Here is a 144,179-nt window from a genome sequence, read left to right as displayed (position 1 = left end):
CCTCCGACAGTGCGGACCTCCCTCAGTACCGCCCCTCCGACAGTGCGGCGTTCCCTCAGCACTGCCCCTCCGACAGTGTGGCGTTCCCTCAGTACTGCCCCTCCGACAGTGCAGCGCCCCCTCAGCACCACACTGGAGTTTTAGCCTCGCTTTATGTGCTCAAGTCCCTCTCCCAGATTCCAGCCCCAGCTCTGTGCTGACTGAGCTGCTCTCACGTGGGGACAGCGCGTCACAATCGGCCCCAGCGCACCTGAGCTGGAAAGGAGGCCCCGCCCCCTTGCCGCGCCGCCATTGGTTGGAGGACCAGGCCGCCCAGTTCATACCTCCCACCTCAGCCCTCTTCCTATTGGTCAGCGCTGCCGTCAGTCAGAATCACTTTGCTCCGGCTCACTCCGCCCCCCCCCGCGCGGCTCAATCCGCTCCGTTCGGTGTCCGCGGAGGTCCCGCCCGCCCGACTCTCAGGTTTGGTTTTTCTGGTATTTTACTTTATAATCTCGCTCTCCGCTCGCCCCTCACCTTGATTTAAATCGATTCCCCAACACGTGACTTTACCCCGGCCGCTGATTCCGCCACTTCCCCGGGCCCGGCCTACCGTTTGCTCCACGGAGGCCCCGCGCAGGCGCACTGGCAGCCTCGTGTTCCGCCTGCCCGCGCTGTGATTGGTGCAGGGGAAGGCAAGTGGGCGTGTCCGGGCCCCGGGCCCACGTGGGGGAGTCAAAGGCTGGCTGGAGCGCATGCGCAGCCCGCCTCGCACCGTTGGGAAGCTTTTCCAATATTTTTTTTTGCGAAACAAATTGGAAACACTCATTAATTCCCCCAACCTCCTCCCCTCTAAAGTGCGATTATTATTATTACTGTTTTTCCTCATTTGTGTGGGGTGTCCTTTTTTTACCTTGCGGTGGCGTGCGCCGATCCAACCGACACCAGGGCGTTGCGTGCTGGCGTCAGCGCGTAATCGGAGGGTGGGTGATTGACGCGAGGCGCCCGCCAATCAGGAGCGCGGAAAACGCTGGGAGGACCGGGCGGGCTGACGGTCCTCCAACCAATGGCGGCGCGGGAGGGAGGGGGGCGGGACCTCGGTGGGCTGCAGGCCGCTTTCCTGCTTTCATTGTCTGCAGGAGCTGTTAAAGGGAAGCGGGGGGGGGAAACCCCAGCTTGTGAGTGTTTATTCCTTTGCATTACCTTTATTGCAAGGCTATTCATCAATTGCATACGTTTAAAAATAAGTGAACCTTTTCTCTTTTCGAGTTTTATCCAGAACAAAGAGCCCTGGTGCTGTGAACATTTTGGTGGGCAGCCACTTTTAAAGGGACAAAGACCAGCATTCTTCCTCCTCTCTCTCTCTCTCGTGAGTATTTGTGGTGGGTGAGAGGGTGGGGGGTGAGTCAAAGGGGACTGCGGCCCCTTTTCAACAAAAACAATTGCTTGGCCATTTAAAGGGAATGGGTGCCCCCCCCCCCCAGGTATTTAAAGGGGCAGTGCCTCTTTCTATCTGTATCATGTAAGAGCAGGGAGGTTCTGCTTGAACTGTACAAAACACCGGTTAGGCCACTGGCTAGAGTGCTGCGTGCAGTTCTGCTCGCCCCATTGCAGGAAAGATGTGACTGTGCTCCAGACGGGAGATTTTCGAGGATGTTGCCAGGACTACAGAATTTCAGCTACAAGGAAAGATTGAATGCATAGAAACATAGAAGATAGGAGCAGGAGTAGGCCATTCGGCCCCTCGAGCCTGCTCCGTCATTCAATGCGATCATGGCTGATCATGCAAGTTCAGTACCCGGTCCCTGCTTTCTCCCCATACCCCTTGATCCCTTTAGCCTTAAGAAATATATCCAACTCTTTGAATATATTTAATGAATTGGCCTCTACTGCCTTCTGTGGCAGAGAATTCCACTGGTTCACCACTCTCTGGGTGAAGAAATTCCTCCTCATCTCTGTCCCAAATGACTTACCCCTTATCCTTAGACTGTGACCCCTGGTTCTGGATTCCCCGACCATCGGGAACATCCTCCCTGCATCTAGTGTGTCCAGTCCTGCCAGAATTTTATAAGTTTCAATGAGATCCCCTCTCATTCTTCTAAACTCCAGCGAGTACAAGCCAAATCGACCCAATCTCTCCTCATACATCATTCCTGCCATCCCAGGTATCAGCCTGGTGAATCTTGGCTGGACTCCTTACATGGCAAGAATATCCTTCCTCAGATAAGGCGACCAAAACTGCACCCAATACTCAGATGTGCTCTCACCAAGGCCCTGCACAACTGCAGCAAGACATCCTTGTTCCTGTACTCGAACCCTCTCGCTACGAAGGCCAACATACCATTTGCCTTCTAACCCGCCTGCTGCACCTGCATGCTTACCTTCAGCGACTGGTGCACAAGGACACCCAGGTCTCGTTGCACTTCCCCTTCTCCCAATCTATTGCCATTCAGATAATAATCTGCCTTCCTGTTTTTGACACCAAAGTGGATAACCTCACATTTATCCACATTATATTGCATCTGCCATGCTTCTGCCCAATCGCCCAACCTGTCCAAATCATCCTGTAGTTTCTCAGCATCCTCCTCACAGCACACACGCCCACCCAGCTTTGTGTCAACTGCAAATTTGGAGATATTACATCTGGTTCCCTTGTCTAGATCATTAATATATATTGTGAATAACTGGGGTCCAAGGACCAATCCCTGCGGTACCCCACTAGTCACTGCCTGCCACTCGGAAAAAGACCCGTTTATTCCAACTCTTTGCTTCCTGTCTGCCAACCAGTTCTCTATCCAACTCAATACCTTGCCACCAATCCCATGTGCCTTAACTTTACACGCTAATCTCTTATGCGGGACCTTATCGAAAGCCTTCTGAAAGTCCAAATACACCACATCCACTGGTTTGCCCTTATCTATTTTACTGGTTACATCTCAAAAAATTTCAGTAGATTAGTCAAGCACGATTTACCTTTTGTAAATCCATGTTGACTTTGTCCGATCCTGTCACTGTTTTCCAAGTGCTCTGCTATTACATCTTTTATAATGGACTCTAGCATTTTCCCCACTACCGATGTCAGGCTTACCGGTCTATAATTCCCCGTTTTCTCTCTACCACCTTTTTTGAATAGTGGGGTAACATTAGCTACCCTCCAATCCATGGGTACGCTTCCAGAGTCTATCGAAAACCCAGCAGCTTCTCCTCCATCTCCACTCCAGCTCAAACTGCTGCAACAAAAAGACCTACACAGGCGGCCAGGGACCGACTTCCATCACCTGCAATAAAACTCTTCCCGACAGCCACTGACTAATGGCGGCCGCAGCACCACAATTCCCCGCGCCCCATAAACCACTCTATCCAATGCGCTGATTTCCCCGCTGAGAGTGCGCATGCTCCCCGGGGCCACGGGCCATTCTGGGAGCCTGGCTCCTCTCCTTTGTCCCGAGTCAGATTCGGTGGAACAGGCTGAATAAACCGGGAAGCGGCGGCTCGGATGAGGGAGGCGCTGCACCCTGTGTTTTCTGGTGCCGGGGCTCTGGCCGCACGTCCGCCAGGCCCGGCCGCTCTGATTCTGATTGAGGTTTTTGATGAGGTAACAGAGGGTTGATGAGGGCAATGAGGTTAACGTGGAGTACATGGTTTTCCAAAAGGCATTCGACAGCGTGTAAAGTTAAGGCACATGGGATTGGGGGCAAGGTATTGACTTGGATAGAGAACTGGTTGGCAGACAGAAAGCCAAGAGTTGGAATAAACGGGTCTTTTTCCGAGTGGCAGGCAGTGACTAGTGGGATACCGCAGGGATCGGTCCATGGACCCCAGCTATTCACAATATATATTAATGATCTGGATGAGGGAACTAGATGTAATATCTCCAAGTTTGCAGACGACACAAAGCTGGGTGGGCGTGTGTGCGGCGAGGAGGATGCCGAGAAACTCCAGTATGATTTGGACAGGTTGGGTGATTGGCCAGAAGTATGGCAGATGCAATATAATGTGGATAAATGCGAGGTTATCCACTTTGGTGTCAAAAACAGGAAGGCAGATTATTATCTGAATGGTAATAGATTGGGAGAAGGGGGAAGTGCAACGAGACCTGGGTGTCCTTGTGCACCAGTCGCTGAAGGTAAGCATGCAGGTGCAGCAGGCAGTTAAGAAGGCAAATGGTATGTTGGCCTTCGTAGCGAGAGGGTTCGAGTACAGGAACAAGGATGTCTTGCTGCAGTTGTACAGGGCCTTGGTGAGACCACACCTTTAGTATTGTGTGCAGTTTTGGTCGCCTTATCTGAGGAAGGATGTTCTTGCCATGGAAGGAGTGCAGCGAAGATTCACCAGGCTGATACCTGGGATAGCAGGAATGACGTATGAGGAGAGATTGGGTCGATTGGACTTGTACTTGCTGGAGTTTAGAAGAATGAGAGGGGATCTCATTGAAACTTATAAAATTCTAACAGGACTAGACAGACTAGATGCAGGAAGGATGTTCCCGATGGTCAGGGATTCCAGAACCAGGGGTCACAGTCTAAGGATAAGGGGTAAGCCATTTAGGACTGAAATGAGGAGGAATTTATTCACCCAGAGAGTGGTGAACCTGTGGAATTCTCTACCACAGAAGGCAGTAGAGGCCAATTCATTAAATATATTCAAGAAGGAGTTAGATATATTTCTTAAGGCTAAAGGGATCAAGGGGTATGGGGAGAAAGCAGGGACAGGGTACTGAATTTGGATGATCAGCCATGGTCTCATTGAATGGTGGAGCAGGCTCAAGGGGCCGAATGGCCTACTCCTGCTCCTATCTTCTATGTTTCTATGTTTCTGTCCTATGAATGTGCCTCCTTATTGTTGCTTCTGCATGCTAACTTCTGAAAGTTAGCATGCAGGTACAGCAAGTAATTAGAAAGGCAAATGGAATTGCCTTTATTGCAAGGGGTATGGAGTATAAAAGTAGGGAAGTTTTCATGCAACTTTACAGGGCGCTGGTGAGACCACACCTGGAGTACTGCGTACAGTTTTGGTCTCCATATTTAGGGAAGGGTGTACTTGCATTAGATGCAGTGCAGAGAAACATAGAAAAATAGGAGCAGGAGTAGGCCATTCAGCCCCTCGAGCCTGCTCCACCGTTCAATATGATCATGGCTGTTCCTCTATCTCAATACCATATTCCCGCTCTCTCCCCATACCCCTTGATACCTTTTGTGTCTAGAAATCTATCCAACTCCTTCTTAAATATATTCAGTGACTTGGCCTCCACAGCCTTCTGTGGTAGAGAATTCCACAGGTTCACCACCCTCCGAGTGAAGAAATTTCTCCGCATCTCAGTCCTAAATGTCCTACCCCGTATCCTGAGACTGTGACCCCTCATTCTAGAGCCCCCAGCCAGGGGAAACATCCTCTCTGCATCCTGTCTGTCTAGTCCTGTCAGAAATGTATACGTTTCAATGAGATCCCCTCTCATTCTTCTAAACTCTAGTGAATACAAGCCTAGTCGACCCAATGTCTCCTCATGCGACAGTCCTGCCAACCCAGGAATCAGTCTGGTGAGCCTTCGCTGCACTCCCTCTATGGCAAGTATATCCTTTCTTAGGTAAGGAGACCAAAAGTGCACACAGTACTCCAGATGTGGTCTCACCAAGGCCCTGTATAACTGTAGTAAGACATCCTTTCTCCTGTACTCAAATCCTCTTGCAATGAAGGCCAACATACCACTTGCCTTCCTAACTGCTTGCTGCACCTGCATGTTTGCTTTCAGTGACTGGTGTACAAGGACACCCAGGTCCCTTTGTACATCAACATTTCCCAATCTATCACCATTTAAATAATACTCTGCCTTTCTGTTTTTCCTACCGAAGTGGATAACTTCACATTTATCCACTTTATACTGTATCTGTCATGTATTTGCCCACTCACTCAACTTGTCTAAATCGCCTTGAAGCCTCTTTGCATCCTCCTCACAACTCACAATCCCACCTAGTTTCGTGTCGTCAGCAAACTTGGAAATATTACATTTGGTTCCCTCATCCAAATCATTGCTATATATTGTGAATAGCTGGGGCCCAAGCACTGATCCCTGCGGTACCCCACTAGTCACCGCCTGCCACCCTGAAAAAGACCCATTTATTCCTACTCTCTGTTTCCTGTCTGTTAACCAATTTTCAATCCATGCCAGTATATTACCCCCAATCCCATTGCCTTAATTTTGCACACTAACCTCTTGTGGGACTTTATCAAAGGCCTTTCTGAAAATCCAAATACACCACATCCACCGGTTCTCCATTATCTAGTCTACCAGTTACATCCTCAAAAGGCTCCAGCAGGTTTGTCAAACACGATTTCCCTTTCATAAATCTGTGCTGACTTTGTCTAATCCTGTTGATATTTTCTAAGTGTCCTGTTATCACATCCTTTATAATACTCTTTAGCATTTCCCTACTACTGATGGTAGGCTAACCAACTTGTGCAGCAGCTGGGGCCTGAAAATCAGCTTCACTGCCCCTGGGCTGGGAAAGGGGGACATGAGACAACATTCTCCCTCTTACCCCTTTCTACACTCCTTTTACAGGGTTTTAGAAGTGGAGCATTTACAGACAGGAAGCTCAAACTAAACATCACGTCAAGATCTGACAGAGTCGCTCAATTCATCAGGACCTGAATATCATCGGCCTTTGCACATGGAAGGAGAGAGCAGCGATCACAGCGCAGACAAACCGCACACGTGTTCCGTGTGTGGACTCGCCTTCAGCTGATCGCCTGACCTGGCGAGACACATGCACCGTCACACCGGGGAGAAACCGGGTAAAGGTGGGGATGGTGTGAATGGATTCAGTTGCCCGTCTACGTCAGAAGTTCATCCGCACAGTCACCCCGGGGACAGTCCGTTCACCTGCTCCGTGTGTGGGAAGGGATTCACTTGCACATCCCACCTGCTGAGACACCAGCTTGTCCACACTGGGGAGAGACCCTTTAAATGTTCCGACTGTGGGAAGAGCTTGAAAAGCTCCAGGGCTCTGACCAGACACCAACGAGTTCACACTGACGAGAGAGCATTTCAATGTTCCAACTGTGGGAAGAGCTTTAAATGCTCCAGGGATCTGAAGGAACACCAGCTTGTTCACACCGATGAGAGACCGTTTACATGTTCTGACTGTGGGAAGAGCTTTAAAAGCCGCTGGGCTCTGACCACACACCAGCGAATTCACACTGGGGAGAGGCCGTTCACCTGCTCCGTGTGTGGAAAGGGATTCACTGATCCATCCAACCTACTGAGACACCAGCTTGTTCACACTGATGAGAGACCGTTTCAATGTCCTGACTGTGGGAAGAGCTTTAAAAGCTCCGGGGATCTGAAGGAACACCAGCTTGTTCACACCGATGAGAGACCGTTTACATGTTCCGACTGTGGGAAGAGTTTTAAAAGGTCCAGGGTTCTGACCAGACACCAGCGAGTTCACACCGGGGAGAGGCCATTCACCTGCTCTGTGTGTGGAAAGGGATTCACTGATTGATCTAACTTGCTGATACACCAGCGAGTTCACACTGATGAGAGACCCTTTACATGTTCTGACTGTGGGAAGAGCTTTAAATACTCCAATAAACTGCTGAGACACCAGCTTGTTCACACTGATGAGAGAGCGTTTACATGTTCTGACTGTGGGAAGAGCTTTAAATACTCCAATCACCTGCTGAGACACCAGCAAGTTCACACTGTTCTGCAGTGCATGGCCCTGCAGACAGCTGGGGTGACATGAACGTGGAATGGATGAATGTTTTATAAATTCCTGTACTATTGTTTAATCTTTCTAACTGTTGTGCTGATGAGTCTGTTGATTTGACTGTTCATGTTATTTTTTTTCCCTTATCACAGGCAATTGCCTATTAAAAGTCAACCATGTGCCCCCTTTTTAAAGGGGCACAACCAATAAAACCTGTAACATAACAAAAAAAAGTTTAAAGGGAACTTAACAAATGAAATTAAAATTCTATTTTCGGTGGTGATGATGCACGCCAGTCCCTCCGGTACCCACCGGTCGTGGAAGGCCTCCAGTGCGCCGGTGGACTGTTCATTTTATCACATAGAATAGGTCGACGAGTAAAGGCACAACGTCTGGGTGTGAATCTAATAATAACCTCACGGACCGTATAGGTGTGATACCCAGACGGGCTTGTGGTTATGGTCTGGTCACAGATGGACTAAATCCCCTTTACTCACCTCTACAACAGGTGATGGAGATTCACAATCTGCACAGGGTGGGGAAGGAACCTCGGAACAGGACGAGGCCACTCTGCCCTTCGAGCCTATTCCGCCATTCAATCAGATCACGGCTAATCCGTATCTCACTCCATCTACCCACCTTGGTTCCGTAATCCTTAATACCCATAACCAACAAATTCTATCATTCTCCATTTTGATATTTTCAGTTGACCCCCAGCCTCAACAGCTTTTTGTGGGAGTGTGATCCAGATTTCCACTACCCTGTGTGTGAAGAAGTGCTTCTTGACATCACCCCTGAAGGGCTTAGCTCTAATTTTAAGGTTGTGCCCCCTTGTTCTGGACTCCCCGCAGCTCCACCAGAGGAAATAGTTTCTCTCGACCCTATCAAGTCCTTTAGTCATCCTAAACACCACAACTAGATCACCCCTTAATCTCCTATACTCGAGGGAATACCAGCCCAGTCTGGGCAACCTGTCCTCGTAATTTAACCCTATCAGCTCCGGTATCATTCTGGTGAATCTGTGCTGCGTCCCTCCAAGGCCAGTGTATCCTTCCTGAGGGGCGGGGCCCAGAACGGAACAGGAGGGCAACAGAAAATGCTGGAAATACTCAGCAGGCCAGGCAGCATCCGTGGAGAGAGAAACAGAGTTAACGTTTCAGGTCTGGGACCCTTCATCAGAACTGGAAAAAGCTGGAGATGTAACAGATATTAAGCAGGTGCAGAGACGGGGCGGGGGGGGTTAGGAGGGGAGGAAGGAGTAGAAAGAATATCCTGTACTTTTGTAAGAGGCAGGAAAGATAAAATGTTGCAAATGGGAATGGCAAAAATCATACTGTATGAAAAATGGGGGCAGGGATAATTATCTGAAGTTGTTGACCTCGATGTTGAGTCCAGCAGGCTGTAATTATCCCTGCCCCAGTTTTTCATGCAGTATGATTTTTGCCATTCACATTTGCAACATTTTATCTTTCCTGCCTCTTACAAAAGTACAGGATGTTCTTTCAATTCCTTCAACCCCTCCTAAACCAGCCCCCCCCACCGCGTCTCTGCACCTGCTTAATATCTGTTACATCTCCAGCTTTTTCCAGTTCTGATGAAGGGTCCCAGACCTGAAACGTTAACTCTGTTTCTCTCTCCACGATTGCTGCCTGGCCTGCTGAGTATTTCCAGCATTTTCTGTCGTTATTTCAGATTTCCAGCATCCGCAGTATTTTGCTATTATAGACATGTCGGAAGCACTGGTATGGAAGGTGGCATCATCAGAACAGACACAGCGGAGATGGAGAAGCTGATTTTCAGGCCCCTGTTGCTGCACAGGTTGGTGGAAAGAATCAACAGTAATGGCGGCTGCAATCCCCACAAGCCCCCGCGCTCCAGAAAGCACTCCAGCCGCCGCGCTGAGTTGTGGCTGACCCCGTGCATGCGCCCCATGGCCCTGCCCTCTCCTGCTCCACAGGCGCCCGGCCCGCACCGCACATGCTCAGCACACACCCGGGGCCCCTGTCAATCATCCTCACCTGCGCGCTGGGCCCGAGCTCCAGGCTGCTGCGCGGGGCTTTCTTTGTAAAGTCAGTGTTGGTGAAGAGCCGCAATCAGTGAGGGAAAGTGAGTTTTCCCCCAGATCCGATTGAGATCAGAGGAGGGGAGAGAATAAAGGGGAATCCAAACCTGAGAGTCCGCAGATCCGGGCCCCGAGCAAAGCTTCTTCAGTTTGGCGGAGCGCGCTCCAGTGACACGTGGCCCAGGGCCTGATTGACGGGAGCTTCCGACCAATAGGCAGCGAGCGGGGCAGGGCGGGAGGAGCGAGCCGGCGGCAGGTCCTCCAACCAATCGGGGAGCCTGAGGGGCGGGATTTGCGCCGGCTGATTGTCTGATCCACAGGGCAGCGAGTTTCTCCAGTCCCTTGTTCAGGGCCCGGGGCCAGGGGAGGCTGTGGGCCTTTATTCCCCTCATTGGACACAAGGCTCTTTGGCTCACAACACACGGGCTCAGATTGCAATACAGACTTTTTAAATTCATGAATCAAAGGGACAGGGTCTCTCATTCTGTTGTGCGACAGTTCCTGGGACAGACTGTATCTCCCCCTCTCCTCCACACAGGGATTTGTGCTGGTTAAAGGGACCGCGATTCTCCTTGTTCTGCGAGTTTGTAATTAACTTTATCCCATATTACAGACTCCAGGAGTTTACCAATAACTCCTCGAGTCTTGGTTATGATCTTCCAGAATTCCTTAGATTCTAGAACGGTCCCTGGGGATTGGAAGGTGTCAAATGTAACCCCGCCATTCAAGAAAGGAGGGCGAGAGAAAACAAGGACCCCTGGGCCAGTTAGCCTCACATCAGTGGTACGTGCAAAAAAGATTCACAAGAATGACAGCAGAACTGGGAGGATATACCGACCAGGAAAGGCTGAACAGGCTGGGGGCTCATTTCTCTGGAAAAGAGAAGGCCGAGGGGTGACCAGATAGAGGTCATCAAGATTATGAAAGGGTTTGATAGGGTAGACGTGGAGAAAATGTTTCTACTTGTCGGGGGAGACCAGAACTCGCAGTCATAAATATCAGATATAAGAGAGAGAAATAGCACCAGAGTAAAGAAAAGTTCAGAAATAGGAGGAATCAGACGGGGCAAAAGCGAGGCAGACTAAGATGGGTTTGGAGGGCATGTGTGTAAATGTACATAGTCTGGTAAATAAGGTTGGTGAGCTGCAGGCACAAGGTGCCACAGGGGACTCTGATATAGGGGCAATAACAGAGACCTGACTCAAAGAAGGGGAGGATTGGGGTCTTAATGTTCCTCGCTACAAGGTAATCAGGAAAGATAGGGAAGGAAAAAGAGATAGGGTGGCAGTATTGATCAACTAAACTATTACAGCACTGGAGAGGGTGATGTCGTCGAGGGAGCAAAGATTGGTTTGAATTCAGGAACAATAGAGGAGCTATTACACTGCTGGGTGTTTACTACAGGCCACCAAATAGTGGGGAGGAGATAGAGGAGCGATTACATTGCTGGGTGTTTACTGTAGGCCACCAAATAGTGGGGAGGAGATAGAGGAGCGATTACACTGCTGGGTGTTTACTACAGGCCACCAAATAGTGGGGAGGAGATAGAGGAGCGATTACACTGCTGGGTGTTTACTACAGGCCACCAAATAGTGGGGAGGAGATAGAGGAGCGATTACACTGCTGGGTGTTTACTACAGGCCACCAAATAGTGGGGAGGAGAAAGAGGAGCGATTACATTGCTGGGTGTTTACTACAGGCCACCAAATAGTGGGGAGGAGATAGAGGAGCGATTACACTGCTGGGTGTTTACTACAGGCCACCAAATAGTGGGGAGGAGATAGAGGAGCGATTACACTGCTGGGTGTTTACTGTAGGCCACCAAATAGTGGGGAGGAGATAGAGGAGCGATTACACTGCTGGGTGTTTACTACAGGCCACCAAATAGTGGGGAGGAGATAGAGGAGCTATTACACTGCTGGGTGTTTACTACAGGCCACCAAATAGTGGGGAGGAGACAGAGGAGCGATTACACTGCTGGGTGTTTACTACAGGCCACCAAATAGTGGGGCGGAGATAGAGGAGCGATTACACTGCTGGGTGTTTACTACAGGCCACCAAATAGTGGGGAGGTGATAGAGGAGCGATTACACTGCTGGGTGTTTACTACAGGCCACCAAATAGTGGGGAGGAGGTAGAGGAGCTATTACACTGCTGGGTGTTTACTACAGGCCACCAAATAGTGGGGAGGAGATAGAGGAGCGATTACACTGCTGGGTGTTTACTACAGGCCACCAAATAGTGGGGAGGAGATAGAGGAGCGATTACACTGCTGGGTGTTTACTACAGGCCACCAAATAGTGGGGAGGAGATAGAGGAGCGATTACACTGCTGGGTGTTTACTACAGGCCACCAAATAGTGGGGAGGAGATAGAGGAGCGATTACACTGCTGGGTGTTTACTACAGGCCACCAAATAGTGGGGAGGAGACAGAGGAGCGATTACACTACTGGGTGTTTACTACAGGCCACCAAATAGTGGGGAGGAGACAGAGGAGCGATTACACTGCTGGGTGTTTACTACAGGCCACCAAATAGTGGGGAGGAGATAGAGGAGCGATTACACTGCTGGGTGTTTACTACAGGCCACCAAATAGTGGGGAGGAGACAGAGGAGCGATTACACTGCTGGGTGTTTGCTACAGGCCACCAAATAGTGGGGAGGAGATAGAGGAGCTATTACACTGCTGGGTGTTTACTACAGGCCACCAAATAGTGGGGAGGAGATAGAGGAGCAGATTTGCAGGCAAATTACAGAAAGATGCAAGAACATAGAAACATAGAAGATAGTAGCAGGAGTCGGCCATTCAGCCCCTCGAGCCTGCTCTGCCATTCAATGCGATCATGGCTGATCATCCAAATTCAGTACCCGGTCCCTGCTTTCTCCCCATACCCCTTGATCCCTTTAACCTTAAGAAATCTATCCAACACCTTCTTGAATATATTTAATGAATTGGCCTCTACTGCCTTCTGTGTTAGAGAATTCCACAGGTTCACCACTCTCTGGGTGAAGAAATTCCTCCTCATTTCTGTCCTAAATGGCCTACCCCTTATCCTTAGACTGTGACCCCTGGTTCTGGACTCCCCGACCATCGGGAACATCCTTCCTGCATCTACTCTGTCCAGTCCTGTCAGAATTTTATAAGTTTCAATAAGATCCCCTCTCATTCTTCCAAACTCCAGCGAGTACAAGCCCAATCGTCCCAATCTCTCCACATACGTCATTCCTGCCATCCCAAGTATCAGCCTGGTGAATGTTTGCTGAACTCCTTCCATGGCAAGAACATCCTTCCTCAGATAAGGTGACCAAAACTGCACACAATACTCAAGATGTGGTCTCACCAAGGCCCTGTACAACTGCAGCAAGACGTCCTTGTTCCTGTACTCAAACCCTCTCGCTACAAGGGCCAACATACCATTTGCCTTCTTAACCGCCTGCTGCACCTGCATGCTTACCTTCAGCGACTGGTGCACAATAACACCCAGGTCTCGTTGCACTTGCCCTTCTCCCAATCTATTGCCATTCAGATAATAATCTGCCTTCCTGTTTTTGCCACCAGAGTGGATTACCTCACATTTATCCATGTTATATTGCATCTGCCATGCTTTTGCCCAATCACCTAACCTATCCAATCATACTGGAGTTTCTCGGCATCCTAATCACAGCACACACGCCCACCCAGCTTTGTGTCGTTTGCAAATTTGGAGATATTCATCTAGTTCCCTTGTCTAGATCATTAATATATATTGTGAATAGCTGGGGTCCAAGGACCGATCCCTGCGGTACTCCACTAGTCACTGTTTGCCACTCGGAAAATTACCCATTTATTCCAACTCTTTGCTTTCTGTCTGCCAACCAGTTCTCTATCCAAGTCAGTACCTTACCCCCAATCCCATGTGCCTTAACTTTACACGCTAATCTCTTATGCGGGACCTTATCAAAAGCCTTCTGAAAGTCCAAATACACCACATCCACTGGTTCTCCCTTATCTATTTTACCAGTTACATCCTCAAAAAATTCCAGTAGATTAGTCAAGCACGATTTACCTTTTGTAAATCCATGTTGACTTTGTCTGATCCTGTCACTGTTTTCCAAGTGCTCTGCTATTACATCTTTTATAATGGACACCAGCATTTTCCCCACTACCGATGTCAGGCTTACCGGTCTGTAATTCCCCGTTTTCTCTCTACCACCTTTTTTGAATAGTGGGGTAACATTAGCTACCCTCCAATCCATGGGTACAGTTCCAGAGTCTATTGAATTTTGGAAGATGATCAGCAAAGCATCTACTATTTCTAGGGCTACTTCCTTAAGTGCCCTAGGGTATAGATTATCAGGTCCTGGGGATTTATCGGTCTTCCAGAGTAGTGTTAATGGGGGACTTCAATTATCCGAATGTAGATAGTAACAGTGTAAAGGGCAAATTGGGGAGTAATCCCTGAAATGTGTACAAGAGAACTTTCTGGATCAGTGTGTTTCCAGCCCAAGGAGGAAGGAAGCAGAGCTGGATCTAGTTCTGGGGAATGAAGTGGGGCGCGTGGAGCGTGTTTCAGTGGGAGAGTATTTAGGGGAACAGTGATCATAATATCATCAGGTTTAGAATAGTTATAGAAAAGGACAAAGAACAATCAAGCGTACAAATACTTAACTGGAGGAGGGCTAACCGCAGTGAGAGGAAAAGGGATCTGGCCCAGGTGGATTGGAGTCAAAAATTGGGAGGCAAAACAGAAAATGACCAATGGGAGGCCTTCAAAGAGGAGCTGGTTCGGGTACAGAGCAGACACATTCCTATGAGGGGGAAAGGAAGGGCATCCAAAGCTAGAGCTCCCTGGATGACTAAAGATAGAGGTTAAAGTGAGAGAGAAAAAGGAGGTTTATGAGGATTGCAAATGTTACAGCCCTGTTTAACATAGGGGAGAGGGATAAACCCGACAACTACAGGCCAGTCAGCCTAACGTCGGTGGTGGGGAAACTTTTAGAGACAATAATCCGGGACAAAATTCATTGGCCCTTGGAAATGTCTGGGCTAGTAACTGAAAGTCAGTTTGTTAAAGGCAAATCGTGTCTGACTAACTTGATGGAGTTCTTTGATGAAGTAATGGAGAGGGTTGAGGGTAGAGCGGTTGATGTTGTGTATATGGACTCTCAAAGGGCGTTTGACAAAGTCCCACATAATAGACTTGTTGGCATTAGTCCATGGGATTAAAGGGACAGTGGCAGCATGGATCTAGAATGGGCTCGGGGACAGAAGGCAGAGAGTAGTGGGGAATGGCTGTGTTTCAGACTGGAGGGAGGGATTCAGTGGGGATCTCCAGGGCTCACAATTAGGACCACTGCTCTTTTTGATCCATATTAATGACCGGGACTTGGGTGTACAGGGCTCAATTTCAAAGTTTGCAGAGGACATGAAACTTGGAAATGTTGTAAACAGTGAGGATAGTAACAGACTTCAGGAGGACACAGACAGACTGGTGAAATGGGCAGAAACGTGAGATGAAATTTAACACAGGAGTGTGAAGTGATTCATTTTGGTAGGAGGAATGAGGAGAGGCAATAAAACTAAATGGTCCAGTTTTAAAGAGGGTGCAGGAACAGAGAGGCCTCGGGGTGTATGTACACAAATCTTAGAAGGTGGCAGGACAAGTTGAGAAGGCTGTTAAAAAAGCATACAGGATCCTTGACTTTATTAATAGAGGAATAGAGTACAAAAGCAAGGAAGTTATGCTAAGCCTTTATAAAACACTGGTTAGGCTTCCGCTGGGCACCACACTTTAGGAAGGATGTCAAGGCCTAAGAGAGGGTGCAGAAGAAATTTCCTAGAATGGGACCAGGGATGAGGGACTTCAGTTACGTGGAGAGACGGGAGAAGCTGGGATTGTTCTCCTTGGAGCAGAGAAGGTTAAGGGGAGATTAACCAGAATGGTACCAGGGATGAGGGGCTTCAGTTATGTGGAGAGACTGGAGAAGCTGGGGTTGTTCTCCTTGGAGCAGAGAAGGTTAAGGGGAGATTTACTAGAGGTGTTAAAAATCATGAAGGGTTTGGATAGAGTAAATAAGGAGAAACTGTTGCAGTGGAGGAAGGGTCGTTAACCAGAGGACGCAGATTGAAGGTGATTGACGGAAGAACCAGAGGTGACCTGAGGAAACTTTTTTTCCACAGCGAGTTGTTGTGATGGGGAAGGGGCTGCCTGATAGGGCGGTGGAAGCAGATTCAACAGGAGCCTTCAAAAGGGGGCGGGATAAATACTTGAACTGAAATAAATTGCAGGGATATGGGGAAAGAGCGGAGGAGTGGGACTAACTGGATTGCTCTTCAAAAGAGCCGGCACAGGCTCGATGGGCCGAATGGCCTCCTTCTGTGTTATTCTGTGATTCTATGAATACAGAGAGACAATGTCCCTTTAAATATCGAGGTGTTACGCTGAGGTAAGGAGACACATTGTCCCTTTAGTTACAAAGGAGAAGACAGAAAGATCGCAGACTCTTTAACTGACACCAATACTCCGAGGGAAGAGGATGTGACGGTCGATGTCCCTTTAACTGGGCCGCACATGCCTGTGATTAAAGGCATCGGAAACAGTGGAATCGACCCACCGCAGTCACACTGTGGACACTCTGGTGTGTCAGCGGGTGGGATACACCAGGGAATCCCTTTCCACACACTGAGGTTGACTCTAATGATCGGGAGTCCCAGGGTTTCGGATACCAGATAATCAAGCTCACAAGAACACAAATGGTCTCTCCAGGCTTTATTAAGAGCGCTGCATAACACAGATCGGGTGATAATTCCCTCAATCTGGAGAATAGAAGTACAGTGGATTCGCGCGCGATCTTCTCGAGTCTGTTCCAACTGACAACGGTTTAAGTGGCCTGTTCTTATACACAAGCTTGGTTACCACTCAGGAAATGGGATTGTTTGGACCCGTCTGTTGACTGCCTCCTGAACTCCTGCTAACTCAGGGAATTTAGTCCATCTGTGACCAGACTATAACCACAAGCCCGTCTGGTTATCACACCTATACGGTCCGTGAGGTTATTATTAGATTCACACCCAGATGTTGTGCCTTCACTTGTCTGGCACTTCATCCCATAACACGGGTACAGGGGCTCAGTAATGTTTCATTCATCAGAAAAAGACAAAGTACAACAACATACTGGTCAGCTTAACAAAATCTCATCATATTTATGTTGCTATAAATATAAAAGTCACTAATAAATCCAGTAGTGAATTCAGCAGAAATGTCTTTACCCAGAGAATGGTGAGAATGTGGAACTCACTACCACAGGGAGTAGTTGAGGTGAACAGCACAGATGGATTTATGGGGAAGCGACACGAGGGAGAAAGGAATGGGAGGAGATGTTGATCGGGTTAATTGAAGTAGGGTGGGTGTGGGACATAAACACTGGCATGGACCAGTTGGGCCGAATGGCCTGTTTCTGTGCTGTACATTCTATGTAACACCATGAACAGTCAATCGAAGGGAATCATCAGCACAACAGTCTTAAAGATTAAACAATAGTACAAGAATTTATAAAACATTAATCCATTCCATGTTCATGTCACCCCAGCTTTCTGCAGGGCCCTGCACTACAGAACAGTGTGAACTTGCTGGTGTCTCACGAGGTGGGCTGACCGAGTGAATCCCTTCCCACACACGGAGCAGGTGAATGGTCTCTCATCAGAGTGAACTCGCTGGTGTGTCAACAGGTGGGATGACAGAGTGAATCCCTTCCCACACACGGAGCAGGTGAATGGCCTTTTCCCAGTGTGAACTCGCTGGTGTCCGTTCAGATTCCTGGATCTTTTAAAGCTCATCCCACAGACAGAACATGTAAATGGTCTCTGATTGGAGTGAACTCGCTGGTGTTGCTTCAGATCCCCAGAGGTTTTAAAGCTCTTCCCACAGGCAGAACATTTAAATGGTCTCGCATCAGTGTGAACAAGCTGGTGTTGCTTCAGATCCCGAGAGGTTTTAAAGCTCTTCCCACAGGCAGAACATTTAAATGGTCTCTCATCAGTGTGAACTCGCTGGTGTCCGTTCAGATCCCCAGAGCTTTTAAAGCTCTTCCCACAGACAGGACAAGTAAATGGTCTCTCATCAGTGTGAACTCGCTGGTGTAACTTCAGTCCCATGGAGCTTTTAAAGCTCTTCCCACAGGCAGGACATGTAAATGGTCTCTCATCAGTGTGAACTCGCTGGTGTAACGTCAGTTCCGTGGAGCTTTTAAAGCTCTTCCCACAGGCAGAACATGTAAATGGTCTCTCATCAGTGTGAACTCGCTGGTGTTTCTTCATTTCCGCGGAGCTTTTAAAGCTCTTCCCACAGACAGAACATTTATACGGTCTCGCCCCAGTGTGAACTCGCTGGTGTGTCAGTAGGTTGGATGACTGAGTGAATCCCTTCCCACACACGGAGCAGGTGAACGCCCTCTTTCCTGCTCTCTCCAGCTGGTGTCCCTTCAGCTCCTGGGACCTTATAAAGCTTTTCTCACAGTCGGAGTGTTTTACCGGTCTCTCCCCAGTGTGAACTCGCTGGTGTGCCAGCAGATTCGAGGACCGAGTAAATCTCTTCCCACACACGGAGCAGGTGAACAGAATCTCTCCTGCTCTCTCCAGCTGGTGTCTCTTCAGATCCTGGGACCTTTTAAATCTCTTCCCACAGTCAGAACATTTAATTGGTCTCTCATCATTGTGAACAAGCTGGTGTCTCAGGAGGGTGGCAGAATGAGAGAATCGATTCAAAAACACGGAGCAGGTCAACGGTCTCACATCGGTGTGGACAAGCTGGTGTCTCAGCAGCATGGAGGGTGCAATTAATCCCTTCCCACACACGGAGCGGGTTAAAGGTCTCTCCCTCGTGTGATCTTGCTGGTGTATCATCGGAGCCGATGACTGAGTGAATCCCTTCTGGAACACGGGGCCGGTGAACGGGCTCTCCCCAATATGTAGCCACTGGTGTCGCTTCAGGTGCTTGTAGATCTTGAAGCTCTTCCCACACTCAGAACATTTAAAAGGTCTCTCATCAGTGTGAACTCTCTGGTTCACTGGTGTGCCAGCAGATTGGAGGACCGATGGCATCAGGTCCTGAGGAATCCTGTAACTCTGTCAGATCTTGACGTGATGTTTGGTCTTAGCCTCCTGTCCGTAAAGGCTCCACTTCTAAAACCCTGTGAAAGGAGTGTAGAAAGGGGTAAGAGGGAGAATGTGGCTCCATTTTATTTATATAATCATTCATAGAAACATAGAAGGAGCAGGAGTCGGCCATTCTGCCCCTCGAGCCTGCTCCGCCATTCAGTTGATCCCTTTAGCGTTCACGGGATGTGGGCGTCGCTGGCAACACCAGCATTTATTGCCCATCTCTAGTTGCCCTTGAGAAGGTGGTGGCGAGCCGCCGCCTTGAACCGCTGCAGTCCGTGTGGTGAAGGTGCTCCCACAGTACGGTTACACTTCTTTACAGTGGTTTGGTACAACTGAGGGGCTTGCTAGGTCACTTCAGAGGGCAGTGAAGAGACAACCACATTGCTGTGAGTCTGAAGTCACATCTAAGCCAGTCAGATTAGTGAACCAGATGGGTTTTTAACGACGGTTTCATGGTCACCATTACTAGCCTTTTAATTCCAGATTTATTTAATTAACTGAATTTAAGTTCTGCAGCTGCCGTGCTGGGATTACATAGAAACATAGAAGGTAGGAGCTGGAGTAGGCCATTCGGCCCCTCGAGCCTGCTCCGCCATTCAATGAGATCATGGCTGATCATTCAAATTCAGTACCCTGTCCCTGCTTTCTCCCCATATCCCTTGATCCCTTTAGCCTTAAAAAATATATCTAACTCCTTCTTGAATATATTTAATGAATTGTTAAATATATTCAAGAAGGAGTTAGATATAGTTCTCACTTGAACTCACTTCTCCAGATCACTAGTCCAGGCTTCTGGATAACTAGTCCAGTAACATAACCACTATGGTACGGTACCTGTACTCATGTCCCCCTTTTCCCAGCCCAGGGGCAGTGAAGCTGATTTTCATGCCCCAGCTGCTGCACAGGTTGGTTGAACGGATCAATAGTAATGGCGGCTACAATACCCACAAGCCCCCGCGCTCCAGAAAGCGTCCTGGCCGCCGCGCTGAGTTGTGGCTGACCCCGCGCATGCGCAACATGGCCCCGCCCTCTCCTGCTCCACAGGTGCCCGGCCCGCACCGCGCATGCTCAGCACACACCCTGGGCCCCTGTCAATCATCCTCCCCCGCGCCTGTGCGCTGGGCCCGAGCTCCAGGCTGCCGCGCGGGGCTTTCTTTGTAAAGTCGGTGTTGGTGAAGAGCCGCAATCAGTGAGGGAAAGTGAGTTTTCCCCCAGATCCGATTGAGATCAGAGGAGGGGAGAGAATAAAGGGGAATCCAAGCCTGAGAGTCCGAGGGCTCCGCAGGCACCGAATGGAGCGACTTCACTCGGGCGGAGCCGGAGAACGCCTCAGGGGCACGTGACAGCGGGCAGCGGGCGTGATTGACGTGTCCGCCGACCAATAGGGAGAGAGATCCTGGGATCAATGGGCGGGCAGCGGGTGACGCGCTCTGGGACGTCTTGACGTCATAAAAGGTGCAGACGTCATGACGTCAACAGAACGTGTTCTGCTGATTGGTCCATATCAATGAGTTGGTCTTGAATGTAGGAAGTATGATTAAGAAGTTTGCAGATGATGCAAAAATTGGCCGTGTGATTGATAATGAAGAAGAAAGCTGCAGACTGCAGGAAGATATCAATGGACTGGTCAGGTGGGCAGAACAGTGGCAAATGGAATTCAATCTGGAGAAGTGTGAGGTAATGCATTTGGGGAGGGCTAACAAGGCAAGAGAATAGACTATAAATGGTAGGACACTGAGAAGTGTAGAGGATCAGAGGGACCTTGGAGTGCATGTCCACAGATCCCTGAAGGTAGCAGGACAGGTAGATAAGGTGGTTAAGACAGCACACGGGATACTTGCCTTTATTAGCCGAGGCATAGAATATAAGAGCAGGGAGGTTATGCTTGAACTGTATAAAACACTAGTTAGGCCGCAGCTAGAACACTGCGTGCAGTTCTGGTCACCACATTACAGGAAGGATGTGATTGTACTAGAGAGGGTGCAGAGGAGATTTACGAGGATGTTGCCTGGGCTGGGGAATTTTAGCTATGAGGAAAGATTGGATGGGCTGGGGTTGTTTTCTTTGGAATGGAGGAGGCTGAGGGGAGACTTAATTGAGGTGTATAAAATTATGAGGGGCCTAGATAGAGTGGATAGGAAGGACCTATTTCCCTTAGCAGAAGGGTCAATAACCAGGGGGCACAGATTTAAAGTAATTGGTCAGAAGTTTAGAGGGGATTTGAGGGGAAATGTTTTCACGCAGAGGGTGGTGGGGGTCTGGAACTCACTGCATGACAGGGTGGTAGAGGGAGAGACCCTCATCACATTTAAAAAGTACTTGGATATGTACTTGAAGTGCCGTAACCTACAAGGCTACGGACCAAGTGCTGGAAAGTGGGATTAGGGTGGATAGCTCTTTGTCGGCCGGCACGGACAAGATGGGCCGAATGGCCTCCTTCTGTGCTGTAAATGTCTATGATTCTATCAGTGAGGGAGTCTGGGGGTCAAGGTTGACTGACATTCGGTGCTGACCCTTGACCTCCCTTTCCCCCACTCCCCAGGATAGGTTGCACATTCCAGCTGCACACTGTGTGGGTGCTCAGCTGATCCCGGCCTGGGATGCAGTTGGGGAGACTGCAGTTAGCCTCAGTGCCCTGGGCTCCTGCTACTGATCACTGTCCAGTCACCCCCCAGCAGCAAAGGCCGAGTCTGCAAAGGGGGTTTGATTTTGTCTGTGATGCCCCCAAGGTTGAATAGGCTGCCAACAATCCCTGCACACCCTCACACATTGGCCACTTGGAGGGGCACTAGAAGGCAACCAGTGACTGTGGGACTGTATTCCAGCAGATACCCGCCCTTCACAATAGAGGGGGAGAAACTCGAATGACAGTTTAAAAACCTAAAAAGGGCAGGGGGAGTTCACCCTATGTCCTGGGACCAATATTTATCGCTCACCCAACATCACCAATACAGATTATCTGGTCATTATCACACTGCTATCTGTGCAAGCTTGGTGAGAGTGAATTCACTGCCACGTTTGGTGCCTGAAACCCTCATCCAAACCTTTGTTACATAGAAACATAGAAGATAGGAGTAGGCCATTCGGCCCTTCGAGCCTGCTCCGCCATTCAATGAGATCATGGCTGATCATCCAAATTCAGTACCCTGTCCCTGCCTTCTCCCCATATCCCTTTAGCCTTAAGAAATATATTGTGGTAAACCACTTTTGTCGTTCACTATCGTTACACTATAGTTATCACTGTTACATCGTTACTCTATGGTTATCACTGTTCACACTGTTGTATCACTATATGAGGTCGCCTCTTGTCACGCTGTTATACCTGGGCTGACCACTGCTGACTCCGCCCATGGCTCCACCTACCTGCCCAGGTATAAAGGTGGTCGACTGGCTGGTATTCCTCCTTGTTGGATCCGATCACCCACGAGGGTGGGCTCTGTTATTTAGCCAATAAAAACCTATAGTTACTTTCTTAACTCGTCGCTTTTCATTGGATGAATTGATAGGTATATCAATTTTATTGGCTAAATTTTAAAATGTCGACACTTGAGCAGTCAAACGACCAGTCAAACGACCAGCCAAGCGACCAGCCAGACGCCCAGCTACAACAGCCACAGCAGCCAGCCTGGCTGCGAGCCCTCTGACCACCGTACCTGGATCTAAACCCACAGGCAGCAAACTCAGCCCTCGACTTTGAACACTGGCTGAGCTGTTTCGAATCCTACCTGGGAGAATCCGGCGTGCCTCAGAAATCCATGCTAAGAGTTCTGACCGCCCAAGTGAGCCCTAAAGTGTTCGCACTCATCCGGGACCTTAAAACATACGAAGCTGCCATCAACCTGCTGAAACAGCAGTACCGGAGCCCGGTAAATTCCATGTATGCCAGACACCTCCCAAGATCCCGCCCGCAACAGCCAGGAGAGTCGGTAGATGAATTTTTACGGGCGCTACAAGCACTCGGCAGGGACTGTGACTTTAAAGCGGTATCAGCGGCAGAAAATACTGAAGATAATGTCCGCGATGCCTTCGTGAAAGGCCTGCGGTCCGACTACGCACGGCAAAGGCTTCTTGAAGCAAAGGACCTTGACCTGAACACAGCTGCAGCCCTCGCTCGCTCCCTAGAAGTGGCCCATCGGGACCTCGAGGCGTACTCCAGGTACAGTAATTTGCGACCCTGGGACTCGGGACCGACCCCGACCGCGATACCCCTCGCAGCGCCACCCCTGGGACCTACCTCTGCGTCGGCATCCCGGACCCGATCGGGACCGCCACCCCCGGTACCGGCTGCGACTTCGGACCCCCGCGATCGGGCCGCCGGCTGCTTCTTCTGCGGCCAGGCGAAACATCCTAGGGCGCGCTGCCCAGCGAGAAACGCGACGTGCTCAAGCTGCCTGAAGAAAGGCCACTTTGCTAAGGCCTGCAGAGGCCAACAGAGATCAACAGAGGCCAGCAGTGCCTCATGCGAGTTGTGGGGGCGGCCATCTTCCATCAAGGCCACAGATGCCAGCATCCCCACGTGTGAGTCATGGGGGCGGCCATCTTTGATCCAGGCAACCGACACCAGCAGTGCCTCATGTGAGTTGTGGGGGCAGCCATCTTCTCCGCCATTTTGTCCAACCTCGTGGGCGCCGCCATTTTACCCTACACGCTCGACCGCCACCTCGCCTCCGGACTCGACCACCGCCTCACCCGCAGACTACGGCAGCTCGCTGAGCCACACACTAGCCTCTGCCACACTGGACCAAGCCCGCCCGCACCACCTGTCCAAGTCCATGATGGACATCAAAGTAAATGGCCGCGCCATGACCTGCCTGTTCGACAGCGGAAGCACGGAGAGTTTCATCCACCCAGACACGGTGAGCCACTACTCCCTCACTGTCCGGCCAACGCGCAACCAGATCTCGATGGCATCGAGGTCCCACGCCACAGACATCAGCGGCTACTGTGTCGTGACCCTGTCGGTTAAGGGCACGGAGTATAAAAATTTTAAACTCCTCGTCCTCCCCCAGCTCTGCGCTGCCGTCCTACTAGGGCTGGACTTCCAATCCCACCTCCAAAGCGTCACTATAGCATACGGCGGACCCCTCCCCCCACTCACAGTTGACAACCAGCAGCCTTTAAACCGCCCACCGCGTAACACCTGCGGCCTATCCACCCTCAAGGTCCCGCCACCTTCCCTGTTCGCTAACCTCACCCCCGACTGCAAACCCGTCGCTACCAAGAGCAGGCGGTACAGCGCCGGGGACAGAGCCTTCATTAGCTCTGAGGTGCAGCGTCTCCTGAAGGAGGGCATCATCGAGGGGAGCAGCAGCCCCTGGCGTGCCCAGGTCGTGGTCGTTAAGACCGGCAATAAAAACCGTCTGGTCATCGACTACAGCCAGACCATAAACCGGTACACCCAGCTGGACGCATACCCCCTTCCCCGCATATCTGATATGGTCAATCAGATTGCACAATACCGAGTATTCTCTACCATCGACCTTAAGTCGGCCTACCACCAACTCCCTATCCGCCCTGAGGACCGCCAGTATACCGCCTTCGAGGCGAATGGCCGCCTCTACCACTTCCTTAGGGTTCCCTTCGGCGTCACCAACGGGGTTTCGGTCTTCCAAAGGGAGATGGACCGGATGGTTGACCAGAATGGGCTGCAAGCCACGTTCCCCTATCTAGATAACGTCACCATCTGCGGCCGCGACCGGCAGGACCACGATGCTAATCTGGAGAGATTCCTCCATACGGCCCAACGGCTGAACCTCACCTACAATAAGGAGAAATGTGTGTTTAACACCTCACGCCTTGCCATCCTCGGCTGCATAGTGGAGGACGGACTCATCGGCCCCGACCCCGAAAGAATGCGCCCCCTCATGGAGTTACCCCTCCCCCACTGCCCAAAGGCGCTGAAGAGAACCCTGGGGCTCTTCGCCTACTATGCCCAATGGGTGCCCAATTATGCGGACAAAGCCAGACCCCTCATGAAGTCCACATCCTTCCCCCTTATGGAGGAAGCGTGCGCTGCCTTCTCCCTCATTAAGGGAGACATTGCTAAGGCCACAATGCACGCGGTGGATGAGTCCATCCCCTTCCAAGTGGAGAGCGATGCATCCGACTTCGCCCTAGCCGCTACCCTTAACCAGGAGGGGAGACCGGTGGCCTTCTTCTCAAGGACCCTACAGGGCCCTGAGATCCGACACTCGTCGGTCGAGAAGGAGGCCCAGGCGATTGTGGAGGCTGTACGACGCTGGAGGCACTACCTGGCAGGCAAACGATTTACCCTCCTCACCGACCAGCGTTCGGTCGCTTTTATGTTTAATAACAAGCTGAGGGGTAAAATCAAGAACGACAAGATCTTGAGGTGGAGAATCGAACTCTCCACCTATGATTATGATATCTTGTACCGGCCAGGTAAGCTGAGCGAACCCCCTGATGCTCTATCACGAATTACATGCGCCAACGCGCAAATTGATAGACTTCAGACCCTCCACAACGACCTCTGCCACCCCGGAGTCACCAGACTTTACCACTTCATTAAGGCCCACAACCTGCCCTACTCCATCGAGGAGGTCAGGACCATGACCAGGAACTGCCAGACCTGTGCCGAGTGCAAACCGCACTTCTTTAGGCCGGACAGAGCAAGCCTGATCAAGGCCACCTGCCCCTTCGAGCGCTTGAGCATCGATTTTAAGGGGCCCCTCCCGTCCTCTGACCGTAATGTGTACTTCCTCAACATTGTTGATGAGTACTCCCGTTTCCCCTTCCCCTGCCCAGACATGACCAGTACCACGGTCATTAAATGCCTGAACGACCTCTTCGCCTTGTTCGGGTTCCCAAACTATATACATAGTGACCGGGGCTCCTCCTTCATGAGCGAGGAACTCCGCCAGTTCCTACTAGCAAGAGGTATTGCTGCAAGCAGGACCACCAGCTACAACCCTCGAGGGAACGGCCAGGTGGAAAGAGAGAATGCGACTGTATGGAAGGCCGTCCTCTTAGCCTTAAAGCCTAAGGGCCTCCCAACCTCCCGCTGGCAGGAAGTCCTCCCGGCAGCGCTGCATTCCATCCGGTCACTACTTTGCACTGCCATTAACGCCACCCCCCATGAACGAATGTTTGTTTTCCCCAGGAAGTCGACTACGGGAACCACACTACCAACCTGGCTGACCTCTCCGGGGCCCGTCCTGCTGCGAAAGCACGTGAGGGCCCATAAAACGGACCCCCTGGTCGAGAGGGTGAACCTCCTGCACGCCAACCCTCAGTACGCCTATGTGACATACACAGACGGGCGGGAGGACACAGTCTCCTTGCAAGACCTCGCACCCTCGGGCATTCCGGAGACACCACCTTTACCCCTCCCACCCCCCCCCCCGATTCCAGCTCAGGTAGACGGCATGCCGGAACCCCACGAGCCTTCGCCGACCACGCAGACACCAGCACTAACACCGGATAATGCAGCACCGCCGCTGCGACGATCGGAAAGGCTTACGAGGCCTCCGGACAGACTGACATACCAGAACTGGTAGTACACTTCACCCCGCCGGACTCAAATCAAAACAAGGGGTGAATGTGGTAAACCACTTTTGTCGTTCACTATCGTTACACTATAGTTATCACTGTTATATCGTTACTCTATGGTTATCACTGTTCACACTGTTGTATCACTATATGAGGTCGCCTCTTGTCACACTGTTATACCTGGGCTGACCACTGCTGACTCCGCCCATGGCTCCACCTACCTGCCCAGGTATAAAGGTGGTCGACTGGCTGGTATTCCTCCTTGTTGGATCCGATCACCCACGAGGGTGGGCTCTGTTATTTAGCCAATAAAAACCTATAGTTACTTTCTTAACTCATCGCTTTTCATTGGATGAATTGATAGGTATATCATATATCCAACTCTTTCTTGAATATATTTAATGAACTGGCCTCCACCGCCCTCTGTGGCAGAGAATTCCACAGGTTCACTGTGGTGTATGTGCCTTTAAGAGCCCCTGTGTACTGTAATGCCGGTAGTGGCCACTCGGGCTATATAAGCCTGTATAATGTCTTGTATCTGTTAGTTCACCTCCAGACTTTGTCCAGTAAAACACCTGTAAACCAACTCCTGCATTCAGTGTCTTCATTAACACACGGATACAACAGTGGCGACGAATTGGAAACGGACTTACCTGCAATTTGGCAGCACCTCAAGGAGATCGATTCCTGGTGGCAGGTACTGCAATAATCCTTCCTGGGCGGTGGGCTGGGGCTCGATCGGCTGGCTCTACAGCGGGGCCAAGCAGTGAAGGCGCAGGCAAACAGAGACGAAGGGTGGAGCACTCGGGAGACGTCCAGCTCTGCAAAACAGGTCGGCGTTCGGACCACGCAGGGGGAGGGGGAAGTCCCAGAGAGTCCGGCGGGAACAAGTCTCCGACTATTAAAAATATTTGTATAATTAAAAACCGCGGAGAACAGCGTTGTCAGCAGCAACAGCAGCGGGAAAGCGCGGGAGGCGCCATTTTTTTTCAGCGAGGAAGAAAGGAAAGCGCGGGAGGCGCCATTTTTTTTTCAGGATGCCTAAGACTGGCAATATTACTGCTTTCGATGGTGATGTAGAGGATTGGACCACATATGCAGAAAGAGTAGAGGTATATTGCACAGCAAATGAAATAGAGGATGATAAAAAAGCATCGATACTCCTAAATCTAATGGGCGCAAAGACATACGGGCTGTTATGAAACTTAATCACTCCAGCCAAACCGATGGACAAGAGTTTTAAGGAAATTGTTGATACCCTACAGGAGCACTTAAACCCAACACCGCTGCTGATAGCGGAACGGTTCAAATTCTTCAGGAGGAATCAGCACAAGAATGAAAGTAACGCTCACCGAATTAAGGAAGCTATCAAAGCACTGCCAATTCGGGGCAGGACTGGCAGATTCTCTTCGAGACAAATTCGTCTGCGGTCTCCTAAGTGAAGGAACACAGAAAAGGCTACTTTCTGAGAAAGATTTAACACTGGACAAGGCTTTCAGTATGGCTGTATCATACGAAGCAGCAGCGAGAGGAGCTGCAGAGATACAGCACAAGCCACAGGATTTCGGCACCCATGAAATGACACAGGGTTTCAAGAGATGTTATCGGTGTGGCAGATCCACCCATGACCAGAGGGACTGCTGGTACAAGGACAAAGCATGCAGGCAATGCGGAAAGATGGGACACATTGCACGTGTATGCCGATCTGGAAACAAAAAATCCACTGACAAAAAAAAAATCAATAAAGTACAAAAAGGTACAAATGATGACGGACAGTAGCTCCGAAGACCAGAAGAGCAATAGCGACTCCGGAAACAAGAGACTAAGCTGTCTCAAATTACATAATGTAATTGCCAAAGAAGATTACCAGACCATTTGGGTTACCCTCACGATAGCAGGGTCCCCAGTTAAAATGGAGCTAGATACAGGATCAGCTCTGACCGTCATAAGTCGACAGGATTACGAGCGGCTATTTCCGCATATACCCTTGAAAGACACATCCATGATCTTAAAAACTTTTACGGGGCAGAAAGTATACCCCAGAGGGAAAATAAGGGTGCCTGTTGTATACAATGGCAAGGAAATACAGAAGGTGTATTTATACGTTCTGCAACATGGTGGTCCACCGCTGTTGGGACGTGAATGGATCAGAAAGATACGTTTAGACTGGCACTCCATTCAGGCACTGACGGTGACCAGTAAGAAAAAGAAATGATGACGTCATACCTGAACGATTGAAAGACATCTTGGCCAATGCCAAAGAAGTGTTCCACAGGAACTAGGAACCTTGAAAGGCATCACCGCCTCAATAAAGGTGGAAGATGCGGCAATTCCCAAGTATTTTAAGGCAAGGCCGGTGCCATACGCAATTCGTCCAGCAGTCGAGGCAGAGCTGGAGAATTTGGAAAGGACAGGCGTGTTATCCAAGATAGATTGGAGCGAGTGGGCAACACCCATCGTCCCGGCCATGAAGAAAACTTTGAATAATGATAAATCTGAAGAACAGAGAAAAATTCGCATCTGTGGGGACTTCAAGGTGACTGTAAACCCGGTCCTTCACACGGTACAGTATCCTCTTCCGAGGATAGAAGATATTTTCGCCTCACTATCCGGAGGGAAACGTTTCACCAAAATTGACTTGGCACAGGCATATCTACAGATGGAGGTTGAGGAGGCCTCTAAAAAGTATCTCACAATAAACACACACAAAGGCCTGTACCAGTACAATCGACTGGTTTTCGGAGGAGCATCCGCTCCAGCTATCTGGCAAAGGGCTATGGAACAAGTCCTGCAAGGGATTCCTGGGACTCAATGCTACCTAGACGACATCCTTGTAACAGGAGAAAACGACAACGAGCACCTTGCCAATTTGGAGCAGGTGCTCACTAGGCTGAGAGAACGGGGCCTACGAGCAAACCGCCCCAAGTGTGAATTTTTCCAGAAACAAATATCATATTGTGGCCACATAATTAACGAAGAAGGGTTGCATAAGTCCCCAGAAAAAATTGAAGCAGTCATAAAAGCCCCAGCACCTGAAAATGTCTCACAATTAAGGTCGTTCCTGGGATTGATAAATTACTATCATAAATTTTTACCGAACTTGTCAACTGTTCTGCACCCTCTTAACGAACTGCTACAAACGGGAGTAATTTGGAAATGGAGCGAGGACTGTAAACGTGCCTTCCATAAATGTAAAGGCTTGATCACGTCCAAGGAACTTTTGGCTCATTACAACCCATCACTGCCAATCAGACTGGCGTAGTAGCGGTATTATCGCATAGATTCCCTGATGGCTCGGAGCGGCCGATAGCTTTTGCGTCACGCTCATTGAACTCAGCTGAGCGTAACTATGCCCAGATCGACAGGGAAGCACTCAGCCTGGTGTGGGGGGTGAAGAAATTCAACCATTACCTACACGGACAAAAATTTACCTTGTTGACTGACCATCAACCCCTCGTCTCCATATTCAACCCTAAAAAGGGCGTTCCAATTATGACAGCGCAAAGGCTACAGAGGTGGTCCCTTTTCCTAGGGGCACACCAATATGACATAGAATACAAAGGAACAAAACAGCATGGGAATGCTGATGGGTTATCGCGCCTACCGTTGCCAACGGTAGAAGAGGCGCCTACAGTGGACCCAGTGGAGATGTTCCACTCGACCATAGTGGAATGTCTACCGGTGACAAATTCTACCATTGAAAAGGAAACGAGAAATGACCCGACTCTCTCACACGAGTCTACGATTTAATGGTGAAGGGATGTCCAGCACATGGCGAACCACTGTTGCCAGCATTCTCGCAAAGAAGGGAACAGCTGTCAGTGTGCCGAGGAACCTTGATGTGTGGATCCAGAGTGGTGATTCCACCCAAACTCAAGGATAAAGTGCTAAAGGAGCTTCACGAGGGGCATCTGGGTGGAGTGAAAATGAAGAACTTAGCCAGAGCGTTTGTGTGGTGGCCAGGTATCGATGGAGACATCGAAGAAATGACCAAGAGCTGTCTAGGATGCCAGAAGGTCCAAAACGCCCCACCACAAGCCCCTCTACATCCATGGGAGTGGCCCTCATCTCCATGGCAAAGGGTACATATCGACTTTGCTGGTCCATTTATGGACTCAATGTTCTTAATCGCGGTGGATGCACACTCCAAGTGGCCGGAGGTAATAAAGATGTCCTCCACCACCACGGAAAAAACCATCACAGTATTAAGGACCATATTCACCAGGAATGGGCTGCCTGAACAGATCTGTTCTGATAATGGACCACAATTTGTATCCGAAGAATTCAGGAAGTTCTTGAAAAACAATGGGGTTAAGCACTACACGTCCGCCCCATACCATCCCGCCACCAATGGATTAGCTGAAAGGTTTGTCCAGACCTTCAAGAAGGCTATAAAGGCCATGGGTAATGAAGACATAAATCTACAACATAAGGTAGATAACTTCTTGTTTGCGTACAGGAATGCAACACATGTGGTTACAAACCAAACCCCCGCCATGATGTTTTTCAATAGAAGACTAAGATGCCGGCTGGATTTGGTCAAGCCAAACGTCAGAAGGGACGTAGAGAACCGGCAATTTCAAAGCATGAATGAAAGGCCAACTAGAACCTTCCAGATAGGTCAACCAGTTTTGGCCCGGGACTACCGTACCGAGGAATGGCAGTCTGGAACTATTTGCACACGACTAGGACCGCTGATGTATACCGTGGACATTGGAGAAAGCATAATAAGGCGCCATGCTGACCAGATCATAGAGTCATCCGAAAAAGGACAACCTACACCACAACTCTATACACCTAGTGATGAAGCAGAGATACCCATAGTATCTACCTCCGATCCGGTGACACTGGAACCAGATGAACCTGACACTGGCATTGAATCCGAATCGACCTTGCCAAAAGAACCTACTACACCACCGAGGCGTTATCCGGACCGAGTCAGGAAGCCTTCAGAGAGACTGAATTTGTAATTGAGTAACTTCAGCAAATGTGTAGATTATTGTTCTTGTAATAATGTTATTTAATGATTACTTAAAATGTTATGTACTAATTATCTAAAAGGGGAGGAATTGTAGTGTATGTACCTTAAAGAGGAACTATGTTTTTGAAGCCCTTGTGTACTGTAGTACCAGTAGTGGCCACTCGGGTATATAAGCCTGTATAGCATCTTGTGTAGTTAGTTCACCTCCAGACTTTGTTCAGTAAACACTTGTTAAATCAACTCCTGCATTCCGTGTCTCCATTAACACACGGATCTAACACATAACATGGTTGAATTCCAAATTCAGTTGGCGGGTGAGAGAGTTGGATCGCAAACCAGTGTACTAAGCTTAAATAAAGCAGACTATGGAGGTATGAGAGCAGAGTTGACTAAAGTGGACTGGGAAAATAGATTAAGGTGTAAGACGGTACATGAGCAGTGGTGTACATTCAAGGAGATATTTCACAACTTTCAAGAAAAATATATTCCACGGAGGAAAAAGGGGCGTAAAAGAAAAGACAGCCATCCGTGGCTAAGTAAAGTAATAAAGGATAGTATCCGACTGAAAACAAGGGCATATAAAGTAGCCAAATCTAGTGGGAGGATAGAAGATTGGGAAGCATTTAACAGCCAGCAAAGAATAACTAAAAGATTAATTAAGAAAGGGAAGATAGATTATGAAAGTAAACTAGCAAAAAACATAAAAACAGACAGCAAGAGTTTCTACAGTTATATAAAAAGAAAAAGGGTGACTAAAGTGAATGTTGGTCCCTTAGAGGACGAGACTGGGAAATTAGTAGTGGGGAACATGGAGATGGCAAAAACGCTGAACAAATATTTTGTATCAGTCTTTACAGTAGAGGACACTAAAAATATCCCAACACTGGACAAACAGGGGGTTATAGGGGGGAGGAGCTAAACACGATTAAAATCACTAAGGAGATGATACTCGGTAAGATAATGGGACTTAAGGCGGATAAATCCCCTGGTCCTGATGGCTTACATCCTAGGGTCTTGAGAGAGGTAGCGGTGGGGATTGCGGATGCATTGGTGGTAATTATCCAAAACTCCCTGGATTCAGGCAAGGTCCCAGCAGATTGGAAAACTGCTAATGTAACGCCCTTATTTAAAAAGGGAGGTAGACAAAAGGCTGGAAACTATAGACCAGTTCGCCTAACATCTGTGGTTGGTAAAATGTTGGAGTCCATTATTAAGGAAGCAGTAACAGGACATTTGGATAAGCATAATTTAATCGGACAGAGTCAGCATGGTTTTATAAAGGGGAAGTTATGTTTGACAAATTGCTCGAATTGTATGAGGTTGTAACAAACAGGGTGGATAAAGGGGAACCAGTGGATGTGGTGTATTTGGACTTCCAAAAGGCATTTGACAAGGTGCCACACAAAAGATTATTGCACCAGATAAAAAATCACGGGATTGGGGGTAATATACTGGCATGGGTGGAAGACTGGCTATCTAACAGAAAACAGAGAGTTGGGATAAATGGTTCATTCACGGGTTGGCAATCAGTAACTAGTGGTGTTCCGCAGGGGTCAGTGCTGGGACCCCAACTCTTTACAATCTATATTAACGATTTGGAGGAGGGGACCGAGTGCAACATATCCAAGTTTGCCGATGATACAAAGATGGGAGGGAAAGCAGTGAGTGAGGTGGACAAAAAAAACCTGCAAAAGGACATAGACAGGCTAAGTGAGTGGGCAGAAATTTGGCAGATGGAATATAATATTGGAAAGTGTGAGGTTATGCACTTTGGCAGAAAAAATCAAAGAGCAAGTTATTATCTAAATGGAGAGAAACTGCAAAGTGCTACAGTACAAAGGGATCTGGGGGTCCTGGTGCATAAAACGCAGAAGGTTAGTATGCAGGTACAGCAGATGATCAGGAAGGCCAATGGAATCTTGGCTTTTATTGCAAGGGGGATGGAGTATAAAAGCAGGGAAGTCTTGCTTCAGTTATACAGGGTACTGGTGAGGCCACACCTGGAATATTGCGTGCAGTTTTGGCTTCCATATTTAAGAAAAGATATCCTTGCTCTCGAGGCGGTTCAGAGAAGGTTCACTCGGTTGATTCCGGAGATGAGGGGGTTGACTTATGAGGAAAGGTTGAGTAGGTTGGGCCTCTACTCATTGGAATTCAGAAGAATGAGAGGCGATCTTATCGAAACATATAAGATTGTGAGGGGGCTTGATCCGGTGGATGCGGGGAGAATGTTTCCACTGATGGGTGAGACTAGAACTAGGGGGCATAATCTTAGAATAAGGGGCTGCCGTTTCAAAACTGAGATGAGGAGAAACTTCTTCACTCAGAGGGTGGTAAATCCATGGAATTTGCTACCTCAGATAGCTGTGGAAGCTGCGACATTAAATAAATTTAAAATGGAGATAGACAGTTTCCTAGCTGATAAGGGAATTAAGGGTTATGGGGAGCGGGCAGGGAAGTGGACGTGAGTCTAGGTTCGGATCAGCCATGATCCTATTGAATGGCGGAGCAGGCCCGAGGGGCCATATGGCCTACTTCTGCTCCAACTTATTATGTTCTTATGTGCTTTTTCTCTTCACATATCTATAAAAGCTTTTACAGTCAGTTTTTATGTTCCCTGCAAGCGTACTCTCATATTCTATTTTCCCCTTCTTAATTAATCCCTTTGTCCTCCTTTGTTGAATCCTAAACTGCTCCCAATCCTCAGGTTTACTGCTTTTTCTGGCCAATTTATATGTCCTCTCCTTGGATCTGATGCTATCCCTAATTTGCCTTGTTAGCCACGGTTGAGTCACCTTATTTGTTTTATTATTATGCCAAACTGGGATGAACAAATTCTGTAGTTCATCCATGCGGTCTTTGAATGTTTGCCATTGCCTATCCACCGTCAACCCTTTGAGTGACATTCCCCAATCAATCCTACACAACTCGCTCCTCAGACCATCGTCGTTCCCTTTATTTAAATTTAGGACCCTAGTCTCTGAGTCAACAACTTCATTCTCCATCTTAATGAAGAATTCGATCATATTATGATCACTCTGACCTAAGGGGCCTCGTACAACAAGATTGCTAATTAATCCTTTCTCGTTACATAATACCCAGTCTAAGATGGCCTGATCTCTGGTTGGTTCCTCAACATATTGGTCCAGGAAACCATCCCGTAAACACACCAGGAATTCCTGCTCCACAGCAGAGGACATGAGACGGGGGGAGGGAGTTCCTTTAAATGTGGAGGGGGTGGGTGTCGCTTTAAATGTGGAGGGGGTGGGTGTCCCTTTAAATGTGGAGGGGGTGGGTGTCCCTTTAAATGTGCAGGGGGTGGGTGACCATTTAAATGTGCAGGGGGTGGGTGTCCCTTTAAATGTGCAGGGGGTGGGTGACCATTTAAATGTGCAGGGGGTGGGTGACCATTTAAATGTGGAGAGGCGGGGCCGCGCATGCTCATTCGGCCCCACCACAAAACGAGGCTGCCAGTGCGCCTGCGCGGGGCCTGTGCAGCGAAGACGCAAGGCCGGGCCCGGGAAAGAGGCGGAATCAGCGGCCGGGGTAAAGTCAAGTGTTGGGGAATCGATTTAAATCGAGGTGACCGGGGGGAGTGGAGAGCGAGGTTATAAAGTAAAAAATACGAGAAAAACCAAACCTGAGAGTCGGGCGGGCGGTACTTCCGCGGACGCCGAAAGGAGCGGATTGACCCGCGCGGGGTGGCGGAGTGAGCCGGAGCAATGTGATTCTGACTGACGGGAGCGCTGACCAATAGGAAGAGGCTGAGCTGGGAGGACTGAACTGGGCGGCCTGGTCCTCCAACCAATGGCGGCGCGACAAGGGGGCGGGACCTTCCTCCCCGGCGCTGAGGCTGGGGCCCGATTGTGACGTCATCACAGGAAGAGGCCTAATCAGGTCGATTGAGGCCGACCCGGGCTTGTGACTGACGGGACCTCTGACCAATAGGAAGAGAGCTGAGGTGGGAGGACTGAACTGGGCGGCCTGGTCCTCCAAGCAATGGCGGCGCGGCAAGGGGGCGGGGCCTCCTCTCCAGCTCCGGCGCGCTGGGGCCGATTGTGACGCGCTGTCCCCAGGTGAGAGCAGCTCAGTCAGCACAGAGCTGGGGCTGGAATCTGGGAGAGGGGCCGCAAGGCAGCGGCCTGGCAAAGGGGCACAAGCTTCACAATACAAGCTGCTTTCAAATGCACAATACAGACAGCCTTGGTCACTCTGCAAATAAAACTGTTTAACAATTCATCATAACTCCCCTGCTTTAGGAGAGGCGGAGAGTGCAAAAGCAAGGAAGTTATGATGAAACTGTGTAAAAGACTGGAGTCAGCTGTGGCTCAGTGGATAGCAGAGTCAGAAGGTTGTGGGTTCATATCCCGCTCCAGGGACTTGAGCATATAAAGCGAGGCTGACACTCCAGTGCGGGGCAGTGCTGAGGGAGCGCTGCACTGTCGGAGTGGCAGTGCTGAGGGAGCGCCACACTGTTGGAGGGTCAGTACTGAGGGAGCGCTGTTCTGTCGGAGGGGCAGTGCTGAGGGAGTGCCACACTGTCGGAGTGGCAGTGCTGAGGGAGCGCCACACTGTCAGAGGGTCAGTACTGAGGGAGCGCTGCTCCATCGGAGGGGCAGTACTGAGGGAGCGCTGCTCCATCGGAGGGGCAGTACTGCGGGAGCGCCGCACTGTCAGGGGAAGCAATGTTGTGGGAGAGCCGCACTGTCGGAGGGGCAGTAATGAAGGAGCGCTGCAGTGTCTGAGGTGCTGTGCTACGGATGAGACATTAAACCAAGGCCCCCGTCTGCCCCCTCAGGTGGACGTAAAAGATCCCGTGGTGCTATTTCGAAGAAGTTATCCCCGGTGTTTTGAGCCCAATATTTATCCCTCAATCATCATGACGAAAAAACAGATTATCTGGTCATTATCACATTGCTGTTTGTGGGAGCTTGCTGTGTGCAAATTGGCTGCCGCGTTTCCCACATTACAACAGTGACTACACTTCAAAAGTACTTCATTGGCTGTAAAGCGCTTTGGGACGTCCGGTGGTCGTGAAAGGCAGTTAAGAAGGCAAATGGTATGCTGGCCTTCATTACAAGAGGATTTGAATACAGGAGTATTCGTCCTGGGGTGGACCATGTGTTACACCATGGCATAGCACCATCAGTTGTTGTCTACAACATTCCGGTGCCACCACCTGGTTACGTGAGGCCCATTTCCAAATTCCATCTTGTAATTGCACGCCAGCTTGTCTCCATTTCTCCTTTTGCTCTTTACTAGTATTTTCTTGTAGCTCCATTATATTCACTTCCTGTACCCCACTGACTATCATGACCATATTTATTTCATTTTTGAACGCGTCCTCTGGTTGCATTTCTTCCGCAGCTAGTTTTGCGCCTAGACCTGCATACCTATTCCCCATAGGGGCCTGGTCCTGGGATTCATAGAAACATAGAAGATAGGAGCAGGAGTAGGCCATTCGGCCCCTCGAGCCTGCTCCGCCATTCAATGCGATCATGGCTCATCATCCAAATTCAGTACCCGGTCCCTGCCTTCTCCCCATATCCCTTGATACCTTTAGCCTTAAGAAATATATCCAACTCCTTCTTGAATATATTTAATGTATTGGCCTCTACTGCCTTCTGTTGTAGAGAATGCCACAGGTTCACCACTCTCTGGGTGAAGAAATTCCTCCTCATTTCTCTCCTAAATGGCTTACCCCTTATCCTTAGACTGTGACCCCTGGTTCTGGACTCCCCGACCATCGGGAACATCCTTCCTGCATCTAGTCTATCCAGTCTTGTCAGAATTTTATAACTTTCAATATTCAATACTCAAGGTGTGGTCTCACCAAGGCCCTGTACAACTGCAGCAAGACATCCTTGTTCCTGTACTCGAACCCTCTCGCTATGAAGGCCAACATACCATTTGCCTTCTCAACCGCCTGCTGCACCTGCATGCTTCCCTTCAGCGACTGGTGCACAAGGACACTCAGGTCTCGTTGCACTTCCCCTTCTCCCAATCTATTGCCATTCAGATAATAATCTGCCTTCCTGTTTTTGCCACCAAAGTGGATAACCTCGCATTTATCCACATTATACTGCATCTGCCATGCTTCTGCCCAATCACCCAACCTGTCCAAATCATACTGGAGTTTCTCGGCATCCTCCTCACAGCACACACGCCCACCCAGCTTTGTGTCGTCTGCAAACTTGGAGATATTACATCTAGTTCCCTTGTCTAGATCATTAATATATATTGTGAATAGCTGGGGTCCTAGGACCGATCCCTGCGGTACCCCACTAGTCACTGCCTGCCGCTCGGAAAAAGAGCCGTTTATTCCAACTCTTTGCTTCCTGTCTGCCAACCAGTTCTCTATCCAAGTCAGTACTTTGCCCCCAATCCCATGTGCCTTAACTTTACATGCTAATCTCTTCTGCGTGACCTTATTGAAAGCCTTCTGAAATTCCAAATACACCACATCCACTGGTTCTCCCTTATCTATTCTACCAGTTACATCCTCAAAAAATTCCAGTAGATTAGTCAAGCACGATTTACCTTTTGTAAATCCATGTTGACTTTGTCCAATCCTGTCACTGTTTTCCAAGTGCTCTACTATTACCTCTTTTATAATGGACTCTAGCATTTTCCCCACTACCGATGTCAGGCTTACCGGTCTATAATTTCCCGTTTTCTCTCTACCACGTTTTTTGAACAGTGGGGTAACATTAGCTACCCTCCAATCCATGGGAACTGTTCCAGAGTCTATCGAATTTTGGAAGATGACCAGCAGTTCTGTCCCTCTAGTGCTACTTGTCTCTCCCAGTCCTCTCTTCACCTTGTTTCTCCTCTCTAATGTTTCATCCTGGTGCCCATCCCCCTGTCTAATTAATTTAAACCCTCCCCCACAGCACTAGTTAACCGCCCCATGAGGACATTGGTCCCAGCTCTGTTGAGGTGCAACCTGTCCACCTTGGACAGGTCCCTCCTGCCCCAGAACTGGTCCCTCCTGCCCCAGGAATCTGAAGTCCTGCAATATTTCTCTTTCAGGTACTTATCCAATTCCCTTTTGAAAGCGGTGATTGAATCTGCCTCCACCACCCTTTCAGGCAGTGCATTCCAGATCCTAACCACTCGCTGCGTCAAAAAGTTTTTCCTCATGTCGCCTTTGGTTCTTTTGTCAATCACCTTAAATCTGTGTCCTCTGGTTCTCGACCCCTCTGCCAATTGGAAGAGTTTCTCTCTATCTACTCTGTCCAGACCCCTCTTGATTTTGAACACCTCTATCAAATCTCCTCTCAATCTTCTCTGCTCCAAGGAGAACAACCCCAGCTTCTCCAGTCTATCAATGTAACTGAAGCCCCTCATCCCTGGAATCATTCTCGTAAATCTTTTCTGCACCCTCTCTAAGGCCTTCACATCCTTCCTAAAGTGCGGTGCTCAGGATTGGACACAATACTCCAGTTGAGGCTGAACTAGTGTTTTATACAGTTTCATCATAATTTCACTTTTGTACTCTATACCTCTATTCATGAAGCCCAGGTTTCCGTAAGCTTTTTTAACTGCTTTCTCAACCTGCCCTGCCACCTTCAATGATTTGTGCACATATACCCCCAGGTCTCTCTGTTCATGCACCCCCTTTAGGATTGTACCCTTTAGTTTAGATTTCCTCTCCTCATTCTTTCTACCAAAATGTATCACTTCACATTTTTCTGCGTTAAATTTAATCTGTCACGTGTCCGCCCATTCCACCAGCCTGTCTATGTCCACTTGAAGTCTATCACTATCTTCCTCACTGTTCACTATACTTCCAAGTTCTCTGTCATCTGCAAATTTTCAAATTGTGCCTTGTACACCCACACCCAAGTCTTTAATATAGATCAAGAAAAGTCGTGGTCCTAGAACCGACCCCTGGGAAACACCACTGTGTACCTTCCTCCAGTCTGAAAAACAACCATTCACCACTACTCACTGTTTCCTGTCACTTAGCCAATTCCCTATCCATGCAGCCACTGTCCCTTTTATTCCATGGGCTTCAACTTTGCTGGTAAGCCTATTATGTGGCACTTTGTCGAACGCCTTTTGGAAATCCATGCACACCACATCAACCGCATTGCCCTCATCAACCCTCTCTGTTACCTCATCAAAAAACTCCATCAAGTTGGTTAAACACGATTTGCCTTTAACAAATCCGTGCTGGCTTTCCTTAATTAATCCACACTGTTAATTTTGTCCCTGATTTTTGTTTCTAAAAGTTTCCCCACTACCGAGGTCAAACTGACTGGCCCGAGGTTGCTGGGTTTGTCCTTACACCCTTTTTTGAACAAGGGTGTAACGTTTACAATTCTCCAGTCCTCTGGCACCACCCCAGTTTCTAATGAGGATTTGGAAGGTTATGGCCAGTACCTCCGCAATTTCTTCCTTCACTTCCCTCAGCATACTAGGATGCTTCCCATCCGGTCCTGGTGACTTATTTACTTTAAGTACAGCCAGCCTTTCTAGTACCTTGTCTTTATCAATTTTATCCCATCCAGTATCTCCTCTACCTCCTCCTTCACTATGTCTATGGCAGCATCTTCTTCCTTGGTGAAGACAGATGCAAAGTACTGATTTAGTACCTCAGCCTTACCCTCTGCCTCCGTGCGTAGGTCTCCTTTTTGGTCCCTAATCGGCCCCACCCCTCCTCTTACTACCCGTTTACTATTTATATGCCTATAGAAGATTTTATGTTAGCTGCCATTCTATTCTCATACCCTCTCTTTGCCCCTCGTATTTTCTTTTTCACTTCTCCTCTGAACTTTCTATATTTAGCCTGATTCTCAGATGTATTCTCGACCTGACATCTGTCATACGCGCTCTTTTTCTGCTTCATCTTACTCTCTATCTCTTTCGTCATCCAGGGAGCTCTGACTTTAGTTGCCCTACATTTCCCCTTAGTGGGAATGTACCTCGACTGTACCCGAATTATTTCCTCTTTAAAGGCAGCCCATTGCTCCTCTACAGTTTTTCCTGCCAATCTTTGATTCCAATTTACCCGGGCCAGATCCATTCTCATCCCACTGAAATTGGCCTTGCCCCACAGTGCAGTGGATGCGCTCTAGACTGCACTCTCCACCCGAGGTGTCGTCACCCTCACCGGGATTCAGCACTGAAAACCGGTTTGAGAGCGCCGCACTCCCGGGGGATTCCTGCACTGCCTTGCCTCCTCAAACCCTGCTGGGCGGCCACCCAGTTACAATTCCCACAAACTCTCTGTGGCTGCAGGGTGACCACCTCCTGGAACGTGCGCTCCAGGAAACTCTCAGCCTCCCGTCTGCCCGGCAGTGACTCCAGCCGCTCCCCAAGCTCAGAGACCCTGAGCTCGAGTTCCAGCCACAGTAGGTGCTTCCTGCACCCGCGGTTCACCAGGACACGTGAAGCGTCCCGGAGTTCCCGCGTGGCACAGGAATTGCAGCCATCGGTCCCATCGTTTGGCTTAAAATCTGTCTACTTAAGCTATAGATATATCTGATGTGAGGTTAGTGTCCCCTTACCCCTGTTTATTATTCAATCAGTGATTGCCCCTTTGCCAGGCCCGCTGCCTGCGGCCCCTCTCCCAGATTCCAGCCCCAGCTCTGTGCTGACTGAGCTGCTCTCACCTGGGGACAGCGCGTCACAATCGGCCCCAGCGCACCTGAGCTGGAGAGGAGGCCCCGCCCCCTTGCCGCGCCGCCATTGGTTGAAGGACCCGTCACCAGTTGGCTCCGCCCGCGCTCTTCCTATTGTTCAGCGCTCCCGTCAGTCACAGGCCCCGCAATCACGTGCTGCAGTTCACTCCACCCCCTTGCAAAACTCACTGATTGTGGCTCTTCACCAACACCAACTTTACAATGAAAGCCCCGTGCGGCAGCCTGGAGCTCAGGGGCCCAGCACGCAGGCGCGGAGGAGGATGATTGACAGGGGCCCAGGGTGTGTGCTGAGCATGCGTGGTGCGGGCCGGGCACCTGTGGAGCAGGAGAGGGCGGGGCCATGGGGCGCATGAGCGGTGTCAGCCACAACTCAGCACGGCGGCCGGAGCGCTTTCTGGAGCGCGGGGGCTTGTGGGGATTGCAGCCGCCATTACTGCTGATCCTTTCAACCAACCTGTGCAGCAGCTGGGGCCTGAAAATCAGCTTCACTGCCCCTGGGCTGGGAAAGGGGGACATGAGACAACATTCTCCCTCTTACCCCTTTCTACACTCCTTTTACAGTTTTAGAAGTGGAGCATTTACAGACAGGAAGCTCAGACCAAACATCGCGTCAGGATCAGACATAGTCACTCCATTCATCAGGACCTGAATATCATCGGCCTTTGCACATGGAAGGAGAGAGCAGCAATCGCAGCGCGGACAAACCGCTCACGTGTTCCGTGTGTGGAAAGGGATTCAGCAGATCGCCTGACCTGGCAAGACACGTGAACTGTCACACCAGGAAACAAATGGGTAAAGGTGGGGACGGCAGGAAGGGATTCTGTTCCCCGTCTGCATTGAAAGTTCACCGGCGCAGTCACACCCGGGACAGTCCGATCACCTGCTCCGTGTGTGGGAAGAGATTCACTCAGACATCTCACTTGCTGACACACCAGCAAGTTCACACTGGGGAGAGACCCTTTACGTGTTCTGATTGTGGGAAGAGCTTTAAAAGCTCCGGGAATCTGATGAATCACCAGCGTGCTCACACTGGGGAGAGGCCGTTTCCCTGCTCCGTGTGTGGGAAGGGATTCACTCAGTCCAACCATCTGCTGAGACACCAGCAAGTTCACACTGGGGAGAGGCCATTCACCTGCTCCGTGTGTGGGAAGCGATTCACTCGGTCCTCCAACCTGTTCGCACACCAGCGAGATCACACTGGAGAGAGGCCTTTCACCTGCTCAGTGTGTGGGAAGGGATTCACTCGGTCTTCAGATCTGCTGACACACCAGCGAGTTCACACTGGGGAGAGGCCGTTCACCTGCTCCGTGTGTGGGAAGGGTTTCGCTCAGTCCTCCACCCTGCTGACACACCAGCGAGTTCACACTGGAGAGAGGCCCTTTAAATGTTCTGACTGTGGGAAGAGCTTTAAAAACTCCAATAATCTGCTGAGACACCAGCGGGTTCACGCTGTTCTGTAGCGCAGAGCCCTGCAGACAGTGAGGGCAACATGAATATGGAATGGATGAATGTTTTATAAATTCTTGTACTGCTGTTTAATCTTTAAGACTGTTGTGCTGATGATTCCCTTGATTTGACTGTTCATGGTGTTACATAGAATGTACAGCACAGAAACAGGCCATTCAGCCCAACTGGTCTATGCCGGGGTTTGTGCTCCACACGAGCCTCCTCCAACATATCCTCCTATTCCTTTCTCCCTCATGTGTTTATCTGGCTTCCCCTTAATTGCATCTGTGCTTTTAGCCTCAACTACTCCCTGTGGCAGCGAGTTCCCCATTCTCACAACTCTGGGTAAAGAAGTTTCTCCTGAATTCCCTCCTGGATTTATTAGTGACTTTTATATTTATAGCCACATAAATATGATGAGATTCTGTTAAGCTGACCAGTATGTTGTTGTACTTTGTCTTTTTCTGATGAATGAAACATTACTGAGCCCCTGTACCCGTGTTATGGGATGAAGAGCTGGACAAGTAAAGACACAACGTCTGGGTGTGAATCTGATAATAACCTCACGGACCGTATAGGTGTGATAACCAGACGGGCTTGTGGTTATAGTCTGGTCACAGATGGACTAAATTCCCTGAATTAGCAGGAGTTCAGGAGGCGGTCAACAGACGGGTCCAAACAATCCCATTTCCTGAGCGGTAACCAAGCTTGTGTATAAGAACAGGCCACTTAAGCCGTTGTCAGTTGGAACAGACTCGAGAAGATCGCGCGTGAATCCACTGTACTTCTATTCTCCAGATTGTGGGAATTATCACCCGATCTGTGTTATGCAGCGCTCTTAATAAAGCCTGGAGAGACAATTTGTGTTTTTGTGAGCTTGATTATCTGGTATCCGAAACCCTGGGACTGCCGATCATTAGAGTCAACCTCAGTGTGTGGAAAGGGATTCCCTGGTGTATCCCACCCGCTGACACACCAGAGTGTCCACATTGTGTCTCAATTTCTCTGCTCCCCTCACTCACTCCAACCTACCTCCCTCTGAGCTTGCAGTATCCCGGTCTCTCTGATCCAACCCTAACATTGTCATTAAACCTGCTGACAAGGATGGTGCTGTTGTTGTTTGGTGAACCAATCTCTACTGTGCGGAGGCTGAACACCAACTCTCTGACACCTCCTCCTACCACCCCCTGGACCATGACCCCACTACCACATCAAGCCATTGTTTCCAGAACTGTCACTGACCTCGTCTCCTCTGGAGATCTTCCCTCCATGGCTGTGAACTTCATAGTCCCCCAACCCTGCACAGCCCACTTCTACCTCCTTCCCAAGATCCACAAACAGGGCTGCCCTGGTAGACCCATCATTTCAACCTGTTCTTGTCCCACGGAACTGATTTCTTCCTATCTCGACTCTATTTTTTCTCCCCTTGTCCAGTCTCTTCCCACCTACATTCACGACTCTTCCGACGCCCTTCGTCACTTTAACAGTTTCCAGTTTCCTGGCCCCAACCGTCTCCTTTTCACCATGGATGTCCAATCCCTCTACACCTCCATCCCCCACCAGGACGGCCTGAGGGCGCTCTGCTTCTTCCTTGAACAGAGGCCCCACCAGTCCACATCCACCACCACCCTCCTCCGCCTGGCTGAACCTGTTCTCACATTGAACAACTTCTCCTTTGACTCCACTCACTTCCTCCAAATTAAAGGTGTTGCTATGGGAACCGCATGAGCCCTAGCTGTGCCTGCCTTTTCGTGGGATATGTGGATCATTCTTTAAGAAATAAGAGTAGGCCATATGGCCCCGCCATTCAATAAGATCAGGGCTGATCATCGACCTTAACTCCACTTTCCCCCCTGATCTCCATATCCCTTGATTCCCCTAGAGTCCAACAATCTATCGATCTCAGCCTTGAATATACTCAAAGACTCAGCATTCACAGCCCTCTGGGGCAGAGAATTCCAAAGATTCACCACCCTCTGAGTGAAGAAATTCCTCCTCATCTCAGTCTTAAATGGCCGACCCCTTATCCTGAGACTGTGCCCCCTAGTTCTAGACACTCCAGCCAGGGGGAAACAACCTCTCAGCATCTACCCTGTCAATCCCCTTCAGAATCTTGTATGTTTCAATGAGATCACCTCTCATTCTTCTAAACTCCAGAGAGTATCGGCCCATTCTACACAATCTCTCCTCATAGGACAGCCCTCTCATCCCAGGAATCAATCTAGTGAACCTTCGTTGCACCGCCTCCAAGGCAAATATATCCTTCCTTAGATAAGGAGACCAAAACTGTGCACAGTACTCCAGGTGTGGTCTCACCAAGGCCCTGTACAATTGTAGCAAGACTTCCTTACTCTTATACTCCAACCCCCTTTGCAATAAAGGCCAACATGCCATTTGCCTTCCTTATTGCTTGCTGTACCTGCATGCTAGCTTTGTTCCAGTCCTACTCAGGTCCCCTCCCTCACCTCTGTTTCCTGTACATTGATGACTGTATTGGTACTGTTTCCTTCTCTCGCCCTGAACTAGAACATTTCATTCACTTTGCTTCCAATTTCCACCCTTCCCTCACCTTCACATGGTCCATCTCTGACTCTTCCCTTCCTCGACTTCTCTGTCTCCATTTCTGGGGATAGGCTATCGACCAACATCTACTATAAGCCCACTGCCTCCCACAGCTACCTGGGCTACACTTCCACCCACCCCGCTTCCTGTAAGGACTCTATTCCATTCTCCCAGTTTCTCCATCTCTGCCGCATCTGTTCTGACGATTCCACCTTCCATACTAGTGCTCCCGGTATGTCTTCCTTTTTCCTCAACCGAGGATTCCCCTATACTGTGGTTGACATGGCCCTTGACCATGTCCGTTGCATTTCCCGCACTTCTGCTCTCACCCTTTCCTCTCCCTCCCGGAACCACGATAGGGTTCCCCTTGTCCTCACCTTTCACCCCACCAGCCTCCACATTCAAATCAAAATCAAAAAATCAAATCAACTTTTATTGTCATTGTTAGTGCACAAGTGCAGTACAACGAAATGTAGGCTTGCGGCTCCCGAGAGTGTACATTTAGATTAAGACATTTAAACATTCCACATACATTTGGCTTGTAATACATTAACATAAACATAACCATAATAAAGTGCATTGGCAGATGTGCAGGCTTTAGAGTTTATTTGTGGAGTTCAGTAGGATGACAGCCCTGGGAAAGAAGCTGTTCCTAAATCTGGTCGTACGGGTGCGAATGCATCTGTAGCGTCTCCCAGATGGCAGGAGGGCGAACAGACTGTGGCTGGGGTGGGTAGGGTCTTTGATGATGGTCCGTGACCTCCGTAAACAGCGTTTCTGGTATATGTGCTCTATGGTCGGTAGCCGGGTGCCGGTAATGCGTTGGGCAGTTTTGACTACCCGCTGCAGGGCTTTCCGGTCATAGTAGCTACAGCTGCCATACCATACTGTGATACAGTTCGTCAGGATGCTCTCTATTGTGCAGCGGTAAAAGTTAGAGAGGATCAGGGGTGACAGGTTACATCCCTTCAGCCTCCTTAGGAAATCTAGGCGCTGCTGGGCCTACTTCACCAGAGAGGAGGTATTGAGGGACCAGGAGAGGTCTTCCGTGATGTGGACTCCGAGGAACTTAAAGCTGTCCACCCTTTCCACAACAGCCCCATTGATGTGGATGGGGGTGTGACTTCCGCCTTTAGACTTCCTGAAGTCCACAATGATTTCTTTGGTTTTCTTGATGTTAAGGGCCAGGTTCCTCCACCATTTCCGCCACCTCCAGCGTGATCCCACCACCAAACACATCTTCCCCTCACCTCCCCTTTCAGCATTCCGAAGGGACCGCTCCCTCCGCGACACCCTGGTCCACTCCTCAATCACCCCCAACACCCCTTCCCCTTCACCCGGCACCTTCCCGTGCAAGCACAGGAGATGCAACACCTGCCCTTTGACCTCCTCCCTTCCCACTGTCCAGGGCCCCAAACACTCCTTCCAGCTGAAACAGCGATTTACTTGTACTTCTTACAATCTAGTCCACTGTATTCGCTGCTCACGATGCGGTCTCCTCTACACTGGCGAGACAAACACAGATTGGGTGACTGCCTTGAGGAACACCTCCATTCAGTCCGTAAGGGTGACCCCGAGCTTCCGGTCGCTTGTCACTTTAATTCTCCGCTCCACTCCCACTCTGACCTCTCTGTCCTCGGCCTCTTACACTGTTCCAACGAAGCTCAACGTAAGCTCGAGGAACAGCACCTCATCTTTCGATCAGGCACTTTACAGCCTTCTGGACTCAACATCGAGATCAACAATTTCAGACTATAACTTGTATTTCTTTATATATTTTAATATTTTCTCTTGTTTTCTCACATGGTGGCTGTTAATGTTGCTGCCATCATCATTCTCACCACATCTAGAGCCATCTTTTGTTTCTTAACTTGTCCCATTACCTCTCCTTTTGCCTCGCACCATCATCCCTTTTGTCAGTCAAGCTCTCCTGCCTTCCATCCTATCACAGACCTTCCCTTTGTTCTTCCATCCTATCACAGACCTTCCCTTTGTTCTTCCATCCGATCACAGACCTTCCCTTTGTTCTTCCATCCTATCACAGACCTTCCCTTTGTTCTTCCATCCTATCACAGACCTTCCCTTTGTTCTTCCATCCTATCACAGACCTTCCCTTTGTTCTTCCATCCTATCACAGACCTTCCCTTTGTTCTTCCATCCTATCACAGACCTTCCCTTTGTTCTTCCATCCTATCACAAACCTTCCCTTTGTTCATTCCTCCCCTCCTCCCTGCCCCTGATTAAAAATCTCTCTTCTCGAACCTTTTCCAGTTCTGACGAAGGGTCCTTGACCCGAAACATTGACTCTGTTTCTCTCTCCTCGGTGCTGCCGGACCTGCTGAGTGTTTCCAGCATGTTCTGTTGGTATTTCTATCTTGATACAATTTGACTGCCTGGGGCTGCACGTAGGCCTCTCTGTTCTTATCCACTAGTCATTGATCATCCCGTCCCCAGGCTGACTCTGTGTTAACACCTCAGACGAGCCTCAATCTGTTATCAGAACCAGTTTGTCTCTCTCAGGAATGCCCAAGGCTCTGTTGTCTGGGCACCAACTCACTCAGGACCTCACATGTTGCAACAAGTCTGCTGCCTGAGCAGTTTGCAGTGTTATTAGGTCTGTGGGTCTCTTAGCAACCACCTCCCTTATCTAGGCAAAAGGCTCATCTCCTGACTTTGGGTGTTATCATTCCAAACTTCAGCATTCTCTGTCTTTTAGCTTCAATCTGTCTGTGTCCACCCAGTGACAACACTGAGCTCCTCCCTCCAACCACTGATACTCGCCCTCTTGCTGAGAAAGAAAGACTTGCATTTATATAGCGCCTTTCACAACCTCAGGATGTCTCAGAGCACTTTACAGCCAATGAAGAACTTCTGAAGTGTAGTCACTGTTGTAATGTAGGAAACGCGACAGCCAATTGGTGCACAGCAAGCTCCCACAAACAGCAATGTGACAATGACCAGATAATCTATTTCAGTGATGTTGATTGAGGGATAAATATTGGCCCCAGGACACCGGGGAGAACTTCCCTGCTCTTCTTCAATGTAGTGCCATGGGATCTTTTACATCCACCTGAAAGAGCAGAAAGGGCCTCGGTTTAACATCTCATCTGAAAGACGGCACCTCTGACAGTGCAGCACTCTCTCAGTACTGGAGTGTCAGCCGAGATTTTTATGCTCAAGTCTCTGGACTGGGACTTGAACCCACGACCTTCGGACTCAGAGGTGAGAGTGCTGCCCACTGAGCTAAAGTGCCTGGAGCTAAGCCAGCTGGGATACTTGACATAGGATTACATCGGATATACAGCACAGAAACAGGCCATTCGGCCCAACCAGTCCATGCCGGTGTTTATGCTCCACTCGAGCCTCCTCCCGTCTTTCCTCATCTAAATCTATCAGCATAACCCTCGATTCCCTTCTCCCTCATATGCTTGTCTAGCCTCCCCTTAAATGCATCGATACTATTCGCTTCAACCACTCCCTGTGGCAGCGAGTTCCACATTCTCACCACTCTCTGGGTAAAGAAGTTTCTTCTGAATTCCCTATTGGATTTCTTGGTGACTATCTTATATTGATGGCCTCTAGTTATGCTCTTCCCCACAAGTGGAAACATTTTCTCTGTATCCACTCTATCAACATTTTTCATAATTTTAAAGACCTCTATTAGGTCACCCCTCAGCCTTCTGTTTTCAAGAGAAAAGAGACCCAGCCTGTTCATCCTTTCCTGATATGTATACCCTCGCATTTCTGGTATCATCCTTGTAAATCTTCTCTGCACCCTCTCCAGTGCCTCTATATCCTTTTTATAATATGGCGACCAGAACTGTACGCAGTACTCCAAGTGTGGTCTAACCAAGGTTCGATACAGGTTTAGCATAACTTCACGACTTTTCAATTCTATCCCTCTAGAAATAAACCCTAGTGCTTGGTTTGCTTTTTTATGGCCTTGCTAACCTGTGTCGCAACTTTTAGTAATTTGTGTATTTGTACTCCGAGATCCCTTTGTTCCTCTACCCCACCTAGACTCGCACCCTCCAAGTGATAAGTGACCTCCCCATTCTTCCTACCAAAATGTGATACCTCACATTTATCTGTTCAGCCTTGGTCAGTCTGCAAAAATCTCTGAAATGTTTAATAATGAAATCAGTGAGTCAAAAAGCTCAGGTGAGGCAGTTTAAAAAGACAGTCCCTGACCAGAGATTGCTGGATGCTGACACTCGGTGCTCACGAGGATAGAATGTCCCATTCCCCAGGCACGGACATCCAGCACCTCAATCACAGCAACAATTCACAAAACAACGGCAATATAACTTGGAGCAGAGATGGTTAAGTGGAGCTGTGATCGAGGTGCTCAAAATTATGAGGGGTTTTGATCGAGCAAACAAGAAACTGTTGTCACTGGCAGGAGGGTCGGTAACGAGAGGACACAGATTTCAGATCATTGGCAAAAGAATCGAGAGAGGAAATGAGGAGACTTTTTTTTACACAGCGAATTGTGATGATCTGGAATGCACTGCCTGAATGGGAGGTGGAAGCACATTCAATAGTAACTTTCAAAAGGGAATTGGATATATACTAAAGGCAGAAATTTGCAGGGCAGTGGGACTAATTGCATCGCTCTTTCAAAGAGCCGGCACCAGCACGATGGGCCGAAAGGCATACTACTGTGCTCTATGATTCTATAACATCAGCTTCTCTCTGCTCACTAGTACTGAGAGAACAGGTAATAATCTTTAAATCCAGCCCAGTTATTGGGGGCTCTTAACATTAACAAGCCCCAGCTGCATGGTTCAGTCCTGGATGTGATTAAAGGCATCGGAAACAGTGGAATCGACCCACCGCAGTCACAATGTGGACACTCTGGTGTGTCAGCGGGTGGGATACACCAGGGAATCCCTTTCCACACACTGAGGTTGACTCTAATGATCAGGAGTCCCAGGATTTCAGATACCAGATAATCAAGCTCACAAGAACACAAATTGTCTCTCCAGGCTTTATTAAGAGCGCTGCATAACACAGATCGGGTGATAATTCCCTCAATCTGGAGAATAGAAGTACAGTGGATTCACGCGCGATCTTCTCGAGTCTGTTCCAACTGACAACGGCTTAAGTGGCCTGTTCTTATCCACAAGCTTGGTTACCGCTCAGGAAATGGGATTGTTTGGACCCGTCTGTTGACCGCCTCCTGAACTCCTGCTAATTCAGGGAATTCAATCCATCTGTGACCAGACTATAACCACAAGCCCATCTGGTTATCACACCTATACGGTCCGTGAGGTTATTATTAGATTCACACCCAGACGTTGTGCCTTCACTTGTCTGGCACTTCATCCCATAACACGGGTACAGGGGCTCAGTAATGTTTCATTCATCAGAAAAAGACAAAGTACAATATACTGGTCAGCTTAACAGAATCTCATCATATTTATGTGGCTCTAAATATAAAAGTCACTAATAAATCCAGGAGGGAATTCAGGAGAAACTTCTTTACCCAGCGAGTGCTAGAATGGGGAACTCGTTACCACAAGGAGTGGTTGAGGTGAACAGCACAGATGGATTTATGAGGAAGCCACATGAGGGAGAAAGAGAAAGGAATGGGAGGAGATGTTGATCGGGTTAATTGAAATAGGGTGGGTGTGGGGCATAAACACTGGCATGGACCAGTTGGGCCGAATGGCCTGTTTCTGTGTTGTACATTCTATGTAACACCATCTAAGGATAAGGGGTAAGCCATTTAGGACTGAAATGAGGAGGAATTTCTTCACCCAGAGAGTGGTGAACCTGTGGAATTCTCTACCACAGAAGGCAGTAGAGGCCAATTCATTAAATATATTCAAGAAGGTGTTAGATATATTTCTTAAGGCTAAAGGGATCAAGGGATATGGGGAGAAAGCAGGGACAGGGTACTGAATTTGGATGATCAGCCATGATCTCATTGAATGGCGGAGCAGTCTCGAGGGGCCGAATGGCCTACTCCTGCTCCTAGCTTCTATGTTTCTATGAACAGTGAAACAAAGGGAGTCATCAGCACAACAATCTTAAAGATTAAACAGCAGTACAAGAATTTATAAAACATTCATCCATTCCACGTTCATGTCACCCCTGCTGTCTTGAGGGCCCTGCGCTACAGAACAGTGTGAACTCGCTGGTGTCTCAGCAGTTTCGAGGACCAAGTGAATCACTTCCCACACACAGAGCAGGTGAACGGTCTCTCCCTAGTGTGAACTCGCTGGTGTCCGTTCAGATTACTGGAGCTTTTAAAGCTCATCCCACAGTCAGAACATGTAAATGGTCTCTGATCGGAGTGAACTCGCTGGTGTTGCTTCAGATCTTCAGAGGTTTTAAAGCTCATCCCACAGACAGAACATTTAAATAGTCTCTCATCAGTGTGATATCGCTGGTGTTTCAGTAGGTTGGATGACTGAGTGAATCCCTTCCCACACACGGAGCAGGTGAATGACCTCTCCCCGGTGTGAACTTGCTGGTGTGTCAGTAGGTGGGATGACCGAGTGAATCCCTTCCCACACACGGAGCAGGTGAATGGTCTCTCCCCAGTGTGAACTCGCTGGTGTCCGCTCAGATTCCTGGAGCTTTTAAAGCTCATCCCACAGACAGAACATGTAAACGGTCTCTCATCAGTGTGAACTTGCTGGTGTGTCAGTAGGTTGGATGACCGAGCGAATCCCTTCCCACACACGGAGCAGATGAATGGCCTCTTTCCTGCTCTCTCCAGCTGGTGTCCCTTCAGCTCCTGGGACATTTGAAAGCTTTTCCCACAGTCGGACTGTTTCACCGGCCGCTCCCCAGTGTGAACGCGCTGGTGTGCCAGCAGATTCGAGGACCGAGTGAATCCCTTCCCACACACTGAGCAGGTGAACAGAATCTCTCCTGCTCTCTCCAGCTGGTGTCTCTTCAGATCCTGGGACCTTTTAAATCTCTTCCCACAGTCAGAACATTTAATCGGTCTCTCATCACTGTGAACAAGCTGGTGTCTCAGGAGGGTGGCAGAATGAGAGAATCGCTTCAAAAACACGGAGCAGGTCAACGGTCTCTAATCGGTGTGGACAAGCTGGTGTCTCAGCAGCACGGATGGTGCAATTAATCCCATCCCACACACGGAGAGGGTTAAAGGTCTCTCCCTCGTGTGAATTTGCTGGTGTATCATCGGAGCGGATGACTGAGTGAATCCCTTCCCACACACGGGGCCGGTGAACGGGCTCTCCCCAGTGTGTAGCCACTGGTGTCTCTTTGGGTACTTGTAGATTTTGAAGCTCTTCCCACACTCAGAACATTTAAAAGGTCTCTCATCAGTGTGAACTCTCTGGGGTGCCAGCAGATTGGAGGAGCGACTGAATCAGGTCCTGATGAATCGAGAGACTCTGTCTGTTCTTGACGTGATGTTTGGTCTGAGCTTCCTGTCTGTAAATGCTCCACTTCTAAAACCCTGTAAAAGGAGTGTAGAAAGGGGTAAGAGGGAGAATGTTGCCTCATGTCCCGCTTTCCCAGCCCAAGGGCAGTGAAGCTGATTTTCAAGCCCCAGCTGCTGCACAGGTTGGTTGAATGTATCAACAGTAATGGCGGCTGCAATCCCCACAAGCCCCCACGCTCCAGAAAGCACTCCAGCCACCGCGCTGAGTTGTGGCTGACCCCGTGCATGCGCCCCATGGCCCCGCCCTCTCGTGCTCCACAGGCGCCCGGCCCGCACCGCACATGCTCAGCACACACCCTGGGCCCCTGTCAATCATCCTCCCCCGCGCCTGCACGCTGGGCCCCTGAGCTCCAGGCTGCCGCGCGGGACTTTCTTTGTAAAGTCGGTGTTGGTGAAGAGCCGCAATCAGTGAGGGAAAGTGAGTTTTGCAAGGAGGCGGAGTGAACCACAGCACGTGATCGCGGGGCCTGTGACTGACAGGAGCGTTGACCAATAGGAAGAGCGCGGGCGGAGCTGACTGGTGGCGGGTCCTCCAACCAATGGCGGCGCGGCTAGGGGGCGGGGCCTCCTCTCCAGCTCAGGTGCGCTGGGGCCGATTGTGACGCGCTGTCCCCAGGTGAGAGCAGCTCAGTCAGCACAGAGCTGGGGCTGGAATCTGGGAGAGGGGCCGCAGGCAGCGGGCCTGGCAAAGGGGCAATCACTGATTGAATAATAAACAGGGGTAAGGGCACATGAACCTCACATGATATATATCTATAGCTTAAGTAGACAGATTTTAAGCCAAACAATGGGACCGATGGCTGCAATTCCTGTGCCATGCAGGAACTCCGGGACGCTTCACGTGTCCTGGTGAACCACGTGTGCAGGAAGCACCTCCCATGGCAGGAACTCGCGCTCAGGGTCTCTGAGCTTGGGGAGTGGCTGGAGTCACTGCCGGGCAGACGGGAGGCTGAGAGTTTCCTGGAGCGCACGTTCCAGGAGGTGGTCACCCCGCAGCCACAGAGAGTTTGTGGGAATTGTAACTGGGTGGCCGCCCAGCAGGGTTTGAGGAGGCAAGGCAGTGCAGGAATCCCCCGGGAGTGCGGTGCTCTCAAACCGGTTTTCAGTGCTGAATCCCGGTGAGGGTGACGACACCTCGGGAGAGAGTGCAGTCCAGAGTGCATCCACTGCACTGTGGAGCAAGGCCAATTTCAGTGGGATGAGAATGGATCTGGCCCGGGTAAATTGGAATCAAAGATTGGCAGGAAAAACTGTAGAGGAACAATGGGCTGCCTTTAAAGAGGAAATAATTCGGGTACAGTCGAGGTACATTCCCACTAAGGGGAAATGTAGGGCAACTAAAGTCAGAGCTCCCTGGATGACAAAAGAGATAGAGAGTAAGATGAAGCAGAAAAAGAGCGTGTATGACAGATGTCAGGTCGAGAATACATCTGAGAATCAGGCTAAATATAGAAAGTTCAGAGGAGAAGTGAAAAAGAAAACACGAAGGGCAAAGAGAGAGCCTGAGAATAGAATGGCAGCTAACATAAAAGGTAATCCAAAAGTCTTCTATAGGCATATAAATAATAAACAGGTAGTAAGAGGAGGGGTGGGACCGATTAGGGACCAAAAAGGAGACCTACGCATGGAGGCAGAGGGTAAGGCCGAGGTACTAAATCAGTACTTTGCATCTGTCTTCACCAAGGAAGAAGATGCTGCCATAGACATAGTGACGGAGGAGGTAGAGGAGATACTGGATGGGATAAAATTGATAAAGACAAGGTACTAGAAAGGCTGGCTGTACTTAAAGTAGATAAGTCACCAGGACCGGATGGGAAGCATCCTAGTACGCTGAGGGAAGTGAAGGAAGAAATTGCGGAGGTACTGGCCATAACCTTCCAAATCCTCATTAGAAACTGGGGTGGTGCCAGAGGACTGGAGAATTGCAAATGTCACACCCTTGTTCAAAAAAGGGTGTAAGGACAAACCCAGCAACCACAGGCCAGTCAGTTTGACCTCGGTAGTGGGGAAGCTTTTAGAAACAAAAATCAGGGACAAAATTAACAGTGTGGATTAATTAAGGAAAGCCAGCACGGATTTGTTAAAGGCAAATCGTGTTTAACCAACTTGATGGAGTTTTTTGATGAGGTAACAGAGAGGGTTGATGAGGGCAATGCGGTTGACGTGGTGTGCATGGATTTCCAAAAGGCGTTCGACAAAGTGCCACATAATAGGCTTACCAGCAAAGTTGAAGCCCATGGAATAAAAGGGACAGTGGCTGCATGGATAGGGAATTGGCTAAGTGACAGGAAACAGTGAGTAGTGGTGAACGGTTGTTTTTCAGACTGGAGGAAGTTACACAGTGGTGTTCCCCAGGGGTCGGTTCTAGGACCACTGCTTTTCTTGATCTATATTAAAGACTTGGATGTGGGTGTACAAGGCACAATTTCAAAATTTGCAGATGACACAGAACTTGGAAGTATAGTGAACAGTGAGGAGGATAGTGATAGACTTCAAGTGGACATAGACAGGCTGGTGGAATGGGCGGACACGTGGCAGATTAAATTTAATGCAGAAAAGTGCGAAGTGATACATTTTGGTAGAAAGAATGAGGAGAGGAAATCTAAACTAAAGGGTACAACCCTAAAGTGGGTGCACGAACAGAGAGACCGAGGGGTATATGTGCACAAATCATTGAAGGTGGCAGGGCAGGTTGAGAAAGCAGTTAAAAAAGCCTACGGAAACCCGGGCTTCATGAATAGAGGTATAGAGTACAAAAGTGTTGAAATTATGATGAAACTGTATAAAACACTAGTCCAGCCTCAACTGGAGTATTGTGTCCAATTCTGGGCACCGCACTTTAGGAAGGATGTGAAGGCCTTAGAGAGGGTGCAGAAAAGATTTACGAGAATGATTCCGGGGATGAGGGGCTTCAGTTACATTGATAGACTGGAGAAGCTGGGGTTGTTCTCCTTGGAGCAGAGAAGATTGAGAGGAGATTTGATAGAGGTGTTCAAAATCAAGAGGGGTCTGGACAGAGTAGATAGAGAGAAACTCTTCCAATTGGCAGAGGGGTCGAGAACCAGAGGACACAGATTTAAGGTGATTGACAAAAGAACCAAAGGTGACATGAGGAAAAACTTTTTTACGCAGCGAGTGGTTAGGATCTGGAATGCACTGCCTGAAAGGGTGGTGGAGGCAGATTCAATCACCGCTTTCAAAAGGGAATTGGATAAGTACCTGAAAGAGAAATATTGCAGGACTTCAGATTCCTGGGGCAGGAGGGACCAGTTCTGGGGCAGGGGGGACCTGTCCAAGGTGGACAGGTTGCACCTCAACAGAGCTGGGACCAATGTCCTCATGGGACGGTTAACTAGTGCTGTGGGGGAGGGTTTAAATTAATTTGACAGGGGGATGGGCACCAGGATGAAACATTAGAGAGGAGAAACAAGGTGAAGAGAGGACTGGGAGAGACAAGTAGCACCAGAGGGACAGAACTGCTGGTCATCTTCCAAAATTCGATAGTCTCTGGAACAGTTCCCATGGATTGGAGGGTAGCTAATGTTACCCCACTGTTCAAAAAAGGTGGTAGAGAGAAAACGGGAAATTATAGACCGGTAAGCCTGACATCGGTAGTGGGGAAAATGCTAGAGTCCATTATAAAAGATGTAATAGCAGAGCACTTAGAAAACAGTGACAGGATCGGACAAAGTCAACATGGATTCACAAAAGGTAAATCGTGCTTGACTAATCTACTGGAATTTTTTGAGGATGTAGCTGGTAGAATAGATAAGGGAGAACCAGTGGATGTGGTGTATTTGGACATTCAGAAGGCTTTCGATAAGGTCCCGCATAAGAGATTAAAGTGTAAAGTTAAGGCACATGGGATTGGGGGCAAGGGACTGACTTGGATAAAGAACTGGTTGGCAGACAGGAAGCAAAGAGTTGGAATAAACGGCTCTTTTTCCGAGTGGCAGGCAGTGACTAGTGGGGTACTGCAGGGATCGGTCCTAGGACCCCAGCTATTCACAATATATATAAAATGATGATCTATACAAGGGAACTAAATGTAATATCTCCAAGCTTGCAGACGACACAAAGCTGGGTGGGCGTGTGTGCTGTGAGGAGGATGCCGAGAAACTCCAGTATAATTTGGACAGGTTGGGTGATTGGGCAGAAGCATGGCAGATGCAGTATAATGTGGATAAATGCGAGGTTATCCACTTTGGTGGCAAAAACAGGAAGGCAGATTATTATCTGAACGGCAATAGATTGGAAGAAGGGGAAGTGCAGCGAGACCTGGGTGTCCTTGTGCACCAGTCGCTGAAGGTAAACATGCAGGTGCAGCAGGCAGTCAAGAAGGCAAATGGTATGTTGGCCTTCATAGCGAGAGGGTTCGAGTACAAGAACAAGGATTTCATGCTGCAGTTGTACAGGGCCTTGGTGAGACCACACCTTGAGTATTGTGTGCAGTTTTGGTCGCCTTATCTGAGGAAGGGTGTCCTTGTCATGGAGGGAGTGCGGCGAAGATTCACCAGACTGATACCTGGGATGGCAGGAATGACGTATGAGGAGAGATTGGATCGATTAGACTTATACTCACTGGAGTTTAGAAGAATGAGAGGGGATCTCATTGAAACTTATAAAATTCTAACAGGACTGGACAGACTGGATGCAGGAAGGATGTTCCCGATGGCGGGGGAGTCCAGAACCAGGAGTCACAGTCTCAGGATAAGGGGTAAGCCATTTAGGACAGAGATGAGGAGGAATTTCTTCACCCAGAGAGTGGTGAACCTGTGGAATTCTCTACCACAGAAGGCAGTGGAGGCCAATTCATTAAATATATTCAAGAAGGGCTTAGATATATTTCTTAAGGCTAAAGGGATCAAGGGCTATGGGGAGAAGGCAGGGACAGGGTACCGAAATTGGATGATCAGCCATGATCTCATTGAATGGCGGAGCAGGCTCGAGGGGCCGAATGGCCTACTCCTGCTCCTATCTTCTATGTTTCTATGAACCCCAGGACCAGGCCCCTATGGGGAATAGGTATGCAGATCTAGGCGCAAAAGTAGCTGCGAAGAAATGCAACCAGAGGACGCGTTCAAAAACAAAATAAGTATGGTCATGATAGTGGGGTACAGGAAGTGAATATAATGGAGCTACAAGAAAATACAAGTAAAGAGCAAAAGAAGAAATGGAGACAAGCTGGCGCGCAATTACAAGATGGAATTTGGAAATGGGGCCCACGTAACCAGGTGGTGGCACCGGAATGTTGTAGACAACAACTGATGGCGCTATACCATGGTGTAACACATACTGGCAGAAGTAACATGTTGCACCTACTGACACAGTACTGGTGGTGGCCACAGATAGGTCGGGAAGTAGCGAAATATTGCCACCGCTGTATCATATGCGCAAGAATAATGTAGGACAGAGATGTAGAGTTAGAGTAGCAAACCAACCCAGGCCCCAAGGACCCTGGGAAAACTTACAAATTGACTTTACCGGCCCCTTAGCGCAGGACCGGGGGAAGAAATATTGCCTGGTAATAATTGACCAATTTACCAGGTGGGTGGAAGCCTTTGCCACCTGAGACTGCTCTGCAAAAACAGGTGCACTAATATTGGCTACCGAGGTTATACCCCATTGGGGAGTGCCTCTGCAAATTGACTCAGACAACGGCACTCATTTCACCAGCAAAATAATGAAAGAAATCTGTAAGCTGCTGCATGTGACACAAAAATATCACATACCATATCACCCCCAGAGCTCGGGGATGGTAGAAAGAATGAATAGGACACTGAAAAACGCACCGACAAAAGCCATCCAAGAAACAGGGAAGGGATGGTCGGAATTATTACCCCGCATACTAATGAGGCTGCGAGCCACCCCAGGACGAACGACCGGACTGACCCCCTATGAATTAATGACAGGACGAGCTATGAGACTACCAGAGGATTTGGCTGGAGGGGTGGGAGAACCAGGACCAGTACAAGATAGATTAAGGCGATACTTAGTACAACTATTCTAAGCATAGTCTTAGAATAAGGGGCTGCTCTTTCAAAACTGAGATGAGGAGGAACTACTTCACGCAGAGGGTGGTAGGTCCATGGAATATGCTGCCCCAAAAAGCTGTAGAAGCTACATCATTACATAAATTTAAAACAGAAATAGACAGTTTCCTAGAAGTAAAGGGAATTAAGGGTTACGGGGAGCGGGCAGGAATTTGGACATGAGTCTAGGTTCGGATCGGTCATGGCCCTGTGGGTAGCGGAGCGGGCCCAGGGGCCGTGTAGCCTGATCCTGCTCCTATTTCGTGTGTCTAATTCTGTTAGATTCAGGAGATGGTTCTGTGATAGTAGATTGGTGGTTAGGATCAGATCAGCCATGATCTTATTGAATGGCGGAGCAGGCTCGAGGGGCCGATTGGCCTACTCCTGCTCCTATTTCTTATGTTCTTATGTTAAATCAGGAGGTACAAGCACTAAATAAAGAAGTGAGGAACCAACAACAGATTAAAGATCTAGAAAGGCAGAATGCTGGACTTAAACCAGATGAGTTGCCCAGAATAGGTCAACAAGTAATGACGCAAGTTATCGGAAGAAAGGGAATGGGGCCCGTTGGATGGGGCCATGTACTGTATTAATGACAAGTGATACGTGTGATTGTCTACAGGAACCGATGGGTATGCGATGGAAGCAATGGACCCAGGTGAAACCATTTAACACTAAAGACCCCCATTCTACCCTCTCCTCTAGGGGAAAGAGCTCGGAAGACGACCAGACCTCTGTTTAAATTACAGATAAACATGGATCCAGTCGACCCTTTAAATCAGAGGGTCCGTCTCGGGGAGAAGAAGCTCTCCCGGTTTACCCTTACACCTGGGAACTCATTTTTAATGTGGAAGCAAGTCATCTTCGGTTCCGAGGGACTTCCTAAGAAGAAGAAGATATAATTGGAGTAAGACTTATTTACTCCTGTATTCAAATCCTCTTGTAATGAAGGCCAGCATACCATTTGCCTTCTTAACTGCCTTTCACAACCACCGGACGTCCCAAAGCGCTTTACAGCCAATGAAGTATTTTTGAAGTGTAATCACTGTTGTAATGTGGGAAACGCGGCAGCCAATTTGCACACAGCAAGCTCCCACAAACAGCAATGAGATAATGACCAGATAATCTGTTCTTTCATCATGATGATTGAGGGATAAATATTGGGCTCAAAACACCGAGGATAACTTCTTCGAAATAGCACAACGGGATGTTTTACATCCACCTGAGGGGGCAGACGGGGGCCTCGGTTTAACGTCTCATCCGTAGGACGGCACCTCCGACAGTGCAGCGCTCCTTCATTACTGCCCCTCCGATGGAGCAGCGCTTCCGCAGTACTGCCCAACCGATGGAGCAGCGCTCCCTCAGTACTGCCCCTCCGACAGTGCGGCGCTCCCTCAGCACTGCCCCTCCGACAGTGCGGCGCTCCCTCTGCACTGCCCCTCCGACGGAGCTCCGCTCCCTCAACACTGCCACTCCGACAGTGTGGCGCTCCCTCAGTACTGCCCCTCCGACAGTGTGGCGCTCCCTCAGCACTGCCACTCCGACAGTGTGGTGCTCCCTCAGTACTGCCCCTCCGACAGTGCGCCGCTCACTCAGCACCGCACTGGAGTGTCAGCCTCGCTTTATGTGCTCAAGTCCCTGGAGTGGGATTTGAACCCACAACCTTCTGACTCTGCTATCCACTGAGCCACAGCTGACTCCAGTCTTTCACAGTTTCATCATAACTTCCTTGCTTTTGCACTCTACGCCTCTCCTAAAGCAGGGGAGTTATGATGAATTGTTAAACAGTTTTTTTTGCAGTGACCAAGGCTGTCTGCAGGAAACAATTGTGCATTTGAAAGAAGCTTGTATTGTGAAGCTTGTGCCCCTTTGCCAGGCCCGCTGCCTGCGGCCCCTCTCCCAGATTCCAGCCCCAGCTCTGTGCTGACTGAGCTGCTCTCACCTGGAGACAGCGCGTCACAATCGGCCCCAGCGCACCTGAGCTGGAGAGGAGGCCCCGCCCCCTTGCCGCGCCGCCATTGGTTGGAGGACCAGGCCGCCCAGTTCAGTCCTCCCACCTCAGCCCTCGTCCTATTGGTCAGCGCTCCCGTCAGTCAGAATCACATTGCTCCGGCTCACTCCGCCCCCACGCGCGGCTCAATCCGCTCCGTTCGGCTTCCGCGGAGGTCCCGCCCGCCCGCCCGACCGACTCTCAGGTTTGGTTTTTCTCGTCTTTTACTTTATAATCTCGCTCTCCGCTCCCCCCTCACCTCGATTTAAATCGATTCCCCAACACTTTACCCCGGCCGCTGATTCCACCTCTTCCCCAGGCCCGACCTTCCGTCCGCTCCCCGGAGGCTCCGCGCAGGCGCACTGGCAGGGGAACGGAGGGTGATTGACAGGTGACGATTGATAGAAGCGCCTGCCCGCGCTGTGATTGGTGCAGAGGAAGGCAAGTGGGCGTGTCCGGCCCCCGGGCCCACGTGGGGGAATCAAAGGCTGGCTGGAGCGCATGCGCAGCCCGCCTCGCACCGTTGGGAAGCTTTTCAAATATTTTTTTTTGCGAAACAAATTGAAAACACTCATTAATTCCCCCAACCTCCTCCCATCTAAAGTGCGATTATTATTATTTTTGTTTTTCCTCATTTGTGTGGGGTGTCTTTTTTTTACCTTGCGGTGGCGTGCGCCGATCCAACCGACTCCTGGGCGTTGCGTGCTGGCGTCAGTGCGTAATCGGAGGGGGGTGATTGACGCGAGGCGCCCGCCAATCAGGAGCGCGGAAAATGCTGGGAGGACCGGGCGGGCTGACGGTCCTCTAACCAATGGCGGCGCGGGAGGGAGTGAGGGGGCGGGACCTCGGTGGGCTGCAGGCCGCTTTCCTGCTTTCATTGTCTGCGGGAGCTGTTAAAGGGAAGGGGAGGAGGGGGTGGAAAAAAAAACCCAGCTTGTGAGTGTTTATTCCTTTCCATTACCTTTATTGCAAGGCTATTCATCAACTGCATTCATTTAAAAATAAGTGAACCTTTTCTCTTTTCGACTCTTATCCAGAACAAAGAGCCCTGGTGCTGTGAACATTTTGGTGGGCAGCCACTTTTAAAGGGACAAAGACCAGCATTCTTCCTCCTCTCTCTCTCTTGTGAGTATTTGTGGTGGGTGAGAGGAGGGGGGGTGAGTCAAAGGGGAATGCGGCCCCTTTTCAACAAAAAAAATTGCTTGGCTATTTAAAGGGGAATGGGTGCCCCCCAGGTATTTAATAGAGTCATAGAGTTTTACAGCAGAGAAAGAGGCCCTTCGGCCCATCGTGTCTGCGCCGCCCATCCATCCCTGTCCAGTCTAATCCCATTTTCCAGCATTTGGTCCATAGCCTCGTATGCAATGGCATTTCAAGTGCTCATCCAAATGCTTCTTGAATGTTGTGAGGGTTCCTGCCTCCACCACCCTTTCAGGCATTGAATTCCACATTCCAACCACCCTCTGAGTGAAAAAGTTCCTCCTCAAATCCCCTCTAAATCTCCTGCCCCTTACCCTGAATCTATGCCCCCTTGTTATTGACCCCCCTACTAAGGGGAAAAGTTCCTCTTTATCTACCCTATCTATGCCCCTCATCATTTTGTACACCTCAATCGGGTCCCCCCTCAGCCTTCTCTGCTCCAAGGAAAACAACCCCAGCCTGTCCAGCCTCTCTTCATAGCTGAGGCACTCCATCCCAGGTAACATCCTGGTGAATCTTCTCTGCACCCTCTCCAAAGCAATCACATCCTTCCTATAGTGAGGCGACCAGAACTGCACACAGTACTCCAGCTGTGGCCTCACCAGCGTTTTGTACAGCTCCATCATAACCTCCCTGCTCTTATATTCTATGCCTCGGCTAATGAAGGCAAGTATCCCATATGCCTTTTTAACCACCTTATCTACCTGCTCCGCTGCCTTCAGGGATCTCTGTACATGCACACCAAGGTCCCTCTGACCCTCTGTACTTCCTAGGGTCCTACCACTCATTGTGTATTCCCTTGCCTTATTTGTCCGTCCAAAATGCATCACCTCGCACTTTTCAGGGTTAAATTCCATTTGCCACTTTTCCGCCCATCTGACCAACCCGTTTATATCGTCCTGTAGCCTGAGGCTTTCCTCCTCGCAATTTACCACCCCACCAATTTTCGTGTCATCTGCGAAACTTATAACATTCTGGCAGGACTGGACAGACTGGATGCAGGAAGGATGTTCCCGATGGCGGGGGAGTCCAGATCCAGTGCCTCTCTCTGTATCATGTCAGAGCAGGGAGGTTCTGCTTCAACTGTACAAAACACCAGTTGGGCCACCGGCTAGAGTGCTGCGTGCAGTTCTGCTCGCCCCATTGCAGGAAAGATGTGACTGCTCGAGATGGGAGATTTACGAGGATGTTGCCAGGACTAGAGAATTTCAGCTACAACGAAAGATTGAATACATAGAAACATAGAAGATAATCTACATCCAAGGGTACTTAAGGAAGTAGCCCTAGAAATAGTAGATGCATTGCTGGTCATCTTCCAAAATTCGATAGACTCTGGAACAGTACCCATGGATTGGCGGGTAGCTAATGTTACCCCACTGTTCAAAAAAGGTGGTAGAGAGAAAACGGGGAATTACAGACCGGTAAACCTGACATTGGTACTGGGGAAAATGCTAGAGTCCATTATAAAAGATGTAATAGCAGAGCACTTGGAAAACAGTGATCGGATCGGACAAAGTCAACATGGATTTACAAAAGGTAAATCATGCTTGACTAATCTACTGGAATGTTTTGAGGACGTAACTGGTAAAATAGATAAGGAAGAACCAGTGGATGTGGTGTATTTGGACTTTCGAAAGGCTTTCGATAAGGTCCTGCATAAGGCATAGAAACATAGAAGATAGGAGCAGGAGTAGGCCATTCGGCCCCTCGAGACTGCTCCACCATTCCGTGCAATCATGGCTGATCATCCAAGTTCAGTACCCGGTCCCTGCTTTCTCCCCATACCCCTTGATCCCTTTAGCCTTAAGAAATATATCCAACTCCTTCTTGAATATATTTAATGAATTGGCCTCTACTGCCTTCTGTGGTAGAGAATGCCACAGGTTCATCACTCTCTGGGTGAAGAAATTCCTCCTCATCTCTGTCCTAAATGGCTTACCCCTTATCCTTAGACTGTGACCCCTGGATCTGGACTCCCCCGCCATCGGGAACATCCTTCCTGCATCCAGTCTGTCCAGTCCTGCCAGAATGTTATAAGTTTCAATGCGATCCCCTCTCATTCTTCTAAACTCCAGTGAGTATAAGCCCAATCAACACAATCTCTCCTCATACATCATTCCTGCCATCCCAGGTATCAGCCTGGTGAATCTTGGCTGGACTCCTTCCATGGCAAGAACATCCTTCCTCAGATAAGGCGACCAAAACTGCACACAATACTCAAGGTGTGGCCTCCCCAAGGCCCTGCACAACTGCAGCAAGACATCCTTGTTCCTGTACTCAAACCCTCTCGCTATGAAGGCCAACATACCATTTGCCTTCTTAACCGCCTGCTGCACCTGCATGCTTCCCTTCAGCGACTGGTGCACAAGGACACCCAGGTCTCGTTGCACTTCCCCCTTCTCCCAATCTATTGCCGTTCAGATGATAATCTGCCTTCCTGTATTTGACACTAAAGTGGATAACCTCACATTTATCCACATTATATTGCATCTGCCATGCTTCTGCCCAATCACCCAACCTGTCCAAATCATCCTGTAGTTTCTTGGCATCCTCCTCACAGCACACACGCCCACCCAGCTTTGTGTCGTCTGCAAATTTGGAGATATTACATCTAGTTCCCTTGTCTGGATCATTAATATATATTGTGAATAGCTGGGGTCCAAGGACCGATCCCTGCGGTACCCCACTAGTCACTGCCTGCCACTCGGAAAAAGAGCCATTTATTCCAACTCTTTGCTTTCTATCTGCCAACCAGTTCTCTATCCAAGTCAATACCTTGCCCCCCAATCCCATATGCCTTAACTTTACACGCTAATCTCTTACGTTGGACCTTATCGAAAGCCTTCTGAAAGTCCAAATACACCACATCCACTGGTTCGCCCTTATCTATTTTATTAGTTACATCCTCAAAAAATTCCAGTAGATTAGTCAAGCACGATTTACCTTTTGTTAAATCCATGTTGACTTTGTCCGATCCTGTCACTGTTTTCCAAGTGCTCTGCTATTACATCTTTTATAATGGACTCTAGCATTTTCCCCACTATCGATGTCAGGCTTACCGGTCTGTAATTCCCCGTTTTCTCTCTACCACCTTTATTGAATAGTGGGGTAACATTAGCAACCCTCCAATCCATGGGTACTGTTCCAGATTCCATCGAAAACCCAGCAGCTTCTCCTCCATCTCCACTCCAGCTCAAACTGCTGCAACAAAAAGACCTACACAGGCGGCCAGGGACCGACTTCCGTCACCTGCAATAAAACTCTTCCCGACAGCCGCTGACTAATGGCGGCCGCAGCACCCACAATTCCCCGCACCCCAGAAACCGCTCTATCCAACGGGCTGATTTCCCCGCTGAGAGTGCGCATGCTCCCCGGGGCCGCGGGCCATTCTGGGCGCCTGGCTCCTGTCCTTTGTCCCGAGTCAGATTCGGTGGAACAGGCTGAAGAAACCGGGAAGCGGCAGCTCGGATGGGGGAGGCACTGCACCCTGGGTTTCCTGGTACCGGGGCTCTGGCCGCACGTCCACCGGGCCCGGCCACTCTGATTCTGATTGAGCTTTTTGATGAGGTAACAGAGAGGGTTGATGAGGGCAATGCGGTTAACGTGGAGTACATGGAATTCCAAAAGGCGTTCGACAGCGTGTAAAGTTAAGGCCCATGGGATTGGGGGCAAGGTATTGACTTGGATAGAGAACTGGTTGGCAGACAGAAAGCCAAGAGTTGGAATAAACGGGTCTTTTTCTGAGTGGCAGGCAGTGACTAGTGGGGTACCGCAGGGATCGGTCCTTGGACCCCAGCTATTCACAATATATATTAATGATCTGGATGAGGGAACTAGATGTAATATCTGCAAGTTTGCAGACGACACAAAGCTGGGTGGGCGTGTGTGCTGTGAGGAGGATGCCGAGAAACTCCAGTATGATTTGGACAGGTTGGGTGATTGGGCAGAAGCATGGCAGATGCAATATAACGTGGATAAATGCGAGGTTATCCACTTTGGTGTCAAAAACAGGAAGGCAGATTATTATCTGAATGGCAATAGATTGGGAGATGGGGAAGTGCAACGAAACCTGGGTGTCCTTGTGCACCAGTCGCTGAAGGTAAGCATGCAGGTGCAGCAGGCGGTTCAGAAGGCAAATGGTATGTTGGCCTTCGTAGCGAGAGGGTTTGAGTACAGGAACAAGGATGTCTTGCTGCAGTTGTACAGGGCCTTGGTGAGACCACATCTTGAGTATTGTGTGCAGTTTTGGTCGCCTTATCTGAGGAAGGATGTTCTTGCCATGGAGGGAGTGCACCGAAGATTCACCAGGCTGATACCTGGGATGGCAGGAATGATGTATGAGGAGAGATTGGGTCGATTTGGCTTGTACTCGCTGGAGTTCGGAAGAATGAGAGGGGATCTTATTGAAACTTATAAAATTCTAACGGGACTAGACAGACTAGATGCTGGAAGGATGTTCCCGATGGTCGGGGAGTCCAGAACCAGGGGTCACAGTCTTAGGATAAGGGGTAAACCATTTAGGACAGAGATGAGGAGGAATTTCTTCACCCAGAGAGTGGTGAACCTGTGGAATTCTCTACCACAGAAGGCAGTGGAGGCCAATTCATTAAATATATTCAAGAAGGAGTTAGATATAATTCTTAAGGCTAAAGGGATCAAGGGATATGGGGAGAAGGCAGGGACAGGGTACTGAATTTGGATGATCAGCCATGATCTCATTAAATGGCGGAGCAGGCTCGAGGGGCCGAATGCTCCTATCTTCTATGTTTCTATGTTCAGCCTCAGACAAATGTTAGGGAGAGGGATGGAGTCAGTGGCTAGGGAACAGAGTTTGTGGGGTGTCTGTCCCTTTAACTACAATTCATAGAATTATAGAAATTTACAGCACAGGAGGAGGCCATTCGGCCCATCTTGTCCGTGCCGGCCGACAAAGAGCTCTCCACCCTAATCCCACTTTCCAGCACTTGGCCCGTAGCCTTGTAGGTTACGGCACTTCAAGTACATATCCAAGTACTTTTTAAATGTGATGAGGGTCTCTCCCTCTACCACCCTTTCAGGCAGTGAGTTCCAGACCCCCACCACCCTCTGGGTGAAAAACATTTCTCCTCAAATCCCCTCTAAACTTCCAACCAATTAATTTAAATCTGTGCCCCCTGGTTATTGATCTGTCTGCTAAGGGAAATAGGTCCTTCCTATCCACTCTCTCTCTGCCCCTCATTATTTTATACACCTCAATCAGGTCTCCCCTCAGCCTCCTCTGTTCCAAAGAAAACAACCCCAGCCTCTCCAATCTTTCCTGGTAGCTAAAATTCTCTAGTCCTGGCAACATCCTCGTAAATCTCCCGTCTCGAGCAGTCACATCTTTCCTGCAATGGGGCGACCAGAACTGCACGCAGCACTCTAGCGGTGGCCTAACTGGTGTTTTGTACAGTTCAAGCAGAACCTCCCTGCTCTTACACGATACAGAAAGAGAGAGGCACTGACATATGAGGAGAGATTGGGTCGATTGGGCTTATACTCGCTGGAGTTTAGAAGAATGAGAGGGGATCTCATTGAAACTTATAAAATTCTAACAGGACTAGACAGACTAGATGCAGGAAGGATGTTCCCGATGGCCGGGGAGTCCAGAACCAGGGGTCACAGTCTAAGGATAAGGGGTAGGCCATTTAGGACAGAGATGAGGAGGAATTTCTTCACCCAGAGAGTGGTGAACCTGTGGAATTCTCTACCACAGAAGGCAGTAGAGGCCAATTCATTAAATATATTCAAGAAGGAGTTGGATATATTTCTTAAGGCTAAAGGGATATGGGGAGAAAGCAGGGACAGGTTACTGAATTCGGATGATCAGCCATGATCGCATTGAATGGCGGAGCAGGCTCGAGGGGCCGAATGACCTACTCCTGCTCCTATCTTCTATGTTTCTATGTTTCCCTCACTGATCGTGGCTCTTTACCAACACCGACTTTACAAAGAAAGCCCCGTGCGGCAGCCTGGAGCTCAGGGGCCCAGCGCGCAGGCGCGGAGGAGGATGATTGACAGGGGCCCAGGGGGTGTGCTGAGCATGCGCGGTGCGGGCCGGGCGCCTGTGGAGCAGGAGAGGGCGGGGCCATGGGGCGCTGCGTGGTGTCAGCCACAACTCAGCGCGGCGGCTGGAGCGCTTTCTGGAGCGCGGGGGCTTGTGGGAATTGCAGCCGCCATTACTGTTGATACTTTCAACCAACCTGTGCAGCAGCTGGGGCCTGAAAATCAGCTTCACTGCCCCTGGGCTGGGAAAGGGGGACATGAGACAACATTCTCCCTCTTACCCCTTTCTACACTCCTTTTACAGGGTTTTAGAAATGGAGCATTTACAGACAGGAAGCTCAGACCAAACATCACGTCAGGATCTGACAGAGTCGCTCAATTCATCAGGACCTGAATATCATCGGCCTTTGCACATGGAAGGAGAGAGCAGCGATCACAGCACAGACAAACCGCACACGTGTTCCGTGTGTGGACTCGGATTCAGCCGATCGCCTGACCTGGCGAGACACGTGCTCCGTCACACCGGGGAGAAACCGGGTAAAGGCGGGGACAGCGGGAAGGGATTCAGTTCCCCGTCTACATCAGAAGTTCATCCGCACAGTCACCCTGGGGACAGTCCGTTCACCTGCTCCGTGTGTGGGAAGGGATTCACTTGCACATCTCACCTGCTGAGACACCAGAGAGTTCACACTGATGAGAGACCGTTTCAATGTTCCGACTGTGGTAAGAGCTTCAAATTCTCCAGGGATCTGAAGGAACACCAGCTTGTCCACACTGATGAAAGACCGTTTCAATGTTCCGACTGTGGTAAGAGCTTCAAATTCTCCAGGGATCTGAAGGAACACCAGCTTGTCCACACTGATGAAAGACCGTTTACATGTTCCAACTGTGGGAAGAGTTTTAAAAGCTCCAGGGTTCTGACCAGTCACCAGCGAGTTCACACCGGGGAGAGGCCATTTCCCTGCTCTGTGTGTGGGAAGGGATTCACTGATTCATCGACCCTGCTGACACACCAGCTTGTTCACACTGATGAGAAACCATTTAAATGTTCTGACTGTGGGAAGAGCTTTAAATGCCCCAGGGATCTGAAGGATCACCAGCTTGTTCACACCGATGAGAGACCGTTTACATGTTCTGACTGTGGGAAGAGTTTTAAAAGCTCCGGGGCTCTGACCAAACACCAGCGAGTTCACACTGGGGAGAGGCCATTTCCCTGCTCTGTGTGTGGGAAGGGATTCACTGATTCATCTAACTTGCTGATACACCAGCTTGTTCACACTGATGAGAGACCCTTTAAATGTTCTGACTGTGGGAAGACCTTTAAAAGATCCGGGGCTCTGACTACACACCAGCTTGTTCACACTGATGAGAGGCCGTTTACATGTTCTGACTGTGGGAAGAGCTTTAAATACTCCCGGGACCTGACTACACACCAGCTTGTTCACACAGATCAGAGACCGTTTACATGTTCTGACTGTGGTAAGAGTTTTAAACGCTCCAGGGCTCTGACCAGACACCAGCAAGTTCACACTGGGGAGAGGCCATTTCCCTGCTCTGTGTGTGGGAAGGGATTCTTGCAGTCCACCAACCTGCTGGCACACCAGCTTGTTCACACTGATGAGAGAGCGTTTACATGTTCTGACTGTGGGGAGAGCTTTAAAAGCTCCAATGACCTGCTGAGACACCAGCGCGTTCACACTGTTCTGTAATGCAGGGCCCTGTAGACAGCTGGGGTGACATGAACGTGGAATGGATGAATGTTTTATAAATTCTTGGACTGCTGTTTAAACTTTCAATCTGTTGTGCTGATGATTCCCTTGATTTGACTGTTAATGTTATTTTTGTTTTTCTCCTTATCACAGGCAATTGCCTATTAAAAGTCAACCATCACAACCAATAAAACCTGGAACATAACAACAAAAGTTGAAAGGAAACTTAAATGAAATTAAAATTCTATTTTCGGTGGTGATGATGCACGCCAGTCCCTCCAGTACCCACCGGTCACGGAAGGCCTCGAGCGCACCGGTGGACTGTTCATGTTATTACATCGAATGTACAGCACAGAAACAGGCCATTCGGCCCAACTGGTCCATGCCGGGGTTTATGCTCCACACGAGCCTCCTCCAACATATCCTCCTATGTTTATCTGGCTTCTCCTTAAATACATCTATACCATTGGCCTCAACTACTCCTTGTGGGAGTGAGTTCCCCATTCTCATCACTCTCTGGGTAAAGAAGTTTCTCCTGAATTCCCTCCTGGATTTATTGGTGACTTTTATATTTAGAGCCACATAAATATGATGAGATTCTGTTAAGCTGAGCAGTATGTTGTTGTACTTTGTCTTTTTCTGATGAATGAAGCATTACTGAGCCCCTGTACCCGTGTTATGGGATGAAGTGCCAGACAAGAAAAGACAGAACGTCTGGGTGTGAATCTGATAACCTCACGGACCGTATAGGTGTGATAAAGAGACGGGCTTGTGGTTATAGTCTGGTCACAGATGGTCTAAATTCCCTGAATTAGCAGGAGTTCAGGAGGCGGTCAACAGACGGGTCCAAACAATCCCATTTCCTGAGTGGTAACCAAGCTTGTGTATAAGAACAGGCCACTTAAGCCATTGTCAGTTGGAACAGACTCGAGAAGATCGCGCGTGAATCCACTGTACTTCTATTCTCCAGATTGAGGGCATTATCACCCGATCTGTGTTATGCAGCGCCCTTAATAAAGTCTGGAGAGACAATTTGTGTTCTTGTGAGCTTGATTATCTGGTATCCGAAACCCTGGGACTCCCGATCATTAGAGTCAACCTCAGTGTGTGGAAAGGGATTCCCTGGTGTATCCCACCCGCTGACACACCAGAGTGTCCACAGTGTGACTGCGGTGGTTCGATTCCACTGTTTCCGATGCCTTTAATCACATCCAGGACTGAACCGTGTTAATTCAGGCAACTGGGGCTTGTTAATGTTAAGAGCCCCCAATAACTGGGCTGGATTTAAAGATTATTCCCTGTTCTCTCAGTACTAGTGAGCAGAGAGAAGCTGATGTTATAGAATCATAGAGCACAGTGGGATGCCTTTCGGCCCATCGTGCTGGTGCCGGCTCTCTGAAAGAGCGATGCAATTAGTCCCACTGCCCTGCTCTTTCCCCACAGCCCTGCAAATTTCTGGTTTTAGTATATATCCAATTCCCTTTTGAAAGTTACTATTGAATCTGCTTCCACCTCCCATTCAGGCAGTGCATTCCAGATCATCACAATTCGCTGTGTAAAAAAAGTCTCCTCATTTCCTCTCTCGATTCTTTTGCCAATGATCTGAAATCTGTGTCCTCTCGTTACCGACCCTCCTGCCAGTGACAACAGCTTCTCCTTGTTTGCTCAATCAAAACCCCTCATAATTTTGAGCACCTCGATCACAGCTCCACTTAACCGTCTCTGCTCCAAGTTATATTGCAAGTGTTTTGTGAATTGTTGCTGTGATCGAGGTGCTGGATGTCCGTGCCTGGGGAATGGGACATTCTATCCTCGTGAGCACCGAGTGTCAGCATCCAGCAATCTCTGGTCAGGGACTGTCTTTTTAAACTGCCTCACCTGAGCTTTTTGACTCCCTGATTTCATTATTAAACATTTCAGAGTTTTTGCAGACTGACCAAGGCTAAACAGATAAATGCGAGGTATTACATATTGGTAGGAAGAATGGGGAGGTCACTTATCACTTGGAGGGTGCGAGTCTTGGTGGGGTAGAGGAACAAAGGGATCTCGGAGTACAAATACACAAATCACTAAAAGTTGCAACACAGGTTAGCAAGGCCATAAAAAAAAAAGCAAACCAAGCACTAGGGTTTATTTCTAGAGGTATAGAATTGAAAAGTAGTGAAGTTATGCTAAACCTGTATCGAACCTTGGTTAGACCACACTTAGAGTACTGCGTACAGTTCTGGTCGCCATATTATAAGAAGGATATAGAGGCACTGGAGAGGGTGCAGAGAAGATTTACAAGGATGACACCAGAAATGTGAGGGTATACATATCAGGAAAGGATGAACAAGCTGGGTCTCTTTTCTCTTGAAAACAGAAGGTTGAGGGGTGACCTAATAGAGGTCTTTAAAATTATGAAAATTTTTGATAGAGTGGATACAGAGAGAATGTTTCCACTTGTGGGGAAGAGCATAACTAGAGGCCATCAATATAAGATAGTCACCAAGAAATCCAATCGGGAATTCAGAAGAAACTTCTTTACCCAGAGAGTGGTGAGAATGTGGAACTCGCTGCCACAGGGAGTGGTTGAAGCGAATAGTATCGATGCATTTAAGGGGAGGCTAGACAAGCATATGAGGGAGAAGGGAATCGAGGGTTATGCTGATAGATTTAGATGAGGAAAGACGGGAGGAGGCTCGAGTGGAGCATAAACACCGGCATGGACTGGTTGGGCCGAATGGCCTGTTTCGGTGCCGTATATCCGATGTAATCCTATGTCAAGTATCCCAGCTGGCTTAGCTCCAGGCACTTTAGCTCAGTGGGCAGCACTCTCACCTCTGAGTCAGAAGGTCGTGGGTTCAAGTCCCAGTCCAGAGACTTGAGCATAAAAATCTAGGCTGACACTCCAGTACTGAGAGAGTGCTGCGCTGTCAGAGGTGCCGTCTTTCGGATGAGATGTTAAACCGAGGCCCCCGTCTGCTCTTTCAGGTGGATGTAAAAGATCCCATGGCACTACATTGAAGAAGAGCAGGGGAGTTCTCCCCGGTGTCCTGGGGCCAATATTTATCCCTCAATCAACATCACTGAAATAGATTATCTGGTCATTGTCACATTGCTGTTTGTGGGAGCTTGCTGTGCACCAATTGGCTGCCGCCTTTCCTACATTACAACAGTGACTACACTTCAGAAGTACTTCATTGGCTGTAAAGCACTCTGGGACACCCTGAGGTTGTGAAAGGTGCTATATAAATGCAAGTCTTTCTTTCTCAGCAAGAGGGCGAGTGTCAGTGGTTGGATGGAGGAGCTCAGTGTTGTCACTGGGTGGACACAGACAGATTGAAGCTAAAAGACAGGGAATGCTGAAGTTTGGAATGATAACACCCAAAGTCAGGAGATGAGCCCTTTGCCTCGATAAGGGAGGTGGTTGCTAAGAGACCTACAGACCTAATAACACTGCAAACTGCTCAGGCAGCAGACTTGTTGCAACATGTGAGGTCACGAGTGAGTTGGTGGACAGACAACAGAGCCTTGGGCATTCCTGAGAGACAAACTGGTTCTGTAACCGGGAGAACAGGTTGAGGGAGTCACCCTACGTGGGACGGCTCGTCTGAGGTGTTAACACAGAGTCAGCTTGGGAATGGGATGATCAATGAATCATAGAATCAAAGAAATTTACAGCACACAAGGAGGCCATTCGGCACATTTTGTCCGTGCCGGCCGACAAAGAGTTATCCACCCTAATCCCACTTTCCAGCACTTGGTCCGTAGCCTTGTAAGTTACGGCACTTCAAGTGCATATCCAAGTGCTTTTTAAATGTGATGAGGGTCTCTGCCTCTACCATCCTTTCAGGCAGTGAGTTCCAGACCCCCACCACCCTCTGGGTGAAAACATTTCTCCTCAAATCCCCTCTAAACTTCAGACCAATTACTTTAAACCTATGCCCCCTGGTTATTGACCCTTCTGCTAAGGGAAATAGGTCCTTCCTATCCACTCTATCTAGGCCCCACATAATTTTATACACCGCAATTAGGTCTCCCCTCAGCCTCCTCTGTTCCAAAGAAAACAACCCCAGCCTATCCAATCTTTCCTCATAGCTAAAATTCCCCAGCCTCGGCAACATCCTGGTAAATCTCCTCTGCACCCACTCAAGTGCAATCACATCCTTCCTGTAATGTGGTGACCAGAACTGCACGCAGTATTCTAGCTGCAGCCTAACTAGTGTTTTATACAGTTCAAGTATAACCTCCCTGCTCTTATATTCTATGCCTCAGCTAATAAAGGCAAGTATCCCGTGTGCCTTCTTAACCACCTTATCTACCTGTCCTGCTACTTTCAGGGATCTGTGGACATGCACTCCAAGGTCCCTCTGATCCTCTGCACTTCTCAGTGTCCTACCATTTATAGTCTATTCCCTTGCCTTGTTAGCCCTCCCCAAATGCATTACCTCACAGTTCTCCAGATTCAATTCCATTTGCCATGGTGTGGAGATGCCGATGTTGGACTGGGGTGGACAAATGTAAGAAGTCACACAACACCAGGTTATAGTCCAACAGCTTTATTTGAAATCACAAGCTTTCGGAGCGCTGCTCCTTCGTCAGGTGAAGTGAAGAGATGCATATAGACCCAGCTTATATAGTCAGAGAATAATGCCAGATGATTACAGGTAATCTTTCTAACTGCCATTTATCACAACTCGGCAGCCATGATCTCATTGAATGGCGGAGCAGGCTCGAAGGGCCGAATGGCCTACTCCTGCTCCTATCTTCTATGAATCAAAGGTGTGAATGGTGTCCAAACAGGTCCGTCAGGAAAACATTACATCAAAGAACAATGAGGTGGGGTCACAAGGGGTCAAATGTTGCAGATGCTGGGGTCTGTATGGAAAACAAAAAAGACAAAACATTTTTTTTGCTGGAAATCACATCAGGTCCAGTCGCATCTGTGTAGAGAGAACAAGCCAACGACGACTCGAGTCTGGATGACCCTACGTCGGGTGGGGTTACATGTAGCGTGACATGAACCCAAGATCCCGGTTGAGGCCGTCCTCATGAGTGCGGAACTTGGCTATCAGTTTCTGCTCGACGATTTGGCGTTGTCGTGTGTCTCGAAGGCCGCCTTGGAGAATGCTTACTCAAAGATCGGAGGCTGAATGTCCTTGACTGCTGAAGTGTGCCCCGACTGGGAGGGAACACTCCTGCCTGGCGATTGTTGCACAGTGTCCGTTCATCCATTGTCGCAGTGTCTGCATGGTCTCGCCGATGTACCATGCTCCGGGGCATCCTTTCCTGCAACGTATGAGGTAGACAACGTTGGCCGAGTCACATGAGTATGTACCATGTACTTGGTGGGTGGTGTCCTCACGTGTGATGATGGTATCTGTGTTGATGATCTGGCATATCTTGCAGAGGTTGCCGTGGCAGGGTTGTGTGTTGTCGTGGTCGCTGTTCTCCTGAAAGCTGAGTAATTTGCTGCGAAAGATCGTCTGTTTGAGGTTAGGCAGCTGTTTGAGTGCGAGCAGTGGAGGCTTGGGGATGGCCTTAGCGAGGTGTTCATCGTCATCAATGATATGTTGAAGGCTGCGAAGAACATGGCATAGTTTAACATCCCTGTAGCCTTAAGAAATATATCTAACTCCTTCTTGAATATATTTAATGAATTGGCCTCTACTGCCTTCTGTGGTAGAGAATTCCACAGGTTCAACACTCTCTGGGTGAAGAAATTCCTCCTCATCTGAGTCCTAAATGGCTTACCCCTTATCTTTAGACTGTGACCCCTGGTTCTGGACTCCCCCACCATCGGGAACATCCTTCCTACATCTACTCTGTCTAGTCCTGTTAGAATTTTATAAGTTTCAGTGAGATCCCCTCTCATTCTTCTAAACTCCAGCGAATATAAGCCCAACTGACCCAATTTCTCCTCATACGTCATTCCTGCCATCCCAGGTATCAGTCTGGTGAATCTTCACTGCACTCCCTCCATGGCAAGAACATCCTTCCTCAGATAAGGTGACCAAAACTGCACACAATACTCAAGGTGTGGTCTCACCAAGGCCCTGTACAACTGCAGCAAGACGTCCTTGCTCCTGTACTCGAATCCTCTCGCTATGAAGGCCAACATACCATTTGCCTTCTTAACCGCCTGCTGCACCTGCATGCTTACCTTCAGCGACTGGTGCACAAGGACACCCAGGTCTCGTTGCACTTCCCCTTCTCCCAATCTATTGCCATTCAGATAATAATCTGCCTTCCTGTTTTTGCCACCAAAGTGGATAACCTCGCATTTATCCACATTATCCTGCATCTGCCATGCTTCTGCCCTATCACCCAACCTGTCCAAATCATACTGGAGTTTCTCAGCATCCTCCTCACAGCACACATGCCCACCCAGCTTTGTGTCATCTGCAAACTTGGAGCTATTACATCTAGTTCCCTCGTCTAGATCATTAATATATATTGTGAATAGCTGGGGTCCTAGGACTGATCCCTGCGGTACCCCACTAGTCACTGCCTGCCACTCGGAAAAAGACGCGTTTATAGATAGGGCATTCTGGGTAACAACCACCGCCATTGTCTCGGTCGGCTGAGTAGCGCAGAGATACATTTGGAGAAAGCAATAGGAGGAGGATGAGAAGATCAATGAAAGTTGATTCCTGTGATTTCAGATACCGGGATGAGCCACGCGGCGTCCATTGGAGCAATGCTTGGATACACTCAGCGCATGGGCAACTAGCACAATTTTAGAAAGGGTTAGAAGATGAGATTAAATTGTTATAGTTTATTATTCTATTAAAAAAATTAAGTGGATGATTAGCATGGGTTAGATACAGGTTAAGACTCCCTCCGCACTGTCCCATTAAAAACTCCCAGGACAGGTACAGCAGGGATGAGATACAGAATACAGCTCCCTCTACATTTATGGGGTGTGGGCATCACTGGCAAGGCCAGCATTTATTGCCCATCCCTAATTGCCCTTGAGCAGGTGGTGGTGAGCCGCCTTCTTGAACCGCTGCAGTCCTTGTGGTGAAGGTACTCCCATAGTGCTGTTAGGGAGGAAGTTCCAGGATTTTGATCCAGTGACGATGAAGGATCGGCGATATATTTCCAAGTCAGGATGGTGTGTGACTTGGAGAGGAACTTCTAGGTGGTGGTGTTCCCATGCACCTGCTGCCCTTGTCCTTCTAAGTGGTAGAGGTCGCGGGTTTGGGAGGTGCTGCTGAAGAAGTATTGGCGAGTAGATGGAACACACTGCAGCCACGGTGCGCCGGTGGTGCAGCGAGTGAATATTTAAGGTGGTGGCTGGGGTGCCAATCAAGCGGGCTGCTTTGTCCTGGATGGTGTCAAGCTTCTTGAGTGCTGTTGGAGCTGCACTCATCCAGGCAAGTGGAGAGTATTCTATCACACTCCTGAGTTGTGCCTTGTAGATGGTGGAAATGCTTTGGGGAGTCAGGAGGTGAGACACTTGCCACAGGATACCCAACCTCTGACCTTTGGAATTCTCTTCCCCAGAGAGCTGTGGAGGCTGGGTCATTGAGTGTGTTTAAGGTGGAGATAGACAGATTTTTGAATGATAAGGGAGTCAAGGGTTATGGGGAGCAGGCAGGGAAGTGGAGTTGAGGCCAAGATCAGATCAGCCATGATTTTATTGAATGGCGGAGCAGGCTCGAGGGGCCAAATGACCTACTCCTGTTCCTACGCCTTATGTTCTTGTGTCTCTCATCAGCTCCGGCCACCGCGCTGAGTTGTGGCTGGCCCTGCGCATGCACCCCATGGCCCCGCCCTCTCCTGCTCCACAGGCGCCCGGCCCGCACCGCGCATGCTCAGCACACACCCTAGGCCCCTGTCAATCATCCTCCCCCGCACCCGTGCGCTGGGCCCCCGAGCTCCAGGCTGTCGCACGGGGCTTTCTTTGTAAAGTCGGTGTTGAAGAGCCGCAATCAGTGAGGGAAAGTGAGTTTTGCGAGGGGGGCGGAGTGAACCGCAGCACGTGATTGCTCGGCGCAGCCTGTGACTGACGGGAGCTCTGACCAATAGGAAGAGCATAGGCAGAGCCGACTGGTGGCGGATCCTCCAACCAATGGCAGTGCGGCAAGGGGGCGGGTCCTCCTCTCCAGCTCAGGTGCGCTGGGGCCGATTGTGACGTGCTGTCCCCAGGTGAGAGCAGCTCAGTCAGCACAGAGCTGGGGCTGGAATCTGGGAGAGGGGCCGCAGGCAGCGGGCCTGGCAAAGGGACAATCACTGATTGAATAATAAACAGGGGTAAGGGGACACTAACCTCACATCATATATATATTAATGAATACTTTACATCTGTTTTCACAAAAGAGAGGGACGATGCTGACATCACAATCAGGGAGGAGGAGTGTGAAATATTAGATGAAATAAACATAGTGTAAGAGGAAGTATTAAGGGGTTTAGCATTTTGGAAAGTGGATAAATCCCCAGGCCCGGATGAAATGTATCCCAGACTGTTAAGAGAAGCAAGAGAGGAAATAGCAGAGGCTCTGACCATCATTTTCCAATCCTCTCTGGCTACAGGTGTGGTGCCGGAACACTGGAGGACTGCTAACGGGGTACCGTTGATTAAAAAGGGAGAAAGGGATAGACCGAGTAATTACAGGCCAGTCAGCCTAACCTCGGTGGTGGGAAAATTATTGGAAAAGATTCTGAGGGACAGGATAAATCTTCATTTAGAAAGATGCAGATTAATCAGGGACAGTCAGCATAGATTTGTTAAGGGAAGGTCGTGTCTGACTAACCTGATTGCATTTTTTGAGGAGGTAAGAAGGAGGGTCGATGAGGGTAGTGCATTTGATGTAGTCTATATGGATTTTAGCAAGGCTTTTGATAAGGTCCCACATGGCAGACTGGTCACGAAAGTAAAAGCCCGTGGGATCCAAGGCAAAGTGACAAGTTGGATCCAAAATTGGATCAGAGGCAGGAAACAAAGGGTAAAGGTCGAAGGGGGTGTTTGTGACTGGAAGGCTGTTTCCAGTGGGGTTCCACAGGGCTCAGTACTGGGCCCTTTGCTTTTTGTGGTATAAATCAATGATTTGGACTTGAATGTAGGGGGCATGATTAAGAAGTTTGCAGATGATGCAAAAGTTGGCCGTGTGCTTGATAATGAAGAAGAAAGCTGCAGACTGCAGGAAGATATCAATGGACTGGTCAGGTGGGCAGAACAGTGGCAAATGGAATTCAATCTGGAGAAGTGTGAGGTAATGCATTTGGAGAGGGCTAACAAGGCAAGGGGATACACTATAAATGGTAGGACACTGAGAAGTGCAGAGGATCAGAGGGACCTTGGAGTGCATGTCCACAGATCCCTGAAGGTAGTAGGACAGGTAGATAAGGTGGTTAAGACAGCACACGGGATACTTGCCTTTATTAGCCGAGGCATAGAATATAAGAGCAGGGAGGTTATGCTTGAACTGTATAAAACACTAGTTAGGCCACAGCTAGAACACTGCGTGCAGTTCTGGTCACCACATTACAGGAAGGATGTGATTGTACTAGAGGGGGTGCAGAGGAGATTTACGAGGATGTGGCCTGGACTGGGGAATTTTAGCTATGAGGAAAGATTGGATAGGCTGGGGTTGTTTTCTTTGGAACGGAGGAGGCTGAGGGGAGACTTAACTGAGGTGTATAAAATTATGAGGGGCCTAGATCGAGTGGACAGGAAGGATCTATTTCCCTTAGCAGGGAGGTCAATAACCAGGGGGCACAGATATAAAGTAATTGGTCAGAAGTTTAGAGGTGGTTTGAGGAGATTTTTTTTTCACCCAGCGGGTGGTGGGGGTCTGGAACTCAGTGCATGAAAGGGTGGTCGAGGCAGAGACCCTCATCACATTTAAAAAGTACTTGGATATGCACTTGAAGTGCCGTAACCTACAAGGCTACGGAGGATAGAATGCCCCAGTCCCCAGGCACGGACATCCAGCACCTCGATCACAGCAACAATTCACAAAACACTGACAATATAACTTGGAGCAGAGACGGTTAAGTGCAGCTGTGATCGAGGTGCTCAAAATTATGAGGGGTTTTGATCGAGCAAACTGTTGTCACTGGCAGGAGGGTCAGTAACGAGAGGACACAGATTTCAGATCATTGGCAAAAGAATCGAGAGAGGAAATGAGGAGACTTTTTTTACACAGCGAATTGTGATGATCTGGAATGCACTGCCTGAATGGGAGGTGGAAGCAGATTCAATAGTAACTTTCAAAAGGGAATTAGATATATACAATAGGCAGAAATTTGCAGGGCTGTGGGGAAAGAGCAGGGCAGTGGGACTAATTGCATCGCTCTTTCAGAGAGCCGGCACCAGCACGATGGGCCGAAAGGCATCCTACAGTGCTCTATGATTCTATAACATCAGCTTCTCTCTGCTCACCAGTACTGAGAGAACAGGGAATAATCTTTAAATCCAGCCCAGTTATTGGGAGCTCTTAACATTAACAAGCCCCAGTTGCCTGAATTAACATGGTTCAGTCCTGGATGTGATTAAAGGCATCGGAAACAGTGGAATCGACCCACCGCAGTCACACTGTGGACACTCTGGTGTGTCAGCGGGTGGGATACACCAGGGAATCCCTTTCCACACACTGAGGTTGACTCCAATGATCGGGAGTCCCAGGGTTTCGGATACCAGATAATCAAGCTCACAAGAACACAAACTGTCTCTCCAGACTTTATTAAGAGCGCTGCATAACACAGATCGGGTGATAATTCCCTCAATCTGGAGAATGGAAGTACAGTGGATTCACGCGCGATCTTCTTGAGTCTGTTCCAACTGACAACGGCTTAAGTGGCCTGTTCTTATACACAAGCTTGGTTACCGCTCAGGAAATGGGATTGTTTGGACCCGTCTGTTGACCGCCTCCTGAACTCCTGCTAATTCAGGGAATTCAATCCATCTGTGACCAGACTATAACCACAAGCCCGTCTGGTTATCACACCTATACGGTCCGTGAGGTTATTATTAGATTCACACCCAGACGTTGTGCCTTCACTTGTCTGGCACTTCATCCCATAACACGGGTACAGGGGCTCAGTAATGTTTCATTCATCAAAACAACAACAACTTGTATTTATATAGTGCCTTTAACGAAGTAAAACATCCCAAAGCGCTGCACAGGAGTATTTTAAGACAAAATTTGACACCGATCCACTTAAGGATAAATTAGGGCAGGTGACCAAAAGCTTGGTCAAAGAGGTAGGTTTTAAGGAGCATCTTAAAAGGGGGAAAGTTGAGTCATTGAGTATATTCAAGGCTGAGATCGATAGATTGTTGGACTCTAGGGGAATCAAGGGATATGGAGATCGGGCGGGAAAGTGGAGTTGAGGTCGATGATCAGCCATGATCTTATTGAATGGCGGAGCAGGCTCGAGGGGCCGTATGGCCTACTCCTGCTCCTATTTCTTATGTTCTTATGAAAGAGAGGTAGCAAGCTGGGCAGGTTTAGGCAGGGAATTCCAGAGCTAGGGCCTAGGCAACAGAAGGCACGGCCACCAGTGGTGGAGCGATTAAAATCAGGGATGCACAAGAGGCCAGAATTGGAAGAGCACCGATATCTCGGGGGGGGGGGGGGTTGTGGGGCTGGAGGAGATTACAGAGAAAGGGAGGGGCGAAGCCATGGAGGGATTTGAAAACAAGGATGAGAATTTTGAAATTAAGGTGCTGCTTAACAGGGAGCCAATGTAGGTCAGCGAGCACAGGGGTGATGGGCGAACAGGACTTGGTGCGAGTTAGGACACGGGCAGCCGAGTTTTGGATGACCTCAGGTTTACGTAGGGGTCAAAGACAAAGTACAACAACATACAGGTCAGCTTAATAGAATCTCATCATATTTATGGGGCCATCAATATAAAATAGTCTCTGATATATTAAGTAGAGAATTCAGGAGAAATGTCTTTACCCAGAGAATGGTGAGAATGGGGAACTCGCTACCACAGGGAGTAGTTGAGGTGAACAGCATAGATGTATTTATGGGGAAGCCACATGAGGGAGAAAGGAATGGGAGGATATGTTGATCGGGTTAATTGAAGTAGGGTGGGTGTGGGGCATAAACACCGGCATGGACCAGTTGGGCCGAATGGCCTGTTTCTGTGCTGTACATTCTATGTAACACCATGAACAGTCAATCGAAGGGAATCATCAGCACAACAGCCTTAAAGATTAAACAGCAGTCCAAGAATTTATAAAACATTCATCCATTCCACGTTCATGTCGCCCCAGCTACAGAACAGTGTGAACTCGCTGGTGTCTCTTCAGGTCCTTCGGCAATTTAAAGCTCTTACCACAGTCAGAACACTTGCATGGTTTCCCATCAGTGTGAACTCGCTGATGTCTCACCAGGTGGGATAACAGAGTGAATCCCTTCCCACACACGGAGCAGGTGAACAGCTTCTCCCCAGTGTGAGTACGCTGGTGTGTCGTCAAATTTCCAGAGCTTTTAAACCTCTTCCCACAGTCAGAACATTTAAACGCCCTCTCTCCAGTGTGAACTCGCTGGTGTTCAAGCAGAGTTGAGGACTGAGTGAATCCCATCCCACACACGGAGCAGGTGAACGGCCTCTCCCCAGTGTGAACTCGCTGGTGTATCTGGAGCTTGGATGACTCTGCAAATCCCTTCCCACACACAGAGCAGGAGAACGGTTTATCCCCAGTGTGAACTCGCTGGTGTCTATGGAGGCTGGATGACTGAGTGAATCCCTTCCCACATTCAATACACGTGAACGGCCTCTCCCCATTGTGAACTCGCTGGTGCATCTGGAGCTTGGATAACTCTGCGAATCCCTTCTCACACACGGAGCAGGTGAACGCTCTCTCCCCGGTGGGAACTCGCTGGTGTGTCAACAGGTGGGAGGACTGAGTGAATCCCTTCCCACACTCGGAGCAGGTGAACGGCCTCTCCCCGGTGTGACTGCATCGATGAGATTCCAGCTGGGATGGGCAATCGAATCCCTTCCAACAGTCTCCACATTTCCACCGTTTCTCCGTGGTGCGGGTGTCCTTGAGTCTCTCCAGGTTGGATGATCAGTTGAAGCCTCATCCACACACAGAACACGTGTATGGTTTCTCCCCACTGTGAATGGTGCGATGTTTTTTCAGGCTGTGTAACTGGTTAAACCTCTTTCCACAGTCAGTGCACTGGAACACTCTCACTCGGGTGTGTGTTTTCCAGTCACACGGATGTTTGAAATCTTTTCCCACAGACAGAACAGACAAACATTTGTCCTTCCATATTCAAAGGTCAGTGATATTCAGGTCCTGATGAATGGAGTGACTCTGTCAGATCTTGATGTGATGTTTGGTTTGAGTTTCCCGTCTGTAAATCCTGCCCTTCTCACACCCTGTAAAAGGAGTTTACAAAAGCCATCACTGTAAATACAGGATAGAAATTTAAAACAGACAATTCTAGTTTCTGTGGGACGTTCTTTCCTCTCGTTCCCCCAAAGCTGTAAATCCCGGTCCCACACACTCTCCCTCCTCCCTGTGCTGAAATCCAAACCCATCGCACCATCTCCAACATTTCTTTCCTCCACTCCCAGTTTTCCCCCTCCCTCTACTCTGGTTGGGTTCAGTTCCACACCCGCTGTGTGCAGAGTGAGAATAAAATCAATGAGTCAATGATTGTCTCTCCTAGTCACGGGGATCCTGAAGCCCTGCCCACTCTTTGTTCCTGTACCAAGATGGCCACACATGCGCCGTGCTGTAGGTGGAACCGGTCTGCCTTTCCTCCACCAAGATGGCGGCGCGTAACCCGGGCCTGTCACCGAGAAAAAGCCTCACAGCTGCCGTCCGGTGGAACACAGACCGGGCCACTGAATCTCATTCGGGCCTGAGGCCGTTCTCCAACTTTATAAACCCTGCGGCGCGGACTACCCGCAGTTTATTAATCTCCCGACCCCGCTCCCGCCGACCTGCAGCTCCGCCCGGCGACCGTGCAGGGTTTTCTTGTAAAGTCGGTGAGGGACACGTGACCCGGGCCCAGTGACTGATTGACGGGAGCTTCCGACCAACAGGAAGCGAGCGGGGCGGGGCTGGAGGAGTGAGCTGGCGGCGGGTCCTCCAACCAATCGGAGAGCCTGAGGGGCGGGACTAGCGCCGGCTGATTGTCTGATCCGCAGGGCAGCGAGTTTCTCCAGTCCCTTGTTCAGGGCCTGGGGCCAGGGGAGGCTGTGGGCCTTTATTCCCCTCATTGGACACAAGGCTCTTTGGCTCACAACCCACGGGCTCAGATTGCAATTCAGACTTTTTAAATTCACGAATAAAAGCAGATAAACCTCGTGCTTCTGTGGCACAAACTTTTTAATATTTGGGAGTAAAAGTACAAGTTTTTTCCCTCTGGGGAATTAGTTATTAGTTTCAGGAAACAACAACAACCACTTGTATTTATAAAGCGCCTTTAATGTAGTGAAACATCCCAAGGCTCTTCACAGGAGCGTTAGAAAACAAAATCTGACACCGAGCCACATAAAGCGATATTCGGGCAGATGACCAAAAGCTTGGTCAAAGAAGTAGGTTTTAAGGAGCATCTTAAAGAAGGAGAGAGAGAGGTAGAGAGATGGAGAGGTTTAGGGAAGGAATTCCAGAGCTTAGGGCCCAGGCAGCTGAAGGCACGGCCACCAATGGTGGAGCGATTAAAATCGGGGAGGCTCAAGAGGCCTGAATTAGAGGAGCGCAAATATCTCGGAAGGTTGTCGGGGCTGGAAGAGATTCCAGAGATAGGGAGGGGCGAGGCCATGGAGGGATTTGAAAACAAGGATGAAAATTTTAAGGATGAGACACTTGAAGAAAAGCAGGGATAATAATAACAATCAACTTTATTGTCATTGTTAGTGCACAAGTGCAGTACAACGAATTGTAGGCTTGCGGCTCCCGAGAGTGTACATTTAGATTAAGACATTTAAACATTCAACATACATTTGGCTTGTAATACATTAACATAAACATAACCATAATAAAGTGCATTGGCAGATGTGCAGGCTTTAGAGTTTATTTGTGGAGTTCAGTAGGATGACAGCCCTGGGAAAGAAGCTGTTCCTAAATCTGGTCGTACGGGTGCGAATGCATCTGTAGCGTCTCCCAGATGGCAGGAGGGCCCTTATGGGACAGGGTCGCTATTTCTGTTCTGCGACTGTTACTGGGACAGACTGTATCTCCCCTCTCCTCCACACAGGGATTTGTGGTAGTTAAAGGGACAGCAATTCTCCTTGTTTTGCGAGATTGTAATTAAAGGGACACTGCTCTGAGATGGCTGCGAACTTTTACTGCCACCAGCCTTTCTAAAACATCTTCCTTTTTTGAGGATCTGTGTGAACAGGCTGGTGACTCAGCAGGTGGGATGAACTCTGAAACCTCTTTGCACAGTCAGATCATTTAAAGGGTCTCTCATCGGTTCTGGGGCAGGAGGGATCTGGTTAACAGTGATCACAATATCATTAGGTTTAAAGTAGTTATGGAAAGGGACATAATAAAATCAGCGGTGAAAATACCCAGCTGGAAGAGAGCCAGTTTCAGTGATTTGAGAAGGGATCGAGTACAGATGGACTGGAAACACAGATTGTCCAGGAAAACAGTGAAAGACCAATGGCAGGCCTTCAAGGCTGAGATAGTTCCGGTACAAACCAAGCATATTCCCATAAGGAGGAAAGATGGGCCATCCAAAGCTGGAGCTCCCGATGACAAAGGATACAGAGGTTAGAATAAAACAGAAAAAGCTTTACGACAAATGTCAGGTACAGAATACAGTCAAAAACCAGGCAGAATACAGAGAGTGCGGGGGAAATTGAAACAGGATATAAGAAGGGCAAAGAGAATATGAGAAAAGATTAGGGGGTAATATAGAAGATAGGAGCAGGAGTCGGCCATTCGGCCCCGCGAGCCTGCTCCGTCATTCAATGAGGTCATGGCTGATCATCCAAATTCAGTAATTTCAGCAAAATACTGCGAATGCTGGAAATCTGAAATAACAACAGAAAATGCTGGAAATACTCAGCAGGCCAGGTAGCATCCGTGGAGAGAGAAACAGAGTTAACGTTTCAGACCTGGGACCCTTCATCAAAACTGATCAAGGTTCCCAGACCTGAAACGTTAACTCTGTTTCTGTCTCCATGGATGCTGCCTGGCCTGCTGAGTATTTCCAGCATTTTCTGTTGTTAATCCAAATTCAGTACCCTGTCCCTCCCTTCTCTCCATATCCCTTGATCACTTTAGCCTTAAGAAATATATCCAACTCCTTCTTGAGTACATTTAATGAATTGGCCTCCACTGCCTTCTGTAGTAGAGAATTCCACAGGTTCACCACCCTCTGGGTGAAAAAATTCCTCCTCATCTCAGTCCTAAATGTCTTACCCCTTATCCTTAGACTGTGACCCCTGGTTCTGGACTCCCCCACCATCGGGAACATCCTTAATGCATGTAGTGTGTCCAGTCCTGTTAGAATTTTACAATTTCAATGAGATCCCCTTTCATTCTTCTAAACTCCAGCGAGTACAAGTCCAATTGACCCAATCTCTCCTCATACGTCATTCCTGCCATCCCAGGTATCAGTCTGGTGAATCTTCGCTGCACTCCATGGCAAGAAAATCCTTCCTCAGATAAGTCAACCAAAACTGCACACAATACTCAAGGTGTGGTCTCACCAAGGCCCTGTACAACTGCAGCAAGACATCCTTGCTCCTGTACTCGAACCCTCTCGCTACGAAGGCCAACATACCATTTGCCTTCTTAACTGCCTGCTTCTCCCGCTGCTGAGACAAGTGGAATGCAGCAGAGGGCGCTCTTCTGAGTTTGGGCCTCAGGCCTGTTAGTGGAGCAGTGCAGAGGGAACTTTACTCTGCACTGGGCTTTACACCCTCAGCACTGCACTGGAGGGGCAGCACAGAGTTTTAGACTCCAGTCTCTGGAGTGGGACTTCAACCCACAACTTTCTGACTCAGAGGAGAGAGTGCTGCCGCCCCAGCCACGGCTGACACTCTGTATCTAACCCGTGCTGTACCTGCCCTGGGAGTGTTTGATGGGACAGTGTAGAGGGAGCTTTACTCTGTATCTAACCCATGCTGTACCTGCCCTGGGAGTGTTTGATGGGACAGTGTAGAGGGAGCTTTACTCTGTATCTAACCCGTGCTGTACCTGTCCTGGGAGTGTTTGATGGGGCAGTTTAGAGGGAGCTTTACTCTGTATCTAACCCATGCTGTACCTGCCCTGGGAGTGTTTGATGGGACAGTGTAGAGGGAGCTTTACTCTGTATCTAACCTGTGCTGTACCTGCCCTGGGAGTGTTTGATGGGGCAGTGTAGAGGGAGCTTTACTCTGTATCTAACCCGTGCTGTATCTGCCCTGGGAGTGTTTGATGGGACAGTGTAGAGAGAGCTTTACTCTGTATCTAACCCATGCCGTACCTGCCCTGGGAGTGTTTGATGGGACAGTGTAGAGGGAGCTTTACTCTGTATCTAACCTATGCCGTACCTGCCCTGGGAGTGTTTGATGGGGCAGTGTGGAGGGAGATTCACTCTGTATCTAACCTGTGCTGTACCTGCCCTGGGAGTGTTTGATGGGACAGTGTAGAGGGAGCTTTACTCTGTATCTAACCCGTGCTGTACCTGCCCTGGGAGTATTTGATGGGACAGTGTAGAGGGAGCTTTACTCTGTATCTAACCCATGCTGTACCTGCCCAGGGAGTGTTTGATGTTGACACCAGGTGCTGAGAATGTTAAAATGTTCCTTTTCCCCACAGTGACATCCAGCACCTTCATGAACACAAAAATTCACTTCAAGAAAGTAACACAAACCCATCAGCTTCTCCCCTGGACACCGACATTGAGAGGACCAGGAATGTCTGTAACAAGTCATCAATTAGCTCTCGTCTTATCTTAGAAACAGGGCCTCAATAGACTGGGTGTTTCAAACAAAGCTGATTTATTGATACAGAATATTAAAATCCAGTCCAGTTATTGGGGTTTTAATATCCACGAAATATAAGATGGCCACTAATAAATCCAGGAGGGAATTCAGGAGAAACTTGTTTACCCAGAGAGTGGTGAGAATGTGGAACTCGCCACCACAAAGAGTAGTTGCGGCTAAAAGTACAGATGCATTTAAGGGGAAGCCACATGAGTGTGTAAGGAATAGGAGGATATGTTGATCGGGTTAATTGAAGTAGGGTGGGTGTGGGGCATAAACACCGGCATGGACCAGTTGGGTTGAAAGTCCTGATTCTGTGCTGTACATTCTATGTAACACCAAGAACAGTCAAAAGAAGGGAATCACAGAAACATAGAAGATAGGAGCAGGAGTAGGCCATTCGGCCCCTCGAGCCTGTTCCGCCATTCAATGAGATCATGGCTGATCATCCAAATTCAGTACCCTGTCCCTGCCTTCTCCCCATATCCCTTGATCCCTTTAGCCTTAAGAAATATATCCAACTCCTTCTTGAATATATTTAATGAATTGGCCTCTACTGCCTTCTGTAGTAGAGAATTCCACAGGTTCACCACTCTCTGGGTGAAGAAATTCCTCCTCATCTCAGTCCTAAATGGCTTACCCCTTATCCTTAGACTGTGACCCCTGGTTCTGGACTCCCCCACCATCGGGAACATCCTTCCTGCATCTAGTCTGTCTAGTTCTGTTAGAATTTTATAAGTTTCAATGAGATCCCCTCTCATTCTTCTAAACTCCAGCGAGTATAAGCCCAGTCGACCCAATCTCTCCTCATAAGTCATTCCTGCCATCCCAGGTATCAGTCTGGTGAATCTTAGCTGCACTCATGGCAAGAACATCCTTCCTCAGATAAGGTGAGCAAAACTGCACACAATACTCAAAATGTGGTCTCACCAAGGCCCTGTACAACTGCAGCAAGACATCCTTGTTGCTGTGCTCAAACACTCTCGCTACGAAGGCCAACATACCATTTGCCTTCTTAACTGCCTGCTGCACCGGCATGCTTACCTTCAGCGACTGGTGCACAAGGACACCCAGGTCTCATTGCACTTCCCCTTCTCCCAATCTATTGCTGTTCAGATAATTATCTGCCTCCCTGTTTTTGCCACCAAAGTGGATAACTTCGCATTTATCCACGTTATACTGCATCGGTCAGGCATCTGCCCAATCACCCAACCTGTCCAAATCATATTGGAGTTTCTCAACATCCTCCTCACAGCACACACGCCCACCCAGCTTTGTGTCATCTGCAAACTTGGAGATATTACATCTAGTTCCCTCGTCTAGATCATTTATAGTGTGAATAGCTGGCGTCCTAGGACCGATCCCTGCGGTACCCCACTAGTCACTGCCTGCCACTCGGAAAAAGACCCGTTTATTCCAACTCTTTGCTTTCTGTCTGCCAACCAGTTCTCTATCCAAGTCAGTACCTTGCCCCCAATCCCATGTGCCTTAACTTTACACGCTAATCTCTTATGCGGGACCTTACCGAAAGCCTTCTGAAAGTCCAAATACACCACATCCACTGGTTCTCCCTTATCTATTCTACCAGTTACATCCTCAAAACATTCCAGTAGATTAGTCACGCACGATTTACCTTCTTGTAAATCCATGTTGACTTTGTCTGATCCTGTCACTGTTTTCCAAGTGCTCTGCTATTACATCTTTTATAATGGACTCTAGCATTTTCCCCACTACCGATGTCAGGCTTACCGGTCTATAAGTCCCTGTTTTCTCTCTACCACCTTTTTTGAACAGTGGGGTAACATTAGCTACCCTCCAATCCATGGGAACTGTTCCAGTGTCTATAGAATCATCAGCACAGCAGTTATATAATTTTTTTGATATATATAAATGACCTGGATATTGGAATTCAGTGTAGAATTTCTAAATTTGCCGATGACACCAAACTTGGGGGTGTGACAAACAGTGAGGATGACACCAATCAACTGCAACAGGACATAGAAAGGCTAGCAGAATGGGCAGGCAAGTGGCAGATGGAATTTAATACAGAGAAGTGTGAGGTGATGCATTTTGGCAGAAGGAACAGGGAGAGGCAATATACACTTAATGGCACCGTTTTAAAGAGTGTGCAGGGACAGAGGGACCTGGGAGTTACTGTGCGTAGGTCCCTGAACGTGGCGGGACATATTGAGAGAGTGGTTAACAAAGCATATGGGATCTTGGGCTTCATAAATAGAGGTATTGAGTACAAAAGTAGAGAAGTTATACTAAAACTTTATAAAGCACTGGTTAGGCCACAACTGGAGTATTGCGTCCAGTTCTTGTCACCAAACTTCAGGAAGGATGTGAAGGCCCTTGAGAGGGTGCAGAGGAGATTTACCAGAATGGTTCCGGGGATGGGGGATCTTAGCTACAAGGACAGGTTGGAGAAGCTGGATTTGTTTTCATTAAAGCAAAGGCGGTTGAGGGGTGATTTGATAGAGGTGTACAAGATTATGACGGGTTTGGATAGGCTAGACGGGGAAAGGCTGTTCCCACTAGTTGATGGTACAAGGACTAGGGGACACAGATTTAAGGTTATGGGCAAGAGATACAGGGGGGATGTGAGCAAAAACTTTTTTACGCAGCGAGTGGTGAGGACCTGGAACTTGGTGCCGACGGAAGTGGTGGAAGCGGAGACACTCAATGTTTTCAAGGGGAGGCTGGATAGGCACTTGAGGGAAATAAACTTGCAGGGCTACGGGGATAGAGTGGGGGATTGGGAGTGACTGGATTGCTCTACAGAGAGCTGGCACGGACTTGATGGGCCGAATGGCCTCCTTCTGTGCCGTTATGACTCTATGACTGTGACTGGAACCGTGTGAACGCGCTGGTGTCTCAGTAGGCTGGAGTACTGAGCGAATCCCTTCTCACACACGGAGCAGGTGAATGGCCTCTCCCCAGTGTGAACTCGCTGGTGCATCAGCAGGTTGGAGGACTGAGTGAATCCCTTCCCACATACAGAGCAGGTGAATGGCCTCTCTCCAGTGTGGACTTGCTTGTGTGTCAGTAGGTGGGATGGCCGAGTGAATCTCTTCCCACACACAGAGCAGGTGAACGGTCTCTCCCCAGTGTGAACTCGCTGGTGTCCCATCAGATCCCCAGAGCTTTTAAAGCTCTTCCCACAGTCAGGACATTTAAACGGCCTCTCATCAGTGTGAACTCGCTGGTGTCTCAACAGGTGGGGTGATCGAGTGAATTCCTTCCCACACATGGAGCAGGTGAATGGCCTCTCCCCAGTGTGAACTCGCTGGTGTGCCACCAGGCTTGATGACTGAGTGAATCCCTTCCCACACACGGAGCACGTGAATGGCCTCTCCCCAGTGTGAACTCGCTGGTGTCCATTCAAAATCCCAGCGCTTTTAAAGCTCATTCCACAGTCAGAACATTTAAATGGTCTCTCATCAGTGTGAACTCGCTGGTGTCCCAACAGGTGGGATGACTGAGTGAATCCCTTCCCACACACGGAGCAGGTAAATGGCCTCTCCCCAGTGTGAACTCGCTGGTGTCCCAACAGGTGGGATGACTGAGTGAATCCCTTCCCACACACGGAGCAGGTAAATGGCCTCTCCCCAGTGTGAACTCGCTGGTGTCCCAACAGGTGGGATGACTGAGTGAATCCCTTCCCACACACGGAGCAGGTGAATGGCCTTTCCCCGGTGTGAACTCGCTGGTGTCCGTTCAGAGTGCTGGAGCTTTTAAAGCTCATGCCACAGACAGAACATATAAATGGTCTCTGATCAGAGTGAACTCGCTGGTGTTGCTTCAGATCCCAAGAGGTTTTAAAGCTCTTCCCACAGGCAGAACAGTTAAATGGTCTCGTATCAGTGTGAACTCGCTGGTGTGCCTGTAGGTGGGATGGCCAAATGAATCCCTTCCCACACACGGAGCAGGTGAATGGTCTCTTTCCTGCTCTCTCCAGCTGGTGTCCCTTCAGCTCCTGGGACATTTGAAAGCTTTTCCCACAGTCGGAATGTTTCACCAGCCTCTCCCCAGTGTGAACTCGCTGGTGTGCCAGCAGATTCGAGGACTGAGTGAATCTCTTGCCACACACGGAGCAGGTGAACAGAATCTCTCCTGCTCTCTCCAGCTGGTGTCTCTTCAGCTCCTGGGACCTTTTAAATCTCTTCCCACAGTCAGAACATTTAATCGGTCTCTCATCACTGTGAACAAGCTGGTGTCTCAGGAGGGTGGAAGAATGAGTGAATCACATCAAAAATACAGAGCAGGTCAACAGTCTCTCATCGGTGTGGACAAGCTGGTGTCTCAGCAGCATGGATGGTGCAATTAATCCCTTCCACACACGGGGCCGGTGAACAGTTTCTCCCCAGTGTGTAGCCACTGTTGTCGCTTCAAGTACTTGTAGATTTTGAAGCTCTTCCCACACTCAGAACATTTAAAAGGTCTCTCATCAGTGTGAACTCACGGCTGTGCCAGCAGATTGGATGAGCGACTGAATCAGGTCCTGAGGAAACGTGTAACTCTGTCAGATCTTGAGGTGCTGTTTGGTTTGAGCTTCCTGTCTGTAAATGCTCCACTTCTAAAACCCTGTAAAAGGAGTGTAGAAAGGGTAAGGGGGGGAAGCAGGAATCTTTTTTGGCTTATTTTGCCTCAAAGAACAAACAGGGCAGAGCCGGTCCCACTGGTGTCCTGCCGTGCCCACAATAACCAGCGGGCCAGAAACAGCCCAATCCACCTCACTGACTTGGCCCTAAAGTCAAATCAAGTCTCATCAAAGTCTCATCAAATGACATCCTTTGTGACTGTGACAAAGGTAAACTATCCCTCCTCGTCCTTCCTGACTTGGCTGCAGCCTTTGACACGGTTGACCACTCCATCCTTCTCCCAACGCCTCTCCACCGTTGTCCAGCTGGGTGGGACTGCACTCGCCTGGTTCATTCTTATCTATCTAATTGTAGCCTAGGAATCACCTGCAACGGCTTCTCTTCCCGCTCCCGAATCGTTACCTCTGGTGTCCCCCAAGGATCTATCCTTGGGCCCCTCCTATTTCTCATCTAAATGCTGCCCCTTGGTGACATCATCTGAAAACACAGCATCAGTTTCCACATGTACGCTGACAACATCCAGCTCTACCTCACCACCACTTCTCTTGACCCTCCACAATCTCTAATCCGGTTCTGGGTGAGCAGAAATTTTCTCCAATTAAATATTGGGAAGACTAAAGCAATTGTTTTCAGTCCCTAGCCACTGACTCCATCCCTCTCCCTAACATCTCTCTGAGGCTGAACCACACTGTTAACAACCTTGGTGTCATATCTGACCCTGAAATGAGCTTCCGAACACATATCCGCAGCATAACAAAGACCACCTATTTCCACCTCGGTAACATGGCCCGTCTCCACCCCTGCCTCAGCTCATCCGCTGCTGAAACCCTCATCCGGCCCTTTGTTACCTCTAGACTCGACTATTCCAACGCACTCCTGGCTACCCCACGTAAACTTGAGGCGATCCAAAACTACCCGTGTCGTAACTCAACGCCAAGTCCCGTTCACCCATCACCCCTGTGCTCGCTGACCTACATTGGCTCCCGGTTAAGCAATGCTTCGATTTCAAAATTCTCATCCTTGTTTTCAAATCCCCCCATGGCCTTACCCCTCCCTATCTTAGTTATTCCCTTCAGCCTCACAACCACCCGCCCCCCGCGATAGAATCACAGAAAAATAATGACACGGAAGGAGGCCATTCGGCCCATTTTGTCTGTGCCAACCGATTAAGTGCTATCCACACTAATCCCACTTTTCAGCACTTGGTCCGTAGCCTTGTAGGTTACGGCACTTCAAGTGCACATCCAAGTACTTTTTAAATGTGATGAGAGTTTCTGCCTCTACCACCCTGTCAGGCAGTGAGTTCCAGACCCCCACCACCCTCTGGGTGAAAACATTTCTCCTCAACTCCCCTCTAAACTTCCGACCAATCACTTTAAATCTACGCCCCCTGGTTGTGGACCCCTCTGCCAAGGGAAATAGGTCCTTCCTATCTCGGCCCCTCAGAATTTTATACACCTCAATCAGGTCTCCCCTCAGCCTCCTCGGTTCCAAAGAAAACAAACCCCCACCCGACACATCTGCGCTCCTCCAATTCTGCCCTCTTGAGCATTCCTGATTATAATCGCTGCACCATCAGTGGCCGTGTCTTCTGTTGCCTCGGCCCTAAGCTCTGGAATTCCCTCCCTGAACCTCTCCGCCTCCCTTTCGTAGAAGATAGGAGCAGGAGTCGGCCATTCGGCCCCTCGAGCCTGCTCCGCCATTCAATGAGATCATGGCTGATCATCCAAACTCAATACCCTGTCCCTGCCTTCTCCCCATATCCCTTGATCCCTTTAGCCTTAAGAAATATATCGAACTCCTACTTGAATATATTTAATGAATTGGCCTCTACTGCCTTCTGTGGTAGAGAATTCCACAGGTTCACCACTCTCTGGGTGAAGAAATTCCTCCTCATTTCTGTCCTAAATGGCTTACCCCTTATCCTTAGACTGTGACCCCAGCTGTTCACACTATATCTTAATGATCTGGATGAGGGAATTGGATGTAATATCTCCAAATTTGCAGACGACACAAAGCTGGGAGGGAGGGTATGCTGTGAGGAGGATGTCGTGAAACTCCAGTACGATTTGGACAGGTTGGGTGATTGGGCAGAAACATGGCAAATGCACTATAATGTGGATAAATGTGAGGTTATCCACTTTGGTGGCAAAAACAGGAAGGCATATTATTATTTGAATGGCAATAGATTGAGAGAAGGGGAAGTGCAAAGAGACCTGGGTGTTATTGTGCACCAGTCGCTGAAGGTAAGCATGCAGGTGCAGCAGGCGGTTAAGAAGGCAAATGGTATGTTGGCCTTTGTAGCAAGAGGGTTCGAGTACAGGAACAAGGATGTCTTGCTACAGTTGTACAGGGCCTTGGTGAGACCGCACCTTGAGTAGTGTGTGCAGTTTTGGTCACCTTACCTGAGGAAGGACGTTCTTGCCATGGAGGGAGTGCAGCGAAGATTCACCAGGCTGATACCTGGCATGGCAGGAATGACGTATGAGGAGAGATTGTGTCGATTGGGCTTATACTCACTGGAGTTTAGAAGATTGAGAGGGGATCTCATCGAAACCTATAAAATTCTGTCAGGTCTCGACAGACTAGATGCAGGAAGGATGTTTCTGATGGCCGGGGAGTCCAGAACCAGGGGTCATAATCTAAGGATAAGGGGTAGGCCATTTAGGACTGAAATGAGGAGGAATTTCTTCACCCAGAGAGTGGTGAACCCGTGGAATTCCCTGCAACAGAGGGCAGTGGAGGCCAGTTCATTAAATATATTCAAGAAAGAGTTGGATATATTTCTTGAGGCTAAAGGGATCAAGCGGTATGGGGAGAAAGCAGGGACAGGGTACTGAATTTGGATGATCAGCCATGATCTCATTGAATGTTGGAGCAAGCTCAAAGGGCCGAATGGCCTACTCCTGCTCCTATCTTCTATGTTTCTATGACCCCTGGTTCTGGACTCCCCCGCCATCGGGAACATCCTTCCTGCATCTAGTCTGTCTAGTCCTGTTAGAATTTTATAAGTTTCAGTGAGATCCTCTCTCATTCTTCTGAATTCAAGAGAATACAGGCCTAGTTTACTCAATCTCTTCTCATACGACGGTCCCGCCATCCCAGGAATCAATCTCTTGAACCTTCATTGCACTCCCTCTAAGGCAAGTATATCCTTCCTTAGGTAAGGAGACCAAAATTGTACACAGTACTCCACGTGTGGTCTCACCAAGGCCCTATATAATTGGAGTAAGACTTCTTTACTCCTCTACTTATATATTTCTTAAGGCTAAAGGGATATGGGGAGGAGGCAGGGACAGGGTACTGAATTTGGATGATCAGCCGTGATCTCATTGAATGGGGGAACAGGCTCGAGGGGCCGAATGGCCTACTCCTGCTCCTATCTTCTATGTTTCTATGTATTCAATCTTTCCTTGTAGCTGAAATTCTCTAGTCCTGGCAACATCCTCGAAAATCTCCCGTCTCGAGCAGTCACATCTTTCCTGCAGTGGGGACGACCAGAACTGCACGCGGTGGCCTAACTGGTGTTTTGTACAGTTCAAGCAGAACCTCTTACATGATAGAGAAAGAGGCACTGCCCCTTTAAATACCTGGGGGCACCCATTCCCCTTTAAATGGCCAAGCAATTCTTTTTGTTGAAAAGGGGCCGCAGTCCCCTTTGACTCACCCCCCCCCCCGCCACCCTCTCACCCACCACAAATACTCACGAGAGGGGGAGAGGAGGAAGAATGCTGGTCTTTGTCCATTTAAAAGTGGCTGCCCACCAAAATGTTCACAGCACCAGGGCTCTTTGTTCTGGATAAAAATCGAAAAGAGAAAAGGTTCACTTATTTTTAAATGAATGCAGTTGATGAACAGCCTTGCAATAAAGGTAATGCAAAGGAATAAACACTCACAAGCTGGGTTTTTTTCCACCCCCTCCTCCCCTTCCCTTTAACAGCTCCTGCAGACAATGAAAGCAGGAAAGCGGCCTGCAGCCCACCGAGGTCCCGCCCCCCTCCCTCCCGCGCCGCCATTGGTTGGAGGACCGTCAGCCCGCCCGGTCCTCCCAGAGTTTTCCGCGCTCCTGATTGGCGGGCGCCTCGTGTCAATCACCCCCCTCCGATTACGCGCTGACGCCAGCACGCAACGTCCAGGTGTCGGTTGGATCGGCGCACGCCACCGCAAGGTAAAAAAAAGACACCCCACACATGAGGAAAAACAAGAATAATAATAATCGCACTTTAGAGGGGAGGAGGTTGGGGGAATTAATGAGTGTTTTCAATTTGTTTCGCAAAAAAAAATATTTGAAAAGCTTCCCAACGGTGCGAGGCGGGCTGCGCATGCGCTCCAGCCAGCCTTTCACTCCCCCACGTGGGCCCGGGGGCCGGACACGCCCACTTGCCTTCCCCTGCACCAATCACAGCGCGGGCAGGCGCTTCTATCACTCGTCACCTGTCAATCACCCTCCCTGCCCCCTCGTGGTGTCGATTGACAGCGGTGTCAGCCAATGAGATGCAGGAAGGGGCGGGACCAGGGCCAGGACTGACAGCAAGCCTGAACTAACTCAATTAAATTCCTGCATGCAGCCAAAAAAAACTTTTATTTAGTCAGCCAAAAAACAGCAAAGCAAATAAGGTTTGGTGAGTCAGCAAAGTCTATTTTAGAAACACAGAAACATAGAGGATAGGAGCAGGAGTCGGCCATTCGGCCCCTCGAGCCTGCTCCGCCATTCAATGCGATCATGGCTGATCATCCAAATTCAGTACCCTGTCCCTGCCTTCTCCCCATATCCCTTCATCCCTTTAGCCTTAAGAAATATATCCAATTCCTTCTTGAATATATTTAATGAATTGGCCTCCACCGCCCTCTGTGGTAGAGAATTCCACAGGTTCACCACTCTCTGGGTGAAGAAATTCCTCCTCATCTCTGTCCTAAATGGCTTACCCCTTATCCTTAGACTGTGACCCCTGGTTCTGGACTCCCCGACCATCGGGAACATCCTTCCTGCATCTAGTGTGTCTAGTCCTGTTAGAATTTTATAAGTTTCAATGAGATCCCCTCTCATTCTTCTAAACTCCAGTGAGTACAAGCCCAATCGACCCAATTTCTCCTCATACGTCATTCCTGCCATCCCAGGTATCAGCCTGGTGAATCTTCGCTGCACTCCCTCCATGGCAAGAACATCCTTCCTCAGATAAGGTGATCAAAACTGCACACAATACTCAAGATATGGTCTCACCAAGGCCCTGTACAACTGCAGCAAGACATCCTTGTTCCTGTATTCAAGCCCTCTCACTACGAAGGCCAACATACCATTTGCCTTCTTAACTGCCTGCTGTACCTGCGTGCTTACCTTCAGCGACTGGTGCACAAGGACACCCAGGTCTCGTTGCACTTCCCCTTCTCCCAATCTATTGCCATTCAGATAATAATCTGCCTTCCTGTTTTTGACACCAAAGTGGATAACCTCGCATTTATCCACGTTATATTGCATCTGCCATGCTTCTGCCCAATCACCCAACCTGTCCAAATCATACTGGAGTTTCTTGGCATCCTCCTCACAGCACACACGCCCACCCAGCTTTGTGTCGTCTGCAAACTTGGAGATATTACATCTAGTTCCCTCGTCCAGATCATTAATATATATTGTGAATAGCTGGGGTCCCAGGACCGATCCCTGCGGTACCCCACTAGTCACTGCCTGCCATTCGGAAGAAGACCCGTTTATTCCAACTCTTGGCTTTCTGTCTGCCAACCAGTTCTCTATCCAAGTCAATACCTTGCCCCCAATCCCATGTGCCTTAACTTTACACGCTGTCGAACGCCTTTTGGAAATCCATGTACACCACGTTAACCGCAGTGCCCTCATCAACCCTCTCTGTTACCTCATCAAAAACCTCAATCAGAATCAGAGCAGCCGGGCCCGGCGGACGTGCGGCCAGAGCCCCGGCACCAGGAAACCCAGGGTGCAGCGCCTCCCCCATCCGAGCCGCCGCTTGCCAGTTTCTTCAGCTGGCTCCACCGAGTCCGACTCGGGACAAAGGACAGGAGCCAGGCTCCCAGAATGGCCCGCGGCCCCGGGGAGCATGCGCACTCTCAGCCGGGAAATCAGCGCGTTGGATAGAGCTGTTTCTGGGGCGCGGGGAATTGTGGGTGCTGCGGCCGCCATTAGTCAGCGGCTGTCGGGAAGAGTTTTATTGCAGGTGACGGAAGTCGGTCCCTGGCCGCCTGTGTAGGTCTTTTTGTTGCAGCAGTTTCAGCTGGAGTGGAGATGGAGGAGAAGCTGCTGGGTTTTCGATGGAATCTGGAACAGTACCCATGGATTGGAGGGTAGCTAATGTTACCCCATTATTCAAAAAAGGTGGTAGAGAGAAAATGGGGAATTACAGACCGGTAAGCCTGACATCGGTAGTGGGGAAAATGCTAGAGTCCATTATAAAAGATGTAATAGCAGAGCACTTGGAAAACAGTGACAGGATCAGACAAAGTCAACATGGATTTACAAAAGGTAAATCGTGCTTGACTAATCTACTGTAATTTTTTGAGGATGTAACTAGTAAAATAGATAAGGGCGAACCAGTGGATGTGGTGTATTTGGACTTTCAGAAGGCTTTCAATAAGGTCCCACATAAGAGATTAGCGTGTAAAGTTAAGGCACATGGGATTGGGGGGCAAGGTATTGACTTGGATAGAGAACTGGTTGGCAGATAGAAAGCAAAGAGTTGGAATAAACGAGTCTTTTTCCGAGTGGCAGGCAGTGACTAGTGGGGTACCGCAGGGATCGGTCCTTGGACCCCAGCTATTCACACTATATGGTGTGGAGGTGCCGGAGTTGGACTGGGGTGGACAAATGTAAGAAGTCGCACAACACCAGGTTATAGTCCAACAGCTTTATTTGAAGTCACAAGCTTTCGGAGCGCTGCTCCTTCGTCAGGTGAAGTGGAGAGATGCATAAAGACACAGCTTATATAGTCAGAGAATAATGTCAGATGTTTACAGGTAATCTTTCTAACTTTCTAATCGTATAGACCTCCTCAGAAGACAAACACGGGACACAACCAACAGAGTACCCTTCGTCGTCCAGTACTTCCCCGGAGCAGAGAAACTACGCCATGTTCTTTGCAGCCTTCAACATGTCATCGATGACGACGAACACCTCGCTAAGGCCATCCGAACACCTCGCTAAGGCCATCCCCACGCCTCCACTACTCGCCATCAAACAGCCGCCTAACCTCAAACAGACTATCGTTCGCAGCAAATTACCCAGCTTTCAGGAGAACAGCGACCACGACACCACACAACCCTGCCACAGCAACCTCTGCAAGACATGCCAGATCATCAACAGATACCATCATCACACATGAGGACACCACCCACCAGGTGCATGGTACATACTCATGTGACTCGGCCAACATTGTCTACCTCATACGTTGCAGGAAAGGATGCCCCGGAGCATGGTATATCGGCGAGGCCATGCAGACACTGCGACAACGGATGAACGGACACCGTGCAACAATCGCCAGGCAGGAGTGTTCCCTCCCAGTCGGGGAACACTTCAGCAGTCAAGGACATTCAGCCTCCGATCTTCGGGTAAGCATTCTCCAAGGCAGCCTTCGAGATACACGACAACGCAAAATCATCGAGCAGAAACTGATAGCCAAGTTCCGCACCCATGCGGACGGCCTGAACCGGGATCTTGGGTTCATGTCACGCTACATGTAACCCCACCTGACGTAGGGTCATCCAGACTCGAGTCGTTGTTGGCTTGTTCTCTCCACACAGATGCGGCCGGACCTGCTGTGATTTCCAGCAAAAAAAATGTTTTTGTCTTTTTTTGTTTTTCACAGACCCCAGCATCTGCAACATTTGACCCCTTGTGACCCCACCTCATTGTTCTTTGATGTAATGTTTTCCTGACTGACCTGTTTGGACACCATTCACACCTTTGATTGCTGTGATTATCTCTCTGCCGAGGTGTGATAAATGGCAGTTAGAAAGATTACCTGTAAACATCTGACATTATTCTCTGACTATATAAGCTGTGTCTTTATGCATCTCTCCACTTCACCTGATGAAGGAGCAGCGCTCCGAAAGCTTGTGATTTCAAATAAAGCTGTTGGACTATAACCTGGTGTTGTGCGACTTCTTACATTTATTCACAATATATATTAATGATCTAGACAAGGGAACTAGATGTAATATCTCCAAATTTGCAGATGACACAAAGCTGGGTGGGCGCGTGTGCTGTGAGGAGGATGCCGAGAAGCTCTAGGATGATTTGGACAGGTTGGGTGATTGGGCAGAAGCATGGCAGATGCAATATAATGTGGATAAATGTGAGGTTATTCACTTTGGTGTCAAAAACAGGAAGGCAGATTATTATCTGAATGGCAATAGATTGGGAGAAGGGGAAGTGCAACGAGACCTGGGTGTCCTTGTGCACCAGTTGCTGAAGGTAAGCATGCAGGTGCAGCAGGCGGTTAAGAAGGCAAATGGTATGTTGGCCTTCGTAGTGAGAGGGTTTGAGTACAGGAACAAGGATGTCTTGCTGCAGTTATACAGGTTCTTGGTGAGACCACACCTTGAGTATTGCGTGCAGTTTTGGTCGCCTTATCTGAGGAAGGATGTTCTTGCCATGGAAGGCGTCCAGCGAAGATTCACCAGGCTGATACCTGGGATGGCAGAAATGACGTATGAGGAGAGATTGGGTCGATTTGACTTGTTCTCGCTGGAGTTTAGAAGAATGAGAGGGGATCTCATTGACACTTATAACATTCTGGCAGGGCTGCACACATTAGATGCAGGAAGGATGGTCCCGATGGTCGGGGAATCCAGAACCAGGGGTCACAGTCTTAGGATAAGGGGTAGGCCTTTTAGGACAGAAATGAGGAGGAATTTCTTCACCCAGAGAGTGGTGAACCTGTGGAATTCTCTACCACAGAAGGCAGTAGAGGCCAATTCATTAAATATATTCAAGAAGAAGTTGGATATATTTCTTAAGGCTAAAGGGATCAAGGGATATGGGCAGAAAGCACGGACCGAGTACTGAACTTGGATGATCAGCCATGATTGCATTGAATGGCGGAGCAGGCTCAAGGGGCCGAATGGCCTACTCCTGCTCCTATCTTCTATGTTTCTATCTCTTATGTGGGACCTTATCGAAAGCCTTCTGAAAGTCCAAATGCACCACATGCACTGGTTCTCCCTTATTTATTTTACCAGTTACATCCTAAAAAAATTCCAGTAGATTAGTCAAGCACGATTTACCTTTTGTAAATCCATGTTGACTTTGTCCGATCCTGTCACTGTTTTCCAAGTGCTCTGCTATTACGTCTTTTATAATGGACTCTAGCATTTTCCCCACTACCGATGTCAGGCTTACCGGCCTGTAATTCCCCATTTTCTCTCTACCACCTTTTTTGAACAGTGGGGTAACATTAGCTGCCCGCCAATCCATGGGTACTGTTCCAGAGTCTATCGAATTTTGGAAGATGACCAGCAATGCATCTACTATTTCTAGGGCCACTTCCTTAAGTACCCTAGGATGTAGATTACCTTCTATGTTTCTATGCATTCAATCTTTCCTTGTAGCTGAAATTCTCTAGTCCTGGCAACATCCTTGTAAATCTCCCGTCTCGAGCAGTCACATCTTTCCTGCAATGGGGCGAGCAGAACCGCACGCAGCACTCTAGCCGGTGGCCTAACTGGTGTTTTGTACAGTTCAAGCAGAACCTCCCTGCTCTTACATGATACAGAAAGAGAGAGGCACTACCCCTTTAAATACCTGGGGGGGGCACCCATTCCCCTTTAAATGGCCAAGCAATTGTTTATGTTGAAAAGGGGCCGTAGTCCCCTTTGACTCACCCCCTCACCCACCACAAATAATCACAAGAGAGAGAGAGGAGGAAGAATGCTGGTCTTTGTCCCTTTAAAAGTGGCTGCCCACCAAAATGTTCACAGCACCAGGGCTCTTTGTTCTGGATAAAAATCGAAAAGAGAAAAGGTTCACTTATTTTTAAATCAATGCAGTTAATGAACAGCCTTGCAATAAAGGTAATGCAAAGGAATAAACACTCACAAGCTGGGTTTTTTCCACCCCCCTTCTCTTTAACAGCTCCTGCAGACAATGAAAGCAGGAAAGCGGCCTGCAGCCCACCGAGATCCCGCCTCCCTCCCTCGCCGCCATTGGTTGGAGGACCGTCAGCTCGCCCGGTCCTCCCAGCGTTTTCCGCGCTCCTGATTGGCGGGTGCCTAGCGTCAATCAACCCCCCCCTCCGCTTACGCGCTGACGCCAGCACGCAACGCCCAGGGGTCGGTTGGATCGGCGCACGCCACCGCAAGATAAAAAAAGACACTCCACACAAATGAGGAAAAACAAAAATAATAATCGCACTTTAGAGGGGAGGAGGTTGGGGTAATTAATGAGTGTTTTCAATTTGTTTCGCAAAAAAAATTTTTTGAAAAGCTTCCCAACGGTGCGAGGCGGGCTGCGCATGCGCGCCAGCCAGCCTTTGTCTCCCCCACGTGGGCCCGGGGCCCGGACACGCCCACTTGCCTTCCCCTGCACCAATCACAGCGCGGGCAGGCGCAACACCAGGCTGCCAGTGCGCCTGCGCGGCGCCTACACGGAAGGCCGGGCCCGGGGAAGAGGCCGAATCAACGGCCGGGGTAAAGTCAAGTGTTGGGGAACCGATTTAAATCGAGGTGAGGGGGGAGCGGAGAGCGAGATTATAAAGTAAAAGACGAGAAAAACCAAACCTGAGAGTCGGGCGGGACCTCCGCGTACACCGAATGGAGCGGATTGAACCGCGCGGGGTGGCGGATTGAGCCGGAGCAATGTGATTCTGACTGACGGGAGCTCCGACCAATAGAAAGAGGGCTGAGCTGGGAGGACTGAACTGGGCGGCCTGGTCCTCCAGTCGGCGGCGCGGCAAGGGGGCGGGGCCTCCTCCAGCTCAGGTGTGCTGGGGCCGATTGTGACGCGCTGTCCCCAGGTGAGAGCAGCTCAGTCAGCACAGAGCTGGGGCTGGAATCTGGGAGAGGGGCCGCAGGCAGCGGGCCTGGCAAAGGGGCACAAGCTTCCCAATACAAGCTGCTTTCAAATGCACAATTGTTTCCTACACACAGCCTGGGTCACTCTGCAAAAAAAAACTTTAACAATTCATCATAACTCCCCTGCTTTAGGAGAGGCGTAGAGTGCAAAAGCAAGGAAGTTATGATGAAACTGTGTAAAAGACTGGAGTCAGCTGTGGCTCAGCGGATAGCAGAGTCAGAAGGTTGTGGGTTCAAATCCCGCTCCAGGGACTTGAGCACATAAAGCGAGGCTGACACTCCAGTGCAGTGCCGAGGGAGTGCCGCACTGTCGGAGGGTCAGTACTGAGCGAGTGCTGCACTGTCAGAGGGACAGTACTGAAGGAGCGCCGCACTGTCGGAGGGGCAGTACTGAGGGAGCGCCGCACTGTCGGAGGGGCAGTACTGAGGGAGCGCCGCACTGTTAGAGGGGCAGTACTGAGGGAGCACCGCACTGTCGGAGGGGCAGTGCTGAGGGAGTGCCGCACTGTCGGAGGGACAGTACTGAGGGAGCGCCACACTGTCGGAGGGGCAGTACTGCGGGAGCGCCACACTTTCGGTGGAAGCAATGCTGTGGGAGTGCTGCATTGTCGGAGGGGCAGTAATGAAGGAGCGCTGCAGTGTTGGAGGTGCCGTCCTACGGATGAGACATTAAACTGAGGCCGCCGTCTGCCACCTCAGGTGGATGTAAAAGATCCCGTGGTGCTATTTCTAAGAAGTTATCCTCGGTGTTTTGAGCCCAATATTTATTCCTCAATCAACATGACGAAAAAACAGATTATCTGGTCATTATCATTTTGCTGTTTGTGGGAGCTTGCTGTGCATAAATTGGCTGGCGTGTTTCCCACATTACAGCAGTTACTACACTTGAAAAGTACTTCATTGGCTGTAAAGCGCTTTGGGACGTCCGGTGGTCGTGAAAGGCAGTTAAGAAGGGAAATGGTATGCTGGACTTCATTACAAGAAGATTTGAATACAGGAGTAAAAAAGTCTTACTCCAATTATATCTTCTTCTTTCTACTTAGGCAGTCCCTCGGAACCGAGGATGACTTGCTTCCACATTAAAAATGAGTTCTCAGGTGTAAGGGTAAACCGGGAGAGCTTCTTCTCCCCGAGACGGACCCTCTGATATAAAGGGTCGACTGGATCCATGTTTATCTGTAATTTAAACAGAGATCTGGTCGTTTTCCGAGCTCTTTCCCCTGGAGGAGAGGGTAGAATGGGGGTCTTTAGTGTTAAATGGTTTCACCTGGGTCCATTGCTTCCATCGCATACCCATCGGTTCCTGTAGACAAACACACGTATCACTTGTCATTAATACAGTACATGGCCCCATCCAACGGGCCCCATTCCCTTTCTTCCGATAACTTGCATCATTACTTGACCTATTCTGGGCAACTCGTCTGGTTTAAGTCCAGCATTCTGCCTTTCTAGATCTTTAATCTGTTGTTGGTTCCTTACTTCTTTATTTAGTGCTTGTACCTCCTGATTTAGTTGTACTAAGTATCGCCTTAATCTATCTTGCACTGGTCCTGGTTCTCCCACCCCTCCAGCCAAATCCTCTGGTAGTCTCATAGCTCGTCCTGTCATTAATTCATCGGGGGTCAGTCCGGTCGTTCGTCCTGGGGTGGCTCGCAGCCTCATTAGTATGCTGGGTAATAATTCCGACCATCCCTTCCCTGTTTCTTGGATGGCTTTTGTCAGCGCATTTTTCAGTGTCCTATTCATTCTTTCTACCATCCCCGAGCTCTGGGGGTGATATGGTATGTGATATTTTTGTGTCACATGTGGCAGCTTACAGATTTCTTTCATTATTTTACCGGTGAAATGAGTGCCGTTGTCTGAGTCAATTTGCAGAGGCACTCCACTCTCGCTATCTACTTTGTCCAGACCCCTCTTGATTTTGAACACCTCTATCGGGCCTGTGGACAATGTGACCCGTCCATCGGAGCTGATTGAGCATGGTCAGAACTTCGATGCTGGGGATGTTGGCCTGAACACTGACGTTGGTGCGCCTATCCTGCCAATGGATTTGCAGGATCTTGTGGAGGCAGCGTTGGTGCTACCTCTCCAGTGCTTTGAAGTGCCTGCTGTACATGGTCCATGGCTCTGAGGCATACAGCAGGGCAGGTATCACTGCTGCCCTGTAGACCATGAGCTTAGTGCCGGGTTTGAGGTCCTGGTCTTCAAACACTCTCTTCCTCAGGCGACCGAAGGCTGCACTGGCACACTGAAGGCGGTGTTGGACTTCGTCGTCGATGTCTGCCCTTGTTGACCGTAGGCTCCCGAGGTATGGAAAGTGGTCCACGTTGTCCAAGGCCGGGGGCAGCACTGTGTGGCGGGGGCAGGTTGGTAGAGGACCTTTGTCTTATGGATGTTTAGTGTAAGGCCTATGCTCTCGTATGCTTCGGTGAAGGTGTTGACGATGGTTTGGAGTTCGACCTCCGAGTGAGCGCAGACGCAAGCATCGTCTGCATACTGTAATTCGACGACAGAGGATGGGACAACCTTGGATCTGGACTGGAGGCGACGGAGGTTGAACAGTTTCCCGTTTGTTCTGTAAAATAGCTCCACTCCAGTGGGGAGCTTACTGAGGGTGAGATGGAGCATTGCAGCAAGGAATATTAATAAGAGCGTTGGTGCGATGACACAGCCTCGCACAGCCAGCCATACCCTCTCTTTGCCCCTCGTATTTTCTTTTTCACTTCTCCTCTGAACTTTCTATATTTAGCCTGATTCTCAGATGTATTCTCGACCTGACATCTGTCATACACGCTCTTTTTCTGCTTCATCTTACTCTCTATCTTTTTCGTCATCCAGGGAGCTCTGACTTTAGTTGCCCTACATTTCCCCTTAGTGGGAATGTACCTCGACTGTACCTGAATTATTTCCTCTTTAAAGGCAGCCCATTGTTCCTCTACAGTTTTTCCTGCCAATCTTTGATTCCAATTTACGCGGGCCAGATCCATTCTCATCCCACTGAAATTGGCCTTGCCCCACAGTGCAGTGGATGCGCTCTAGACGGCACTCTTTCCTCCCCCCCCCCCCCCGAGGTGTCGTCACCCTCACCGGGATTCAGCACTGAAAACCAGTTTGAGAGCGCTGCACTCCCGGGGGATTCCTGCACTGCCTCGCCTCCTCAAACCCTGCTGGGCGGCCACTCGGTTAAATTGCATAGAAACATAGTAGATAGGAGCAGGAGTCGGCCATTCGGCCCCTCGAGCCTGCTCCGCCATTCAATGAGATCATGGCTGATCATCCAAATTCAGTACCCTGTCCCTGCCTTCTCCCCATATCCCTTGATCCCTTTAGCCTTAAGAAATATATATAACTGCTTCTTGAATATATTTAATGAATTGGCCTCAACTGCCTTCTGTGGTAGAGAATTCCACAGTTTCACCACTCTCTGGGTGAAGAAATTCCTCCTCATCTCTGTCCTAAATGGCTTACCCCTTATCCTTAGACTGTGACCCCCTGGTTCTGGACTCCCCGGCCATCGGGATCATTCTTCCCGCATCTAGTCTGTCTAGTCCTGTTAGAATTTTATAAGTTTCAATAAGATCCCATCTCATTCTTCTAAACTCCAGTGAGTACAAGCCCAATCGACCCAATCTCTCCTCATACGTCATTCCTGCCATCCCAATTCCCACGAACTCTCTGTGGCTGCGGGGTGACCACCTCCTGGAACGTGCGCTCCAGGAAACTCTCAGCCTCCCGTCTGCCCGGCAGTGACTCCAGCCGCTCCCCAAGCTCAGAGACCCTGAGCTCGAGTTCCAGCCACGGGAGGCGCTTCCTGCACACGCGGTTCACCAGGACACGTGAAGCATCCTGGAGTTCCCGCATGGCACAGGAATTGCAGCCATCGGTCCCATCGTTTGGTTTAAAATCTGTCTACTTAAGCTATAGATATATCTGATGTGAGGTTAGTGTCCCCTTACCCCTGTTTATTATTCAATCAGTGATTGCCCCTTTGCCAGGCCCGCTGCCTGTGGCCCCTCTCCCAGATTCCAGCCCCAGCTCTGTGCTGCCTGCGGCCCCTCTCCCAGATTCCAGCTCCAGCTCTGTGCTGCCTGCGGCCCCTCTCCCAGATTCCAGCTCCAGCTCTGTGCTGACGGAGCTGCTCTCACCTGGGGACAGCAACTGGAGCCTGAAAATCAGCTTCACTGCCCCTGGGCTGGGAAAGAGCGACATGAAACAACATTCTCCCTCTTACTACTTTCTACACTCCTTTTACAGGGTTTTAGAAATGGAGCATTTACAGACAGGAAGCTCAAACCAAACACCACGTGAAGATCTGACAGAGTCACTCGATTCATCAGGACCTGAATATCATCGGCCTTTGCACATGGAAGGAGAGAGCAGCGATCGCAGCACAGACAAACCGCACACGTGTTCCGTGTGTGGACTCGCCTTCAGCCGATTGCCTGACCTGGCGAGACACGTGCACCGTCACACCGGGGAGAAACCGGGTAAAGGTGGGGACAGCGGGAAGAGATTCAGTTCCCCATCTGCGTCAGATGTTCATCGGAGCAGTCACACCGGGGACAATCCATTCACCTGCTCCGTGTGTGGGAAGGGATTTGTTCATCCATCCCACCTGCTGAGACACCAGCAAGCTCACTCTGATGAGAGAGCGTTTAAATGTTCTGACTGCGGGAAGAGTTTTAAAAGCTCCGGGGTTCTGAAGGAACACCAGCGAGTTCACACTGGGGAGAGGCCATTTCCCTGCTCTGTGTGTGGGAAGGGATTCTCTGTTTCATCCAAATTGCTGAGACACCAGCTTGTTCACACTGATGAGAGAGCCTTTAAATGTTCTGTGTGTCAAAAGAGTTTTAAATACGCCGGGGACCTGAAGCGACACCATCTTGTTCACACTGATGAGAGACCATTTACATGTTCTGACTGTGGGAAGAGCTTTAAAAGCTCTGGGGCTCTGACCAGACACCAGCAAGTTCACACTGGGGAGAGGCAGTTCACCTGCTCTGTGTGTGGAAAGGGATTCTTGCAGTCCACCAACCTGCTGGCACACCAGCTTGTTCACACTGGGGAGAGAGCGTTTACATGTTCTGACTGTGGGAAGAGCTTTAAAAGCTCTGGGGCTCTGACCACACACCAGCAAGTTCACACTGGGGAGAAGCAGTTCACCTGCTCTGTGTGTGGGAAGGGATTCTTGCAGTCCACCAACCTGCTGAGACACCAGCTTGTTCACACTGATGAGAGAGCGTTTACATGTTCTGACTGTGGGAAGAGCTTTAAATGCTCCGGGGCTCTGACCAGACACCAGCTTGTTCACACTGATGAGAAATCATTTAAATGTTCTGACTGTGGGAAGAGCTTTAAAAGATCCGGGGACCTGAAGCAACACCAGCGAGTTCACACTGATGAGAGAGCGTTTACATGTTCTGACTGTGGGAAGAGCTTTAAAAGCTCCAATGACCTGCTGAGACACCAGCGAGTTCACACTGTTCTGTAGCGCAGGGTCCTGTAGACAGCTGGGGTGACAGGAACGTGGAATGGATGAATTTTATAAATTCTTGTACTGCCGTTTAATCTTTCAATCTGTGGTGCTGATGATTCCCTTGATTTGACTGTTAATGTTATTTTTGTTTTTCTCCTTATCACAGGCAATTGCCTATTAAAAGTCAACCATCACAACCAATAAAACCTGTAACATAACAAAAAAAAGTTTAAAGGAAACTTAAATGAAATTAAAATTCTATTTTCGGTGGTGATGATGCACGCCAGTCCCTCCGGTACCCACCAGTTACGGAAGGCCTCGAGCGCGCCGGTGGACTGTTCATGTTATTACATTGAATGTACAGCACAGAAACAGGCCATTCGGCCCAACTGGTCCATGCCGGGGTTTATGCTCCACACGAGCCTCCTCCGACATATCCTCCTATGTTTATCTGGCTTCGTCTTAAATACATCTATTCCATTCACCTCAACTACTCCCTGTGGTAGCGAGTTCCACATTCTCATCACTCACTGGGTAAAGAAGTTTCTCCTGAATTCCCTCCTGGATTTATTAATGACTATTATATTGATGGCCCCATAACTATGATGAGATTCTGTTAATCTGACCAGTATGTTGTTGTACTTTGTCTTTTTCTGATGAATGAAACATTACTGAGCCCCTGTACCCGTGTTATGGGATGAAGTGCCAGACAAGTGAAGGCACAACGTCTGGGTGTGAATCTAATAATAACCTCACGGACCATATAGGTGTGATAACCAGACAGGCTTGTGGTTATAGTCTGGTCACAGATGGACTAAATTCCCTGAATTAGCAAGAGTTCAGGAGGCGGTCAACAGACGGGTCCAAACATAAGAACATAAGAAGTAGGAGCAGGAGTAGGCCATACGGCCCCTTGGGCCTGCTCTGCCATTCAATAGGATCATGGCTGATCCGAACCTAGACTCACGTCCACTTCCCTGCCCTCTCCCCGTAACCCCTAATTCCCTTATCAGTTAGGAAACTGTCTATCTCTGTTTTAAATTTATTTAATGTCGCAGCTTCCACAGCTCTGGGGTAGCAAATTCCATAGATTTACTACCCTCCGAGTGAAGAAGTTTCTCCTCATCTCAGTTTTGAAAGGGCAGCCCCTTATTCTAAGATTATGCCCCCTAGTTCGAGTCTCACCCCTCAGTGGAAACATCCTCACCGCATCCACCCGATCAAGCCCCCTCACAATCTTATATGTTTCGATAAGATCGCCTCTCATTCTTCTGAATTCCAATGAGTAGAGGCCCAACCGACTCAACCTTTCCTCATAAGTTAACACCCTCATCTCCGGAATCAACCAAGTGACCCTTCTCTGAACTACTGCGAGAGCAAGTATATGTTTTCTTAAATATGGAAAGCAAAACTGTACGCAGTATTCCAGGTGTGGCCTCACCAGTACCCTGTATAACTGAAGCAAGACTTCCCTGCTTTTATACTCCATCCCCCTTGCAATAAAAGCCAAGATTCCATTGGCCTTCCTGATCACCTGCTGTACCTGCATACTAACCTTCTGTGTTTCATGCACCAGGACCCCCAGATCCCTTTGTACTGTTGCACTTTGCAGTTTTTTTTCCATTTAGATAATAACTTGCTCTTTGATTTTTTCTGCCAAAGTGCATAACCTCACACTTTCCAACATTATACTCCATCTGCCAAATTTCTGCCCACTCACTTAGCCTGTCTATGTCCTTTTGCAGGTTTTTTATGTCCTCCTCACTCACTGCTTTCCCTCCCATCTTTGTATTGTTGGCAAATTTGGATACGTTGCACTTGGTCCCCTCCTCCAAATCGTTAATATAGATTGTAAAGAGTTGGGGTCCCAGCACTGACCCCTGCGGAACACCACCAGTTACTGATTGCCAACCCGAGAACGAACCATTTATCCCAACTCTCTGTTTTCTGTTAGATAGCCAATCTTCCACCCATGCCAGTATATTACCCCCAATCCTGTGATTTTTTTACCTTGTGCAGTAATCTTTTGTGTGGCACCTTGTCAAATGCCTTTTGGAAGTCCAAATACACCACATCCACTGGTTCCCCTTTATCCACCCTGTTTGTTACGTCCTCAAAGAATACGAGCAAATTTGTCAAACATGATTTCCCCTTCATAAAACCATGCTGACTGTCAGATTAAATTATGCTTATCCAAATATCCTGTTACTGCTTCCTTAATAATGGACTCCAACATTTTACCAACCACAGATGTTAGGCTAACTGGTCTATAGTTTCCAGCCTTTTGTCTACCTCCCTTTTTAAATAAGGGCATTACATTAGCAGTTTTCCAATCTGCTGGGACCTTTCCTGAATCCAGGGAGTTTTGGAAAATTACCACCAATGCATCCGCAATCCCTACCACTACTTCTCTCAAGACCCTAGGATGTAAGCCATCAGGTCCAGGGGACTTATCTGCCTTAAGTCCCATTATCTTACCGAGTACCACCTCCTTAGTGATTTTATTCGTGTTTAGCTCCTTCCCCCCCCCCCCCCATAGCCCCCTGTTCAGTATTGGGATATTTTTAGTGTCCTCTACTGTAAAGACTGATACAAAATATTTCTTCAGCGTATTTGCCATCTCCATGTTCCCCACTACTAATTTCCCGGTCTCGTCCTCTAAGGGACCAACATTCACTTTAGCCACCCTTTTTCTTTTTATATAACTGTAGAAACTCTTGCTATCTGTTTTTATATTTTTTGCTAGTTTACTTTCATAATCTATCTTCCCTTTCTTAATTAATCTTTTAGTTATTCTTTGCTGGCTTTTAAATGCTTCCCACTCTTCTATCCTCCCACTAGATTTGGCTACTTTATATGCCCTTGTTTTCAGTCAGATACTATCCTTTCTTACTTTACCTAGCCACGGATGGCTGTCTTCTTTTATGCCCCTTTTTCCTCAGTGGAATATATTTTTCTTGAAAGTTGTGAAATATCTCCTTGAATGTACACCACTGCTCCTGTACCGTTTTACACCTTAATCTATTTTCCCAGTCCACTTTAGTCAACTCTGCTCTCATACCTTCATAGTCTCCTTTTATTTAAGCTTAGTACGCTGGTTTGAGATCCAACTTTCTCACCCTCCAACTGAATTTGGAATTCAACCATGTTATGGTCACTCATTCCAAGGGGATCCTTTACTAGGACATTTTTTATTAATCCTGTCTCATTACACAGGACCAGATCTAAGATTGCCTGCCCCTGGTTGGTTCAGTAACATACTGCTCAAGGAACCCGTCCCTATTGCACTCTATGAATTCTTCCTCAAGGCTGCCCTGCCCAATTTGATTTGTCCAGTCAATATGAAAGTTAAAATCTCCCATGATTATAGCTGTTCCCTTATTACAAGCCCCAACTATTTCCTGATTTATACTCCGATCAGTAGAGTTGCAACTGTTAGGAGGCCTATCGACTGCACCCACTAGTGACTTTTTCCCCTTATTATTCCTTATTTCCACCCAAACCGTTTCACTATCCTGATCCTTTGACCCAATATCATTTCTCACTATTGCAGTGATTCCATCCTTTATTAACACAGCCACCCCACCTCCTTTTCCTTCCTGTCTGTCCTTCCTAATAGTCAAATACCCCTGGATGTTTAGTTCCCAGTCATGTTCACCCTGCAGCCATGTCTCCGTAATGGCCACCAGATCATACCCATGTGTAGTTATTTGTACCGTCAACTCATCTATTTTGTTATGAATGCTGCGTGCATTCAGATAAAGAACTTTTAAATATGTTTTGTGAGAATTTATTCCTGCTTTTACCCCCTTTGCTACTTTATCTTTATTATCTTTATATATTCTGTCCCTGATACGCCCTGGTTTTTAATTCCCCCACTGCTACCTTGCTCTATTGCCTTCTCCGCTGACATTTTTATTTTTTGTTCTCGTGAAACCTCCCCCCCCCCCCCACTAATTAGTTTAAAGCCCTCTCTACAGCCCTAGTTATTTGATTCACCAGGATTCAAGTCCCAGCACTGGCCAAGTGAAGTCCATCCCAAAGGAACAGCTCTCTCCTGTCCCAGTACTGGTGCCAGTGTCCCAAGAAGCAAAACCCATTTCTCATACACCAGTCTTTGAGCCACGCATTTAACTCTCTGATTTACTTACCCTAGCTAAATTTGCTCGTGAGGGCAGGTACAGCACAGGTCAGATACAGAGTAAAGCTCCCTCTACACTTTCCCATCAAACACTCCCAGGGCAGGTACAGCATGGGTTAGATACAGAGTAAAGCTCCCTCTACACTTTCCCATCAAACACTCCCAGGGCAGGTACAGCACGGGTTAGATACAGAGTAAAGCTCCCTCTACACTTTCCCATCAAACACTCCCAGGGCAGGTGCAGCACGGGTTAGATACAGAGTAAAGCGCCCTCTACACTGTCCCATCAAACACTCCCAGGGCAGGTACAGCACGGGTTAGATACAGAACATAAGAACATAAGAAATAGGAGCAGGAGTAGGCCAATCGGCCCCTCGAGCCTGCTCCGCCATTCAATAAGATCATGGCTGATCTGATCCTAACCGCCAATCCACTATCACAGAACCATCTCCTGAATCTAACAGAATTAGACACACGAAATAGGAGCAGGATCAGGCTACACGGCCCCTGGGCCCGCTCCGCTACCCACAGGGCCATGTCTGATCTGAACCTAGACTCATGTCCAAATTCCTGCCCGCTCCCCGTAACCCTTAATTCCCTTTACTTCTAGGAAACTGTCTATTTCTGTTTTAAATTTATGTAATGATGTAGCTTCTACAGCTTTTTGGGGCAGCATATTCCATGGACCTACCACCCTCTGAGTGAAGTAGTTCCTCCTCATCTCAGTTTTGAAAGAGCAGCCCCTTATTCTAAGACTATGCCCCCTAGTTCTAGTTTCACCCATCATCGGGAACATCCTCCCCACATCCACCCGATCCAACCCCTTCACAATTGTAGTGTCTGTGTGTTGATAGAGACACTGAAGACAGGAGTTGGTTCATAGGTGTTTACTAAGCAAAGTCTGGAGGGGTACTAACGGATATAACACAATATACAGGCTTATATAGCCCGAGTGGCCATTACCGGCATTACAGCACACATGGGGCTCTTCAAGGCACATACACTACAATTCCTCCCCTTTTAGCTAACCAGTACATCATATTTTAAGTAATTATTAATTACATATTATAAGAAAAATAATATACACATTGCTGTAGTTAATTAATTATAAGTCAGTCTCTCTGGAGGCTTCCTGACTCGGTCTGGATAACGCCTCGGTGGTGTAGTAGGTTCTTTTGGCAAGGTTGATTCGGCTTGAATGCCAGTGTCGGGTTCATCGGGTTCCAGTATCACCGGATCGGAGGTAGATATGGGTATCTCTACTTCATCGTTAGGCGTATAGAGTTGTGGTGTAGGTTGTCCCTTTTTGGATGACTATGATTTGGTCAGCATGGCGCCTTATTATGCTTTCTCCGATGTCCACGGTATACATCAGTGGTCCTAGTCGTGTGCAGATTGTTCCAGGCTGCCATTTCTCGGTACGGTAGTCCCGGGCCAAAACTTGTTGACCTATCTGGAAGGTTCTAGTTGGCCTTTCATTCATGCCTTGAAACTGCCGGTTCTCCACGTCCCTTCTGATGTTGGGCTTGAACAAATCCAGCCATCTTAGGTTTCTATTGAAGAACATCATGGCGGGAGTTTGGTTGGTAACCATATGTGTTGCATTCCTGTATGCGAACAAGAAGTTATCCACCTTGTGCTGAAGTTTTATGTCTTCATTACCCATGGCCTTTATGGCCTTCTTGAATGTCTGGACAAACCTTTCAGCCAATCCATTGCTGGCGGGATGGTATGGGGCGGACGTGTAGTGCTTAACCCCATTGTTTTTTAAGAACTTCCTGAATTCTTCGGACACAAATTGCAGTCCATTATCAGAACAGATCTGTTCCGGCAGCCCATTCTTGGCAAATATGGTTCTTAATACTGTGATGGTTTTTTCCGTGGTGGTGGAGGACATCTTGATTACTTCCGGCCACTTAGAGTGTGCATCAACCGCGATTAAGAACATTGAGTCCATAAATGGACCAGCAAAGTCGATGTGTACCCTTTTCCAGAGAGATGAGGGCCACTCCCATGGATGTAGAGGGGCTTGTGGTGGAGCGTTTTGGACCTTCTGGCATCCTAGGCAGCTCTTGGTCATTTCTTCGATGTCTCCATCGATACCTGGCCACCATACAAACGCCCTGGCTAGGTTCTTCATTTTCACTCCACCCAGATGCCCCTCGTGAAGCACCTTTAGCACTTTATCCTGGAGTTTGGGTGGAATCACCACTCTGGATCCACACATCAAGGTTCCTCGGCATACTGACAGCTGTTCTCTTCTTTGCGAGAATGCTGACAACAGTAGTTCGCCATGTGCTGGAGATCCCTTCACTGTTAAATCGTAGACCCGAGAGAGAGTCGGGTCATTTCTCGTCTCCCTTTCAATGGCAGAATTTGTTACTAGTAGACATTCCACTATGGTAGAGTGGAACATCTCTACTGGGTCTACTGTAGGTGCCTCTTCTACCGCTGGCAACGGTAGGCGCGATAAACTGTCAGCATTCCCATGCTGTTTTGATCCTTTGTATTCTATGTTGTATTGGTGTGCCCCTAGAAAAAGGGACCACCTCTGTAGCCTTTGCGCCGTCATAATGGGAACACCCTTTTTAGGGTTGAATATGGAGACGAGGGGTTGATGGTCAGTCAACAAGGTAAATTTTTGTCCGTGTAGGTAATGGTTGAATTTCTTCACTCCCCATACCAGGCTGAGTGCTTCCCTGTTGATTTGGGCATAGTTACGCTCAGCTGAGTTTAATGAGCGTGACGCAAAAGCTATCGGCCGTTCTGAGCCATCAGGGAATTTATGGGATAATACTGCTCCTATGCCGTAAGGGGATGCATCACACGCCAGTCTGATTGGCAGTGATGGGTTGTAATGAGCCAAAACTTCTTCGGATGTGATTAAGTCTTTGCATTTATGGAAGGCATGTTTACAGTCTTCGTTCCATTTCCCAATCACTCCTGTTTGTAGAAGTTCATTAAGAGGGTGTAGAAGAGTTGATAAGTTCGGTAAAAATTTATGATTTATTAATCCCAGGAACGACCTTAATTGTGAAACATTTTCAGGTGCTGGGGCTTTTATGACCGCTTCAATTTTTTCAGGTGACTTATGCAACCCTTCATTATTAATTATGTGGCCACAATATGATATCTGATTTTGGAAAAATTCGCACTTGGGGCGATTTGCTCGTAGGCCCCGTTCTTTCAGCCTAGTGAGCACCTGCTCCAAATTGGCAAGGTGCTCGTTGTCGTTTTCTCCTGTTACAAGGATGTCGTCTAGGTAGCATTGAGTCCCCAGAATCCCTTGCAGGACTTGCTCCATAGCTCTTTGCCAGATAGCTGGAGCTGATGCTGCTCCAAAAACCAGTCGATTGTACTGGTACATGCCTTTGTGTGTGTTTATCGTGAGATACTTTTTAGAGGCCTCCTCAACCTCCATCTGTAGATATGCCTGTGCCAAGTCAATTTTGGTGAAACGTTTCCCTCCGGATCGTGAGGCAAAAATATCTTCTATCCTCGGAAGAGGATACTGTACTGTGTGAAGGACGGGGTTTACAGTCACCTTGAAGTCTCCACAGATGCGAATTTTTCTCTGTTCTTCAGATTTATCATTATTCAATGCTTTTTTCATGACTGGAACGATGGGTGTTGCCCACTCGCTCCAATCTATTGTGGATAATACGCCTGCCTTTTCCAAATTCTCCAGCTCTGCCTCGACTGCTGGACGAATTGCGTATGGCACCGGTCTTGCCTTAAAAAATTTGGGAATTGCTGCATCTTCCACTTTTATTGAGGCGGTGATATACCTATCAATTCGTCCAATAAAAGGCGACGAGTTAGGAACGTAACTAAAGGTTTTTATTGACTAAATAACAGAGCCCACCCTCGTGGGTGATCGGGTCCAACAAGGAGGAATACCAGCCAGTCGACTACCTTTATACCTGGGCAGGTAGGTGGAGCCATGGGCGGAGTCGGAGGTGGTCAGCCCAGGTATAACAGCGCGACAAGAGGCGACCTCGTATCGTGATACAACGGTGATAACAATACAACAGTGATAACTATAGTGTAACGATAAAGTGGTTTACCACATTCACCCCTTGTTTAGATTTGAGTCCGGCGGGGTGAAGTGTACTACCAGTTCTGGTATGTCAGTCTGTCCGGAGGCCTCGTAAGCCTCTCCGATCGTCGCAGCGGCGGTGCTGCATTATCCGGTGTTAGTGCTGGTGTCTGCGTGGTCGGCGAAGGCTCGTGGGGTTCCGGCATGCCGTCTACCTGGGCTGGAATTGGGGGGGTGGTGGGGGGGGTAAAGGTGGTGTCTCCGGAGTGCCCGAGGGTGCGAGGTCTCGTAAGGAGACAGTGTCCTCCCGCCCGTCTGGGTAAGCCACGTAGGCGTACTGGGGGTTGGCGTGCAGGAGGTTCACCCTTTCGACCAGGGGGTCTGTTTTATGGGCCCTCACGTGCTTTCGCAGCAAGACGGGCCCCGGAGAGGTCAGCCAGGTTGGTAGAGTGGTTCCCGTAGTCGACTTCCTGGGGAAAACAAACATTCGTTCATGGGGGGTGGCGTTAACGGCAGTGCAAAGTAGTGACCGGATGGAGTGCAGCGCTGTCGGGAGGACTTCCTGCCAGCGGGAGGTTGGGAGGCCCTTAGACTTTAAGGCTAAGAGGACGGCCTTCCATACCGTCGCGTTCTCTCTTTCCACCTGGCCGTTCCCTTGGGGGTTGTAGCTGGTGGTCCTACTTGCTGCAATACCTCTCGCTAGTAGGAACTGACGGAGTTCCTCGCTCATGAAAGAGGAGCCCCGGTCACTATGTATATAGTTTGGGAACCCGAACAAGGCGAAGAGGTCGTTCAGGCATTTAATGACCGTGGTACTGGTCATGTCTGGGCAGGGGAAGGCAAAGGGGAAACGGGAGTACTCATCAACAATGTTGAGGAAGTACACATTACGGTCAGAGGACGGGAGGGGCCCCTTAAAGTCGATGCTCAGGCGCTCGAAGGGGTGGGTGGCCTTGATCAGGCTTGCTCTGTCCGGCCTAAAGAAGTGCGGTTTGCACTCGGCGCAGGTCTGGCAGTTCCTGGTTATGGTCCTGACCTCCTCGATGGAGTAGGGCAGGTTGCGGGCCTTAATGAAGTGGTAAAGTCTGGTGACCCCGGGGTGGCAGAGGTCGTTGTGGAGGGTCTGAAGTCTATCACTTTGCGCGCTGGCGCATGTAATTCGTGACAGAGCATCGGGGGGTTCGTTCAGCTTACCTGGCCGGTACAAGATATCATAATCGTAGGTGGAGAGCTCGATTCTCCACCTCAAGATCTTGTCATTCTTGATTTTGCCCCTCAGCTTGTTATTAAACATAAAAGCGACCGAACGTTGGTCGGTAAGGAGGGTAAATCGTTTGCCTGCCAGGTAGTGCCTCCAGTGTCGTACCGCCTCCACAATCGCCTGGGCCTCCTTCTCGACCGACGAGTGTCGGATCTCAGGGCCCTGTAGGGTCCTTGAGAAGAAGGCCACCGGTCTCCCCTCCTGGTTAAGGGTGGCGGCTAGGGCGAAGTCGGATGCATCGCTCTCGACTTGGAAGGGGATGGACTCATCCACTGCGTGCATAGTGGCCTTGGCAATGTCTCCCTTAATGAGGGAGAAGGCTGCGCACGCTTCCTCCGTAAGGGGGAAGGATGTGGACTTCATGAGGGGTCTGGCTTTGTCCGCATAATTGGGCACCCATTGGGCATAGTAGGCGAAGAGCCCCAGGGTTCTCTTAAGTGCCTTAGGGCAGTGGGGGAGGGGTAGCTCCATGAGGGGGCGCATTCTTTCGGGGTCGGGGCCGATGAGTCCGTTCTCTACTACACAGCCAAGGATGGCAAGGCGCGAGGTGTTAAACACACATTTCTCCTTATTGTAGGTGAGGTTCAGCCGTTGGGCTGTACGGAGGAATTTCTCCAGATTCACGTCGTGGTCCTGCCGGTCGCGGCCGCAGATGGTGACGTTATCTAGGTAGGGGAATGTGGCCTGCAGTCCGTTCTGGTCAACCATCCGGTCCATCTCCCTTTGGAAGACCGAGACCCCGTTGGTGACACCGAAGGGGACCCTAAGGAAGTGGTATAGGCGCCCATTCGCCTCGAAGGCGGTGTACTGGCGGTCCTCGGGGTGGATAGGGAGTTGGTGGTAGGCCGACTTAAGGTCGATGGTCGAGAATATGCGGTATTGTGCAATCTGATTGACCATGTCAGATATGCGGGGAAGGGGGTATGCGTCCAGCTGGGTGTATCTGTTTATGGTCTGGCTGTAGTCGATGACCAGGCGATTTTTATCGCCGGTCTTAACGACCACGACCTGGGCACGCCAGGGGCTGTTGCTCCCCTCGATGATGCCCTCCTTCAGGAGACGCTGCACCTCAGAGCAAATGAAAGCTCTGTCCCCAGCGCTGTACCGCCTGCTCTTGGTAGCGACGGGTTTGCAGTCGGGGGTGAGGTTAGCGAACAGGGAAGGTGGCGGCACCTTGAGGGTGGATAGGCTGCAGGTGTTACGCGGTGGGCGGTTTAACCTTCGCTGGTTGTCGACTGTGAGTGGGGGGAGGGGTCCACCGTATGCTAGGGTTACACTTTGGAGGTGGGATTGGAAGTCCAGCCCTAGTAGGACGGCAGCGCAGAGCTGGGGGAGGACGAGGAGTTTAAAGTTTTTATACTCTGTACCCTTAACCGACAAGGTCACAGCACAGTAGCCGCTAATGTCCGTGGCGTGGGACCTCGATGCCATCGAGATTCGGTTGCGCGTTGGCAGGACAGGGAGGGAGTAGTGGCTCACCGTGTCTGGGTGGATGAAGCTCTCCGTGCTTCCGCTGTCGAACAGGCAGGTCGTGGCGTGGCCGTTTACTTTGATGTCCATCATCGACTTGGACAGGTGGTGTGGGCGGGCTTGATCCAGAGTGACGGAGGCTAGCGTGTAGGTAAGCGAGTCGTTGTCGTCTGCGGGCGAGGCGGTCGTCGGGTCCGGGGGCCCGGTGGCAGTCGGGCGTGGTGGGTAAAATGGCGTCTCCCACGAGGTAGGACAAAATGGCGGAGAAGATGGCTGCCCCCATAACTCACATGAGGCACTATTGGGGTCGGTTGCCTTGATCAAAGATGGCCGCCCCCATGACTCACGTGTGGGGATACTGGCCTCAGTTGCCGTGAAAGAAGATGGCCGCCCCCACAGTTCGCATGAGGCACTGCTGGCCTCTGAAGATCCGCTCCTGCAGGCCTTAGAGAAATGGCCTTTCTTCCTGCAGGTTGTGCAGGTAGAGTTCCTGGCTGGGCAGCGCGACCTCGGGTGCTTCTCCTGGCCGCAAAAGAAGCAGCCGGCGGCCCGATCGCGGGTGCCCGATTTCGGAGCCGGTACCGGGGGTGGCGGGCCCGGTCGGGTCCGGGACGCCGACGCTGAGGTAGGTCCCGGGGGCGGCGCTGCGAAGGGTATTGCGGTAGGGGTCGGGCCCGAGTCCCAGGGTCGTGAGCAGTACCTGGAAAACGCCTCCTGGTCCTGATGGGCCACCTCCAGGGAGAGAGCGAGGGCTTCAGCTTTGTCCAGGTCAAGGTCTTTAGCTTCAAGCAGTCTTTGCCGTGAGTAGTCGGACCGTAGGCCTTTCACAAAGGCATCGCGGATATTATCTTCCGTATTTTCAACAGCCGTCACCGCTTTAAAGTCACAGTTCCTGCCGAGTGCTCTTAGCGCCCGTAAAAATTCAGCTACAGACTCTCCTGGCTGTTGCAGGCGGGATCTTAGGAGGTGCCTGGTGTACATGTAATTTACCGGGCTGCGGTACTGCTGTTTCAGTAGGTTGATAGCGGCCTCGTACGTAGTCGTGTCCTGTATGAGTGCGTATACTCTCGGGCTCGCTTGGGCGTTCAGAAGTCTTAGTTTGGATCTCTGCGGGGCGCCGGATTCTTCCAGGTAGGATTCGAAGCAGTCCAGCCAGTGTTTGAAGTTGAGGGCTGCGTTTGCTGCCTGTGGGTTTAGATCCAGGTACGGTGGTTTGAGGGCTTGCAGCCAAGCCGGCTGGTGTGGCTGTGCTTCTGGGAGGGCTTCTGGCTGGCCAGTAGTAGACATCTTTAAAATTTAGTCAATAAAATTGATATACCTATCAATTCGTCCAATAAAAGGCGACGAGTTAGGAACGTAACTAAAGGTTTTTATTGACTAAATAACAGAGCCCACCCTCGTGGGTGATCGGGTCCAACAAGGAGGAATACCAGCCAGTCGACTACCTTTATACCTGGGCAGGTAGGTGGAGCCATGGGCGGAGTCGGAGGTGGTCAGCCCAGGTATAACAGCGCGACAAGAGGCGACCTCGTATCGTGATACAACGGTGATAACAATACAACAGTGATAACTATAGTGTAACGATAAAGTGGTTTACCACAGGCGGTGATGCCTTTCAAGGTTCCTAGTTTCTCCTGAAACACTTCTTTGGCGTTGGCCAAGATGTCTTTTAATCGTTCAGGTATGATGTCATCAGTTTTTTTTCTTCCTGGTCACCGTCAGTGCCTGAATGGAGTGCCAGTCTAAACGTATCTTTCTGATCCATTCACGTCCCAACAACGGTGGACCACCATCTTGTAGAATGTATAAATACAACTTTTGTATTTCTTTGCCGTTGTATACAACAGGCACCCTTATTTTTCCTTTGGGGTATACTTTCTGCCCCGTATATGTTTTTAAGATAATGGATGTGTCTTTTAGAGGTATATGTGAAAATAGCCTCTCGTAATCCCGTCGATTTATTACGGTTAGAGCTGATCCTGTATCTAGCTCCATTTTAACTGGGGACCCTGCTATCGTGAGGGTAACCCAAATGGTTTGGTAATCATCTTTGGCAAGTACATTATGTAATTTGAGACAGCTTAGTCTCTTGTTTTCGGAGTCGCGATCGCTCTTCTGGTCTTCGGAGCTACTGTCCGTCATCATTTGTACCTTCCTGTACTTTCCTTTATTGATTTTTTTTTTGCTGTCCGTGGATTTATTTTGTCCAGATCGGCATACCCGTGCAATGTGTCCAATTTTTCCGCATTGCCTGCATGCTTTGTCCTTGAACCAGCAGTCCTTCTGGTTATGGGTGGATCTGCCGCAGCGATAACATCTTTCGAAACCCTGTGTCATTTCATGGGTGCCGAAGTCGTGTGTCTTTTGTTGTATCTCTGCAGCTCCTCTTGCTGCTGCTTCGTATGATACAGCCATACTGAAAGCTTTGTCCAATGCTAAATCTTTTTCAGAAAGCAGCCTTTTTTGTGTTCCTTCACTTAAGAGACCGCAAACGAATTTGTCTCGAAGATAATCTGCTAGTCCTGCCCCAAATTGTCAGTACTTTGATAGCTTTCTTAATTCGGTCAGGTAATCAGCGTTACTTTCATTCTTGTGTTGATTTCTCTTGAAGAATTTGAATCGTTCCGCTATCAGCAGCGGTGTTGGGTTTAAGTGCTCCTGCAGGGTATCAACAATTTATTTAAAATTCTTGTCCTTTGGTTTGGCTGGAGTGATTACATTTCGTAACAGCCCGTATGCCTTTGTGCCCATTAGGTTCAGCGGTACTGAAGCTTTTTTTCATCTTCTATTCCATTTGCAGTGCAATATACCTCTACTCTTTCCACGTATGTGGTCCAATCCTCTATTTCACTATCAAAAGCATCAATATTGCCAGACTTAGGCATTTCAGAAAAGATATGGCGCTTCCCGCGCTTTTCTTTCTTTTCTGCAGCAAAGATATGGCGTTTCCCGCACTTTCCCGCCGCTGCTGCCGATGACAACGCTGTTTCCCGCGATTCCCGTTCTTTTTTTTAAAATTTATTTACAGTTGGAGACTCGTTCCCGCGGAACTTTCTCTCCAGGTCTGAACGCTGACCTGCTTGCCGCGCCAGCCGTCTCCCGAGTGCTCCCTCCCAGTCCGTTATTGCTTGCCTCCGATTTTGCTGCCTGTCTCAGCTGTAGAGCCCGCCGCTGGAGCCCCAGCCTGACGCCCAGGAAGGATTAGCGTTGTACCTGACACCAGCTTGGTCCGCTGGTGAAACCACAGCTTCTCTCACTTTCTTGAGTCTTCTGGACACCCGAGGAATCGATGTCCTTGAGGTGCTGCCGAATTGCAGGTAAGTCCGTTTCCACTTCGTCGCCACTGTAGTGTCCGTGTGTTGATAGAGACACTGAAGACAGGAGTTGGTTCATAGGTGTTTACTAAGCAAAGTCTGGGGGGGGGGGTTCTAACGGATATACACAATATACAGGCTTATATAGCCCGAGTGGCCATTACCGGCATTACAGCACACCTGGGGCTCTTAAAGGCACATACACTACACCAACTTGATGGAGTTTTTTGATGAGGTAACAGAGAGGGTTGATGAGGGCAATGCGGTTGACGTGGTGTGCATGAGTTTCCAAAAGGCGTTCGACAAAGTGCCACATAATAGGCTTACCAGCAAAGTTGAAGCCCATGGAGTAAAAGGGACAGTGGCTGCATGGATACGGAATTGGCTAAGTGACAGGAAACAGTGAGTAGTGGTGAACGGTTGTTTTTCAGACTGGAGGAAGGTACACAGTGGTGTTTCCCAGGGGTCGGTTCTAGGGCCACTGCTTTTCTTGATATATATTAAAGACTTGGATGTGGGTGTACAAGGCACAATTTCAAAATTTGCAGATGACACAGAACTTGGAAGTATAGTGAACAGTGAGGAAGACAGTGATAGACTTCAAGTGGACATAGACAGGCTGGTGGAATGGGCGGACACGTGGCAGATTAAATTTAATGCAGAAAAGTGTGAAGTGATACATTTTGGTAGAAAGAATGAGGAGAGGAAATCTAAACTAAAGGGTACAATCCTAAAGTGGGTGCATGAACAGAGAGAGCTGGGGGTATATGTGCACAAATCATTGAAGGTGGCAGGGCAGGTTGAGAAAGCAGTTAAAAAAGCCGACAGGAACCTGGGCTTCATGAATAGAGGTATAGAGTACAAAAATGTGAAATTATGATGAAACTGTATAAAACACTAGTTTGGCCTCAACTGGAGTATTGTGTCCAATCCTGGGCACCGCACTTTAGGAAGGACGTGAAGGCCTTAGAGAGGGTGCAGAAAAGATTTACGAGAATGATTCCAGGGATGAGGGGCTTCAGTTACATTGATAGACTGGAGAAGCTGGGGTTGTTCTCCTTGGAGCAGAGAAGATTGAGAGGAGATTTGATAGAGGTGTTCAAAATCAAGAGGGGTCTGGACAGAGTAGATAGAGAGAAACTCTTCCAATTGGCAGAGGGGTCGAGAACCAGAGGACACTGATTTAAGGTGATTGACAAAAGAACCAAAGGCGACATGAGGAAAAACTTTTTTACGCAGCGAGTGGTTAGGATCTGGAATGCACTGCCTGAAAGGGTGGTGGAGGCAGATTCAATCACCGCTTTCAAAAGGGAATTGGATAAGTACCTGAAAGAGAAATATTGCAGGACTTCAGATTCCTGGGGCAGGAGGGACCAGTTCTGGGGCAGGAGGGACCTGTACAAGGTGGACAGGTTGCACCTCAACAGAGCTGGGACCAATGTCCTCATGGGACGGTTAACTAATGCTGTGGGGGAGGGTTTAAATTAATTTGACAGGGGGATGGGCACCAGGATGAAACATTAGAGGGGAAACAAGGTGAAGAGAGGACTGGGAGAGACAAATAGCACTAGAGGGACAGAATTGCTGGTCATCTTCCAAAATTCGATGGAATCTGGAACAGTACCCATGGATTGGAGGGTAGCTAAGGTTAACCCACTATTCAAAAAAGGTGGTAGAGAGAAAACGGGAAATTATAGACCGGTAAGCCTGACATCGGTAGTGGGGAAAATGCTAGAGTCCATTATAAAAGATGTAATAGCAGAGCACTTGGAAAACAGTGACAGGATCGGACAAAGTCAACATGGATTTACAAAAGGTAAATCGTGCTTGACTAACCTACTGGAATTTTTTGAGGATGTAACTGGTACAATAGATAAGGGAGAACCAGTGGATGTGGTGTATTTGGACTTTCAGAAGGCTTTCGATAAGGTCCCGCATAAGAGAACAGCGTGTAAAGTTAAGGCACATGGGATTGGGGGCAAGGTACTGACTTGGATAAAGAACTAGTTGGCAGACAGGATGCAAAGAGTTGGAATAAACGGCTCTTTTTCCGAGTGGCAGGCAGTGACTAGTGGGGTACCGCAGGGATCGGTCCTACGACCCCAGCTATTCACAATATATATAAATGATCTGGACGAGAGAACTAGATGTAATATCTCCATGTTTGCAGATGACACAAAGCTGGGTGGGCGTGTGTGCTGTGAGGAGGATGCTGAGAAACTCCAGTATGATTTGGACAGGTTGGGTGATTGGGCAGAAGCATGGCAGATGCAGTATAATGTGGATAAATGTGAGGTTATCCACTTTGGTGGCAAAAAACAGGAAGGCAGATTATTATCTGAACGGCAATAGATTGGGAGAAGGGGAAGTGCAACGAGACCTGGGTGTCCTTGTGCACCAGTCGCTGAAGGTAAGCATGCAGGTGCAGCAGGCGGTTAAGAAGGCAAATGGTATGTTGGCCTTCATAGTAAGAGGGTTTGAGTACAGGAACAAGGATGTCTTGCTGCAGTTGTACAGGGCCTTGGTGAGACCACATCTTGAGTATTGTGTGCAGTTTTGGTCACCTTATGTGAGGAAGGATGTTCTTGCCATGGAGGGAGTGCAGCGAATATTCACCAGACTGATACCTGGGATGGCAGGAATGATGTATGAGGAGAGATTGGGTCGATTGGGCTTGTACTCGCTGGAGTTCAGAAGAATGAGAGGGGATCTCATTGAAACTTATAAAATTCTAACAGGACTAGACAGACTGGATGCAGGAAGGATGTTCCGGATGGCCGGGGAGTCCAGAACCAGGGGTCACAGTCTAAGGATAAGGGGTAAGCCATTTAGGACAGAGATGAGGAAGAATTTCTTCACCCAGAGAGTGGTGAACCTGTGGAATTCTCTACCACAGAAGGCAGTAGAGGCCAATTCATTAAATATATTCAAGAAGGAGTTAGATATATTTCTTAAGGCTAAAGGGATCAAGGGATATGAGGAGAAGGCAGGGACAGGGTACCGAGTTTGGGGGATCAGCCATGATCAGATTGAATGGCGGAGCAGGCTCGAGGGGCCGAATGGCCTACTCCTGCTGCTATCTTCTATGTTCCTATGTATTCAATCTTTCCTTGCAGCTGAAATTCTCTAGTCCTGGCAACATCCTCGTAAATCTCCCGTCTCGAGCAGTCACATCTTTCCTGCAATGGGGACGACCAGAACTGCACGCGGTGGCCTAACTGCTGTTTTTGTACAGATCAAGCAGAACCTCCCTGCTCTTACATGATACAGAGAGAGAGAGAGGCACTGCCCCTTTAAATACCTGGGGACACATAGAAACATAGAAGATAGGAGCAGGAGTAGGCCATTCGGCCCCTCGAGCCTGCTCCGCCATTCAACGAGATCATGGCTGATCATCCAAACTCGGTACCCTGTCCCTGCCTTCACTCCATATCCCTTGATCCCTTTAGCCTAAAGAAATATATCTAACTCCTTCTTGAATATATTTAATGAATTGGCCTCTGCTGCCTTCTGTGGTAGAGAATTCCACAGGTTCACCACTCCCTGGGTGAAGAAATTCCTCCTCATCTCTGTCCTAAATGGCTTACCCCTTATCCTTAGACTGTGACCCCTGACCATCGGGAACATCCTTCCTGCATCTAGTCTGTCTAGTCCTGTTAGAATTTTATAAGTTTCAATGAGATCCCCTCTCATTCTTCTAAACTCCAGCAAGTACAAGCCCAATCGACCCACTCTCTCTTCATACGTCATTCCTGACATCCCAGGTATCAGCCTGGCGAATCTTCGCTGCACTCCTTCCATGGCAAGAACATCCTTCCTCAGATAAGGCGACCAAAACTGCACACAATACTCAAGGTGCGGTCTCACCAAGGCCCTGTACAACTGCAGCAAGACATCCTGGTTCTTATACTTGAACCCTCTCGCTACAAAGGCCAACATACTATCTGCCTTCTGAACCGCCTGCTGCAGCTGCATGCTTACCTTCAGCGACTGGTGCACAAGGACACCCAGGTTTCGTTGCACTTCCCCTTCTCCCAATCTATTGCCATTCAGATAATAATCTGCCTTCCTGTTTTTGACACCAAAGTGGATAACCTCGCATTTATCCACGTTATATTGCATCTGCCATGCTTCTGCCCAATCACCCAACCTGTCCAAATCATTCTGGAGTTTCTCGGCATCCTCCTCACAGCATACACGCCCACCCAGCTTTGTGTCGTCTGCAAACATGGAGATATTACATCTAGTTCTCTCGTCCAGATCATTAATATATATTGTGAATAGCTGGGGTCCTAGCACCAATCCCTGCGGTACCCCACTAGTCACTGCCTGCCACTCGGAAAAAGACCCGTTTCTTCCAACTCTTGGCTTTCTGTCTGCTAACCAGTTCTCTATCCAAGTCAATACCTTGCCCCCAATCCCACGTGCCTTAACTTTACACACTGTCGAACGCCTTTTGGAAATTCATGTACACCACGTTAACCGCATTGCCCTCATCAACCCTCTCTGTTACCTCATCAAAAACCTCAATCAGAATCAGAGCGGCCGGGCCCGGCGGACGTGCGGCCAGGGCCCCGGCACCAGGAAATCCAGGGTGCAGCGCCTCCCCCATCCGAGCCGCCGCTTCCCGGTTTCTTCAGCTGGCTCAACCGAGTCCGACTCGGGACAAAGGACAGGAGCCAGGCTCCCAGAATGGCCCGCGGCCCCGGGGAGCATGCGCACTCGGAGTGGAAAAATAAGCGCGTTGGACAGAGCAGTTTCAGGGGCGCGGGGAATTGTGGGTGCTGCGGCCGCCATTAGTCAGCGGCTGTCGAGAAGAGTTTTATTGCAGGTGATGGAAGTCGGTCCCTGGCCGCCTGTGTAGGTCTTTTTGTTGCAGCAGTTTGAGCTGGAGTGGAGATGGAGGAGAAGCTGCTGGGTTTTCGATGGAATCTGGAACAGTACCCATGGATTGGAGGGTAGATAATGTTACCCCATTATTCAAAGTAGGTGGTAGAGAGAAAACAGGGAAATATAGACTGGTAAGCCTGACATCGGTAGTGGGGAAAATGCTAGAGTCCATTATAAAAGATGTAATAGCAGAGCACTTGGAAAACAGTGACAGGATCGGACAAAGTCAACATGGATTTACAAAAGGTAAATCGTGCTTGACTAATCTACTGGAATTTGAGGATGTAACTAGTAAAATCGATAAGGGTGAACCAGTGGATGTGGTGTATTTGGACTTTCAGAAGGCTTTTGATAAGGTCCCACATAAGAGATTAGCGTGTAAAGTTAAGGCACATGGGATTGGGGGGCAAGGTATTGACTTGGATAGAGAACTGGTTGGCGGATAGAAAGCAAAGAGTTGGAATAAACGGGTCTTTTTCCGAGTGGCAGGCAGTGACTAGTGGGGTACCGCAGGAATCGGTCCTTGGACCCCAGCTATTCACAATATATATTAATGATCTAGACAAGGGAACTAGATGTAATATCTCCAAATTTGCAGACGACACAAAGCTGGGTGGGCGTGTATGCTGTGAGGAGGATGCCGAGAAACTCCAGTATGATTTGGACAGGTTGGGTGATTAGGCAGAAGCATGGCAGATGCAATATTATGTGGATAAATGTGAGGTTATTCACTTTGGTGTCAACAACAGGAAGGCAGATTATTATCTGAATGGCAATAGATTGGGAGAAGGGGAAGTGCAATGAGACCTGGGTGTCCTTGTGCACCAGTCGCTGAAGGTAAGCATGCAGGTGAGTTGAGAGTGACTGCCCTCGACATGAAGGCAGCATTTGATTGAGTGTCGCATCAAGGAGCCCTAGCAAAACTGAAGTCAATGGGAATCAAGGGTAAAACTCCCCATTGGTTGGAATCATACCTAGCACAAAGGAAGTTGGCTGTGGTTGTTGGAGTTCATTCATCTCAATCACATGACATCACTGCAGGAGTTCCTCAGGACAGTGTCCTAGGCCCAACCATCTTCAGCTGTTTCATCAATGACCTTCCCTCCATCACAAGGTCAGAAGTGGGGATGTTCGCTGATGATTGCACACTGTTCAGCACCATTCGAGACTCGTCAGATACTGACGCAGTCCGTGTCCATATGCAGCAAGACCTGGACAACATTCAGACTTGGGCTGGCAAGTGGCAAGTAACATTCGCACCACACAAGTGCCAGGCAATGACCATCTCCAACAAGCGAGACTCTAACCATCTCCCCTTGACATTCAATGGCATTACCATCGCTGAATCCCCCACTATCAACATCCTGGGGGTTACCATTGATCAGAAACTGAACTGGACCAGCCATATAAATACTGTGGCTACAAGAGCAAGCCAGAAGCTGGGAATTCTGCAGCGAGTGTCTCACCTCCTGACTCCCCAAAGCCTTTCCACCATCTAAAAGGCACAAGTCAGGAGTCTGATGGAATACTCTCCACTTGCCTGGATGAATCACAGAATCACAGAAACCCCACAGTGCAGATAGAGGCCATTTCGGCCCATCGAGCCTGCACCGACACATATCCCACCCGATCTCCGTAACCCCTACACCAACACGTAACCCCACGTATTTAATCCCCTAACACTAAGGGTCAATTTATCATAGCCAATCAACCTATCCCGCACATCTTTGGACTGTGGGAGGAAACCGGAGCACCCGGAGGAAACCCACGCAAACACGGGGAGAATGTGCAAACTCCACACAGTCACCCGAGGCCGGATTCGAACCCGGGTCCCTGGCGCTGTGAGGCAACAGTGCTAACCACTATACCACCGTGCTGCTCCAACAACACTCAAGAAGCTCGACACCGTTTGATTGGCACTCCATCCACCACCTTCAACATTCACTCCCTCCACCACCGGCGCACTGTGGCTGCAGTGTGTACCATTTACAAGATGCACTGCAGGAACTCGCCAAAACTCCTTCAACAGCACCTTCCAAACCCGTGACCTCTACCACTTAGAAGGACAAGGGCAGCAGACGCATGGGAACATCACCACCTACAAGTTCCCCTCCAAGCCACACACCATCCTGACTTGGACCTGTATCGCCGTTCCTTCACTGTCGCTGGGCCAAAATCCTGGAACTCCCTTCCTAGCAGCATTGTGGGTGTACCTACACCATATGGACTGCAGCGGTTCAAGGCGGCGGCTCACCACCATCTTCTCAAGGGCAATTAGGGATGGGCACTAAATGCAGGCCTAGCCAGCCAGCGACGCCCACATCCCATCAATGAATTAAAAAAAAGGTGCAGCAGGCAGTTAAGAAGGCAAATGGTACGTTGGCCTTCATAGCAAGAGGGTTTGAGTATAGGAACAAGGATGTCTTACTGCAGTTGTGCAGGGCCTTGGTGAGACCACATCTTGAGTATTGTGTGCAGTTTTGGTCGCCTTATCTGAGGAAGGATATTCTTGCCATGGAAGGAGTCCAGCCAAGATTCACCAGGCTGATACCTGGGATGGCAGGAATGATGTATGAGGAGAGATTGGGTCGATTGGGCTTGTACTCGCTGGAGTTTAGAAGAATGAGAGGGGATCTCATTGAAACTTATAAAATTCTGGCAGGACTGGACACACTAGATGCAGGGAGGATGTTCCCGATGGTCGGGGAATCCAGAACCAGGGGTCACAGTCCAAGGATAAGGGGTAGGCCTTTTAGGACAGAAATGAGGAGGAATTTCTTCACCCAGAGAGTGGTGAAGCTGTGGAATTCTCTACCACAGAAGGCAGTAGAGGCCAATTCATTAAATATATTAAAAAAGGAGTTGGATATATTTCTTAAGGCTAAAGAGATCAAGGGGTATGGGGAGAAAGCAGGGACCGGGTATTAAACTTGGATGATCAGCCATGATCGCATTGAATGGCGGAGCAGGATCGAGGGGCCAAATGGCCTACTCCTGCTCCTATCTTCTATGTTTCTATCTCTTATGCGGGACCTTATCGAAAGCCTTTTGAAAGTCCAAATACACCACATCCACTGGTTCTCCCTTATCTATTTTACCAGTTCAGTTACATCCTCAAAAAATTCCAGTAGATTAGTCAAGCACGATTCACCTTTTGTAAATCCATGTTGACTTTGTCCGATCCAGTCACTGTTTTCCAAGTGCTCTGCTATTATGTCTTTTATAATGGACTCTAGCATTTTCCCAACTACCAATGTCAGGCTTACCGGTCTGTAATTCCCCATTTTCTCTCTACCACCTTTTTTGAACAGTGGGGTAACATTAGCTACCCTCCAATCCATGGGTACTGTTCCAGAGTCTATCAAATTTTGGAAGATGACAAGCAATGCATCTACTATTTCTAGGGCCACTTCCTTAAGTACCCTAAGATGTAGATTATCTTCTATGTTTCTATGTATTCAATCTTTCCTTGTAGCTGAAATTCTCTAGTCCTGGCAACATCCTCGTAAATCTCCCGTCTAGAGCAGTCACGTCATTCCTGCAATGGGGTGACCAGAACTGCACACAGCACTCTAGCCGGTGGCCTAACTGGTGTTTTGTACAGTTCAAGCAGAACCTCCCTGCTCTTACATGATACAGAAAGAAAGAGGCACTGCCCCTTAAATACCTGGGGGGCACCTATTCCCCTTTAAATGGCCAAGCAATTTCTTTTGTTGAAAAGGGGTCACAGTCCCCTTTGACTCACCCCCCCCACCCTCTCACCCACCACAAATACTCACAAGAGAGAGAGAGAGAGAGAGAGAGAAGGAAGAATGCTGGTCTTTGTCCCTTTAAAAGTGGCTGCCCACCAAAATGTTCACAGCACCAGGGCTCTTTGTTCTGGATAAAAGTCTAAAAGACAAAAGGTTCACTTATTTTTAAATGAATGCAGTTGATGAACAGCCTTGCAATAAAGGTAATGCAAAGGAATAAACACTCACAAGCTGGGGTTTTTTCCACCCCCTCCTCCCCTTCCCTTTAACAGCTCCTGCAGACAATGAAAGTAGGAAAGCGGCCTGCAGCCCACCGAGGTCCCGCCCGGTCCGCCCAGCGTTTTCCGCGGTCCTGATTGGCGGGCGCCTCGCGTCAATCACCCCCCCCTGTGATTACGCGCTGACGCCAGCACGCAACGCCCAGTGGTCGGTTGGATCGGCGCACGCCACCGCAAGGTAAAAAAAAGACACCCCACACAAATGAGGAAACACGAAAATAATAATAATCGCACTTTAGAGGGGAGGAGGTTGGGGGAATTAATGAGTGTTTTCAATTTGTTTCGCAAAAAAAAATATTTGAAAAGCTTCCCAACGGTGCGAGGCGGGCGCATGCGCTCCAGCCAGCCTTTGACTCCCCCACGTGGGCCGGACACGCCCACTTGCCTTCCCCTGCACCAATCACAGCGCGGGCAGGCCCAACACGAGGCTGACAGTGCGCCTGCGCGGGGCCTCCGGGAAACAGACCGAAGGCCGGGCTCGGGGAAGAGGCGGAATCAGCGGCCGGGGTAAAGTCAAGTGTTGGGGAATCGATTTAAATCGAGGTGAGGGGGGAGCGGAGAGCGAGATTATAAAGTAAAATACGAGAAAAACCAAACCTGAGAGTCGGGCGGGCGGGACCTCCGCGGACACCGAACGGAGCGAATTGACCCGCGCGGGGGGGGCGGAGTGAGCCGGAACAATGTGATTCTGACTGACGGGAGCGCTGACCAATAGGACGAGGGCGGAGGGCGGAGGTGGGAGGACTGACCTGGGCGGCCTGGTCCTCCAACCAATGGCGACGCGGCAAGGGGGCGGGGTCTTCTCTCCAGCTCAGGTGCGCTGGGGCCGATTGTGACGCGCTGTCCCCAGGTGAGAGCAGCTCAGTCAGCACAGAGCTGGGGCTGGAATCTGGGAGAGGGGCCGCAGGCAGCGGGCCTGGCAAAGGGGCACAAGCTTCACAATACAAGCTGCTTTCAAATGCACAATTGTTTCCTACACACAGCGTTGGTCACGCTGCAAAAAAAACTGTTTAATAATTCATCATAACTCCCCTGCTTTAGGAGAGGTGTAGAGTGCAAAAGCAAGGAAGTTATGATGAAACTGTGTAAAAGACTGGAGTCAGCTGTGGCTCAGTGGATAGCAGAGTCAGAAGGTTGTGGGTTCAAATCCCGCTCCAGGGACTTCAGCATATAAAGCGAGGCTGACACTCCAGTACGGTACTGAGGGAGCGCTGCACTGTCGGAGGGGCAGTACTGAGGGAGTGCTGCACTGTCGGAGGGGCAGTAATGAAGGAGCGCTGCAGTGTCGGAGGGGCAGTACTGAGGGAGCGCCGCACTGTCGGAGGGGCAGTACTGTCGGAGGGGCAGTGCTGCGGGAGAGCCGCATTGTCGGAGGGGCAGTAATGAAGAAGCGCTGCAGTGTCGGAGGTGCCGTCCTACGGATGAGACGTTAAACCGAGGCCCCCGTCTGCCCCCTCAGGTGGATGTAAAAGATCCCGTGGTGCTATTTCGAAGAAGTTATCCCCGGTGTTTTGAGCCCAATATTTATCCCTGAATCAACATGATGAAAAAGCAGATTATGTGGTCATTATCACATTGCTGTTTGTGGGAGCTTGCTGTGCGCAAATTGGCTGCTGCGTTCCCCACATTACAACAGTGAATACACTTCAAAAGTACTTCATTGGCTGTAAAGCGCTTTGGGACGTCTGGTGGTCCTGAAAGGTGGTTAAGAATGCAAATGGTATGCTGGCCTTAATTACAAGAGTATTTGAGTACAGGAGTAAAGAAGTCTTACTCCAGTTATGTCTTCTTCTTAGGCAGTCCCTCGGAACCGAGGATGACTTGCTTACACATTAAAAATTAGTTCTCGTGTGACTGATGAGTCCACACAGGTGGGGCAGACGGTGGTTGAAGGGGCGGGTGGGTGGGGTGCTTGGGTTGACGTGCGCTCCTTGCGCTTGGCTTCCGTTTGCTCCCGGCGAAGAGACTCGAGGTGTTCGGCGCCTTCCCGGATGCTTCTTCTCCACTTTGTGCGGTCTTGGGCCAGGGATTCCCAGGTGTCAGTGGGGATGTTACACCTTTTCAAGGAGGCTTTGAGGGTGTCCTTGAAGCGTTTCCTCTGCCCACCTGGGGCTCCCTTGCCGTGCCGGAGCTCCGAGTAGAGCGCTTATTCTGGGAGTCTCGTATCGGGCATGCGGACAATGTGACCCGTCCATCGGAGCTGATTGAGCGTGGTCAAAGCTTCGATGCTGGGGATGTTGGCCTGAGCAAGAACACTGACGTTGGTGCGCCTATCCTGCCAATGAATGTGCAGGATCTTGCGGAGGCAGCGTTGGTGGTACCTCTCCAGTGCACCTCAAAGCACTGGAGAGGTACCACCAACACTGCCTCCAATTATATAGGGCCTTGGTGAGACCACACCTGGAGTACTGTGTACAATGTTGGTCTCCTTACCTAAGGAAGGATGTACTTGCCATAGAGGGAGTGCAACAAAGGTTCACGAGATTGATTCCTGGGATGGCGGGACTGTCGTATGGGAAGAGATTGAGTAAACTGGACCTGTATTCTCTTGAATTCAAAAGAATGAGAGGGGATCTCATTGAAGCATACACAATTATTACAGGGCTTGATAGGGTGGATGCTGGGAGAATGTTTCCCTTGGCTGGGGAGTCTAGAACCAGGGGCCACAGCCTCAGGATAAGGGGTTGGCCATTCAGGACCGAGATGAGAAGAAATTTCTTCACACAGAGGGTGGTGAATCTTTGGAATTCTCTACCCCAGAGGGCTGTGGAGGCTCAGTCATTGGGTATATTCAAAACAGAAGTTGATAGATTTCTGACTAGTAAGGGCATCAAGGGATATGGCGATAGGGCCGGAGAATGGAGTTGAGGCAGAAGATCAGCCATGATCTCATTGAATGGCGGAGCAGGCTCGAAGGGCCGAATGGCCTACTCCTGCTCCTGTTTCTTATGTTCTTAAACCTTTATAAATCACTGGTTAGGCACCAGCTGGAGTATTGTGTCCAATTCAGGGAACCACACTTTAGGAAGGATGTCAAGGCCTTGGAGAGGGTGCAGAGGAGATTTACCAGGATGGTTCCAGGGATGAGGGACTTCAGTTATGTGGAAAAACTGGAGAAGCTGGGAATGTTATCCTTCGAGCAGAAGGTTAAGGAGAGATTTAATAGAGGCGTTTAAAATCATGAAGGGTTTGGATAGAGTAAATAAAGAGAAACTGTTTCCAGTGGCAGGAGGGTCGGTAACCAGAGGACACAGATTGAAGATAATCGGCAAAAGAACCAGAGGTGACATGAGGAAACAGTTTTTTACACAGCGAGTTGTTGTGATCTGGAACGCGCTGCCTGAAAGGGGGGTTGATTGACGCGAGGCGCCCGCCAATCAGGAGCGCGGAAAACGCTGGGAGGACCGGGCGGGCTGACGGTCCTCCAACCAATGGCGGCGCGGGAGGGAGGGGGGCGGGACCTCGGTGGGCTGCAGGCCGCTTTCCTGCTTTCATTGTCTGCAGGAGCTGTTAAAGGGAAGGGGAGGAGGGGGTGGGAAAAAACCCAGCTTGTGAGTGTTTATTCCTTTACATTACCTTTTATTGCAAGGCTATTCATCAACTGCATTCATTTAAAAATAAGTGAACCTTTTCTCTTTTCGACTTTTATCCAGAACAAAGAGCCCTGGTGCTGTGAACATTTTGGTGGGCAGCCACTTTTAAAGGGACAAAGACCAGCACTCTTCCTCCTCTCTCTCTTGTGAGTATTTGTGGTGGGTGAGAGGGCGGGGGGTGAGTCAAAGGGGACTGCGGCCCCTTTTCAACAGTAAAAATTGCTTGGCCATTTAAAGGGGAATGGGTGCACCCCAGGTATTTAATGGGGCAGTGCCTCTTTCATGTAAGAGCAGGGAGGTTCTGCTTGAACTGTACAAAACACCAGTTAGGCCACCGGCTAGAGTGCTGCATGCAGTTCTGCTCACCCCATTGCAGGAAAGATGTGACTGCTCGAGACGGGAGATTTACGAGGATGTTGCCAGGACTAGAGAATTTCAGCTACAAGGAAAGATTGAATACATAGAAACATAGAAGATAATCTACATCCTAGGGTACTTATGCAAGTGGCCCTAGAAATAGTAGATGCATTGCTGGTCATCTTCCAAAATTCGATAGACTCTGGAACAGTACCCATGGATTGGCGGGTAGCTAATGTTAACCCACTGTTCAAAAACGGTGGTAGAGAGAAAACGGGGAATTACAGACCGGTAAGCCTGACATCGGTAGTGGGGAAAATGCTAGAGTCCATTATAAAAGATGTAATAGCAGAGCACTTGGAAAACAGTGACCGGATCGGACAAAGTCAACATGGATTTACAAAAGGTAAATCGTGCTTGACTAATCTACTGGAATTTTTTGAGGATGTAACTGGTAAAATAGATAAGGGAGAACCAGTGGATGTGGTGTATTTGGAATTTCAAAAGGCTTTCGATAAGGTCCCGCATAAGAGATAGAAACATAGAAGATAGGAGCAGGAGTCGGCCATTCGGCCCCTCGAGCCTGCTCCGCCATTCAATGCGAATCATGGCTGATCATCCAAGTTTAGTACCCGGTCCCTGCTTTCTCCCCATACCCCTTGATCCCTTTAGCCTTAAGAAATATATCCAACCCCTTCTTGAATATATTTAATGAATTGGCCTCTACTGCATTCTGTGGTAGAGAATTCCACAGGGTCACCACTCTCTGGGTGAAGAAATTCCTCCTCATTTCTGTCCTAAAAGGCCTACCCCTTATCCTTAGACTGTGACCCCTGGTTCTGGATTCCCCGACCATCGGGAACATCCTCCCTGCATCTGGTGTGTCCAGTCCTGCCAGAATTTTATTAGTTTCGATGAGATCCCCTCTCATTCTTCTAAACTCCAGTGAGTACAAGCCCAATCGACCCAATCTCTCCTCATACATCATTCCTGCCATCCCAGGTATCAGCCTAGTGAATCTTGGCTGGACTCCTTCTATGACAAGAATATCCTTCCTTAGATAAGGTGACCAAAACTGCACACAATACTCCAGGTGTGGTCGCACCAAGGCCCTGTACAACTGCAGCAAGACATCCTTGTTCCTGTACTCAAACCCTCTCGCTACGAAGGCCAACATACCATTTGCCTTCTTAACCGCCTGCTGCACCTGCATGCTTACCTTCAGTGACTGGTGCACAAGGACACCCAGGTCTCGTTGTACTTCCCCTTCTGCCAATCTATTACCATTCAGATAATAACCTGCCTTCCTGTTTTTGCCACCAAAGTGGATAACCTCACATTTATCCACATTATATTGCATCTGCCATGCTTCTGCCCAATCACCCAACCTGTCCAAATCATACTGGAGTTTCTCGGCATCCTCCTCACAGCCAGCTTTGTGTCGTCTGCAAATTTGGAGATATTACATCTAGTTCCCTCGTCCAGATCATTAATATATATTGTGAATAGCTGGGGTCCAAGGACCGATCCCTGCGGTACCCCACTAATCACTGCCTGCCACTTGGAAAAAGACCCGTTTATTCCAACTCTTTGCTTTCTATCTGCAAACCAGTTCTCTATCCAAGTCAATACCTTGCCCCCAATCCCATGTGCCTTAACTTTACACGCTGTCGAACGCCTTTTGGAAATCCATGTACACCACATTAACCGCATTGCCCTCATCAACCCTCTCTGTTACCTCATCAAAAACCTCAATCAGAATCAGAGCGGCCGGGCCCGGCGGACGTGTGGCCAGAGCCCCGGCACCAAGAAACCCAGGGTGCAGCGCCTCCCCCATCCGAGCCGCCGCTTCCCGGTTTCTTCAGCCGGTTCCACCGAGTCCGACTTGGGACAAACGACAGGAGCCAGGCTCCCAGAATGGCCCGGGGAGCATGCGCACTCTCAGTGGGGAAATCAGCGCATTGGATAGAGCAGTTTCTGGGGCGTGCGGAATTGTGGGTGCTGCGGCCGCCATTAGTCAAGGGGTAAGCCATTTAGGACAGAAATTAGGAGGAATTTCTTCACCCAGAGAGTGGTGAACCTGTGGAATTCTCTACCACAGAAGGCAGTGGAGGCCAATTCATTAAATATATTCAAGAAGGAGTTAGATATATTTCTTAAGGCTAAAGGGATCAAGGGATATGGGGAGAAGGCAGGGACAGGGTACTGAGTTTGGATGATCAGCCATGATCTCATTGAATGGCGGAGCAGGCTCGAGGGGCCGAATGGCCGACTCCTGCTCCTATTTTCTATGAAAGAGAGGCGGAGAGGTTCAGGGAGGGAATTCCAGAGCTTAGGGCCGAGGCAACAGAAGACACGGCCACTGATGGTTGAGCGATTATAATCAGGAATGCTCAAGAGGGCAGAATTTGAGGAGCGCAGATGTCTCGGGGGGGTGGGGGGGAGGAGGGTTGAGTACTTTGGAACCGAGGAGGCTGAGGGGAGACCTGATTGAGGTGTCTAAAAGTATGAGGGGCCGAGATAGGGAGGACCTATTTCCCTTGGCAGAGAGGTCCACAACCAGGGGGCATAGATTTCAAGTAATTGGTCGGAGCTTTAGAGGGGAGTTGAGGAGAAATGTTTTCACCCAGTGGGTGGTGTGGGTCTGGAACTCGCTGCCTGACAGGGTGGTAGAGGCAGAAACTCTCATCACATTTTGAAAAGTACTTGGATATGCACTTGAAGTGCCGTAACCTACAAGGCTACGGACCAAGTGCTGGAAAGTGGGATTAGTGTGGATAGCATTTAATCGGCTGGCACGGACAAGATGGGCCGAATGGCCTCCTTCCGTGTCATTATTTTTCTATGATTCTATCGCGGGTGGTTGTGAGGCTGAAGGGAATAACTAAGATAGGGAGGGGCGAGGCCATGGAGGGATTTGAAAACAAGGATGAGAATTTTGAAATCGAAGCATTGCTTAACCGGGAGCCAATGTAGGTCAGCGAGCACAGGGGTGATGGGTGAACGGGACTTGGCGTTGAGTTACGACATGGGTAATTTTGGATCACCTCCAGTTTACATAGGGTAGAATGTGGGTGGCCAGCCAGGAGCGCATTGGGATAGTTGAGTGTAGAGGTAACAAAGGCCCGGGTGAGGGTTTCAGCAGCGGATTAGCTGAGGCAAGGGCGGAGACGGGAGATGTTACCGAGGTGGAAATAGGCCGTCTTAGTTATGCTGCAGATATGTGTTCGGAATCTCATTTCAGGGTCAAATATGACACCAAGGTTGTGAACAGCGTGGGTCAACCTCAGAGAGATGTTAGGGAGAGGGATGGAAAACAATTGCTTTAGTCTTCCCAATATTTAATTGGAGAAAATTTCTGCTCACCCAGAACCGGATTAGAGATCGTGGAGGGGTCGAGAGAAGTGGTGGTGAGGTTGAGCTGGGTGTCGTCAGCATACATGTGGAAACTGATGCTGTGTTTTCAGATGATGTCACCAAGGGGCAGCATTTAGATGAGAAATAGGAGGGGCCCAAGGATAGATCCTTGGGGGACACCAGAGGTAACGATGCGGGAGCGGGAAGAGAAGCCGTTGCAGGTGATTCTGTGGCTACGATTAGATAGATAAGAATGGAACCAGGCGAGTGCAGTCCCACCCAGCTGGACGACGGTGGAGAGGCGTTGGGAGAAGGATGGAGTGGTTAACCATGTCAAAGACTGCAGACAAGTCAGGAAGGACGAGGAGGGATAGTTTACCTTTGTCACAGTCACAAAGGATGTCATTTGATGAGACTTTGATGAAATTTGATTTGACTTCAGGGCCAAGTCAGTGAGGTGGATTGGGCGGTTTCTGGCCCGCTGGTTATTGTGGGCATGGCTGGACACCAGTGGGACCGGCTCTACCCTGTTTGTTCTTTGAGGCAAAATTAGCCAAAAAAGTTCCTGCTTCCCCCCTTACCCTTTCTACACTCCTTTTACAGGGTTTTAGAAGTGGAGCATTTACAGACAGGAAGCTCAAACCAAACATCACCTCAAGATCTAACAGAGTTACGTGATTCCTCAGGACCTGATTCAATTGCTCCTTGAATCTGCTGGCACCCCCGTGAGTTCACACTGATGAGAGACCTTTTAAATGTTCTGAAAGAGCTTCAGAATCTACAAATACCTGAAGCAACACCAGTGGCCACACACTGGGGGAAACCCGGGCCCCGTGTGTGGGAAGGGATTCACTCAGCCATCCGCTCCGATGATACACCAACAAATTCACACTAGGGAGAGACCTTTACACCACTCCGTGTGTGGGAAGGGATTAATTACACCCTCTGTGCTGCTGAGACACCAGCTTGTCCACACCGATGAGAGACCTTTGACCTGCTCCGTGTTTTTGAAGTGATTCTCTCATTCTGCCACCCTCCTGAGACACCAGCTTGTTCACAGTGATGAGAGACCGATTAAATGTTCTGACTGTGGGAAGAGATTTAAAAGGTCCCAGGATCTGAAGAGACACCAGCTGGAGAGAGCAGGAGAGATTCTGTTCACCTGCTCCGTGTGTGGGAAGAGAGTCACTCGGTCCTCGAATCTGCTGGCACACCAGTGAGTTCACACTGGGGACAGGCCGGTGAAACATTCCGACTGTGGGAAAAGCTTTCAAATGTCCCAGGAGCTGAAGGGACACCAGCTGGAGAGAGCAGGAAAGAGACCGTTCACCTGCTGCGTGTGTGGGAAGGGATTCACTCGGCCATCCCACCTGTTGAGACACCAGCGAGTTCACACTGATGAGAGACCATTTAAATGTTCTGCCTGTGGGAAGAGCTGTAAAACCTCTGGGGATCTGAAGGAACACCAGCGAGTTCACACCGATCAGAGACCATTTAAATGTTCTGACTGTGGGATGAGCTTTAAAAGCTCCAGGAATCTGAGCGGACACCAGCGAGTTCACACTGGGGAGAGTCCGTTCACCTGCTCCGTGTGTGGGAAGGGATTCACTTACCCATCCAACCTGCTGACACACCAGCAAGTTCACACTGATGAGAGACCATTTAAATGTTCTGACTGTGGTAAGACATTTAAATGTTCGACGGGCCTGAAGAGACACCAGCTGGAGAGAGAAGGAAAGAGACCGTTCACCTGCTCCATGTGTGGGAAGGGAGTCACTCGGTCAGACCACCTGCTGACACACCAGCAAATTCACACTGTTCCGTAGCGCAGGGCCCTGTACACAGCTGGGGTTACATGAACGTGGAATGGTTGAATGTTTTATAAATTCTTGTACTGCTGTTTAATCTTTAAGACTGTTGTGCTGACGATTCCCTTCGATTGACTGTTCATGGTGTTACATAGAATGTACAGCACAGAAACAGACCACTCGGCCCAACTGGTCCATGCCAGTGTTTATGCCTCACACCCACCCTACTTCAATTAACCCGATCAACACATTCTCCCATTCCTTTCTCCCTTGTGTGGCTTCCCCATAAATCCATCTGTGCTGTTCACCTCAACCACTCCTTGTGGTAGCGAGTTCCCCATTCTCACCATTCTCTGGATAAAGTTTCTCCTGAATTCCCTCCTGAATTTATTAGTGACTTTTATATTTATAGCCACATAAATATGATGAGATTCTGTTAAGCTAACCAGTATGTTGTTGTACTTTGTCTTTTTCTGATGAATGAAACATTACTGAGCTCCTGTACCCGTGTTATGGGATGAAGTGCCAGACAAGTGAAGGCACAACGTCTGGGTGTGAATCTAATAATAACCTCACGGACCGTATAGGTGTGATAACCAGACGGGCTTGTGGTTATAGTCTGGTCACAGATGGACTAAATTCCCTGAATTAGCAGGATTTCAGGAGGCGGTCAACAGACGGGTCCAAACAATCCCATTTCCTGAGTGGTAACCAAGCTTGTGTAACCAAGCACGGTGGCATAGTGGTTAGCACTGTTGCCTCACAGCGCCAGGGACCCGGGTTCGAATCCAGCCTCGGGCGACTGTCTGTGTGGAGTTTGCACATTCTCCCCGTGTTTGCGTGGGTTTCCTCCGGGTGCTCCGGTTTCCTCCCACAGTCCAAAGATGTGCAGGTTAGGTTGATTGGCTATGATAAATTGACCCTTAGTGTTAGGGGGATTAAATACGTGGGGTTACAGGGATAGGGTGGGATATGTGTTGGTGTAGGGGTTACGGGGATCGGGTGGGATATGTGTCGGTGCAGGCTCGATGGGCCGAAATAGCCTCTATCTGCACTGTGGGGTTTCTGTGATTCTGTGATAAGAACAGGCCACTTAAGCCGTTGTCAGTTGGAACAGACTCGAGAAGATCGCGCACGAATCCACTGTACTTCTATTCTCCAGATTGAGGGAATTATCACCCGATCTGTGTTATGCAGCGCTCTTAATAAAGTCTGGAGAGACAATTTGTCTTCTTGTGAGCTTGATTATCTGGTATCCGAAACCCTGGGACTCCCGATCATTAGAGTCAACCTCAGTGTGTGGAAAGGGATTCCCTGGTGTATCCCACCCGCTGACACACCAGTGTGTCCACAGTGTGACTGCGGTGGGTCGATTCCACTGTTTCCGATGCCTTTAATCACATCCAGGACTGAACCATGTTAATTCAGGCAACTGGGGCTTGTTAATGTTAAGCGCTGGATTTAAAGATTATTCCCTGTTCTCTCAGTACTAGTGAGCAGAGAGAAGCTGATGTTATAGAATCATAGAGCACAGTAGGATGCCTTTCGGCCCATCATGCTGGTGCTGGCTCTCTGAAAGAGCGATGCAATTAGTCCCACTGCCCTGCTCTTTCCCCACAGTCCTGCAAATTTCTGCCTTTAGTATATATCCAATTCCCTTTTTAAAGTTACTATTGAATCTGCTTCCACCTCCTATTCAGGCAGTGCATTCCAGATCATCACAATTCGCTGTGTAAAAAAAGTCTCCTCATTTCCTCTCTAGATTCTTTTGCCAATGATCTGAAATCTGTGTCCTCTCGTTACCGACCCTCCTGCCAGTGACAACAGCTTCTCCTTGTTTGCTCGATCAAAACCCCTCATAATTTTGAGCACCTTGATCACAGCTCCACTTAACCGTCTCTGCTCCAAGTTATATTGCCAGTGTTTTGTGAATTGTTGCTGTGATCAAGGTGCTGGATGTCCGTGCCTGGGGAATGGGACATTCTATCCTTGTGAGCACCGAGTGTCAGCATCCAGCAATCTCTGGTCAGGGACTGTCTTTTTAAACTGCCTCACCTGAGCTTTTTGACTCCCTGATTTCATTATTAAACATTTCAGAGTTTTTGCAGACTGACCAAGGCTGAACAGATAAATGTGAGGTATTACATTTTGGTAGGAAGAATGGGGAGGTCACTTATCACTTGGAGGGTGCAAGTCTAGGTGGGGTAGAGGAACAAAGGGATCTCGGAGTACAAATACACAAATTACTAAAAGTTGTGACACAGGTTAGCAAGGCCATAAAAAAAGCAAACCAAGCACTAGGGTTTATTTCCAGAGGTATAGAATTGAAAAGTAGTGAAGTTATGCTAAACCTGTATCGAACCTTGGTTAGACCACACTTAGAGTACTGCGTACAGTTCTGGTCGCCATATTATAAAAAGGATATAGAGGCACTGGAGAGGGTGCAGAGAAGATTTACAAGGATGATACCAGAAATGCGAGGGTATACATATCAGGAAAGGATGAACAGGCTGGGTCTCTTTTCTCTTGAAAACAGAAGGCTGAGGGGTGACCTAATAGAGGTCTTTAAAATTATGAAAAATGTTGATAGAGTGGATACAGAGAGAATGTTTCCACTTGTGGGGAAGAGCATAACTAGAGGCCTCAATATAAGATAGTCACCAAGAAATCCAATAGGGAATTCAGAAGAAACTTCTTTACCCAGAGAGTGGTGAGAATGTGGAACTCGCTGCCACAGGGAGTGGTTGAAGCGAATAGTATCGATGCATTTAAGGGGAGGCTAGACAAGCATATGAGGGAGAAGGGAATCGAGGGTTATGCTGATAGATTTAGATGAGGAAAGACGGGAGGAGGCTCGAGTGGAGCATAAACACCGGCATGGACTGGTTGGGCCAAATGGCCTGTTTCTGTGCCGTATATCCGATGTAATCCTATGTCAAGTATCCCAGCTGGCTTAGCTCCAGGCACTTTAGCTCAGTGGGCAGCACTCTCACCTCTGAGTCAGAAGGTCGTGGGTTCAAGTCCCAGTCCAGAGACTTGAGCATAAAAATCTAGGTTGACACTCCAGTACTGAGAGAGTGCTGCACTGTCAGAGGTGCTGTCTTTTGGATGAGATGTTAAACCGAGGCCCCCGTCTGCTCTTTCAGGTGGATGTAAAAGATCCCATGGCACTGCATTGAAGAAGAGCAGGGGAGTTCTCCCCGGTGTCCTGGGGCCAATATTTATCCCTCAATCAACATCACTGAAATAGATTATCTGGTCATTGTCACATTGCTGTTTGTGGGAGCTTGCTGTGCGCCAATTGGCTGCCGCATTTCCTACATTACAACAGTGACTACACTTCAGAGGTTCTTCATTGGCTGTAAAGCGCTCTGGGACATCCTGAGGTTGTGAAAGGCACTATATAAATGCAAGTCTTTCCTTCTCAGCAAGAGGGTGAGTGTCAGTGGTTGGAGGGAGGAGCTCAGTGTTGTCACTGGGTGGACACAGACAGATTGAA

The 144,179-nt window shown here is 49.1% G+C and overlaps 3 protein-coding genes across 3 annotated transcripts; 1 reads left to right on the top strand and 2 right to left on the bottom strand.

The window, feature by feature from the left end:
* Positions 1–68,037: 68,037 nt before the first annotated feature.
* On the top strand, positions 68,038–108,624 carry LOC147084078 (uncharacterized). Its single transcript, XM_085979872.1, has 3 exons — positions 68,038–69,005; positions 69,090–69,413; positions 107,493–108,624. Exons 1-3 carry the CDS (start codon positions 68,122–68,124, stop codon positions 108,433–108,435), a joined length of 2,151 nt encoding a protein of 716 aa, XP_085835998.1. The 5' UTR covers positions 68,038–68,121; the 3' UTR covers positions 108,436–108,624.
* On the bottom strand, positions 69,589–87,158 carry LOC147084080 (uncharacterized). The gene is given in 3 exon segments (XM_085979882.1): positions 69,589–69,611; positions 81,697–82,519; positions 87,153–87,158. Coding segments are annotated over 3 exon segments (852 nt in total).
* On the bottom strand, positions 90,065–93,430 carry LOC147084079 (uncharacterized). The gene is made up of 2 exons (XM_085979918.1): positions 93,422–93,430; positions 90,065–91,471 (listed from the first exon to the last, which is right to left on the bottom strand). The coding sequence occupies exons 1-2, from the start codon at positions 93,428–93,430 to the stop codon at positions 90,137–90,139; spliced, it is 1,344 nt and encodes a 447-aa protein (XP_085836044.1). The 3' UTR covers positions 90,065–90,136.
* Positions 108,625–144,179: the final 35,555 nt, after the last annotated feature.

Source organism: Somniosus microcephalus, unplaced genomic scaffold (genome assembly GCF_052327205.1).
Source record: "Somniosus microcephalus isolate GS21.2 unplaced genomic scaffold, FLI_Smic_1.0 scaffold2, whole genome shotgun sequence".
Taxonomy (NCBI): Eukaryota; Metazoa; Chordata; class Chondrichthyes; order Squaliformes; family Somniosidae; genus Somniosus; species Somniosus microcephalus.
This window is presented reverse-complemented; position numbering and strand designations above follow the sequence as displayed.

Bases quoted from the DNA above. Each gene is read 5' to 3' on its own strand.
- LOC147084078 (XM_085979872.1), top strand. From the start codon at position 68,122: ATGGAAGGAGAGAGCAGCGATCACAGCACAGACAAACCGCACACGTGT. The intron at 69,006-69,089 runs ATGTTCTGACTG...GAGGCCGTTTAC, and splicing joins ACTGATGAGAGACCCTTTAA to ATGTTCTGACTGTGGGAAGA. The intron at 69,414-107,492 runs GTAATGCAGGGC...TGTTCATCGGAG, and splicing joins CAGCGCGTTCACACTGTTCT to CAGTCACACCGGGGACAATC.